Below are 144179 nucleotides of genomic sequence, written 5' to 3' on the forward strand. Positions count from 1 at the left end.
TGGCACAAGTGTATTTATAGGCCATTTCCTAAAGTTTATTCAAAGAGTTCATTGAGGGACTGGGGTGATGGCCCAGTTGGTTAAGTGCCTGCTATAGAAGCCTGCTGAGTTTGGATCCCCTGAATAAAAGCTCTTAAACTTTCTTAAAACTCTGTAAGGTTGTGATCCCTTTTATTTATTAGTGAAACCATTTGGAAGGACACTAAGATACACAAACCTTGTCAGTTCTAACTCCAAATGTGTGTTCTTGGATTTCCCTGCTTTCCTGTGTGTTTGCTGACATGTTCTGCACCAAGAACACACTCACTGGTTACCTATATATCATCTGCCTCTTCCCAGAGCAACCACAGTGATATTTTAATAAGACAATTCATAATAATTTGTTTTCCTGCTAAGAGGCCTTCAAAGGTCTTTGCTATCTCTGCGATGAAAGTCAAATCATTGGGCCTCCTTTTAGGGCCTCCCTCTACTCTGGTTCTTATAATATTGACCCTCATGCCATCTGTTGCTTTAGTAGTAGTAGTAGTAGTAGTAGTAGTAGTAGTAGTAGTAGTAGTAGTATTTTACTCTTAGTGGGTTCTTATATCTCTACCTCCACTCTAATCCTTATCCTACCCTAATCCCTTCCAACCCCTTCCCCAACACTAGGTAGGAGAGAAGGAAGATTAGAAGGGACTGTGCATAGACTTCCCTCAGTCAACAAAGACTACTTCGTGTTGATTAAGGGCACTGGGTTTCTAGGGGCAAGTCCAATCTTTGTCATGAGAGTATCTCCAACATTATTGTTCTCATCAACCAGCAGCAGTGACCAGGAGCAGTAGTGGCAGCAGCATCCACATCAGAGCGTCCTGCCCTCTGCTCTGGCACTCTTACCCTCTGAAGAGTCCCCAGAATTGCAAAGCCAAACTATCTGCAGCTGGCGAAACCATGCCCCTACTAGTGTAGGTCACGATTCCTCTAGGTGAAAGTCCAACCAGCATAGTACTGGCTCTGATGAACTGTCCCTTGGCTGCACAAGCTCATGGCAGATGGAGAGAGTGGGAAGTCAGAAGCACTGGAAAGACCAGGCTTACCGTTTATGAAGAATGCATTCATTCACAAAGGCTAACCAGGCTCCTAAGACAAGTACCTCAGTGTCTTCCGAGGGCATGCCCTGTAGACCAATGAACCTCCCACTAGGTCCCAACCTCCTCAAAGTCCACAGCAGGACCGAATAGTGCCACCCCAAGGATCAAGCCTCCAATAATAGGGGAAGGTAGGTGAAGAACTATGGCAAACCCCCTCTGTATTATGGGCACTCGCATTAGTACTCAGTCAGCAAACTGCAGAAATAACAGAACTTGTATTCCTATACTAATCTGAACCAGGAAGCCCGAGAACCAGGAGAGCTGGTGATGTAACCTGCATCTTCATCCACAAAGGTAAAAGACCAATCTCCCACTTCAGAGGGACAGCAAGGAGCCAATGTCCCATCCTTGGCCTTTGGATTGCATATAGGTCTTCAGGAGATTCCATGACATCCCATATTACAGTCAGAGAGTGAACTGGCCTCACAGGATCACTGTTGTTTCTCAAAAGTTGTGGAACCATTAGGCAGTGGCACCACACTAGCAGAAGTAGGTTAATGGAGGGGCGGACACTGAGGGTTGTAGTCGGGCCCTGGTTCTAGCTGGAATCATTCAGCTTCCGGAATTGTCCACCAGCATACAGTCAGTTGCTGAACATACTTGTCTCTACCTCTTCCCCTTCTTGATTGTCTGGATCTCCTCAAGTGACAAGACAAAATAAGTCACTTTAACGAGAAACTTTTTAAAGTTGCTTCTTGTCTGGTGTTTGGTCTCAGCAAAGAGGAAATAACCAAAGCCTCCCGTCATATTGGGGAAGGTAGTTTGTGTTTGTTTGGTCTACTGATTCATACGTGAATCTCACTTAGAAACACACCCTAAAAATACGCCCAGAACAACGTTTAACCAAATATCTACACGGCCCTGTAGAGCTGATATCTGAAATAACCAGGCCAGGACCATTTCCTGCCTCTTGTAGACCATCCTCTGGTCTTGCAATCTCTCAGATCTCCCCCAGAGTTATCCTAGTCTCTCACATAGTTCAGACTCACTCACTGTCCTATTCACGCTAACTATAACTACCTCAGCTGTTCGTCATTAGCTTCCTTTTAATCCCTTTCTCTTATTAGAAAATAAATCATTTTATGTGGTCGTCTCATACATTTTGTACATTATTAGAAACCACAAAAATATATGCAATAGACTGTTGTAGTTCAACATCAATAAAAGAATTGGATACCTGAATAATAATAGATCATCATCGTCGTCTTCGTTGTCATCATCCTCATTGTTGTTGTTTTGTTTTGTTTTGTTGTTTTGTTTTTTGAGATACAGTCTCTCCATGTAGTCAGATATTCTGGAATTAGCTTATAAACACCTTTCTTAGACAAGTCTTCCTTCCATAAGAGTCCTAAGCAGCTCATGCAGCTAAGTCTTGCTGTGGGACCTGACTTCCACCTGCCCCCTTTGCTGACTTGGCATAGTCATTGGACTCCAAAGGATAAAGGCTGGAGATCAAGGGACAGGGAATGTGCAATGGGAATGAATGCCCAGTGGGCATCCGGTAGGCAGCGTCCTCACCAAACAGTCACGTGAACATCACACACCTCGAGAAGCAGCACTCAGGAAGGCACGACATAGCATTGCTTCTGCAGAATTCTAAACAAGAATTCCCAACTCCAATCAAATCATAAGAAAAGATCACGTAGAGTCAGACAGAGAGAAATTCGCCCAACATTCATTCCAAGGTGAATATTAAAACTAAATGCATTCTGGGTTAAATTCTGGAGCCAAGGCAGGACATTAATGGGAAACTCAATGAAATCTCAAGTTTATAGGGGGAAAATGTGTTTATGTTGGGGTCTTCGTTTTGAGCTGTACATCACAGTAATACAAGCTGTTGACAAAATAAAAAGAGGGTAACTGGGTTTTACGACAATTTTATTATCTTGTAACACTTCTCTAAGCATAATCTAAAACAAAACTTTTGCTAGGTATGGTTGTACACACTTGTAACCCCAACAGTTAGAAGGCCAAGGCAGGGGAATCAGAGGTTTGAGACCAGCCTAAGCTACATAGTGGGTTCCAGGCCAGACTAAACTACAAAGCAAGTCTCTTACCTCAAAAGACCACAACAACCATCACCAAAAGGAGAGTTTGTTTTAAGAGATGGTAATCCCAAGTCAGAAACTAAATAAACCATAAACTTCTACTGTTACAAATTAAAAAAAAATGTTCCTCAGAGGAGGACACCTATGCTGGTAGAAGTACTCAAAAGTGCAAGAAAATGTTCTGCCTTTTTATGTTATTCAACATATGAATAGATTTATGATAACCATTTAAAACTATTTAAGCTTCCTAAGTTTCGACTGCTCTCTCTCTCTCTCTCTCTCTCTCTCTCTCTCTCTCTCTCTCTCTCTCTCTCTGTATGTGTGTACTATATTTACGTACATGTTTTGTGTGAGCATGCAGGTGTGCTCACCCATGCATTTACCTTGGCCTCAGCCCAAGGCTGACACTGGATATCTTCCTCTCTCATTCTGTGCCTCATTTTCTGAAGGCCTCTCACTGAGTCTAAAGCCTGTTGACTCCGCTATCCTGATTGGCCAGGGATTCTCGGGTGTCTGCATCCCCATCGATGCTGTTGTGGTTTTGCACTTTCCACCCCTGGATTCTCTGTGGTTTCTGGGAACCTGAATTCAGATCATAGTGTTTACATAGTGAGCACTTTACCAACAGAGAGAGCCATTTACCAGACCTTACAGGTCATTACCCTGGCCTTCAACTGTACTTTCTTATTTCTGCCAACATGGTTTAAAATCCATAAAAAAGATGTTGCATTCCCATTGTTAGCATTTAGCGTTTTATAGCTAAACACTTGTTGATGTTGAAATCATTGTAAAGGTTTTGACATGAAATCACTCTCACTTGTTTACAGGCTTTAGCTTGCCTTTCTTTCCCATGAAAGTAGAAAGATTCTGGGTTGGGAATTTAGCTCCGTGGTAGAAGCTCTTGCCTAGCAAGCGCAAGGCCCTGGGTTTGGTTCCCAGCTCCAGGAAAAAAAAAATAGAAAGATTCTTGGGAAATGAACAGTAACCAGACCTAATTTAGAAATGTGACAACTGCTATCCCTCTGAAGTGTTAGATAGCACACACTATCAAGAAATTCTGTGGGTGCGTGAAATGGTTCCTTCTAGAAGATACTACCTATTGAAGAATACCGGTAGTTTGATCTTCTGGTGATTACTCAGACAGTCAAAGTTCACCTAGTAACGCCTTCTGCCACATTCACTTGTGCAATGTCAAATTAGTAGATCTGCTGTCATAGAAAATATCCTTGATTTTTTTATTTACACAGAAATATTTGAGAAATCAATATGGGAGGTGAAAAATAGATACTGGGTTGATTTAATTTCTTTACCTTCATGGACTCACAGATCAAAGTCACATCGGGCGAAAGAAGACAGAATCATCACAGGAGAGAGAAGATTTTAAAAATGGGATGACTTAATGAAAGATGTGACCCTGTATCAGATCTTGGGACAGAAAAAAATTGATGTTAGGGATGAGAACAAGATCTGTTGTCTAGTTCACTGTTCTACCTCACAGTTCTCTCCTGGGTTTTGGTTGTTACATGATGGCTAACTTGGGAACACTGGGGAAAACTCAGCAGACAGTAGCAAGCAACTTTATGAACTATTTGGTCATTTTTTGCAACTTCCGCGAGTCTAAAATAGTTTTGAATCAAAGGAGAGTCACATGTGTCTTGGAAAAGTCCTCAGGAAGCTGTAACTTTCAAGTTAGACTCACTGTTTCCCAAGAGCCCCAAGATAGCCAGTTTCCCCCCAACTCTGAAAACACACATTGCTTCTTCAACTGAGCAGTAGAAAAAGTACAACGGCTGACTGGAGCTGCAGACTAGTTATCCAAATATACAAATTTCAAGTGCAAATGTGGCATGTGCCTACGATTCTAGCACTTGGACAGAATCATCAGGATGTTGGGGCCATCCTTGGCTACATAAGGAGTTCAAGGCTAGCCTGGAGGGACATGATAACCTGTCTCAAAAAAATACGCACCTCAAAACACTATAATTATACTCATTTTGTAGAGATATTCTTGCTTAAAAAGCCATTGAAGCACTCACATTTCTCCTTAAAAGTATGCCAGGCATTTGCTCATTGATTGAAAATTACACTGAAGAAGCTAAAGATAATTATCTTTAAGAAACTGAAAAAAATGCATGCATCTTTTTCTTTCTTGTCAAGCGAATATAGCTGGATGTTAATTCTCTAAATTCTGATGTCATGTGAGACTGTTATCTAATAGAGAAAAAAAAACATACAAGATTTTGGGAAATGGCCAGTGGAAGACTCATTTTCCTGGATGACTTTATGACAATCATTGAAAGGAAGTCCTTTTTGTGGTTCAAGGATTCTATGTTGTTTAATTAACTACATGCTTTCCCATTAATCTCCCATTAATATAACACTTAAGCCTTCTGTGGAAGGAAAATAATAGAGTCTGAGGTATCCTCTGATCCATGCCTTCATGTTCTGGTGCATGCAGGTCTGCACTCAAGATTTATTTATTTTTTTTAAATTGTGTGTGTTTGTGTGTGTAGGTATTTGCATTCAAATGCAAGTGTCTGTGAAGGCCAGAGGCTTCAGATAACCTTGGGACTGAGTGACAGGTTGGTATATGTCACCAAAGGTACTCAGGGCCTTTGTCAGAGCAATGTACACTCCTAACCCACTGTGTCATCTCTCCTACCCAGATTGGCCTCTAAGTGTCTGTGTAGATAGGATCTTTGTAGAGGTTGACCTGACTGTGACAAGTTCACCCTTTGTGAATTGTGTCATAGTAATATCTCAGCATATCTCAGCATAAAGTCTTTATAAAAATACTTAATTTTAATATCAAATATGATGTTTTGCTGGAAAATTCATATACGAACATACTTTATTCAAAATATACACAGAAGAAAAATATTAGGTCTTTTATATATTGAGTAAATTGTTAGGTTCTGCTAATAAATAACAACGTATTCAGCTAATTACAAATTTTACCAGTATATTAAACATACCAATGTCCCAGAGATGTCTTTAAGAAGGGAACTGTCACAGAACATAAAGTGTGCTTCTTTTTTTTTTTTTAAATAAAGTGTGCTTCTTAAAAGTCAGGAAAAATCTTGGTGTTTTCTGGAAAATATTTGCTTCCATGAGTTTTTTTATTAAAGATTTTATTTATTTATTTATTTATTCAATGTATATGAGTACACTGTTGCTTTCTTCAGACACACCAGAAGAGGGCATCGGATCCCATTACAGATGGTGGTGAGCCACTATGTGGTTGCTGGGAATTGAATTCAGGACCTCTGGAAGAACAGTCAGTGCTCTTAACCACTGAGCCATCTCCCAACCCTCCATGAGCTTTTATTTACTAATCAGAACTCCAGTGAGGAAGTCATGGGTCTAGTCTCAGGCTGGAGAAAATAATTACATTTACTGCAACTCCATGAAGCATTCCTACTAAAAGGTTTATGGACTTTAGATACAGGAAATATTTTGCCGTTGAGCTTTCAATTTTTCTGTACAGGTGCCATATAATTGGATCGGCAGATAAAGATCATTTACCAGGTAAAAGGGCAGGATGGGGGAGGTGGCTATTGTTGCTTTCGCATTACAATTAAAAGTGCCATAATTAGACACTGCACCTCAGCACCCTGTTATGAGGTACAGGTTTAAACCCATCCCTGGCATCATGAAACCAGCGAGTTTCGTTCCATGTGCCCCCAGCAACTCCGCTTAGTAATGCCCAAGTGCATTAAAGGGGTTCTGAGACGTTCTTTGCCTGAGAGGACAAACCTCTTTGATAAGAACCACAGAACAGGCATTACCCACTTGAGTCTGCAAAACTACGGTAAGACTTAGGCAGTTACTTTTCTTAAATGCTCAACCAATTACCAGATGTTTTTTTTTTAAACTGGGCTTTTTTAACTTATTATTTATTTAGTAATAATTACTGCAATCCTGGGACTCTAGACCAGTGTGCTATATCTATTCTACCCCTGAGCTTCATACCCAGGCTGAGAGTCAGAAACGTAGACAGATGCCACGTAAGCACATTTGACCCACTGTGGTCTCAATTATTTTCCTATGTATGTTTGTGACTAAGTGTATGCCTGCTTGTGTGTGTGTGTGTGGTGTGTGTGTGTGTGTGTGTGTGTGTGTGTGTGTGTGTGTGTGTGCACAAGAATACTATTCTATGTGTCTGGGTCAGAGAACGACTTCCCGATATCTTGTTCGCCACTGACTATGGTACCCAGCGGGCCCGAGGGCTTCTGGGTATTCTCCAGGCTCCCGCTCCCATCTTGTCTTTCTAGCTCTGGGATTAGAGAGATGCTGCGGTATCCTGCTTTGGGTGTGTTCTGGGGGCTTGAACTTAGGACCCCACAAGCGCCTTACCTTCTGAGCCATCTCCCCAGCCTTGTTCTCGAAGTTCAAAAATCAAGTCAAAATAAAGCCCCTGCTACCTCTGGAGGTGTTATTGGCGTATTAGAAAGACTGTGAACTTTGCTGTTAGAAAATCTTCATATTTCTTCCACTGAACAATTATTCAACCTCACCATATTCTGTTTCGAAAGATAGTAATAACCTTCGAATTCATCGTGACAACTACGCATGAAACCTCTTGGCTCTTGCTTCACCACGTGTGACAGGGAGATCAACAGACGGCGTGCTCTGAAAACACGTTAAAAATGCAGAATCTGAGACTGCTTCTCTGACTATGAACTGAACTTTGCTTCTTTCTTTCTCTTTCTTTCTTTCCTTCTTTCTTTCTTTCTTTCTTTCTTTCTTTCTCTCTCTCTCTCTCTCTCTCTCCCTTCCTTCCTTCCTTCCTTCCTTCCTTCCTTCCTTCCTTTCTTTCTCTCTCTCTCTCTCTCTCTCTCTCTCTCTCTCTCTCTCTCTTTCTTTCTTTCTTTCTTTCTTTCTTTCTTTCTTTCTTTTCTTTTTTTCCCCCGAGCAGAGGACCAAACACAGGGCCTAGCGCTTGGTAAGCAAGCGCTCTACCACTGACCTAAATCCTCAACCCTTAGACTTTGTTTCTTCAGACCATCCCCTAGGCAAATCACCCTGAAACTGGAGAAGCACTTACATCTTCACGCAGTATGCAGTATGTATTCAGGAAATGCTAGGTTCTTTCCTTCTCTTCCTGATCCTTGTGCCAGAATTTTTACATCAGCTGCACTCCTCAGCGTCTTTCATTGCCAGTTGTGGATTTAATTCTGGTGGGTACACTGGGAGTGCATCACACCGGGCGCGCTCACACTGGGCGCGCTCACACCAGGCATGCTCACACTGGGGGATGGCATTCACAATGCACAAATGCCTGAGCTGGTGACCACAAAGGTGACAGTGACACTGCTCAGTTCCGTCTCCCACATACCACTGCAGGCATGAAGCTCACAGCAAGCAGGTTTTAAGTTTTTCAGGGTGGTTTGGTACCTTCGATGACAGTTTCCTGAGAAGGTTCTCATTATCATTGAGGAGGGCAGGCCCAAGGCTAATAATTAAACGGGTCACTGCTTGAATAGAAATTTAGGGAAGGCTTCTAAAAATGGCTCTGAGTTTTCTCCTCCTTTTAATCTCCAGAGTTTATCCACGAGCCCTGAGGTGTCAGAAGGGAATTGGGTAAAACCTGTCTTACCACATCAAAGGGATGTTCAGTGCCTGCCCACATTAAGAGGCACAGTGCAGGTCGGCACATGACAAATGAAGATTGCGTTTTAAACTCTGGGGTGTATTTAAGAGAACAATGGAAAGGCTTGTTACTACAATTAATGTCGTCTCTGAGATGCCTTCATTAAATCGGCAAATAAATCTAGTTTTATGTTTTTAAGCAAGTAAATAGGCTAATTCTTAGCTTGATGGATATGTTGGCTTTTGAAGGAGTGACTTTTACCATGCCTAGGTTTCTTTGGGCTCCCAGCAGAATGTCTTGAGAACAGGCATTTGTGTGCCTTCTGCCATAGATGTATCCCTTACAAAGACTATTCTGTAGGGGCTGGGCTAGTAGCTCAGATGGTAAAACACTTGCAGTGTGAACACTCATTGCAGAAACCTGAATGAGATCCCCAGGACCTGTATTTTAAAAAGCTGTGTGAGATGCCACCTGCCTGTCATTCCAGCTCTGGAGACACAAAAACAGGCAGATCTTTGGGTCTTTCTGAGTGACTCAGAGAGCAGGAGACCAGTGAAGGAACTTGTCCCACAAAACAAACAAACAAAACAAAACCAAAGCAGAAAGTTTCTGAAGGGTCCTAGTCAATTAGACCCCTGACTCTCACCTCGCATAAAAACTAACTCCAAATAGATCAAAGATCCACACGTGAAACCTGAAACACAGAAGCTTCCAGAAGAAAACTTAGTTTAGTACTGCTTCCTAACCCCAGGATACAGGGGTAAGAAAGAACTTTCTGAGTAAGAGTGAGTAAGAGTAACAACACACACACACACACACACACACACACACACACACACACACACATACACACACACACTTTTCTATGGCCTATTTATGAATTGAATTTATTCATCATATTTTTTAGTCAGTAATTCCTATTTTATATCACTGTTTTGGGCATGCGTTCTTTTATTGTGCTCTAAGTATCAAGGTGATTGACCTTCCCTAGTCTTATGTATAACTCATGGTAATTTACTTTCTGCGTGCTATTATTTCTCAAATGTTTTTAGTCTATTTAAAAGTCATCTAGTCTATTAAAAGTCATTTTTCCTTTTACTCTTCTCCATGAGGCCTTTTTTTTTTTCCCTCATTGCTTTGTTCTTCCAAGTTTCTTGTACCTTATTGCCACATTTCTGATGAGAGAACCTGTGGTGGTTTGAAGGAGAGTGGTCCCCGTTGGTTCATATGTATCAATGCTTGGTCCCTACGTGGTGGAACTGCTTGGGAAGGATTAGGAGGTGTGGCCTTTTTGCAACACATATGTCAATGAGAGTGAGCTCTGAGATTCAAAAGCCCATGCCATTCACAATTACAAGTCCAGGACAGATGTTTCCCATTAGCACTGCCTTCCCGCACCCCACCCCACCCCCAGCCTTGTGGTTGTTGTCACAACATGTAAGGTCTCAAATACTGTTGCAGTGCCATGCCAGCCTGCCAGCAGCCATACTCCCTGACAAGATAGTCATGGACTCACCCTCTGAAATCATAAGTGCAATAAACTCTTTTTTCTCTAAGTTGCCTTGGACATGGTGTCTCTTCACTGCAAAAAATAAATAAATAAATAAATAAATAAATAAATAAATAAATTATAAATAAAATAAATCACAGAGACAGGGCCCATAACTGAATGACACCCTTTCAGCACAGCATATCTTCAAACTTACCCACAAGGGCTTGGCTCTTATATTCGATCCTGCAAAGTTACTCTCTTCCATTGCACTGGAGTGCCTAGGTCATTTCCTTACTCTTGTTTCTGCTACTCACTTTCAGTTTTGAGTTCCATATGCTTTGAATCACTGAAGGAAATATTTCTCACAGAAGCGATCCCTGAATGTAACTAGCTGTTCCAAACAAGCTTCCTCTCCTGTGTATCACTGTGGGGAACATAGACCACACAGGGATACCTGAGGTTATGTCCCACTTCTGCTAATTACCTAATCTCCCCTCAGGAATCACATCTAAAATGATATACCCCCGTTATCTCTCAGTCTACTGAAGTCCCAGCCTGTCTCCATCAGGGATTCTTGTGAGGCTAAAATTATAAACTATTTGTGAAAGAGCTGTGTAAGAAATGTCAAAATAGTTTGAAACAATAGATAACCAAGTATCCATTCCCAGGAAGGGATCTAGGGGAATTACCCAGTCTAACTGAGTGATTTTACTGACAGGGTAACTAAAAGCCAGGAAAATGAAGTAATTTGTTCATGGTCACTGAACTGTTTGGCTGAAGAAGATTTCCTGGTTCTTAGACCAGAGCTTTCTTCACCTCAGCAAACCGTCTTCCTAGACGGAGTGCATAGCTCAGGTTGCTTAAGCTTTCCTTCCCATATCATGGCTCCATGTTATGAAAACACAACCACAAAAGTCAACTGTGCAGAGCGTAAGTCAACTTTAGAAAGTTTAGGAAGGAAAAAACTTTAGGGAGAGGAGACAATGCACCCCAAGGGTGATAGCTAGCTGAGAGCCACACTTATTATTTGAAAGGCACCAAGAAATCCTACTTGTCTACCGGGATGCTCAGTTTTCAAATGCCTCCTCCTCCAGGATCTGATAGTCTAAAGATAAACTCCCTCTTTTAAAGTCAATCCAGGACCAAGAATTGTACCACTTTTCAGCTGATTGGATTACAAGATTTTAAAAGTGTAATAAGTTCCTCAGAGAATTCTTCAACCTAAAATCCATTTCAAGACTGATCTGAAGACAACTTGCAATCACCAAGGGTGATACTTGGAGATGAAACGCCACAAAGTAACCACCTATGTGTAGTGTAAGGTGTTGGAGTAATGTCCCCTTGAACAGTGGGTTAAACCCACTCACTCAAACACATCTCAGTGACTGACTGTAAGAAGACTGAAGGATTGGCAAGACTTTCAGCGGACAGATCCAAAACAGGGTTTAGAACTGTTCTGACCTGCTGTGCGCCCATTGAATTCATAACTGCTGTCCGAGTGAGTTGTCTAACCCTGAATTAGGGAGTTTTCAGAAGAAAAGACTAAGATCAAAAAGAGCTATCTTTTTGGGACACGAGAACTGACCAGACCTCCAGAACTCCTGTCTGAAGACCTTCCTGACCCCATATCCCAGAGTTCTTCTGATGCCTTCCCTAAGTGTTAAGAGGGGTAGTTCTTAATTATTTCCCATGGGACTTATTTATAGGTAAACTAAAAATCCCCAGGGTCCCAGACAGTCTCCTCTGAAGTTTTGCCTTGGACTAATCATGAATGTTGCACTAGGAAGAGATCGACTGTGTTAGGTCACGATGGACCTTTTGATAGACACCCAATGAAACTGGAGAATAATAAATATGACTGGAGAGCATATGATCATAAATGAGAATGTTTACACATTGTCATGTTGGTTAATGGGCTTTTCTCTACATAGGGGCGTTCATACTATGGAGGTCCTTGGTCGACTGTGCTTGTTCTGTTCTTGGACAGCCCTGTGGTTTGCATAGCTGAGATTATGATCATAGAAAATATCCAGACTTGAGAGGAAAACTCATGCCACTGATCTTGTCTGTATTTTCAAAGATTTCTTCTTGAGTTTTCGAATTTTAAATGAGTGAATGCTATGTATTCAGAGACGCTCTGACGCCTGAAAGAGTCAGATCCCCTTCGAACCACAGTTCCTGGTGGTTGCGAGCCACCTGGTATGGACGCTAGGGAGAGGACTGGGGTTCTCTGCGAGAGCAACGGTTGCCCTTAACCCCTAAGTCATCTCTCTGGCCGATGCCCCATTTTTTTTTAAACTCAATAAATGAAAGTAGAAGGCACCAGTTCTTCAAGCAAAGCAGAGTTGGTTTTAAATCCATACTGCATGTAAGCCATCCATTTCCTGAGTCACTTTCGTGAATTATTCAGAACGCATTTCCAAGGAGCCTCTCATGTGAGTGAGAATCATGTTGTCAGACTATAACTCAGAGCCTTTGAACCAGCCGCCCACTTAAAAAAAAAAAAAAAACAAAAAAAAAAAAAACAAAAACCAAAAAAACCAAAAAACCAAAAAACCAAAAAACAAAAATGCCCTTAAAATGTAGAATTCCATTGAGTTAACTTTCTCCTGCCCAGCCTTTGGGAAGGCACCATAAGACTCAGGAGGGAGAGGGGAGAGGGGAATTCAGTCCTGAAGCTATATCCGGAGAAGGAGGGGCAAAGCCAGAGTTCTTCCTGAACTGCTTTTGCTCTGAGCTGCTGTGAAGGGAGCAGAATCAAGCTATATGGTTTTATGTGAGGCAATCACTTTTATTTTATTTTATTTTCCCTTTCAAAGCTCAAAGTTCAATGCCCCCCCCTTACTACTAATTCAGAAATATATCCAAAGAATTAGAAGAGGTTCTCATTAACAACTTTATAAGCAACCGGTTATTTGGAGGAAAAGGGAATCTTGCCACCCAAGGACTCCTTCCTTCCGTCCCTCACAGCCCTAACCTCTGTGAACTAAGTGTCAGTAGACAGGACACTTGTCCCCAGGAGCAAGCAAGAAACTGATTCTGAGAGAACTCAGGCCTGTTGGGGCCTGTGAGAGACAGATCACTCCTGCCTGTCCGTTCACTGATTAGAACCTGGAAGCCTAGCCGCCCACACTAACCCCTCAGGCAGCTCAGCAAACCTTCTAAAGGCAGTGCCCAGGAGCCATTAACCCCGCTTAGCCTTTGATTGTCAGGCGATCCTCTTCTCGTTACATAAATACCCCTCAACAAGGAGAGACAGAAAAGGGAAATGTCTTGACTTTGGACCCTAGAATCCCTTTTAATTATTAAAACATTAAAGAGCACATCTTAAAAGCGCTTCGTCTCTTCTCTCACAATAGCTCGAAGCAGAAATAACATCTAGTACATCGAATGTGACTCCAATTTTTTTATTTTATCAAACAACACAGATTTTGATAGTCCATTATCCCTATCCCTTAGCTTAGAAATAGCTATTGAAGACATAGACTGAGTGGCTACTCATCATGGAGGCCAAACCATGTCCTGGGGATGGCTGAGCTAAGTGCTAATTGTTTTAAATTACCTCCTACATTTTAAAAATGGACATATCCTAGACGTACCACTACTAGATATACCTTCTCTTGTTCACGCATTTAGAGAGATGGATTTCCCCTTAAATGGACTTCCTAAAAGAATAAACCATAAAAGAAAAATAAGGCACGCAAATATTCCATTGTCCTATTGCAAGAAGGCTTCCGGTAGCCGCTGGGCCAGGCTTAGTGCTTAATGGTATCCACCTCAGATAGCAGATAGAGAAATGGCTAACTCTAAAAGGGGCATCAGATTGCAGCTGACCCTTTTAACAGCGGACACATGTCCTGGGAGAAAAGACACAAAAGCAGAGGTGAAGGTCATCTGTCATTTGGATCTGAAGTCGCCCCCCAAAAGCTCATGTGCTGGATAGCCTGAGGTGCCATCAGGGGATCATGGAATTGTTAGGAGATGGGGCCTCGCAGGAGGAAGTTGGTTCATTAGAATCCTTTAAGGGGACAACGAGGCTTAGGCCATCTTCTTCATTCTGTCTGTTCCCCAGGCAGCCACAACTAGGTGCATATTCTACTCCAGGATCCTGACCTACTGTGTTGTGTTGTCGAGCAAGCCAGGTGATCACAAATTGAAACCACAAATCACCCTAAATATTTCCCCATTTTAAATTGTTTGTCTTAAGCGTTTTGCCCAAGCCACGGAAACGCACTGGCGTAAGAACGCTCGACAAAGGAGGTAATGCGGGTCAAGCAGCCCAGAATGATTCCTGAATGATCACCGTGATTTGGTGGACATCGGAGCGGGTTGGCTCATTCCTTAGCCTCACTTTGAACGGGAGGAAATGGATTTTCGGAAGACTAAGTCTCGACGGGCATTGATTTGAAATGAATTCTTCGACATGGCAGGAAAATGGGTGAACTTTGAACAGATATTTTGGGAAAAAAGATGAGCACATCGCTAATAAGCACATGGAAAAGGTGTTGAACATGAGTCACCAGGGAAATATTTGAAACCACAATGAGATACCACCACATGCGCAGAAAGGCTAAACTTTGAAAAAGAATATGGGGAGCAACTGGACTCTTTACATGTGGGTGGAAATGAAACACAGTCCAATGATGTTGGAACACCATCCACCCACTCTTAAACTGTTCAACACATCTACCTGAAGAGAAGTGAGAGGCTGGGAGGAGGGTATGGCGCGATGGTAGTATGTTTTATAGCACATACAAAGACACACAAAGACATATGCAAGACATACAAACGTATTTCCTGCATTTGGACTTGCACAGAGGGTAGGCGATGAGGCTCAGTGGATAACAGAGCCTGCTGCTAAACCTGGCAGCCTGAGTTTGATCTCTGGGTCACACGTGATAGAAGGAAAGGAGCATGATTCCCACAGTCTGTCCTCCTTCACATGCATGCCATGGAACATACACACCCAAGTCAATCAATCATTCTATCCATGACTTTCATATAGTATCCACTTCAGGTTTTTAAATCATCATCATCATCATCATCATCACCACCACCACCACCACCACCACCACCATCACCACCACCACCACCACCACCATCATCATCATCACCACCACCACCACCACCACCACCACCACCACCATCATCATCATCATCAGTGTGAACAGGCCTTTGGTCTTTATGTCAGTCTGTGCACCCGTTGCTTGCCTGATACCTGTAGAGGTCAGAAGAGAATGTCAGATCCCCTGGAACTACAGTTGCAGATGGTTGTAAGCCATTGTGTGGGTGCTGGGAACTGAATGAGAGGCCTCTAGAAAAGGAACCTGAGCTGTTCACCACTAAGCCATCTCTACAACACCAGACTTCTGAAGTATCCCCAAGAGTCAACGTTATATGACTTTACCCCCAGGGTTTTATAACTGCTGAAGAGAAGAGGCCGTTCTACAGAATGAGATGACTACTGGGAAGGAACTCGGGGAGGCAGCTCTTGTGAGCCATGTCCTGTGGAGTGGGCTTTTCCCAGAGACAGCTGCCTTTGAATCCCCTGTGCCCTGCTAACAGCCTCTTACCTCTATCTCTGTAAGGAACCTCAGTGGACTCGCCATTCCACTAAGCTAGACGTGCGTGGAATTGTTTTCACAGCAAGGGGGGGCACTTTGTTATCGATGCCTTATCGGGGGTGACTACAACCCCAGCAGGGGTTCCTTCGGGGTAGGAGACAGAGAGTGACTACCAAGGGACATAGGAAGCTGGTGGAAATGTTCGTCATCTTCACTGTGGTGTGCACCTATGTGAAGGCTGACAGGCCTGTACTCTTCAAACATGCATGCCTTGATATGTTTTCAATATGTTCCAAATACAATTAAGCTGTACTGGAAACATCAACACCTAAGTGTCTTTTTAATTTGTGTTTGTGTTTATGTTTAATTTTTACATACATTCTTTACATATATTACATCCCAACTCCAGTTTCCCTTACTTCCATTCCTCCTAGTCCTCCTCCCCACAACTCCCCTAGATCCACTCTTCCTCCGTTTTCTTTTAAAAAATACAAGAGCAGCCCTCCCAGGGATATCAACTGAACATGGCATAACATAACAAATTACAAAAGGACTAAGCACAAAACCTTATATCAAGACTGGATGAAGAGATCCAATAGGAGGAAGAGGGTCCCAAGTCCAGGGAAAAGAGTCAGAGATACTCCCCACTCCCACTGTTAGGAGTCACACAAGAACACCAAGCTATACAGCCATAAGGTATATGCAGAGGACCTAGCTCAGACCCGTCCAGGATCCACGATTGCCACCTCAGTCTCTGTGAGTCACTATGAGCTCTGCATAGTTATTCTGTGCGTCCTGTTCTTATGGTGTCCTCAACCTCTCTGGCTCCTAGAATCCTTCCTCTGTGTCTTCTTTGGGGTTTCCCTGGCTTTGCCCAGTACTTAAGTATCTTTAGATTGGATCTTTTGCTGGCCCCATCCCTAGAATACTAAGTAGTCTGCATATGGAAATTTGTATCATGGAAGTGAGAGTCAAAGAAGCTGGCCAGGACCCATTGTGTACACGTTTGAGATCTCATAATGAAACTTATGTATGTAATCATTGACACTAAGTATACTGTTGTGGTGTGAATTTAAACATTGTTTCATGGTTCTTAGTTAACTTAATCTGTAACTGATAGTTGAAACTCTCAGAAAATATACAGAAAGTTAGGTCTGGGAAACACATGACTGAAGCTTGCAGAAGCAGAGTGTTGTGAGTCTTCTGGGGAAAGGTAAACAAGTAGTTCTTCACTGGGACAGGAGACTGATTGTAGGCCAAAGAACCTTCCCTTTAAGTAAGTGCCTCTTGGTCAACCAGTCAGTTTATTAGGGTCACTCACAGGAGCATGGGTGAGAGGTAACTTAAGGAAGCACCGAAGACTCAAACGCGCTGACTCCCTGCCCAGTTTGCAGGCAGAGCCTGATTAAAAGTTTTATGAGTTTCAGCGACTCTTCCCCACCTCCCCTTCCAGGAAGGAATGTTTACACTGAGAGGAAGTAACTGCCTGACACTGGGTTATCTCATAGCATTGGAAGAGGGCATCAGTGTAACCTTCGAGGGTTCAATAAATCTTAGCTCAAAGAGGTGATGTCAATAGGCTTGTTCTCAGATTTAGTAGATATGACTAAATTATAAAAGTGGTTTCAGGGCAAACCTGAGAATGGGGGCCATGTGCCCTGGCGCTCAGGGGCTCTTCAAGTACATCGCCAGTGACATACTTTGTTGCTACGGCTTACAAGGGTCGAGGCTCACCTGGTACACGACCTCCCAATGGTAGAGACTGTGGTGCTCACATGGTAACAGGCAGGAGGCAGATAAAGCACCAGAGAGAAGTCAGGGCAGGCCAAGAGCCTTTCCTTTTATCAAAAGGTCATATTGCAGAAGTACAGCCTGGCTTTGCTCCTGTGTGTTTCTCAGGAGAGAAACACCCAACCATGTGTGGGCTTGAGTTTTAAGCCCACATTGTCCAGTCCCTACATGACCGTGATGTTCACTGGAAATCACAGTAATTCAGAATCTAATAAGGAAGTTGAGGCTTTTCCAAGAGAATTGGAGTTATCTTTGTGGAAACTCAACCAGGATTGTTTCTAGTGTAGAGGACACAGTAAAAAAAAATTTATGGGGGTTGTGGTGGACCAAGGACTTTTTAATATCAGTGAGGTAAATGCCTTTGAAATTGCCTCTCAGACTGCTGCAACTGTAACCAAACACAATGGATTCTCATCTTTACGAGGGCAAAACTGGACCAGGCAAAGCCAAGGAAAGAAAGGCTGGAGAAAGATGCATTGCGGCAGCTGGTAAAAAAGAGCATGGGGGGCATTTCTAGAATTATGAGACACAATGACATCGTCCCTTGACAGTGGGTGTATGTTTATACAGAAAAGCATTTAGCATTAGGCACTCCTCTAAGCATGCTTATATTGGTCGTACGTTCTGAGCATGCTTAGTTTAAGGTCACAGTTCAAGAAGTTAAGACAGAAGAGACATTTTTAGACATGCTCAGCTGGAGATCAAGATCGAAGTGGTCCATTGGGTTAAGTGTTTGCCACACAAGAATGAGAAACTAAGTTCAGATACCCATCACCCATGGTGCATCTGTAACATCAAGTGCTGGGAACAGAGACAAGTGAACTCAGGGATCCACTGGCCCAGTCAGGACATGCTAAATGCTAAATGGCAGGCTCCAGGTTCAATTTCAAAATAAGCAAGTAGGTTGGAGAGCGATAGAGGAAGACAGTGCAGGCTTCTGTCTCCCTCACGCACATGCGTGGGTAAGCATACCTGCAAACCATGGCCACAGCTCCAGTGGTAGACAGGAGCATTGAGGAGAACACACAGTTTGTTTCATAAAGACGACAGACAGGAATATCCCTGGAAATGCTCAGCTGTCTACAAAAAGTTTTAGCAGGCAGAAAGGAAGGGACCCCTTGAAAACAGGTTAATGCAAGAGTTTGCTTCTCAAGGAGCCCATCTCACTGGCTGCTAACACTACTAGCGCCCCACAGACAAGCAGTCAACCAGGACGCGAAGCAGGAAGGCTGCTCTTGAGTCTGATTTTCTGCTGAGCTGCTCCCACAAAGCTGTGTACCACTTCTGTCTCCCTCTCTCCTCACACCTAGCTGAGACATGAGATTATGAGAAACAGCCTTATCCTTCGAATTCTTAGAGGTTTAAATATGTGGTTAATGTCCCCCTAAAATATTTTTTGTATACTGTAATATATATACATATATGTGTATATATATATACTTATCAATCTGCTTTAAAAACAACAGTTTGCTGTTTGTCCACAGTCTCTTTAGATCCCTTCAAAAATTCATATCTGTCTCATTGGTTATGATTATAAACGTGATATGATGAGTAGGAAGAAGAAACAAGAAATCCCTAATCCTTCCTTAAATACAGCAATGTTTTTCTTTTCTGTGTGTCCTTTCTAGGGGTGTTTTCCACATAGGGCAGCCTGTCAACCTTGATGTACACTGACTGTGTATATTTTGTCTTGAGTGAGGACGCGTAATCGTTGGTTTTGCTTGTTGTTCCCCCATTCCCTTTAGCAAGAGCCGCCATGCCTAGCAACCTATAATCTTCAAAATCTGGTTAGGCATCTGGTCTGCTTTGAAGGTGCTATAACATTAATCGACTGGATAGGAAATTCTGTCAAAAAGTCAAGTTGAAAAATTATAAAATAGTTCTTTAAGTCCTAGCAAAGGAATGGTCAGATTTAATTACTAGTCAGTGAAACGCTTGAATTTTCTAGACACAGTGACATACCACAGAGATGGGTTTCTTAACTCTACCATTCTTGTGTGTGTGTGTGTGTGTGTGTGTGTGTGTGTGTGTGTGTGTGTATAATAGCTTTTAAAGCAATAGATCATTTATCCAGGCAAAAATCTCACTTAAAATATTGTTAACCACTGTAACTGTAGGTAGAAGCAGAAACTTTTTAGCAGTTCATAGTTTACTTTTTAGTCCCTGTTAACAAGAAGACATGATGTAACCTAGAGAGCAGTGAATGGGCCTGACCACAGGCCTTGTCAAATAAGAGCTGTCACTGATGGTTGGTGCTATATCTGCTTTCATGGCCTTTCCTGGTTTCATTATTTTTTGTCATTGCTTTTATGACACGGGGTCTCACTATGTAGCTCTGGCCATCTTGAATTCACTCTGTAGACCAGGCTGGCATGAAACTCACAGAGATCTGTCTACCTCTGAGATCTCAGATCAAAGCCATGTGCCACGATGTCTGACTAGTTATTGTTTTAGAGAAGTTTTTAGATAACCCCAATTCACTCAAAGAAAGCTGTTCTAAATGTTTTCTTTATGTGGCTTAAATTCAGGACATCAGACATAGTGGACAAGTTTATACCTTCAGATGTCCAGTACAGTGTGTGTGTGTGTGTGTGTGTGTGTGTGTGTGTGTGTGTGTGTGTGTGTGTGTGTGTATGTGTGTGTGTGTGTGTGTGTTTGGATCTTCTAGAACTAGTTACGGCAGTTGTCAAATGCCCAACACTGGTTCTGGGAACTGAACTCTGGTCCTATGTAAGAGAAGCAAGCACTCTTAAGCACTGAGCTACCTCACTAACCTCCTCAAATGGTCATTTTTTGCTTTTAAATGAATGACCATAGAAAAGTGAGTATACTCTTTCATAAATTGATATATAAATTTGAGAGGATAGAAGCACATATTTGCCTATAGTTGAATCACTAATAATTTCCAAGTGATTTAACTCCACATTGAAATTCCCATGTGTTCAAACACATAACTGTTAAGTGTGCCACTCAATATGGTATGAACTATTTGTGCTTGCATGGGTTTTATTTGAACACACACACACACACACACACACACACACACACACACACACAAAGTAGACATGACATTTCACAATAGGGCATACATCCCGTAACGATATTTCTATTGCCACCATTTTATGTGTTCAGATGTAAAAACATAAACCAGCATTTAGAGAGGAAAAGCTAAGTTGAAAGAATCAATGATCAGCAATACAATATGAGAAATTCTACCCTTACTTATCCATATGGTAAAAAGTCAGAATCTATAAGGGGACCCTACAAAGATCTGTGACCACAGCAGATCTCTGTGTGTTTGAGGACAGCATGGTCCACATGGCAAGTGTCCGGATAGCCAAGGCTATAAAGGGAGACCATGTCTCAAAAATTAATTAGTTGATTAGCTAATTAATTAATTAAATCTATGAATCTTTATACTCATGTCTTTATAGCCTCCTAAGTAGTTAAGTTCACAGACCTGTGATGCCAGGCCCATCTTAAAATATTGTTTTTAAAACCAGGCAATGATGACATACACCTTTAATCTCAGTACTCAGGAGGCAGAAGCAGGCAGATCTCTGAGTTCGAGGCCAGACTGGTCTACAGAGTGAGTTCTAGGACAGCCAGGGCTACACAAAGGAACCCTATCCAGAAAAAAAACCAAACCAAACCAAAAAAAGAAAAAAGAAAAGAGAACACCAAAACACTTGTTTTTTAATTGTTTCTTTAAACCATAACTTTAAAAAAAAATATTATTAGCTACCCAAAAGTATTTTGGAAACACTTCTGCTTATCTGTCTTTAAAAACAGCTCCCAGAAAATGTTAATCTTTCCAACCACCATTATCCTCATGACTTTCCTGAGCTGACATAGCTACTCCCTGACAAGTTATGGAAAGGCTGGGTTCTGAAAGAATGGGAGTCTGAGGGAGCACTTCCCCACTTCAAGGGCAGCAGTTCTACCACTGGCTCTTTTGACATGGAGTCTACAAACGTCGCTTTTCCTGCCTGAACACCAGGCTATCAAACTTGCAAATAAACGCAGGCAAGCAGTCAGTACTAAGAAAACAAACAAAGGGAGAAAACAAACCAACCAGCCAACCGGACCACATTTGCAGTTCAGAATTGTGGCTGAGCCGTATTTTTGAAACTGGAGTCCTTCCTTCAAAACTACCCACTAGGGACTCAAAGGGTATTGTCAGTTTCAAGCTGAAAACGTTGAAATAAGGACCTCACAAGTTCATACCTAAGAGCTCACACCGGGGAAGAAGCCATTAACATGTGCAAAACAGAAAAATGACTTCTAAACAAAGGGAGCCCGTATTTCCCCACCCAGGGTGTGAATCCAAAGGGCTCGGGTTTCAAACCAGGTGGATCTTTGCGGCTTCCCTGCAGCTTGCTTACCGGTTGCTGAGTCTCTGACCAGTGATTAAACATCTGGTCACCTTAGTATCTTTATCTGTAACCCGAGGATGATGACGTCTTCTCTATGGCATGGTGAGAACTAAATACATGAAAAACATCCACTCCAGGGACTGGCAAATAATAAGTGCTTGGGGAAAATGCCAGTTATACTTCATTTCACGAATTTGTGAATAAGAATACCACAAGCCAAGTCATATTTTGACCTTCCCTCCCTCCCTCCCTCCCTCCCTCCCTCCCTCCCTCCCTCCCTCCCTCCCTCCCTCTCTCTCTTCCTTCCTTCCTTCCTTTCTATTTTTAGGGAGAGTCTCATCTAACCTGGGCTAGCCTTTGACTCAATGTTTATCTGAGGCCAACCATGAATCCTTGTCCTTTTGATTCTCTCCTGCCTTCTGCCCCCACATTCTGAGATTATAATACACTCTGTGTCTCCAGACAAACCACCCAGTTGCTGTATTTTTAGTAAAATATTAGATGCACATGTTCTTAACAAGTTAAACGCTTTGCTAAGAGTAAGGAAAGTAGATGGTCCCTGGCCCACTCCTGTGTCCCCCTCTCTAGGGGTGGCAATATCTGCTTCTTGAGCTGGGTACTCGGCTGTAGGTTCACCTTCCTGGTTTTGGTTAAAACCTTCACATATTACTTTGTGTTGTAGAATACTCTAAAATTATGACCCGGATTATAGTGATTTTCTTTCACCCAGAAGTTAATGATGGTCTGTTTTTTTCCTAGAGTTCTTTGTAATTATCGCTGATTTCTAGTCCCCCACCAATCTTTTGATATGATTTCCTGCGACGTCAATGAAATAGACAGTCAACCTTCCTTATTTATCTAAGTCTCCCTAGAAGTAAATGTGTCATTTGTCTTCCTCCCTTTCCCTCCAAATGTGGTCCCCACCTTCAAGCTTAGCTTCCTAGCTAAAAGCTGGTCTGACTTGAAGGATTTAATGGCATATAATTTACAATGGAATGTCTTCTTTTCATGGTGTATGTGTGTGTCTGTGTGTGTGTGTGTATGGTGTGTGTGTGTGGTGTGTCTGTGGTGTGTGTCTGTGTGTGGGGTGTGTGTGTGTCTCTGTGTGTGTGAGGTATGTGTCTGTGTCTGTGTGTGAGTGTGTGTCTGTGTGTGTGTCTATCTGTGTGTGTGTGGTGTGTCTCTGTGTAGTGTATGTGGTGTGTGTGTGTCTGTGTGTGTGTGTGGTGTGTGTGGTGTGTGTGTGGTGTGTGTGTGGTATGTGTGTGGTGTGTGTGTGGTGTGTCTGTGGTGTGTGTCTGTGTGTGGGGTGTGTGTGTGTCTCTGTGTGTGTGAGGTATGTGTCTGTGTCTGTGTGTGAGTGTGTGTCTGTGTGTGTGTCTATCTGTGTGTGTGTGGTGTGTCTCTGTGTAGTGTATGTGGTGTGTGTGTGTCTGTGTGTGTGTGTGGTGTGTGTGGTGTGTGTGTGGTGTGTGTGTGGTATGTGTGTGGTGTGTGTGTGGTGTGTGTCTGTGTGTGGTGTGTGTCTGTGTGTGTGGTGTGTGTCTGTGTGTGTGTGGTGTGTGTCTGTGTGTGTGGTGTGTGTGTGTGTGGTGTGTGTGTGGTGTGTGTGTGTGTGGTGTGTGTGTGTGGTGTGTGTGGTGTGTGTGTGTGGTGTGTGTGGTGTGTGTGTGGTGTGTGTGTGGTGTGTGTGGTGTGTGTGGTGTGTGTGTGTGTGGTGTGTGTGTGGTGTGTGTGTGTGTGGTGTGTGGTGTGTGTGTGTGTGTGTGTGTGTGTGTGTGTGTGTGTATAGATCAGAAGACAACAACTTTGAGGAGCTGGTTCATTCTTTGTACCTTGTGGCACCTGGGGATTGAACTCAGACATCAAACTTGTCGGCAAGCAACTTTATCTGCTGAGCTAACTCACCAGCTATATATACACAATGTCACATTGCCATGATGATCTTAAGAGGTTCATGCTGCAAATTGTGTCCACAGATTTTCTTTTTTACATCAACAATGATTTCATGTCAAAGCAAACTTAGGCAAAAACTAGATTCAACTAAACTTATATTTCTTTTTAAATACATTAATGACTTTCCCCAAATTGGCTTTTTATTACTGAAATATGGCGAGCATGCTGCACACACTTTTAACCCCAGCATTCCAGAAGCAGAGGCAGGTGGATGTCTGAGTTCAAGGGCTAGCGTGTTCTGTGTAATGAGTTCCAGGACAGCCAGGGCTATGTAGAAAGATTCTGCTTTAAAAAAAAAAGAAAAAGTTTCTGAACTTATCATTTTGGCATTTTCTCTTCTTATTTTACAAAACCAAATATTATATTATATCTGGTTATTGCCAGTCTTAATTTGTATGACTATTCCCCGACCTTCTCATCCAAACGTGCTTTAATGCAGAAGTTTGAAATACACCATTCAGAGGGACAGTTTTCTGCTCTTACAAGTGGCACTACGGTTGGTGGAGAAGACTTTCTACTCTTTTTCTGCGTGCTTTCTCGTCTCCATGTTCCTAGTAACTTGCAGCCATGAAGGCAGAGAGGGAAGGATGGAATTGGGAAAGAAGGCGTCTTTGTAGTTCAGTTCTGTCTTCTTTGTCTTCCTTTCCGACATTTTGATATGCTTGCCCAGCCAGTCTCTTCTGTGGTTGTTCTGGACAGCATAGCAAAAGTTAAATGAGAGAAAGAGACAGAGACAGTGTAGTCCTAATCAAGTAAATCATTAATCTTTTGCAATCCAGTGACCACCCAGTGCGACTCTCACACTGGGCTGTATCTAACCTTGTGGCATCTTAAAAAATAAACATATTTTGGGTGTCGTTTTCTTAATTTCCTTAATTTCTAATCATAGTTATGATTCAGGAGGGATAGGCCGGTGCCCTAAGCCCTAGCATGCCTTGGAGACTCCAGCCAGCAGTACTCACGCTGAATGTGAATGGGACACTGCTATTTGGAAATCCCTAGTAGGGATTTGCCAGTGCTGCTCAATCCGTGAGCTTATCAGAAGGCATAAGCAAGTTCCTGCCAGATTTAGTGAGGAGGTGTACTGTACTGTAGTTGCTTTTCTCTTGCTGCACTAAAACACCGTGACCAAAGCAACTTACAAAAGAACGAGTTTCTTTGGGGCTTACGGTTTTAAGGACTAGAGTCCATGATGATGGCGTGGACTTAGAAGGCAACTGGTGGCCAGAGCAGCTAAGAGCTCATATCTTGAACTGTAAGGAGGAGACAGAGAGGGCTCACTGGGAATAGAATTGTCGTTTGAAACCCCAAAGCCCATCCCCAGTGGCCTATGTCCAACAAAGGCATACCTCCCAATCTCTCCCAAGTAGTTCCTCTAACTGGGGACCAAGCATTCAAACATGTGAACCGTGGGGGCCATTTTCAGTCAAACCACCACAAGTCAACATTACCGAGGAAACTGAAGGGAATGTGCAGAGACATCTAGATAATGAGCTAAGCTTGGGGACACATCCAAATCTGACAGACTGTACCAGAAATATAGCTGGAAAACAATGGCAGAGGAAGGGGGGCCAAAATAGGTTTTAGAAACTAAATTTAAAAAAAAAAAAAACCTCTCATACATCAACTGACTTAAAGACAAACATCACGTGATCATCTCAATAGATGATGAAAAAGCTTTTGACATCCTGATAAAAATCCTAGAGAAAGTAGCACAGGAGGGAACACAACATAATAAAGTTACATGTGAGAAACCTACTGTGTGTGTCACCCTAAACGGAAAAAACAAACCTGAGGCAGTTCCACTGATATCAAGAGTGTGACAGGGCTGTTCACTACCCCCACTTCATTACAGCACTGCGTCCAAAGCTCGAGCTGGAGCCACAGGGAAGAGGGAGAGATTAAAGGCACAAGCATTTTAAAAGCAGAAGTCACACTATCCCTGTTTGCAGATGACATATTGTGTCTAAGAGATCCCAAAAAGTGTGACAAAAAATTTCTAGAAACGATAAACAAATTCAGCAGTGGGGCAGGATACAGAATCAATGTGCACAGAGCAGTGGCTTTTTTCCATACACCGAGAGTTTCAGAGAGAGAGAGATCTTAGACACACTCTCACTCAGGACAGCTTCAAGGAAAATAAAATATCTTGAAATAAACCTAACTATAAAGAAACACGAGATCCTGAAAATTCCTGTTAAATTGTTGAATCATATTACACGAAGTAATCCAGGTCCAGAAAGACACTGTGTGTTCTTTCTTATCTACGGGATTCTTAGGTTCAAATCTTCAGATGACATAATTTCAGAGTACATAACCTGGAGTGATGGCAGGGTAACGTAACAGTAAGGATGTCTGAAAACGTCATAAGGAATTATACTACTACGTGCTTAGCTAAAACTATCTATAATACATGTATGTTGGTGTATAAATGTGCATATGTACTTTAAATAAAATTTCCCCATCTGAGCTGACAATGTGACTGTGTCTCCTAGAAATACTAGAAACTACACTCAGGAGGCCTTACTCATGTGCCTCTTAAACGTGGTCTGGATAAAGACAGCACCAATTAATAGAGGAAGTAGCTTGAATGGGAAAATCTTATGGAGCCTCAACCGTACACAAAGAACTATGGGCAATGAGAAATGCCGAGAGTGGGAGAACTAGGCTGCCTCATGGATGAGCACAGCACTGGATATGCGATACCAAATGGTCAGCCCTGAAAATATGTGCATACAGGTACTGTCAGACAGATGGGCAAATTATATTTATGTATTTAGGAATATGTGCACATATATGCCTGTACTTACACACATAAATACGATATATCATATATATATATATATATATATATATATATCTCAACAATTAAAGACTTAAGAGGCCATCAATTTTCATGAGAGCAAGGGTAGAGTTTGGAGGAGGAAAGGAAAAGAGGAAACAATTTAATTATATTACAATCTCAAAAGAGAAGAAAAAGAAAAAATCAAAATCAAAATATAAGGTTCACAAGAGAGAAGTATAATGTCTTAGAGCTCTTTGAATATGACTGGAACTATTGACTATGAAGGTCGTGTGGCTGTCTTTCCCCTCCAACTTGAAAAAGGTGTACATGACCTTTATAAGAAAGAATGATAAATTATTAAAGAGCCATTAATCCTGTTAAACGATTATCCTCATACTGTTTAAGCATGTGACACTATGTATGTTTATGGCTTGTATTAGTTACAAAGGCTGACCACATTCATATATATATGTACATAAAAAATTATCGCACAGATAGTCTTCAAGTTAAGCCAGTTTTCTATTGTGGATGATTTCTTCTTCCCGGAAACCAAAATACTGGTGTCAAACTTTATATGCGGACAACAGTCTATCACTAGTGCAGGTTCCCACCTACAGATGGCGAGGCATTCTGGCTACCTGTGACTGGTGGAATAACAGGGGAGTTTCTGTTCAGCCTACTCTGGAGTTCCTTGATCTACTCACGGCCTAACTTTGTCATTCCCATGTTATGTCAGCGTCTGTTCCGTCATCCTCACTCAAAGCATCACAGCGTACCGGTAACTGGATAAAGCTCGTGCAGTGAAATAAGATGTTAGGCATCTACTGTGACCGAATGTGATGGCTTCAAACAGTGACGTTACCTCTAAAAAGAAAAAAATTCATGCTGAAAACTTTTTTTGATAGAGTTAGAAAAGTAAGTCCATTGGATATCTCGTTTGGAAAGGTAACAATGGGGCGGGGAGTGGTGTCTCTGGTGTTAGGCAGAAAAGAGGACAATTACTGTGACATAATCAAGTTCAAAGGTCATTTTTAGTACCCCAGTCTCTGAAGATTGAGCTTTCAATGCACCGAAGCGAGAAGTTCGGGAACTTTTTTTTGTTCCCATCAGAGGTTGAAGGAAAACTCTTTCCTGTTCTAAAGCCTCGGGGGCTCACGCCAGACAAGTGTCTGACCCATAGCGCAGCTGTCACAGTCAGGGAGGGTAGAAATTACAAGTTATCAAGTCACGTGTTCTGCTGAACACGTTCATGATCTAGGTTCTCAGAACGGCCAGCCCCGGTTCAGTAGCTTTATAATGTCACTGATTCTTCTTCTTTGGTTCTGCTCTTCTTATAGCATCTGGGGGTGGGTGGTGGGGTGGGTGGTAGGTGGTAGGCGGCTCAGTCTTTTATCTTTGTGGTCTTCTTCTCATCATAGTTTCAAAAAGGCTGTCACACGTGAAACACATGTCAGAAATCAAGTCTGTGTTACTACAGCAACACAAGGAAGAGGGCAGTGCCACCACGCTTTATTTTGAACAAAAGAGTAAACATTCTCACCCCCCCCAACCTCCTCCCCCTCCCCCACCCCGCACTCTTCTCCATTTCTTGTCTGAGCTGCAGATCTAAGCTACAGTGAGAAAGTGTTCACGTCTAGTTCTTATAATGAAGGAGGCCGAGGGAGAGAGTTTGGTAGTGACTCTTCGGTGCTGCCGTGCCATGTGTCTGCCTCAGATAGAGACAGACAAAGTTGCTGAGTCACAGTTGTCCCCATCGTCCACCCAGGACAGACTTCCGTGCAGAAGAGGTGACAGTAACCGATGCCTGGAGGCAAGCAACTGTGGTCAACTCTTAGGTTAGGAGTTTGGTCTTCCAATGAGGAAGACAATAACTTCCCTTGGGATCAGACAAAGAGTCTGAAATCGTTATTAGTAATGTTGCTCAAAACCTAAAATACGAGAACATGTACACCGCTGGGTGGATAGACATTTATCGTAATTCTAGGAAAATTGCATTTCTTTCACTTACTGAAATTGTAACCAAATTTTGAGATCTTTGGTTTTCTTCAGTGTCAAAGATCTCGCTGGTTTATTTTAGGGGTAAAAAATAAAAGATGAAGCTAAGGTTACGTATGAAATCTGGCCCTTTCGTTGAATAATAGGGTCTTATCGACCTCTGCTTTGTACCTCCCAGGTGTTCAGGCAAAAACTAAAACACCAGCTGTCGCCCTGAAAGCCTATCTGCTCTTTCAAATATTTCCTCTTTGTTTACCGAGTAAAGAGAGGAGGTTCAGGCAATAGAGAGGGAAAAAAAGGTAATTTTGAAAGAGATATACACTGTTACATTTTATTATGGGACAATAGAATGAACTTGCACGACTTGAGATTTGTGCAATTTGCTGACTGGCGTATGCCCTCACGCTGTACCTCTGTGTGTGACAAAATAACAAAAGAAGACCTAGCATATTAAAAACAACAGTACCCCTTTTGCCAGTGGGCTGTGTTAAGGGAGAGAAAAAGAAAATCGTCACTTTTTTCTCCCTCCCGGAGATCTGAGGGTAAAGGACGGACTCTGTAAGATGTTACATTAGAGTGGGCAGGAAACCGAAAAGACTGCCTCCAGCTCTAATTAGCAGGCCTCGTGACTCACTGAGTTGGCGTAACTACTGTTCACCTAATTTCCAACAAAACAGGCTGCTGTTACAGGCCTAATGACACTTTCAAGTACACATGGTATAAATAAAGTTTGTTTTTTTTTTTAAATAACCCTCTCCTTGGAAGGACTACAGAGGAATCTTGTACTGAGCAGTTCCAACCAGGAAGAGTTAATTATCTGCAAAGCGAGTGAAAACAAGAAATGGTGCCTTCTGGATCACGGAAAGTCATTTAAGAAGTGACTGACATTTCTAAAAGTTTCTGCTGCCTGTAATACGGCCGGCTGGCACTCGAACGTTAGTGGGTCATGTACCAAAGGATAAAGCGCTTGAGGCAACCATGAGACAACACTTGATATACCAAACAGTGGTTTTGAACCATAATCTGGCCTGAAAAACACCAGAATGTTCTGACATTTGATGCACTCGCAATCAGGCGGGTGCAGGGACACCTGTAATCAATCCAAGCCACCTCTAGAGCTCTGAGGGGAGAAAGGCTTCTCTATCTTCGTACTCCTGCCACTCCAAGCTGGATCTGTGCTTCCTCCTCTGCTACCTGTACCTCAGCACCGAAACCCGAAACCCGGGTGTGAGCCGCCCGTCCCTATCTCTCTACAGCCCCTGTTTCATTCGTAGAAACTTCTGTTACCAACCCAGGCCTCCGCTCCTGCACAAACTCCCTAGTTTTTGCACTCGGTGCTCTTGGGAATTCCCTCCCTCCATTTTGTGTGCTCTATTGTGATTATTTAACGTGGTCTTCATCAGCTCACGGATTTCACCTTCCTCACTAGTGCATCCCCAGGGCTTGCTGCCTGGAGTCAGAGAAAATACCTAATGAATGCACGGAACCAATACAACTCACTTTAAACTGTGTGCTCTCAGAAAACAGAAGCTCGCCTACTCCCTGTGATGCGGATTAGGTAGAAAAAATGATAACATTTCAGTGTCCTGAGAAACATGTAACATGCTTTTTTTTAAAAAAATTCATTAAAAGCAGACCTCAAATTCAGTTTACAGACATTTGATTATGTGACAGTTATGATGTTTTCAGAGTCTCTTCTACAACAGCCTTAACTCGAAGTGTCCATCATCCCTTAGAAATGGTATAAGGTGCATGGAATGAAATAGGCTCACGAAACCAGGCTCTGCGTCTAGACAACTGTCCCTGAGTTTAAATACCTGCATCTGTGTTGCTGCTCATTTGACTGAAAGTTATCTGACTCCTCCTCATAGTCTCTAAAATTATATGCATGCACATGTTTATGGTTTATTTTTGAATCGGGTATAGATTTCTTCTTGGACTACTTTGCTTTGTATTTGGGTAACTTGCTGTTTACCCCTAATCTGGGGCATTTTTAAGCATATCTTTTAAAAGCAATATCTTATGATTTGGACTAATGACCCTAATGCAGGAGCTAGCTCTCTGTATCAGGTAGTAAATGATAGTAGTAAACGATTAAATGATAAAAAGGTCCCATGGTGAAAACCACAACTTGCTTGCACTTGGTATAGTGAGAACAGAGACGTGGGTTAGAAAGAAAGATTAAAGATTAACATGGCAAGGTCTGAAACACTGAGGGAGATTCCTAAGAGTTGGATGGGAGTTAGCACAGACTAGACAGATAAAAGTTAGCCCCGACTAGACAGATCAAAGGAACAAGGGGTTCCTGGACCAGTGAAAGTAGACCAGCTGGCCCCTCCCCCTTCGCCTTGTCCTCGCTAGTCTCTTGTTAACTTGACACAAGTTCCAGTCATTTGAGAAGAGGAAGCCACAGTTGAGAAAACGCCTCTATCAGGCTGGCTTGTATGCAAGCCGGTGGGTCATTTTATTGATTAATAATTGATTGGGAGGGCACAGCCAGTTGCATGGGGTAGTGTTGCCTCTAGGCTGATAGTCCTAGGTGTTACAAGAAAGCAGGCTGAGCAAGCCATTAGAGAGCAAGTCAGATAGATAGCAGCTTCCTCCACGGCTTTGTTTTACCTGCCTTAAAGTTCATATCTCAGACTCTTGTCTTGGCTTCCCTTAAATAGGTTGTGACTCAGGATATGTAAACTCAAGTAAACCCTTTCCTTCCCACGTCGATTTTGGTACTGGCCTTTCTATCTCAATAGAAACCAAACTAAGATATCCCCAACCCCCGAAGAGACATCTAAGTCACTACTAGTTTCTCTTATGTTCCTGCTTGTAATGCAGTTAAATTATAAGGATTGCTTCCAACAAAACGTTCCACCCAAGAGACCTCAGACCACCCTAGGGACAAGCAACTAAGCATGAGATTAACCAAGAAAGACCACAGCTACATCTTGGTGGCTCCGATAGAGTTAATTGCCCCGGTAAAACTACAAGCTGGTCACGTAATTGTGAGAACAAAGGAAGCTTAGTTTAATTAATAGCACTGGAGACATCCGCAATATCAGATGGTCACTGGCAAAGTGACTAATAGTTACCAGTCAATAACTAACACAGTTGGAATCAGAAACAGACTGATGGAGCGGGTGTCAACCACCCCTAGCTGGCTAACAGCTTACGAGGCTGAGGCTGGAGATCACTTGGTCCCATAAATTTGAAGCATGTATGTTGGACAATACAGCAAAATCCACCTCTCAAATATGAATAGAACATAACTTTCTAAAATTTTAAGAAATTTCTTTAAGTAATGTTCCATCATCCTTTAAAATTACTCCTGAAGTAAGCTTGCTGACTTAGAAGAATTACACCCAGGTGGACTTTCCAGATACTTATTTACCAGGTCAAAGGCCATTGATGTTTTTAATGTGACACCAGGAGGTTTACATCAAGAAAAGATCTCCTGAAAGGAAGTCAATTCCAGATGAATTCAGGGATTTTAGCCCTTCTACTGAGAATCTCTATAAGCCAAACCCTTATGACTGAATAGTCCTCTTCTTATACCCTTAAAAAGTCCTAAGAGAATCAGCCAGTGGCCCTGACTCCAAGCTCTAGAGGACACTAACAACAATTTCAATGGAGGCACTGTTTTCATTCTTCCAATCTGCAGTCCCTGGGAAACCATGGTGGACAGGAGGCTAACTGCTATTGCATTCAGAGAGCAGCTGAGTTTGGAAATACAAAATGATAATTGAGAATTCTCAATTCCTAACTGAGAAGCAAACATAGGTAACCTCACACAATGGCTACAGTTAACCCTATTTGTAACAATGTAGCCGGCCCTGCTTGACACGGGTCAGTAGGATTCCACAGTCCAGCCTTCAGCGCTCCGCGTGCCCAGTGGGGGTTGGGCCGGAAGGGCGCGGCGGGGGGCGGAGCAGGTGGACAAAGGGGCGTGGCTCAGAGGAGGCGGAGACAACATGGCCGTGCCTCGAGCTTGGAGGACCTAAGAGGCGCGGCCGGGGCCACGCCCCGGGCGGGAGGGCCGCTCTGTGCGCGCCCGCTCTATGATGCTTGCGCGCGTCCCCCGCGCGCCGCTCTGCGGGCGGGGCGGGTCTCCGGGATTCCAAGGGCTCGGTTACGGAAGAAGCGCAGAGCCGGCTGGGGAGGGGGCTGGATGCGCGCGCACCCGGGGGGAGGCCGCTGCTGCCCGGAGCAGGAGGAGGGGGAGAGCGCGGCGGGCGGCAGCGGCGCTGGCGGCGACTCCGCCATAGAGCAGGGGGGCCAGGGCAGCGCGCTCGCTCCGTCCCCGGTGAGCGGCGTGCGCAGGGAAGGCGCTCGGGGCGGCGGCCGTGGCCGGGGGCGGTGGAAGCAGGCGGCCCGGGGCGGCGGCGTCTGTGGCCGTGGCCGTGGCCGTGGCCGGGGTCGGGGCCGTGGCCGGGGCCGGGGCCGGGGCCGCGGCCGTCCCCAGAGTGGCGGCAGCGGCCTTGGCGGCGACGGCGGCGCGGGCGGCTGCGGCGTCGGCAGCAGTGGCGGCGTCGCCCCCCGGCGGGATCCTGTCCCTTTCCCGTCCGGGAGCTCGGGACCGGGGCCCAGGGGACCCCGGGCCACGGAGAGCGGGAAGAGGATGGACTGCCCGGCCCTCCCCCCCGGATGGAAGAAGGAGGAAGTGATCCGAAAATCAGGGCTCAGTGCTGGCAAGAGCGATGTCTACTACTTCAGGTACCTCTCCTGAGGGTGCGAGGGTGGGGTTAAATGTCAGCTCGGGGTCAGAGGTCAAGAGCTAGCCTGGGCAGGGGTTGCAGGATTAGAGCCGAGTCATAAAGATCTGTGGCAAGGACCGGGTTGAGCTGGTATGGAAAGAGGAGGGGTGTGCGGCTGAAGCCCTTGGCAGAGGTTAGACCTCAGTGGAGTGAGGGGCACAAGTGTCTGAAAGGTCAGGACACAATCAGTAGAAGGCTTCCGGGAAAATGGTTTGCGAAGAAAGGGTTAATGGGAGGGATGGTGATTCAGGTCCATGAAAGGGTTAAAAGAAGGTGTAATTCATCGAAACTGTAAAACGCAGTCACTGTTGGCTCCTGTCCCAGCACGTCCCAGATTCATCATCAGAAGTGCGTTTAATCTTGCACATGTGGAAGAATTAGCCATCTACGGGAACAAAGTTTCAGTTAACTTTGTAGGATACAGTGAGGTTTCACATAAAGTAGACATTTGTAATTTCAGAAACTGGAATGCTTTGGCGTGGCAGTACATTCTCCGGTTTAGTTTTTTTTTTTTTTTTGACAACGGAAGTTGTCAGACTCCTAGACTAGCATTTGTTCCCCAGTGAACATGTGGCAATGTCTGGAGACATTTTTACTTCTCACCTGGGGAGAGGGTGCTGTTGGCATCTGGTGTGGAAAAGCCAGAGGTGCTACTGCTGTACTGTATAGTCCGCAAGCAGTCCGTGCAGGAATTCTTTTCCCAAGTATCAACCAGGACTAAAGTTAAGAAATCTGAGATGTTTCAAGGATTTTCACTTGACTGTAATCTCACAGTATTGTGCTTACACTGCTCCTGTCCTTCATGTGCGATAGGTGACAAGCTAAGGGAAGGGTCAGTGACCACTTGATACCATTGGGGGTTATAATCAAACTGACTAAATGTTCCTCCAGACCGCCCTTCATATAGGAAAAAGTGCAAACGTATTCAGCTCAGTAGTTTGGAGGGCCCTGCTTGTGGACAGATTGAACAAATTTCAGCCAGTGTAACATGTGAGTGTTTCGGAACTAGTTGTCAGTCATTCAGAAGTTGGAATAGTGTGAAGGATTTCCTATTGGTCATTTAGACAGGGCAGGAAAAGTATGCATAGTATCTTCAGTCCGTGTAGTTAAGTTTAACAGGTTAAAAAGTTATATACAATGCAAAATGCATGACTGCAGTTGCTGCACTTAGAACATAAGTATGAACATATTGGCTTCCCCTCCTCCTTGGTGCTGCTGGTCAAACCCAGGACCTGGGGCATCTACAGGCAAGTGTTTGCCACCAGTATCCCCAGACCCTGAACACATCCTCACTGGTTGCTTGGGACGATTGATTAGTTTACTATTTTTTCAGCTTTTGAAGTAAAAAAAAAAAAAAAAAACCAAAACAATCGTGTTGTGTTCTGATGAATTCTTTTCACTTTGTTTGAGACAACTTATTTTCAGTGTTGGGGATTAAGTCTTCTTTGCACACACTCCCCTGCCCCCCTTTAAAAGTTAGTGACCAGAGCCTTGCCAGGCGTCCCAGCTGGCCTTGACTTTGCCTCGAGCTCCCATGTTCTTGCACAGCTTCCTCTGTAGCTGGGATCACAGCTGAGTAGCACCAGGCCTGGCTAGAAAATTTACGTTAGAAATGTAAAGGTGATTTTGTGTGTGTGTGTGTGTGTGTGTGTGTGTGTGTGTGTGTGTGTGTGTTAATTTCTTCATTGCTCTTCAGTTCAGTTCTGTGAGGGTGCTAAAAATACAGCACTCCCACTCGCAGGTACCTTCGTTTCATTTCTGTCCCTGTTACAATTCTGCATTACTGTTACACTGTACTTCATTTCACTCTCACCTTTCCTAGTCGGCCGTCTGCACAGGCTCTGTGAACGGTTGCCAGTGTCTGTGTCTCGGAGGCAGCTGTACTCGACAAGAGTTTTTTTGTGTCCGGGATTGAGTCCAGTAGAGAAGGCTTCATTCCAGTTGAAATCTATATATCTCGTTGCTTATGAAACTTGTCTTGGGATATGGCTTGTTCGGTTTTGAGTGATGGATTTATTCAAACTAACTTTGCACTTTAGGAAAGCTTGTGTTTTTTGTTCTCTGGATATGTAGCTAGGAAAGCTATTTCAGCAGCCAAACTGGGTGTGGTTGCCCATGCCTGTAGTGTCAGATACTCAGGAAACTAAGGGATGGGATCACTTGAGCCCAGGAGTTTGGGCCGGCCTGGTTAACGTAATGAGACGCTTGTTTGTAGAAGTGTATTAGAGACTGGTCAAATAGTTTGGTAGGTAAAGATCCTTGCTGTCAAACCTGATGACGTGAGTCTGCTCTCTAGCTTCCACCTAAGGGAAGGGGAGAGAGGACTGGCTCTCACAAGTTGTCCTCTGATCGACTTGCCTTGCCGTGCACACATAGACATCAGATAATGGATGCATAGATGTAAAAAATTAAAATTAACTTTTACTTTTCTTTTAAGTTTTTTTTTTTCCCCCCGAGGGTTTTAGAGACAGGGTTTCTGTGTGACCCTGTCTGTCCTGGAACTCTCTTTGTGGACCATGTTGGCCTCAAACTTACAGAGCTCTGCCTGCCTCTGCCTCCCGAGTGCTGGGATTAAAGGTGTGCACCAGCGTACTCAGTTTAAAAGTTAATAAATAACCAGAGCTTTTGACTGTTGTGGAGCTCTTGTCTAGCATTGATGACGACGATGATGATAGAGTCTTAACTGCCCTGTGATTCATTATGTAGACCAGGCTGGCCTTGCACTCTTAGAGATTTACTTGTCCTATTTAGGCCACCGTACACAACCTCTTTTATGGAATGCATGTAGTGTACCTTGTGATTCACCTCTGAGAGGCTGAGGAAGCCAGAAAATACAGTGTGAAGCTCGCAGTGCATTAGTTCCTTTGACTTGTGATGATGATTTTGTGTGATGGATTATGGTGGTAGACCAGTGTAACCGAGTTCAAATTAGTTTTCTGACTCAGTTTTACATTTTGGTGTCTCCTAGTGTACCTGCCTTTAAACAGAAGCTCACAAAACTGTATCTGTGTATCTGTTAGTGGTATGTTTTAAGGGTGAACTCTTCTGCTGGTAATGTGAACACATGTGTCCAGCTGTTCACACAGATTCTAATAATGCTAACCCTCAAATTAGCCTGCTCCTGGGGAGATTAATTTAAACTAAGCCATGCCTCTTAACAGACAGAGGGTGTGCCTGACACTTATTAATTGGGCTGGAAATAGACGCACAGGAAAAGCCTTAGGTTTTGGTAGAATATGTTTTGGCTGCATCTTGAAACTGCTAGGGTTGTAATAGAAGACCTCTGGTTGCCAGTTAAGCACTGTAATTATACCTCTGTCAGGATTACTGAGATAGGGTTGGGCAGTTCATATATTATCATCCAAAGCATGTTTTAAAAAAGGGTGTGGTTTGTTCAACTACTGGGTACGTTGGTACAATTTCTGAAAAAAATTCATTGCCACATTTGAACCCATAAAACAGTAGTTTTCTTCCTGGCCAGTATTTGGCTTTCTGGGTAACACTGGCTGCTTATACTTCCGTCTCCACAAGGTTCTTTAGGAGCTTGCTCTCTCCCCTTTCTCTCTCTACCTTCTTCTCTTTTCTTTTGCAGCCCTTGTTGGGCTTGACAGTTGCCATATGATCCCAGGCTGGCTTTGAAGTCATGGCAATCCTTCTGTCTCAGCCTCCCAAATGCTGACATTGCAAGCATACACTACCAGCCTTGGGAAGCTTCACTTTCTTGAAAGAATAGGACCCAGATGTTGTTGAGGTCCATACGAATCACAAGTGATCGTGATGGAAAGTCTCCAGAGGAGAGGCGTAAGATTAGGTCTGGAGAGGCTTCTGCAGCTTGTCGGCTCACCAGTGGTGCATCTCGAGTGTGCCAAGGCATCCCATGCTCCCTTTACCCCTTCTCTAGTGGGTCTGCCTGTCATACAGACCTCATAGCATTTGACACAGGGACTAATACTGTCCTTGCTCAGGTAACCAGACAGGCAGCAGACACAGTAAGGAGTGACTGTAGTTTATTTCTGCTCCCAATTCCAAGGCATACAGTGCATTGTAGTCCTATCCCGGGTTATTTATTTGGAGCAAATTAATACTGTATAATTTCATTCATAAGTAACTACTTAAGTGGACTGCTTGTGGAGATAAGACTTCTATAACCACACAAAGCTCAAACATTGCAAATGTAAAAGAGAAGTCAGCAGACAGTCAGGATTATTTTCCTGCCACAGTGGTCCTTTCGCTGTTTGCTAAGAGGACAGAAACACTGAGTGCAGTGTGGGCTTCATGGTGGACATAGGATGCTAATAAAAGTAGGAGCCTCTAGAGGCAGTCCTGGAGATTGGAGCATTGCATTACGGTAAAAGGTAAAAGGATGGCCATTCAGCCCATTAATGATGGAATGAATCAGCCAACATGGGTGGAGCAAAGGTCACTAGGTTAGAGAAGTGGTTGAAAGGTTAAAGGGAGCGAGGTTTAGAAAGAGCCTCAAATGCAGAAAGAGGTATAACTCTCGCTGATGGGGAAAGCCCACCAAAAGCTATTACTTTTATTTTTTTAAGTTTATTTTAAACTTACATAAAACATAAACGTTATCCATTTATTTGTATATTCTAAAGCTAAATTTACATAGAAGTTTTTTAAAGAGGAGCTGAGGTTGCAGTGCTGTTTTAGGAAGAGCATCTGAGTACTTCAGAATGGAGAGACTGGCAGACTACAAATCAGTCTGTCTGTCTGAGACCATTTTGACTGTGGCCATGTGCAGGATAGGTTCAAGTGTGATTATTTAGTAGCTGATCAGACATGGCGTTAGACATGTAAACATGGAGTTAGTACACGAGTAGCACTGGAAGATGTGGTGCAGGGGGCTGGTGAATGCTTGTTTAGAAAAGCTTACATTCAGAGTGGGCGACGGAGTTGTGAGCAGTTGGCCTTACTCAGCTTTCCTGTCAGGGCGCACTGTTTTCTGAAGCAGGGCTGTGTATTTTTAAATAATTTACTTGTTGTTTTCTGTTCATAGGGTTTCAAAGATAATTCTAATTTTCACAATTTAGCCTCAGATAAAACTTGATTACTTGGTCCACTAGTTTTTTTTTTTTGTTTTTTTTGTTTTTTTGGTTCTTTTTTCCGGAGCTGGGGACCGAACCCAGGGCCTTGCGCTTCCTAGGTAAGCGCTCTACCACTGAGCTAAATCCCCAGCCCCGGTCCACTAGTTTTTAATGTTAAGGTAATCTTTTGTTTGTTTGGTTGTTTTGAATATTAACTCAAACTTTTTTGATTTAAAGTAGTAAAGAAACATTAAAAGTTTGTTTAGAGAGGTGGCTCAGTGGTTAGGAGCACTGGCTGCTCCTCCAGAGGATGTGCGTTTTATTACTAGTACCCACATGGCGTCTTAGCTGTCTGCTATTCCAGCTCCACGCGATAGAAGGGCATTGCATGTATGTGGTACTCAGATATACACACAGGCAAAATACCATACAAATAACATACGTTAAAAATACAAATATTTTTTTTAAAAAGTTGAGGTTTTGGTTAGTTTAAGCTTTTCCATTTTAAGTATGTAGAAATTCTTTGTGTGAGGGTTTTCCTTACTTTCTCAGTAAAGTTCTTCCTGATAGTGGTGAGTAGTGCTGTACTTTTGACCGTGTTCACCACCATAGCCCTCTTGCCCTCTTGAGATGCCCCTGTCCCTCACAGGCTGCTGCATCCTGCTCCGCGGTGGTGACTGCCACACTCATAGCTCACCTTGTGGGAAGCTGCTTTGAGGAGATGTAAAGCTGTATCATCGAAGCTCTGTCATCAAAACAGGTCCGGCTGTTAGCGAGGCCTCAGAGGATGGTTTCCGTTGCACCCTGCAGGTCTCCCGAGACAGTGGCTGAGCAAACTGCAGTTGTCTGGCTCATGCCTTGGTGGGTCCAGGTGCGTTGAGTGGGACACAAACGCAAGTCCCTGAGTTCAGTGTCTCTGTGCAGTTCACGGTTTCTTCTACATACACTTTCTTTTGAATAATTATATTTAAGAATCTTTAAGGTGGAGTTAGATTTAGCAACCTCTTTAAACAGTTTTACAGGAATTAAAGAAATCCGGAACTGTCCTCATGTGAACTGAGAATCCAACTCCTGACTTTGATTTTTATTTAAATGGTGGGTAAGAGAAATGAAAGGCATGATTGCAAGTTAGCGTCGGGACAGATAGGGGCAGTTGGCAGGGAACTTTTCTCTGTGGTTGAAACTGAAATAGTATTTCATTACTGGATTAGCTTTGGTCAGAGCAAACTGAAAATGACTAATACCATTCAGCAGTCTACTAACATGAGAAAAGAGCACTGCCGTAAACTTAACTTACGAACTGACACTGTAAACTAAATGTTTACTCGACACTGTAGAATAGAAGCTTAGGCACTTCGCAAGCGCTGGTGGACGGGTAGCAGCCATCTTAGAGGACAGATGGGGATGTAGTCATTGCGTGTGCTCAGCCAGGCTCTCTCGGGAGGTTGCTACTGCGCAGATGACGGGAATCTGCTGGGAACATTTCCTACTTAACTGTGCTCCTGGGCCTTGTCCTCCCAGTGCTTGGCTTCATCTCCTGTAGGGCAAGGCCCCTGGTCTTACATTGCTGAGACAGGCAGCTTACGTTACTGAAGCATGTGACAGAAAGGACAGTGGCTTCTCCGTCTGGTCTCGGCATGGCACACACCTCCCAGATGCCTTGGAGAGTCTGATTTGCTTGGTAGGCGTGGAGCAGGGCTAACGGCAACACTTGATATTGCTAACGCTGAAAACGTGACTTCTGCATTTACCCTTTCTGGATTATATAATCAGTGGAGTTTGTGAGACTTTTGAAAGTTGTAATTAGTACTTTATATTTGATATTTGTCTCTAAAGCTAATTAACAAAAGAGCTATTTTGAGTCATGTTGCCCATACACTGAATCGCTTCTGCTGTGCTGGAGGCTGGCTCTGGGCCCTGTGCTTGCTGGGTAGCACCGTACCCCTGATCTGTGTCTTCAGCCACTGGGAAGTGAGAGTCTGGGGTTGAGCTCTCAGGCGTTTCGTCTCTTTGGGGTCTATAGAGAGAAGTGGCTGGGGTGTAGCCTCAGTGAGTTATCCTCTCGATGCAGTGACACTGTGGTGCTAGCATATTTTTAAGGTGAATTTTAACACATAGGAAATACCTCTTGCACATTCAATTTTGAAATTTATTAGTTTTTCCCAAATGACTTCCACCAAAGGCCTCAAATTACTTTTGTTTCAGCCACATGCTAAGCATAGTGGTGTTTATCTTTTCGGTAAAAGTTACTGCCTGAATATTTCAAGTTCTGAAAATAAGTCAGTTGGAACAAGGTCCATACTGGATCTCCACTTTTTATTGTGGTGAAAAGATTTTTAGGAGGAAGTCTGATTAAGAATTCTCATTTTAGGGGCTGGGGATTTAGCTCAGTGGTAGAGCGCTTACCTAGGAAGCGCAAGGCCCTGGGTTCGGTCCCCAGCTCCGAAAAAAAGAACCAAAAAAAAAAAAAAAAAAAGAATTCTCATTTTACTTTTTAGAAAGATATTTTTCCTGTTTTTCTCTATGTACTGGAGATTTTTTCCCAACATGGGATTTTTATTGCTTCTTTGGAGATTTCACGTCATAGACCCCATCACATCCACTTCCCAGTCCTTCCCTGTCCAGCCCCTGCCCACCCCCTTCTGACCTCCCTGCCAGCAAAAGAGAAAGAAACAAGTTCATTTGTGTTATCTTTATACTCACTGGAGCGCGGTCAGACTCTGAGTGGCCGGCCTACCGTGCTGGGAGCCATCTATTGCCTGAGCTACTCTTTGTTCTGTGGGTCCCCTGCTAACTGGACTGCCTGGTTGGCCTCAGTGGGAGAAGAGGCGCTTAGTCCGACTGACACTGGATATCCCAGGGCAGGATGGTACCCAAGGGGTGTTTCTCTGAGGAGAAGGGGAGGGAGTAGTAGAGAGAGAGATTTGTCAAGGTTGGACAGGGAGGAAAGAGAGGGGGAGGGGGCTTCGATTGGAATGGAGAGTGAATAAATCAATTAATTAATGAAAAAAAAGACCCTACTGTTCCATGGCTTTCTGTTTAGGCTGTTACTACCTTTTTTTTTTTTTTTTTCTGTGTGTGGGAGGGTGGAGGTAGGGCTGTCACTGATGTCTTCCGTGCTCCTCTTTCTCAAGTATGCGTCTGCAGGTGTCAGGAGCGCATCTGCTCTCCCGTGTGGGTGCCAGGTGAGCATTTTTCACTGAGCGTCCTCCCTTCATTCCTTAATTCTTTTTTTTTTCTTTTCTTTTTTTTCGGAGCTGGGGACCGAACCCAGGGCCTTGCGCTTGCTAGGCAAGCGCTCTACCACTGAGCTAAATCCCCAACCCTCATTCCTTAATTCTTAAAAGCCACCCAAGCCACCCGGGCTGGGCTGGAATTCTCTTTCTTGCTTCAGCTTCTAAGTAGCTGAGAGCACAGCATGTCCTAGGCCTGGCATCGTCCTCCTTCCCTCTCTATTCCTTTACTTGTTAGCCATTTTAAAGATGGTTTTTCAGAATTTCTGTATTAGTCATGAGTTTGGATTGCTAGAGCTACCTGAGTATTCTAGCATGATTAAAGCTACAATAATAAATGACTGAACAGTATAGTATTTTTATAACTTCAAATTAGTGAGTGATATAGAAAGACTTAAGTAGTAAAACTGACTAAAAATGATGATTTTAATTTTAAGATTCATCTCAGCATGCTGCAAAAGAAAACTATGTTCTGTCTTACTCAGTTGATAAGGCTTCTTGCTCTCAGAAAGTTACTTTTGTTCGGTGGTTGCCTCTAGATAATGACATTTGAGAGTTTTAGGAAAGGGGGTGTATAATATTTGGTTGTTGGAAGTATGTATAAGAAGGAAACATACAGGAATCGTAGTAGAACAGTCTCAGAGGCTTGCATAATTGTTTTTCCCTTGGAATCATAGTGACACGGGTGCCCAGGGGGCCATGACCATCAGCTGCGCTTGGCAGATTGGAAAGCTCATTGACAGGCCTATCCTGTCTGGGAATATACACGGGAGAAGCTCAGGATATCGGAGTTGGCAGAAAAAGTCTGCAAGCAGTCGGTTTGACGGAGAGCTTTTGATGACTTAAGAATTTGAACTTGGTGCTGCATGGGTAGCTGATGGGGCTTGAAGGATTGCTAGTGTCCGTCTGGCTTTGAGGGTTAGGTGCTCCATGGGCAGTGGTGGATGCTGTTGGCAAAGATGGGGACGACTGGTGATGTGTAGGCAGTGTGTGAGGTGGATGCATGTGGCTGGTGAGGGTGGGCAGTGCTCAGGCAGTGTTGAGAGTAACCTGGTATTGAGAGAGTTTTCAGTGTAAGTTCCACTGGCCATGAGCACTCTGTGGGCGATCCTCTCTTCTTTGCCAGCATGGATTTTGGTCTGGGCTACTTTACTTTATTCTGGTGACTGGGGACTGTACTAGTCATCTGTTGGATGAAGTTCGTGTACTTTGAATTGTGTTTCAAGAATGTTTAAGGCAGGGATTGTGGAAAACAATGTTGATAGGCCTTCCAGCTGTCCAGACTCTGATGGCAGGACATGTGCTGTGCTTAGCCTGGAGCCCAGAGTCACTTCCATCCAGAGGGATGGCTGACTGTTTAGTTTTCCAACAATTTAAAAATTCTCTGGGGCTGGAGAGATGGCTCAGTGGTTAAGAACACCCGACTGTTCTTCCAGAGGTTATGAGTTCAATTCCCAGCAACCACATGGTGGCTCACAACCATCTGTAAAGAGATCCGATGCCCTCTTCTGGTGTATCTGAAGACAGCTACAGTGTACTTATATATAATAAATAAAATAAATCTTTAAAAAAAAATTCTCTGTCTGTTGAATTACGTTGCACTCATTGTGACTTCTCAGTCCGGGAGCACAGCCTCTTTGAGATGCTTTCTGGGATTCTGAGAATTCTGCAGACACAGTCACAGTCGGCTCTGGCATATTTGGCTCATAAAAATTGCAAGATAAGACTTTGAGGACATTATCCTCCACAGCAGTTTCTTTCAGACTAATGACATAGAAAACCTTTTAAGGAAAGTCTATGCAGTTCTGGTACTTTTATAATTTTGCATCTTCAGCAGTTTTTTGTTGTTGTTGTTTGTTTTTGTTTTTTGTTTGTTTAGAAGAAGTAAATTGTTTATTTATCTGGATTCTTTGGGATTAAAGGCCAGGCAGGTACCCTCACATCTGGCTAAGAAGAAATTATTATTGATGGGTTAATTTTATTTATTTATTTTTCTTTCTTTAGATCTCTGTGCTTTTTTATTTTTACTTCCAAAATTATGATAGAATTACATTTCTTCACTTTCCTTCTTCCAAACCTTCCTTTATACCGTTCTCTGTGCTCCTTCAAATATATGACCTCTTTTTTCATTAGATGTTATTGCATGTATATCTATGCATATATGTGTGTGTGTGTGTGTGTGTGTGTGTATACACAGACACATATATATTTCTAAATGTAACCTGCTTGTTAACAGGCTTATTTAAGACAGTTTGTGGGGTTGGGGATTTAGTGCAAGGCCCTGGGTTCGGTTCCCAGCTCCGGAAAAAAAAAAAAAAAGACAGTTTGTGAAAGCGAAAGTCGAGTCAGAATTGAATGAACAGATAGTCTGCAGATAGTAATGCTTGTTTTCCTTTCAGTTGTTATGGTAGTTTTAGTAGGGAATGTCTACATATCAAAATTTGAGAGTTTCATTTTTTCCTGTTGTAGATGTTATAAGCCTATGCCAGGTTATGTGGGTTCCAAATGCATATGTTTTAGATTAGCTACCGACTTTAAAAGTTTCCCGGCTCTTGGCATTGTATATAAACCAGTGTTTTCAAAAGACAGTTGGAAAGAAGTTGGTGAGAATGAAGACTCTGGCAGGGGATTGGGAGCGCGCGTCTGTGTCTGTGCTCAGTTCTGACGGCGACAGAAGGATAATCTGTAGCAGCCCGTGCAGCACCTTCAGTGTTAACTGATACATTATGTCTTTCTTGAGAAAGTAAAGGGGTTTCTTCAAGACTTGTAATAATTCCAAAATTAAACCAAACCCCTACAACTATAATTTGTAACAAATGAAAACAGACTACTGTTAAAAAGGTTATATAGGGATCTATTTAAAAAGATTATATAGAAGCTACTAATGTTTCCCTTTGTACAGTTAAACATATTTTCTTTTAGTCCAAGTGGTAAGAAGTTCAGAAGTAAACCACAGCTGGCGAGATACCTGGGAAATGCTGTTGACCTTAGCAGTTTTGACTTCAGAACCGGCAAGATGATGCCTAGTAAATTACAGAAGAACAAACAGAGGCTGCGGAACGATCCCCTCAATCAGAACAAGGTTGGTAAATGTACTTGTAATGTGGACATGCACTTCCTAGGCTCTCCACCAGTGTTTCATGTTGTGTTTGGGTTGTGATCTTGGTTGGCTGAAAATGTCTCTCCCTACTACAGAGCCTTTTAAAACTTACAAGTGAGACTTATGTTTCTATATTTGGAAGTGCTTGGAAAAATGTGTTAAGTAATTGTGCATAGTAGAAAACAATATTTCAGTATGTCATTAGGCCAACATGGGCACCAACCACACTTTGTGACTTTCTCTTTTTTCTTTCTTTCATTCATTCATTCATTCATTCATTCATTCATTCATTCATTCATTCATTTTTCAAGATACGGTTTCTCTGTGTAGCCCTTGTTATCCTGAAACTCATTCTGTAGACCAGGCTAGCCTGTAACTCAAAGATATCCCTGCTTTTTCCTCCCAAGTGCTTGTATTAAAGGCATTCATCATCACCATTTATCTGGCTTGTTTTTTTCTTAATTTTTTTTTCTATTTCCTAAAAAGAGGCAACATTCCCACATAGTGTATTGTGTCTAATTTTATAGTTAGTTCAGAAGTTGTGCCTTTGACGGTGATGACACCTACCCGTAGACATCACTGTTCTCGTCAGGTTTCACGAGCTCTAAATTTTCTTGAACTTGTTGCTTGACTATTCTGTAGCAATATAAATAAGTTACATTTGAATATGTTAATTTAATTTGAGGCTTTAGAATCTTTTTTTTTTTTTAAAGCTTCTGTTCTTCCAAGGACAACTGGCCATGTATGACCCACAGATGACGCATTGCCTTGCATGGTTCCTCTAAGTATGTTCTCACCTCAGCACTGAGACAGGAGCTGAGGTGAAGTCACTGCAGGTTCCTCAGGGATTTCAGGGACTTTGTTATCAGTTGTGAAAGGGCTTCATTTCTGTACATTTAGGAGTCTGTCTGTGTGTTACCATCAACACACTTTCTCCCTCAGGCTTGTGAAGTTCAGGGTGAAAAGCAGAGGCATTTCTTAGGCTCTGACTGCTGTGGCCGGCCAGAGCCTCAGTGTGCAGTCCTGAGGAAGCAGGCTGTGGGCTCAGGCGGGCGGGCTATGCTGGGTTTCAGCAGCTACACTCACTCACACACAACATTCTTACTCTGAAGGCCCGAGGCCTTTTGTAGAATTGGGCAAGAAAACTCCTATAGCTTTATCATGAGAAAATACAGTGGGAATTTACATAAAAACATTTAACAAAGTATTGACCCATGCTATTTTCCTTTTTTTCAAACTGCCCTTTCCTTCCTTAAGGGGCAGCCACCTTCTGAGCACCGAGCCATCCTGCTTAACATGGCGTCCGGTGTAGGAAGCTTTCTGGTTCAAGCTCTTTATCTCATTTTTTTGTTTTTGTTTGTTTTTGTTTGGAATACACAAACTCACACACACATCATGTGCGTGTGTGTAATATATTGATGGATATAGCGACTACATTTTTCTAGAACTGCTGCTGTAAACTCTAGTTATAGCACTGCCTGCATGCCTTAGAAGGACTTACATATTTATGAAATGAAGAGAATGTGTTTAGATTACCCTGCTGTGCCCAGAATCACAGTTTAGCCTCCTTTAATGTAATTTGAAGCTTTACGTCCTGACAGTTATGGTTCGTTAAACCCCAACACTAATTGGTCTCTAGTTTGTGTGCACCCTTCTGCTCTAGCCGCTCTGGACCGCTCTTCACCCCGCAGCATGGCATGCGCTTTCGGGATCTGCTTGCTTCTGTGCTGTTTCCTCTGCTTGGAATGTGCTCCCCTCCCCCTCACCCGGTGACCTCCTCAGCTGAGGCTCAGCTCCATTGCCTGCATACCGGGGAATCCTGTCCCTCCCTCCGAGATGACCATGTGCTTCAGCTAGACTGTGAGCTCCACGAGAGCAGGACTCTTTGCTTTGTTGTTTTGTGTAGTTGCCCCAAACCTTGCACGTAGTAGCCTATTAAATAAATACTGCTTTACTCTCCATTTGATTCTAGAAGGGTGTAGTGATAATAAATGCTTATTCAATAAATGTGTACAACACGCGTGTGGAGGTGCCGGTTGTTTTCATTGTTTTCCACTGTGTGAAGGTTGTGCTGCCTGGTCTACCTTGACCTGAGTTTTGTTTTAGGGAAGTAGCCACAGTTTTACAAGCAGACTTGCTTTGGGAGTGACACTATCATTCCAAGCAGGAAAATGTGGTAAAATGAAGTTGTTTTTCATGACGCGCTGAGTAAAGAAAACTGGGAATGACAAGTGGCAGACAGAAATCTCAGTATGCAGCAAGCTTGGTCAGGGGTAATTACTCATTGGGTACTTTCCTTTTTTTAAGTTTTTACAAGAGGTTTTCTTCTTAGAACTGGGGATATAGTCAACAAGGAAGGAAGGTTTTAAACAGGATTAACCGACTGTAAGTTGATCTTAACGTCTGTCTTCTGTATTATTGCTAATGAATGGTTATTTTCAAGTATCATTAGAAGGACCCCTCTGAAGATCTTCACCAGCGCCCTTCAGTCATCCTCCGGTGGGCGGGAAGGGAGCTGGGCATTGCCCTTGGATTAACACACTGCAGGTTTTGTACCTGTTTTGCTTTTCTCAAATTTAGTCTTAATCTAGCCCTCAAAGTTGATTGCATTCTTGATTTGATTACACTTTATTGATTTTTCTTGCTACTGCTATAATTATTTGCAGACAACCTATCTCTCAAGCTGATAAAATCCATCTGAGATACCAAGTTACTGAGGCTCTCACTAGGGTTAATGGGAGCGGCTGACTCAGAATAATAGGAAGTGGCCAACTTGAGTGTGGTGAAGTCATAGCAGTTTGACCCCAGTGGAGCATTCTGGGATGGAATTGTGGTAGCTTTAGCCACACATGTGACCAATACGCAGTTACATATGCGTGGACTCCTTGGATTTCTAGAATGAGAAGGCAAAGCTTCAAATACTCACACAGACACACACACACACACACACACACACGCACACACACATTTAGACTTTTAAGAGATATTTCAAATTTCAGAGATAGGATTTGACATTTTAAGGAGGCAGTGGAGACAAGATGGTAATTTCGGGTGACTGAGATGGCTGAGCAGTTGAAGGCCCTTGCTGCCAAATCTGATGACATGAGTTTCATTCCCATGACCCATGTAAAGATGGAGAGAGAGAGAGATCACACACACGCACACACATATACACATGTACGTACACATGCATGCACACACATGCACACACATGTACACAGATGCACACACATACACATGTATACACACATACACATGTACACACACATACACATGTACACACATGCATGCATACAGAGTGGGGGAGGGAGACTGGGAGGAGAGAGAAAATATAAACAATATAAAACTAAGATAATGTCTAAAGCTGACGTGGAGATATTCTAGGATGAGCCGCATTAGGTTGTTTGTACAAAGCAGGCTTAGGGAACTTTGGAAACTTGGTTCTGTTAGAAATTCTACATTAAGCTGAATTCCTTATGTTTCTGTCTTTTAATACTACAGTATTAATGGAATATCATAACGAAGCTGCAGAACTTAAATGCACATGTCCTGACCTTGATGTGGTCTGCGATAGATTTTGCAGGTTGCTTACAATAGACATGTGGACCCAGTCTTCCTGAGTGAACTTGAGAGCACTGCTGTAGCCTTAGAAGGTGCCACTCTGTGCCTGGCCTGTTCCTCTGGGTGAGGTCAGGTCTGTGTCAGATCTGCCACTCTTCATTTCTCATGGGCCATCTCCTGTAGTGTGCATAGTCAGTATGTCATTGTGCATACAGGCACAGACTTAGATTATGTATGACCGACTGTATCCTAGATTTTTAGACACACGGAGAGGATACATGTTTCAATTATCCTCATGAAATAATAAAAATTGCACTTAAGCTCAGTAGTGTAATTTGGAGGCAGTTACTGTGTAGCTAGTGGATAGCTAGCCTTTGGGTTAGGCAGCATGCACTGTGGAGAAGCATGCAGCGTGCAGCATTGCAAGCGGGCGAAGCTGGAAGCAGGCACAGTGCTAGCTGGGCTCTTTGAGTCCAGAAAGCAGCAGCCCTGAATTAGTGCTGTGGCAGGAGGCCTGGGAAGGGGGAATCGAGAAGTGAGTAGATTTAAGTGCCTGCTGGTTACAGCGAAAGGGAATTGATGCTTCCTAAAATTGTGGCTTTGGTCACTGCTGCAGTTTGGGTATACTTTGTCTCCTAAAAGTTCTTGTCTGGAGACGTGGCCCTCAGTACTGTGATTTTGAAGCGGATGGGGTGGCCCAGTGGAAAGTGACCAAGTCATAGGGTTCCATTTTTATAATGGATTAACGCCACCCTTGGAGGGAGCATTGTGGCTTTCACAGGCATTCCTCTAACGGAGAGCTGTAATAAAAAGATCAAGCCCAGCCTTTTCCTTCTCTCGCTTCTCTGTTTGCATACCTGTCCCCTTGCTGGCACCATGCTGTCTAGCCAAATAAAGCCCTAAGTTGCCTGAGCCCTAGGTATTTTGCTTAGCAACAGCCAGTTGAGTCTTTCAAGAAATAGAATGGCTGCTGCTGAAGGGTTGACCAAAGAAGACAAAACTTTATTGAGTTTGACATTTTAATTACCCTTCTTTTGAGACAGGGTGTTTCTACATAACTTTCACTGTCCTGGAACTCATTATGCAGACCCAGGCCAGCCTTGAACACAGATCCATTTGCCTCTGATTACTGGGAACTGAGATTAAAGGTAGCAAATATCAGCATAGGAAGCTTTAATTAGCTCTGAGCACTAGGTTTTGTGGGGACAGAAGCCAGGTTGGATTGTAATGTGAAATTGGACAGCAAGGACAGCTATTCAGTAAATTTTCATAGGTAAGTTTGAGAGTCACTGAATAAGAGAGGAAAGAGACGACACTTCAGTTCAAAGATTGGAATGGTTAAAAACATGGGTCGTGAGAGAAGGAATTGTGGAGATCAGAAAACTGTGTTCTCAGATAGCAAGGCCATGTAACTACACTAGTTAGGGAGGAATGTGAAAGGCACAGGAAACTAAGGAAAAGGGATAGTCAACTGATGGAGATTTGGGGGTCCGAAGGAGGGAATGGCAGCCCTGAGTTGTGAGCTGCAGACCGGAGGCTTCATTGAGATCTGGAAATAAGAGTTGCTGCTTTTGACCCAGTGTAACTAATGGCAGGTAAGTGAGGTTGAACAGGGGAATGGTCCAAGGACAGATGGAGGTCTCCAAAAATGAGGACAGAGTTTGGGTTTAGAAGGACAAAACATAATGAACTAAAGGATGGTGTGTGTGTGGGGGTGTGTGTGTGGAGGAGTCAGAGACTGGGGGCTATAAAGAAGCTGCTGCTTTGGAGGGAGAAACAATGGAGAAAGTCTAGAAAGCAGTAGGGAGAGCAGAAACAACCTTTCGGATCCCTAGATGCATTGTCTCAAGGGGTCAGAGAAAGGGGCCTGAGTCTAATGACTGGGACTGCATATAGAGAACTGAGCTTTCTTCTCGCTCCCAGTTAGCTGCCCTAACACAAGCTCACTCCCCCACTAATAAACATAATTTAAAAATTAAAAGAGCTCTGGATGTAGCTCAGGGATAGTGTGAGCTTAGGGATTGTTTCTTTTATATTAATAAATTGGAGCAGACAATCTTCCTTTTCATGACAATTTTAATGCAGATCATACAGATTAAATTTAATTACATTATTTTTCGTTTAGTACTTTTAAGTTCAAGACAGAAATAAGATTATTCAGGCTAGGGCTGTTCGATGTAGGGCTAAATGTGTAATGGCATTTTGGCTCTAATTAGCTTATTGGAAAGAATTTTCAAAGTTGAGGCAAGCATGATTCTAAATTTGAGACTTCTGTAGAGGAAGCCCCAGGAGATTCTACTTGAGGGGGATATAATTGATCAATTAAAATAGTGCGGTGCAATGTGCTAAGTAATACAAAGGTGACTGGGTGATATTTTAGGTAGAATGTTGATGACAAGTTTCTCCGCTAGTAAGGTTTAGATGAGTTTTGAATGGCAAGTGACCATTCTCCAATAACTTGAGAGAAAAGCTTTCTATGCGAAGGAAAGAACTTGTGCAAAGTCTTTAAGGAAAGGTGCACCAGTATGTGAGTGAGGACAGAAAGAAGGGGAGGTGTTGGAGTGAACTGAGTGGAGAGCGGAACCCAGATGAGGTTGAAGACGACGACGACGACGAGCTGCCCATAGTACAGGGTAATACAGAAAGGCCCAGGCTCGGTGCAGTTACACGTTAAGAATGTATTGTAGGGTAGCAGAAACAGGCCAGGGTTTGAGTTGGGATCTGTTGAGGACTACTGTACTTGTCCAGGCAGGTGACAATGACTTAGGCAGTGCATATTTTATGAATTAAAAAAAAATAGAAAAGAAGACTGGTCAACTGGTCACTATTTTTTTCCCCAAAGAGTTTATAGTTTTATGTGTACAGAAATATCCTTAATAAATGGGTAAAGGCTATTTTCCCTAATGAATAAAGTCATTATTAATTAGACGCCATCATTGCTGCTAATTAGCCATTTATTTAGAAATTTGGGTATAATAATAATAGTAATAGTAACACAAGTTATAAGCTTGCTGGTGAGAGCACTTTGGTCAGTAAAGTGTTAGGTTTGTCCAGCTTTTGGGGATTCACATGTATCCCACTGTGGTAGAAACCTCTGAGAGCACCTGGACTTGGATGTCACATTAATAATGGAGGTCGATTTGAGGATATGGTTGTGTGTGTCATGACATTCATGTGGTTTTATTTGGCTACTCATTTCTGCTAATGATTTCATTAAATTTTATAGCCCAATTTTCCAGACCTAGAATCTGGGGCCATTGTGTCATACAAAAAACCGCTTGTGTGACTTTTCATAGTTCTCCCAAGAATGCATACACATGTCAAACAATTTTCTATTCCCTGGATCTAGAGATACAGGGGCTGTAAACTGACATGGTTCCAGGAAATGAACTTGCATCCTGCAAGAGCAGCAAGTGCTCTTAATTGCTGAGCCATCTCTACATCCGTGTGTGTGTGTGTGTGTGTGTGTGTGTGTGTGTTCGAGAGTGTGTGCGAGCGCCTGTGCCTCCCTGCCTGCCTACAGCATTTATGTGCACCACATATATGCAAGAGCCCACAAAGGTCAGAAGAGAGTGTTGGATCCCCCGGAACTGGAGTTAAAAGTGTGAGTCACCATTTGGATGCTAGGAACTGAACCTGGGTTCTGCAGAAATAACACGCACAGAAGCCATCTTTACAGATGTACTTTTAAAAAGCTATGATGAATTGCCAGGCAGCTTGCATTGTGGGCGTTTGATTTTTGTGAAATTTGAAATTGCTACTTGAAAATAACCTTGCTTCTACTCAAGCACATGCAAGTTATAACTGCCCTGGAAAACCATAAAAGGTTACGTGTCTTAAGTTTCTGTAGCATGCCTAGTAGTGTGTTAAAGGCCGGTATTTATTCAGGATTGATTTGCCAAGACAATCACACACTTTTTTACTGATGATCTTCATCTCTCTGCCTTCTGGAATGTAAGCTCTAAGGCAGGGACTGTTTACAAATGACATTTTCAGCTTCGGGTTAGGACCCAGCACACAGTAGACACAGTCTTTGCACAATGACTGGCTAAGACTGTATCAGTGTCATTATCATGGCCATTTTGTTTGATCTGTAGAAGAGTTGCAGTAATCATCCTGACCAACGGATAAGGGAATTGACCATAGTGGCAGCGAGTCTTTGCTTCCCCATTAGGGTATAAATATCTCTGGAACATGTTGTGTACTCAAAGCTACAGAACGAACATGGTACATGGTGATATTTTACAGTGTCAGTTCTAAAGGAGCACTTAGGGTAAGCAGAGCCACAATTTTCACCCTGCGATAAAATAAAATTTCAAAGTGAAAAGTTATTGTCAGTGTGAAAGTAAACCTTCTATGCTGTGGTTATAGGGTTAAGCTATCTTTCATCCAGCTTTTCTCCAAACCTGACTGACAGGGCTGGAGATGGCTCCAGGGTTAAGAGGACCTCCTGCTCTTACACAGGACCAGGGTTCAGTTCTAGCACCTGCAAGGTGGCTCACAGCTACTTTATAAGTGCAGTTCCTGATACTCTCTATGCCTCTGCAGGCAATATGACCAAGTGATACGCACAGAAACACGCAGGCAAACACATTCATACACATAAAATAAAGATAAATTTTAAAAGTCTGTCTAAAGAAGGTGATACATAGAGTCTAAGTCACTATGCTGTAACAGGTAAATTTCTCATGCATATCTATCTGTAAGACTTCTTGTGGGGTTGGAGTCAAACCCAGGGCTTTGCATGCTATGCAGGCACTTTCCCACTGAGCCATGCCCATGCTTTACACACGTGACCTGGAGGGAACTGAGGTCAGCATATCTTTGAAGCTTCATAAACTGCATGGTTTCCTTCAGTCTCTGAGGACACCTGTATGGATATTTTTTCCTCCACATTTTCCCCCTAGCAACAACCTTTCATATTATAGATGTGCATGCTTCTCACATGTGTGTAGTGTCAGAATGGCAGTCAGTGCTGTGCTGTCGATAGAGGAACAGCTGGAAATACTGGATTGAAATGAATCACTTGGTAACAACTTTTCCCACAAATAAAACTCTGAACAAAATGTAGGGAACTTTATGTATCTGTCTACTGATTATTAAGGGTTTTTTTTTGATGTCTTACAATCAAATTGTCTTAAAATGTGATATTTTAATACAAACTCTTAAAAGCAGTTCAAGGTCTGAGTCACAGGGTGAATGCATTCTTCCCAGTCATGTGACCAGGACTTTTCAGTGCCACCTCATCTAGAATAAACGGAAATAGGAATAGAATTGATGTTAGCAATTAGTAACACTTATCAAAGAACATGAAGGTATTTAAAAATTCTTGCAGTCAGGCATACTTGAGTGTGCCCATAATCCAGGGACTGGGGAGGGCAAGGCAGGAGAAGGATCATTTGAGACCAGGGGTTGGGAGGCCAGCCTAGGCAATGTAGCAAGAACCTATTTCAAAAACAAGAAGTAGAAAAGGCCCCACCAGCTTTCCCTTGGAGCTGTAGCTCATTTCTGAAGTTAGGTATGTTTAGTAGTTACTTTAAAATTGTAATACACCATGTTTGGTAAAACAGTATTTTGTTTTAAACATGAGAGCTTTATATGATCACAGGAAATAGAAAGATACCACTAAATTTCAGTTGGATAAAATACTAATTAATATTAATAGTACTGATAAAATATCACTAAAGATTTTTTTCAAGTCTGAAATTGGAAATAACTTTGGAAATGACATTTTTTATTCAAAAACAAAATGTAGACTGCTGACATGTTCCCTCGTGTGTAGAGGATCGATGGCTTTTTAGTGTGTTATTGTGTAACTAGGCAGAACTAAGACAGTTCCACTTGTAATTACCTACCTTAAGTAAAATGGAAACTGATGGCAGCTTTAGAGGGCGGTGAGCTGCATGTACTTTGAACACTCTGAGGAGGCAGGGTAGAAATGCCGGCGGGTGCTGGTTTATAGAACAGTTCTACAACCTGTGTCTCGGTGACCCGTTCCACAGTACTGAGACCCATCCCTTCCCAGCCACTTTCACTGCGTGGACCTTAAGTCTTAAGTCACAGGTATCTGTGGAAGGCCACTGAAGAAAGTAAAAACAAATCTGCTTCTTTAACAGGACATATTTTTAGAGTTTTAAAGTTCACGAGCTTTTGACTAGAGGGCTGGGCTGGTTTATAACATTGCAGTGAGTTTGCTGGTTAAGTTTGTAATGTAAAGGAACTTCACTTTTTTTATATTTAAAGAGGATTTCAGTTTTATGAGCAGCTGTAATTGTGCTTCACGCCCAGGTGATGGTGTTTAATGCCCAGGCTCATGGCAGAGTGCCAGTGGTCTAGGCAAACTCAGGTAGCAGGTAGCTGTGAATTAAATGACTATTTGGCAGTTAAGGGGAGAGTAACAATACAGTTTACTGGTTCTGTGAACTTCTGGGAAGCCAGTCTTCAGTCTACTTGGCAGATTGTCTACGAGAATATTATGGAGTACAACATTGTCACTTTGTTAACTATTTAAAAGGAAAGGAAAAGGAGTGTTAAAAAATGATTGAGTGAACTCAAGATGAGGATATCAGGTACATTCTTCAGTATCTCTTTCTCTCTTACTCCGGGGTGGGGCTAGAGAGATGGCTCAGAGGTTAAGATCGCTGGCTGCTCTTCCAGAGGTCCTGAGTTCAAATCCCAGCAACCAAATAGTGGCTCACAACCATCTGTAATGGGACCTGATGCTTCATGCAGATAGAACACCATGTATATAAATAAATACACCTTTAAAAAATATAGACTAGGATACTTTAAGATTACATAGAATGAACCACCTCACTAGAGACTGTGGATCCTAACAATGTATCTTGAATATTTTAGCAAACTCTTCTCATTTTTCTCCATTAACCTAAGAGCATAAATATATAAGAAACACCAACCTTAGCTTTTAATACTAATAATTTCCTATGGTCTCATCTTTGTGGACCTAAGACTCACAGTGAAGAATAATACAGGATATACTTAATGACAGCAGCTGTTTTCCTTAAGAATTAGATTAGGATTCTTTGAGATTGAACACTGACCTTCAGTGACTTTGTTTAGGGCTCCAAATGTTCTCAACGATGTAAGCCAGAAATGTTTGATGTCTTGTATGCATCCCAGTGTTACCAAAGGTGTCTTTAAAACTGCACACGTAGCACCCAAGAAAAAGCACCAAGCCTGTCTACCGTTAATCCCAGTGCTAGGGAGGCAGACAGGAAGATTGGTTCTTTCTGGCCAGTTGGTCTAGCCACATTGGTAAACTTCAGGTTTGGTGAGACACCTTGTCTGAAAGTAAGGAGGAGAGACAACTGACACCAACCTATGGCCTCTATGCCCAGGCACACATATGCATGCATAGATACACCAAATGTGCACAGACAAGCACATGCATACACACAAAGCCCATTCCTGAGCCCCATTAAATAATAGTAAAAAAAAAAATCCACACATGTGTGCGTATGTGTGTGGGGGGTGGGCACGCCCATGTGCTCATGTACATGTGTGGGGCCATTCCTATTTTATGGCGCATGTGTAGAAGTCAGAGGACAACTTGTGGGATTCCATCTCCTCCCTTCATGGGCCTTCAAGGGTTAAACTCGGCCCCAGGCTCCTCCATCAGTGAAGCCACCGGGCTGGATCAAGCTGCACACTTTCTGAGCTATCATCCTTAGATGATTGTTTTGCAGCCTGCTCCTTGAATTTGCACAGTTACAGATGGTTAAGACCAAGTGCTAGGAACTACTCTTGTGATAGTTGTTCGAGATAAACCTACCTCTTGACGATAAGCATGTCCTCTGGGGAAATGAGGGTGAAAGAGTGACAGGAATGCACGGTACACAGAAGACGGGTGTGTGCTGTGGGCAGAGACGTTCATAGTGGGTCTCAATGTTACTGAAGCTGTCATAGCTGCCAGTCACAGCTGCCAGGTGATGTTTACCTGCTGGGCTTGCTAATATTCAAATAGTGGCCACGGACTCCATACCTACTCTGCTCGACACCGCTCTTACGGTTCACACAAATGAGAGTTGTCCAGGAATGCGGGAGGTAGCCTTGCACCTCTCGTGGGCAGCTGCAACAAATGACCAACCAGGTCAGTCCAACATTTCTCCATCTTTTAGTGTCTGAGAGAAGCTAGAAGAATGGATTTCATACCAGACTCCACCCTCAATCTACTAAAGACCCTGAAAAACCGTCCGCACACACACATAGTTGGACTTGGACTACCTGCCGTCAGTCAGGAGTCCTTTTTTAGAGTAGTGCTATCCCCAAGGCGAGCATCAGCATCATCACCAGTGCAGACCTCACACTGATGCCAACTGCCTGGGTCCACATCAGCCTAGCAGATCGGAAGCCCTGGGGATAGCACCTGTTATCCTCCTCCAATACGCAGGGTGGTTCCAGTGTAAACTCAGATTCGAGACCCACTCTTCAGTAGTGTGCAATTTCCCATTACCGTTCCGCATGAGGACAGTAAAGACATAAGCTCGTCAACTCTAAGTTCCCGAAAATATCTCTACATAGAAATGTCAGGCATGAATTACTCTCAGTGTACGGCTTTTTGCATCTTTTGTGAGAGTCAAAGTGTTGATTAAGTTTTTGCTACCTTTGCATCGGACATTGCAAATGACATTAACGGGAGCTCTGTTTTACAATTTGACCTCACTAAGACATGTTTGACATGCTATTTACTGGGTGATTCAAATTTGATAAATGCCATGTGACCTTCTAAAGCTTTGATTTCAAATCTTGCCAAAAGCATGACAATAAAGAATGCCTGTTAGGCTGGGTACCTGCCCATCATAGGCAGCCTGACCTATGTAATGGGTTCCAGCATGGATTATGTGGTGAGACTACCTCAGCAAACAAAGCAGATATGCAAGGTGGCTGTCCCTCAGTGTTCTTGTGTGCACAAGGCTTTCAGACTGTGTGTTCTTTCAGATTTTTGGAATATCTCCACATATGTAATTAGGGCTCACTTGGTGGTCAGACCCAAGTTGGCGCCTGCAGTCTTTCCTTATGTGTGTACATTATACATGTACACAGGCAGTTTTATGTACTACATTTTACAAGACTTCACTTGTTTGCACCCCATTCTGTGTGTGGAATTTGCCATTTTTATCATAGGTGTTCAATTTTTGATGTTTTAATTTAGGCATGTCTCCTCATTTTTTTAAAAGATTTATTTATTATATATAAGTACACTGTAGCTGTCTTCAGACACACCAGAAGAGGGCATCAGATCTCATTACAGATGGTTGTGAGCCACCATGTGGTTGCTGGGAATTGAACTCAGGACCTCTGGAAGAGCAGTCAGTGCTCTTAACCGCTGAGCCGTCTCTCCAGCCCATGTCTCCTCATTTTATAAACATTTTCAAAAATGAATTCCGTTGACTGGAATCAGTACTTTAGTGTGATTTTATGTTAAGTGTGGATTCACTGCTAATTGAGTTGGGTTTTTTGCTCCTTTTTTTTATTGGATATTTTATTTACATTTCAAAAGTTATTCCTTTTCTTGGTTTCCTGGACATAAGCCCCCTATCCCATCCCATCCCCTTCTTCTATAAGGCTGTTCCCCTCCCAACCCACCCCGCTTCCCACCCCACCCACGACATTTCCCTACACTGAGGATCCAACTTTGGCAGGACCAAGGGCTTCTCCTTCCATTGGTGCCCAGCAAGGCCATTCTCTGCTACATATGCAGTTGGAGCCCTAGGTCAGTCCATGTATAGTCTTTAGGTAGTGGTTTAGTCCCTGGGAGCTCTGGTTGGTTGGCATTGTTGTACATATGGAGTTGCAAGCCCCTTCAGCTCCTTCAATCCTCTCTCTAATTCCTCCAGTAGGAGGTCTCGTCCTCAGTTCAGTGGTTTGCTGCTAGCATTCGCCTCTGTATTTGACAGGCTCCGGCTTTGCCTCTCAGGGGACATCTATATCTGGTTCCTGTCAGCATGCACTTCTTAGCTCCATCCATCTTATCTAGTCTTGGTGGGCGTATACATATGGGTCACATTTGGGGCAGGCTCTGAATGGCTTTCAGTCTCTGCTCCAAACTTTGCTTGAGTTAAGTTTTAATGCTTACATATTAATGCTAATATGTGTCCCTCTTGTTAGAATGTGGAAATAATTGTGATCTTTATTGCTGTCTTAAAGTTCTTATTCTTCCTCAGATACGGTCACTTAAATGTCCCTCGTACTCTGCTAATCAGATAATATCAGACGAAGAATTAATGCTACACCTACCTTACTTATGAAAAAAATTAATATACGATAGAGTGCTTAAAATGCAATTTTAGAGAGGCTGGAGAGATGGCTCAGCAGTTAAGAATCCATATTGCTCTTTCAGAGGCCCTGAGTTCAGTTCCCAACACCCACACAGCTGCTCACAACCATCTAACTCCAGGTCCAGGAGATCTCAGTGCTTCTTTGACCATTCCATGCACTTAAATGCATGTGGTGCACATACATAGAATCAGGCATACATACATACACACACAGACACAGACACACACACACACACACACACACACACACACAGAGATGTAAAATAAATACATTTAGAAATAATTGTTCCTTTAAATATTTAACTGTTGACACTGTCTGAAGTTGGAATAATCTTATTTAAAGTTCTGGAGTTTGAATTTAAAAAGGTATTGATTTAATAAGTTTTTCATTTAATATTAATGAGAACACATTTCTATTCCAGGGTAAACCAGACCTGAACACAACATTGCCAATTAGACAGACTGCATCCATTTTCAAGCAACCAGTCACCAAAGTCACAAACCACCCGAACAATAAAGTGAAGTCAGACCCTCAGCGGATGAATGAACAACCACGTCAGGTAAGGAGCCCTTTCGTCTCCAGTCATCGTTTCCAGAAAATTCTGGTATTCTTACCAGGCACAGTTCGGGTAAATTCTGGTTAAATTGGAATGCATTTGGAGGAATGTTTTATATCCAGTCCTATTGTAGAGAATAGCCATAATACAGGACTTAATAAAATATTTTAAAGTGAATTAGAGTGAACGGAAGCAATAGCATTGGCAATGGCTTTAGTTTTCCTGTGTTATAAAATGCCTGAGGCTCGGTTGTCCTAATCTTAGTTTTTTTTAAAGACTATTTTTGTAGAGATAGTATTAACTAGAAGGCTTAATCATGGAGCTTGTGTTGTGTTTGGTTTGAAAACATTTTCTATTATTTGGAAATTGCTTCTTTACCCCTCTGATTCTGATTTTTAATTTCGAGGAATCTATATCAAACCTTTTGAAAAACTGAATTAGATACAGTTTGTCAGTATGGGTATATTACTGTGAGATCCGTTTTTGTATAAGTTCAATGCATTTTTCTCTTTCTTTATTTCTTCAACTTATATCTACCGGAAACTTTTCTTAGTATTATCTGAAAGGCTCCCCCGTTGCTAACGAAAGTCCCCCGCCAGGGACGAAGACTGTATAGCCTTCCAGATGGCTCTGCTGGTCCTCCCTCTTGTGGTCAGAAGTTAGGTACTCCATGAACTTCAGTCACGGCTGGGGTGAGAAGGTGGAGGGAGACACTGTATTTCCTCTCTTCTCTCTGTTTCTTCCCACTTTCCAGCTAGAAGCTCCGATTGGCCTACAATGAGTGTCTCTTGCTTGAATGCTGTCCACTCCATCTTGTCATTTGATTTGTTTTACACCAGTCCTTCAAGCGTTTCATCCTCACATTTCACAAAGGACTGGGCCAAACCCCTCAGACATTTGCTCTAGAAGAAACTACAGGAAAAAAAAAAAGTCAGTTCCCACATCCTCTGCAGTGTTTTTTCCTCTTCAGGTGAGCCAGGAAAACAGAAGATGTTTGGAGCCATTGGATCAACATCTTGCTATAGATGTCTCAAGATTTGAAGTTCTAAACTTGCTTTACTGTTGGTCCCCAAGAGATTCAACAGGGGCCATGTAAGTGTATCACATCAAGTATAAACGATGCGTACCTGCATGTGCCATTAGGGTCCTGTCAAAGCAGAGGTTTTCTGTGGGCCATTCAGCTTTCTGCGTGAGGTTTTGCCCTTGTTTGTCTCCCACATTTGGGATAAGTGCACAGCTGTGGGTGTGTTCAGTTCGCTTCAGCACAGAAGGGATCCTACCATCTTGACCTCTGTTTTTATCAAGCCGTTCTCCGCTTGCATTTTCCATAGATGAGCTACGTAGCTGTGAATATCTGGCCTCTGGCTTTTGGATGAGTTAAAATTGGTTTCCTTACAAAGGCTTTTATCATTCAAAGATTTTTGAAAGTTTGTAACTGAGGAAAACTTTCCCAATCCCCCCCAAAACAGAGGTAGAATATAATAACCCCTGCTACTATCTACGTGGGAAATTTGAGTTGTGTTGAGAACAGGTTTTATTTAATAGATTCTGTCCTCATCTTTTCTTTGCTAGATCATTCTCAATGTTGTGTTTAAACTTGTGTGCTCTATTTAAAGATCAATTGATTGACCTATTTGGTCATTTTAACAGTGATTTCATTATTTAGTAGACCTGAATCCAGTCACAAATTGTAAAAGCTGTGGTAACTGCTTTGTGCTGGATGTGTCCTTGCCTGTAGAGATCAGTAACCTAGAGATTTAAACCAGACACGAGCAGAATGGTACCTACTCATTCTTTGGTTTGTTGAATAGTTTTGAGTTTTCTCTCTATTACTCTGATATGGTTTATGGAATTATTCTAAAATGAAAAGCATATGTTCCTTCTCTCACTCTTGTCAAAGAATTTTAGCATCAATCCAACACAATCTTTTGAAGGTCTACGCTTTTAGCTGGTGTAGACAGGGTTATAATTATTTAGCAGGTTACCTCTGCAAACACAGCTGGTTTCCAGTTATTCTCATGTACCCTAGTAATCGTCTTAGGATTTTCTGATCGCACCAAGACAGTTGTCTTTTACTCTTCATCATCTTCAACCTAACAGCCGAAGTAACATTCGAATGCTGTTCATCGGTATGAAGGTAATAAGGAGGTTTCTATAATGGTGTTATTTAAGTAGTCTAGTTTAGATACAAATCTGTTAGTGAATGACCCTGATTTTAATCATATTTTGGCATAGACGGCAGAACAACCATTGCTGAGTAGATGGTTGATGGAAATACATGAAGACAAAAATCATTTTAATTTGCTCTGTGTTATTTAGATCTAGGAAAGTAGACAACCGTATAAATTAATCATTTCTCAACTTGACAAAGTTATTTTTATTAGGCAGTGAGTGAATTAGACAATGAGATTTATATTTCTGAGGTTCCCATAGGTAACATGTTTTTATTCTTTAAATATATCCTTCTCTTTTATTAAGGTATTAAAGTTAGCGGTATAAGCATTGACCTTAGGCTTAGAATTGGAATGAATTTTAATTCAGGCTCCACACTCAGCAGGTTTGAAGTTATAGATGAGAAGGAAAAAGATGAGCAGTTTCGTTTTTTATAGAACAAGCACTTCATGCCCGGGTCATTATATAGACTCATTCAATATGAATTCTGTAAACTATAAATTACAAATGTATATGGATTGACTCTTTTAAACGCTTTATCTTTAACTGTGTAAACGATTATATTTAAAGAGGGCATTAACGCAGAGTTTAATACAACACACAGCTATTTCTGCATAAATTAACACTATAAAGCAGAAGTGGAAGGTATTGTCCCTGGACTGTGTGGCCCTGCAGTAGGGTAAGCCGCTGTAGGGGAAGCAGCTGTAGGGGAAGCAGCTGTAGGGTAAGCAGCTGTAGGGTAAGCAGCTGTAGGTAAGCAGCTGTAGGGGAAGCAGCTGTAGGGTAAGCAGCTGTAGGTAAGCAGCTGTAGGGTAAGCAGCTGTAGGGTAAGCAGCTGTAGGTAAGCAGCTGTAGGGTAAGCAGCTGAAGGTAAGCAGCTGTAGGTAAGCAGCTGTAGGGTAAGCAGCTGTAGGTAAGCAGCTGTAGGTAAGCAGCTGTAGGGGAAGCAGCTGTAGGGTAAGCAGCTGTAGGTAAGCAGCTGTAGGGTAAGCAGCTGTAGGGTAAGCAGCTGTAGGTAAGCAGCTGTAGGTAAGCAGCTGAAGGTAAGCAGCTGTAGGTAAGCAGCTGTAGGGTAAGCAGCTGTAGGTAAGCAGCTGTAGGTAAGCAGCTGTAGGGGAAGCAGCTGTAGGTAAGCAGCTGTAGGGGAAGCAGCTGTAGTTTGCTTTGTCCTTCCGTTAGGCTGAGAAGCTGGAGCGACTCTCCTATCAGATCATGAGTCCCAGTGGGAAGGTCATCCCAGCGCTTATTTAACTAGCTATACCAAACACATTCAAGGGGGCTGGAGAGATGGCTCAGCGGTCAAGAGCACTGACTGCTTTTCCAGAGGTCCCGATTTCAGTTCCCAGCAACCACGTGATGACTCACAACCATTTGTAGTGGGATCTGATGCCCTCTTCTGGTGTGTCTGAAGACAGCTACAGTACACTCCCATACATAAAAGTAAATACATAATTCTTTTTTTTTTAAAAAAAAGACATATTCAAGTTTTTAAAATTGAGTCCCGATTGTGATGAGAATTTCTGTCCTGGTTAGTTAGTTCCCTGACTAAGAAAGTTATGTGGATAACTCACTGTTTGAGTCTAATTTCTTTAATACATGTGTTTTTGATCCTGTCTGGTCTCTTTTGTGTTTTATTTTTGAAGTTTTTTATTTCCTTTAAATTGTGGAATTAACAGAGCTGATGTACCTTCAGTGTTTTTAGTAGTCTCTGAACACTGTTTTTCTGAAAGAATAATCATGGTTTTCTGTAGAGCTTAGTATGGGAAGCCACTGGAGATGATACCTGAGCCCCACCTCATCTATTTTGTCTTTGATTTTCTAGTCCTCCTTCGTCAGGATGTAGAACTTTCCCCTTCTCCCTCCTGGAGGCCTACCAGCCTTTTTTTATTAGAATGATTTGCTTAAATCATATTAGAAGAAATTAGAAGAAAAGAAATATAACATTTTCAACCCCGGTGCATTTAGCACTGTGTGCGAAGGTTTTTATGAGCATGTCGGTGTCTGGTTGTCGCTATCTAGAATGTGACTGCGCGTTGTAGGTGTTGTAGCGCCACGAGTCCTCCGTGGGCTCCACAGGTACTTTTGGTATAGTCTCGTCGTAATGGCTTCATGACTAAGACATGGGTCATCAAGCATGGAGTCCCCAGATGTATATTCTATTCCTTTCTCTTCTCTACACAGAAAAACTGACTGTCTGGGTAGAGAACAAAAACAGTGTGTCCTGTGCGGGTTAAAGCTCTTACTCTAGGGAGTTTGGGGAAGATGCCTCTTACAAAGTACCACATAAGTAGTGTAGACGGATGCTGTGCGTGATCAAGGCAAGGCTACTCTGGCTAGGAAGCTTTGGGAAAGCCAGAGAATGTTGAAGGTTAAGGGACACCCAGCAGCAGTAAGTGGGTGCATTGGCAACAGACAAGTAGAAAAGTTACTTAGAAACGAAGTGTGTGGGGCCTTGCTTTTTGTTGTTGGTTTGTGGGGATTTCAGTGCATGTGTCATTTATGTATGCGTGTATGTATGTATGCATGTATGTATTTATTTATTTATTTTTACAGTACTAGGGTACACATTTGGGGCCATCCCTGTGCTAGGCAAGCACTCACCATTGGCTGTATCACTATCCCCAAAATCAGGGTTTTAGTCGGAAATAACAGACCAGGTTGTCGAGGACTCCTTAAATGCTGGCCTTTAGAAGTTGGAAGTAGGTTTATCATTTGTGTTCTTTCTAAGAGAAACACATTTGGGGTAGATAAAAGAGACATGCTTTCTTTTAGCTAAAGCAATCCCGATTATTATTTTTTTTACCATTTAAAATACTTTCTTTTAGCATTTTAAAGAGCACACTAGTGATTATACATTTGTGTATTTTTAAAATGTTTCATGTAACATTGCACAGTTTGGGGTTTTATGTTCCTGTAATTTGTAAATTTATACTAAATGTTGTGCTAGTAATTGTAAGTTATTATTGCTTATGATTTTCCCAACTACATCCCAGTTTAAGACAGTGTCCATGGAGTTTTTGTGCATATTAAGTCTCTTCTCTTTGTTACAATGATTCTCAGAAATATCATTAGCATGAACTTATGATTTTGATATATTCCATCAAATTGATTTCCACAGAGTTGTACCAAAGTAGAAGACTACCCAGTGGCCAGTTAAGCACCTCGGTTTCATTTGTCTTCTGTGGCACTGCATGTTACTTCTAAAGTGTTTCCTTTTTATGTTTATTTACTTCAACTTATGTTTATTTGAATACGTGTGAAGCTGAGTGGACAGAGGCATCTGTGTGTCCTTTTGTAAGGAGAACGCAGCGTAGAAGACTTTGACTGTTTTGTTGCTGTTGTTACCCTGAGCGGAGTTTGAGGACACCTCCTGTGGCGTAAGCTAGTGTTTGTGACTTTCTCACAGGCCTCTGCGGTTTCCCCTCCCCTGCGAGCCGAGCCGGTCCTTGGATGGCTCCTTTCCTCCGCTGGCTCCCAGCGCTTATGTTAACAGTTCCCAAATCTGCATTTTTTTCCTGCACCTGCTTGTTTGGTTCAGTCCCCATGGAAGTGTCCCAAGCACCACCGGATCAGCTTGTTAGGCTCTGTACGTCAAACCGGCTGGTTCCTGTTTGTGCTCTATTTCATTAAAATGGCCCCGCTCGCTCACCTTGCCGGGGCTCTGGGGGAGCCAGAGCGCGAGCATTCTGCTGCTCCTGCATCTGAACCCCAAACCTTCCAGTTCTGCATCTGCTGGCCTCACCCTAACACTCCCTTTAACACAGTCCTTGTCAATTTTATGTTATCATTCTTATCGCCGCACACCAGGAAGCTTCTAGCAGTTCATTGCTTCGTGAGTCACTTTACAACAAAACGGACCAGGCGTTCTTGACAATGGTGTTCACCGTGTTTTCAGGGAAAGTAGGCCGTGGAGGCCTGTGCTACTGTCCTAGTGGACATCGGCCCTCTGCTACTCAGCTAGAAAACGCAAGCTCGAAAGGTGGAGATGGAAATCCGGAATCTAGGGTCTTGGCTAAGTGTGGTGGTGCACACCTTTGATCAGCAGCGCTCCAGAGGCAGAGGATGGCTATCTGTGAGTTCGAAGCCAGCCTAGTCTACATAGTGAGTCCAGGATAGCTAGGGCTATGTAGAATGGCCCTGTCTGAGAAAAACAAAAGCAAGATGCACAAACAAAAAAGAACTTAGTACTAAACACATCTGTCTACAGCATAGTCCCACGTAGTTAAAACAAACAAGCAAACCTAAACAAGACGTCACACAGAAGAGAGACCATAGGTACTGGAGCACAGGTAGAGGTGTTACAGCTGATTTCTCCCACTGCCCTGCGGTTCTGAGGTGAAGGTAAATCGGCAGCAAACACACTCCCCTTCCTTCACCCACTACAGAGCTACCGTTTTCTCTCTCTGCTTTCCTCCTTGCTCCCATTGGTTTATTCTTCTTATGCATCTTAATTAAGGTTTCTGTTGCTGTGATAAAAACCAAACCAAACCAAACCAAACCAACCATGACCAAAGGTAACTTGGGGAGGGAAGGGTGTATTTCACCGTATACTTCCTTATCATTATTCTTCACTGGAGAAGGAAGTCAGAGCGGGGACACAAACGGCAGGAACCTGGAGGCAGGAGCTGATGCAGAGGCCACATTCCCATGGCTGGCTCAGCCTGCTCTCTGGTGTAAGTCTGGACCTCCTGCCTAGGGATGACAGCATTCACCGTGAGCTGGCCCCTCCCACATCCATCATCAATCAAGAGATGCTTGCCAGACGTGCCCATAGCGCAGTCTTCCCATTGAGAGTCCCTCTTCCCAGATGACTCTAGCTTGGCCGGGTTGACCCAACACCAACCAGGACTCGTTCTTCTGTCATGTGGATGTAAGGAGTCTCTGCTCAAGCCCTGAGGCTGCATTTTAGTGTTCAGGATAAAGTTAAAGCGCCTTAACACGACTTAATGCTATGCCCTCTCCATCTTTTGAGACAGAGTTGCCAGGGACTGATGGTAACAGATGGCTTTCAGCTTCTGATGCCCCTGCGTCCACCTCATGGTTACTGCTGTGATCACTTGCTTGGACTGAGCCCAGGTTTTCCTGAGTGCTACTGAAGCATTCTACCAATTGGTTTAGCTCCCCCCCCCCCAAGCAGTTTCCCCAGGTCACATTTTATTTATTGATTAGAGAAATCGATAGCTGATCACTATAAATAAGTTAGTTCTTAATTGTAAAAATTAATTTATTGCCATGAACAAGTTACTAACGAGTTAAATTGGGGCGCGTGTTCCATCGTGTTTGTATGGGGATCAGAGGATAACTTGCAGGCAGGAGTAGGCTCTCTCCTACCACCATGCAGTTTCCATGGGTTGAACTCCAGACCCTGGATTTGATAGCAAATGCCTGTAACTGCTGGGCTCACTCCCCAGGGCGCTTCTTGATTTTCTTGAGGTTTACCGCTCTGGCTTTTTTCTTTTGCCCTACACTCAGATAACACTGAAACTTGGTTTTCAGCTTTCTGTGTGGGTGTACTGCTCATTCCTCTCACCCTTCTATACCTTGCTCATGTTCTGCACATTTTCTTTTTAACCTTTAACTGCCTAGTTTAGACTGGTCCCAGAACTCTACACTTTATCTGTTCTAAAAGCCTGTGTTTTATTAAGTCTGGATTTAGAGATCTGCCTGAGTGGTTTTTCTTCCTTCTTTTTGATTGGCACCATAGTTTCCATGTCAGTTATCCATGTGTATTTTGAATTAATTGAATGGGATTCCTTTATTTATTCACTTATTTCATTTATTGAGATTACCAGGGACCTGCTACTTCCCTAAATACTGGGGCTATTTCAGTGGACAGGACAGTGTCCCTGTGGTCCTGGAGCTGACCACCTAGTATGACAGAGTGAGGTAGGAAAATACTTACGTACTAGACAATGTTGTAAGTGCAATGGACAGCAGGAGTGGGAGAGTACAGCGTCTTTAAAAGGAGGCCTGGAGAGCTGGTTCAGCACTTCAGAGCAATTGCTTCTCTTCCAGGGGACCAGCATTCAATTCCCAGTAGCCAGTCGGCAGCTCATGACCATGAGTAACTCTAGTTTAAGGGGATCCAATTCCTTCTTCTGACCTCAGAGGGAAGCAGACATAGAAGTGATCAGACACGAATGCAGGCAACACAGCGTACACATTAAAGAAAAAGTAGAGGAATAGACAGAGCTCTTTTTCTAGCTATTGTGCACAGTATAAGAATTAGCTTTATGGTTGGAAGATTATTGGAGAAATTGTGCTAGGCTGTTAGGACATTATCGGTAAGGCCATGAGATAATTGATGAGGTTTATTGACAGATCAGCTGCCTTTGTGGGAAGAATGTTTAAAGACTATTGCCCCAGCAGGATTACAGAAACACCAAAGAGCCACTCAGTTTTAATAAATAATAAAATAAGAAGTTGGGTATTAGAATATTAATAATCTTTAAAATCATTGGAGATCTGGTTAGTAAAAGAGGGTGGTTGCAACCCAGAGGGACACCAGTTTTGAGATATTAATTTACTGTTCTTTATGGAGGCAAGGGTTATTGTTGGAACATTTTATGTAAATTTAAAATGAAAGTGTTTATGACTGTCTCACTCACACCCTACAGTTTATGCTCCCAGTTCCCTTTAAGACATGACAACTCAAGTGAGGTGACCGAGGGCTTTTTCTCCAGTGTTGGGGAGGGAGCTTCAGGGCTTTGCGTTTGCTGGGTCAGTGACCCACAGTGGAGCCAAGCTCCTAACCGTCCACTGTTTTTGCATTAGCAGAGTTTCTCTAAAATTCTGAAATGTAGATAAACAATATTAGAAGTGTCACAAAGTGTTTCACATCAAAACTGCTTGAGCCCATTGTCTCTTGTTTCTGTGCCCAGACACCATGTTTTTGTCCCTGCCTTTCTCTTTATGGTTACCATTGTGTCTAACAGTCAAGCACAACAGAGGGCGCCTTCATTGTTAATTCTGACTGCTGTTGCTTGTTTGCCCTCTTCCATGGTAGATGGATGCTGTTTTCTCCCGCTGCTGCTCCGCTGGCTGCATCACAGGGTTAGGGACATGGTTGACTTAATAATAGTCATGGTTTATCTTTAGGATCAAAATTCATGAGCAAGACTCATCGTGCAGTGCTAGGCTAGACTTTCTACATAATTATAATCTTGAGAACGTCTGCTGCGTCCCTACAAGTAATGTCTCTGTTTCTTGTTGGGTCTTTTGGGGATTGCCCTTGCCTCTGCTGAGGCTGTGCTTAGTTCCTGATATTTGCTGTCCAGCTGAAGCCCTGGACTTGCTTCTCTGAGTTCCTTTCTGCGTTTCCATCTTATCTGAGGGTGTCCTTCTTCACTTAGTAATTAAGCCTCCAGGAGCTTGTCACAAAAGATGGTGGGAGATGGAGTTTTTGAAGACTTGAATATTAGAAATGATTTTTTATTTGGACATACTAATTTTTCTGCTGGTGGGAGTCTAGATTGAAAAAAAAACCACTTTCCTTGGCATTCTAAGGGCTTTGCTTCATAGTCGTCCGCCTTCGGGGTTTCTGGCGAAGAGGCCAGTATATGCTCACACAGTCTGCTTGCTTTTCTGGCTGTTTTGTATATGATGTTAAGGAATCCATTCAAAAACTATGTATATGTATACCATATATGCTTATGCCTGTATTATACCTGTGAGAGATGGAGAGATGGCTGCAGCCTGGCATGGCGGTACAAGCCTGTGATCCTAGCATGGGGAAGACTGATGCAGGAGGATAGAGAATCTAAGGCCAGTCGGGCTGTATGCTAAGGCTCTCCCTTCAAAACAAAACAAAAGAGGAATGCCCTGTGTGTTTCTCGGATCTTTTTATTCAGCCTGGGCATCGGTAGGAGACACAGATGATTTCTTCCCTTTGTTGGGCAACATTTCTTCAATCTTTCAGAATTTCCAGCTCTCTTGAATCTCCTAAGTTTTTAATTTTCCTCTGTGTAAGTTGGCTTCTCAGACTTTTTCTCTAATTTGGCTATGTTTGTGCCTTTACTGCCTTCATTTCATTGGTCCTTCCCTTTTCTTTTACTGGTGATTCTTTTATTGCCTCAAGGGAATGCTCTAGCATGTATTTCTAAGTCTGGGCCTAAACCAGAGTGGAGCTATTGGGCCATAGAACGTATGTGTGTTGAGCTGTCTAAGATGCTGCTAAGCCATTTTCTTGGTGGCTGTGTACATCTACACATCCATCAAGGGGTGCAGTTCCTATCAGGTCTTTGTTGGGACTTAGTGTGGTTAGTCCTCAGAAGTGCAAGTACGTCAGTGTGTACTCAGTGGTTTCTTTATGGTTCTAATGTGCATTTTCTTGGTAAGTGGGGGCCCTAATAACCAGTTTTGTGATTTGGCCATGTGTATAATCCTCCTGCTGCAGTACCTCTTCAACACTTCCGATCTGTTCATTACTCATTATTGTGTACATGTAGGGGTCGAATCAGGTCACTATCAGCTTGGTAAGCAAGCAAAAGTTTTTATTCAGTGTTATAATGGATTGGTTTTTCTCATTGAGTCAAGGAGTTCTTTGTGTACATTTGAATATAAATCCTAGTATTTGCTTCAAGTTTGTAGATTACCTCTCTATTCTCTTAAGAGTGGCTTTGGGAAATATGCACTCACAATTTTAAGAAAGTCTTTTGGTGAGCTGGTCTGGGAGGGTGAGACTTTCTGCGTGCCGATGATGCACTGGTCATTGTTACAGTGTCTATTCCTTAAGCTTCAGTCACCGATTTTTCTTAAGACCTGTTGGTTTACTTGACAGTTCTCAATGTAATCTTTTAGGTTATCTTCTGAAAGCTTATGTTACATTTAGATCTACTGTCCACCAAGAATTGATCTTATGTTTGATATAAGGTGGATTTATGTCTCAATGTAAGGACATCCAACTGACATAGCATGATTTTTTTTTTTTTTTTTTTTTTGGTTCTTTTTTTCGGAGCTGGGGACCGAACCCAGGGCCTTGCGCTTCCTAGGTAAGCGCTCTACCACTGAGCTAAATCCCCAGCCCCCGCATGATTTTTTTTTAAAAAACCAAGTATTTGTCCATTGCTGTGCTCTGCCTTCCTTGCTGTTGAGCATACACAGGTGAACGAGGGCTTGTGGAGCTCATGTTTATCCATTAGGCCTTGCATTTTTTCATGGGAAGCAGCTTCACACACACAGACACACACACAGAAACACACAGACACACACACAGACACAGACACAGACACAGACACACACACACACACACAGACACAGACACACACACAGACACAGACACACACACAGACACAGACACACACACAGACACACACACACAGACACACACACACATGAGACATATATAACAAGACACCGACACACACACAGACACACACACACACACACACAGACACACACACAGACACACACAGACACACACACAAACACACAGACACAGACACACACACAGACACACACACACAGATACAGAAACACACAGACACACACACAGACACAGACACACACATGAGACATATATAACAAGACGCAGACACACACACAGACACAGACACACACAGGAGACATATATAACAAGACGCAGACACACACACAGACACACACACACAGACACACACAGACACACACAGACACACACACACAGGAGACATAAATAACAAGACGCAGACACACACACAGACACACACACGAGACATATATAACAAAACACAGACACACAGACACACACACAGACACAGACACACACAGACACACACACAGACACACACACACACACAAGACATATATAACAAGACGCAGACACACACAGACACACACATAGACATATATAACAAGACACAGACACACACAGACACAGACACACACACACACACACACGAGACATATATAACAAGACGCAGACATATATACATATATTTGCAGCTACGTAACTAAAGCTCTGCTTGGTTTGTACCGTGAGTCTCTCATCATCATCTACTGCTTGGTTTGTACCTCGAGTCTCTCATCATCATCGTCCTTTTTTCCTGGGACGCCATAAGAAGATATGGCTGGCCTTTGGTTGTCATCCATTCTCTGCAGGTCCTGGGTTTAAGTCGCCTTAGCTGGCTATAACCAGGTAGCTCAGGTGCTAAATGGAACTGATTTTACTTTATTTATTTATTTTTAAAAGAATTATTTAATTATTTTATATATATGAGTACACTGTAGCTGTCTTCAGACACACCAGAAGAGAACACTGGATCCCATTACAGATGGTTGTGAGCCACCATGTGGTTGCTGGGAATTGAACTCAGGACCTCTGGAAGAGCAGTTGATGCTCTTAACCGCTGAGCCATTTCTCCAGCCCCTGGAACTGATTTTAAATAGAGCAATTTGTCCACTGGACAGTGAATTCCTTCTAGATAGAAGCATCATTTGTCCATATAACCCTAATTTAACGTCTTATGTGTTTAACTTCTCAAAAATTGGTGAATGCAAAGTGCACATTTTCTGGGTTTTGCTTTAGTCTCTAAGTTTGTGACAAGGTCTTTTTTTTTTTTTTTGGTTCTTTTTTTCGGAGCTGGGGACCGAACCCAGGGCCTTGCGCTTCCTAGGTAAGCGCTCTACCACTGAGCTAAATCCCCAGCCCCGTGACAAGATCTTTTTATTTCTTTTTTTCCCCTCCTTTATTTTGTTGGATGGAATTTGGGGTCAAACTCAGAGCTTTGTACATCAAGGCAAGCGTCTATCACTGAGCTACAGATGCAGTCCTGGAGTATTCTACCTCAGTTCCATACACAGTCCTGGATGGTACCCTACTAGGGAACCACATACTCGTCCTGGGGGACAGTCTACAACTAAGCTCTTCTCCCAGTGTCAGGTTTCTTTCTCTTCTGATCATATTCAGTAAATGCCTTATGAAAATGAACTGTACAAATGAATTTTATAAGTCTAACATTATTTAAAAATTCTCAGCAAATTGCTAAAAATTTGTAATATGAAAAAACTTCCTTATAGTTTTTCAATGTTTTGATGATCTATGATAGAAGCGACAGTCGTTAGTGTTTGTAGTATGCTATTGAAACTATGTCTAAGAGAGAATTTTCCTAAAAGAATACATGTGTTTGTGCTGCCCCAGGATTAGAACCTTTAGCTGCCAGACTAGCTCCTTTCCAGGGATGTTTGCATGCAGCTGTGTAATAACATTCATGCTGTGTCGCATGTTGCTGTGTGAGCAACCCTGCGGTAACGTCATGTGCTTGACCAAATTAAAGGTTACGGCTACAGCTATTACAAAGTGACTTTTTTTTCTTTTCTTTTTTTTTTCTTTTTTCTTTTTTTTGGAGCTGGGGACTGAACCCAGGGCCTTGCGCTTGCTAGGCAAGCACTCTACCACTGAGCTAAATCCCCAACCCCCAAAGTGACTTTTTTAAAAAAGATAACCTGTTTCTCTGTCTGATGAAGTATTAGCAGTTTTCTCCTTAGGTACTGGGCAACTTACATTTCCTGTGGATTTTAGTATTTTATTGGAATGCTACTTACAGTCTTTTTTCCCCTTTGAAAAAGGTGTTCTAATATGCTGACTAACAGAGTAGAGAACACTGGAGCATACAGAGCTTCATCCCTGAAGGCAGACCTTTCTAAATCCCCTGACAGCAGGTGAAGATGATAGTCGAGTTGGGCAGAGGGGACGTGAGACAAGAATGGCATCTAGAATTACAAGGTTCTGTGATCTCAAGCAATGTCAGTGCTAATACAGTAGCAGGGAGGGTAAAGCCTGGGTTAGAAAGAAAAGAAAGATGGCAGCTCAGGATGTAAGAAGACCTTCTCTTTGGGAGTAAAGAGGCAGTTTAAGAGAGCAGAGGCATGAATGAGATTGTGTTTCGGGTACTGAGAGTTCAACTGAGCTTGTACCTTTAGGGAAGGAGCCCACAGAGCTGCAAGTGCGATGGTAGTGAACTGGGCGATGGATGAGGCAGCAGGAGGAGGTGGGGCAGACCAGGGCCAGGGTGTGGGGCAGGCTCAGCACAGGAGCAGGGCAGCTGAGGCGGAGGAGGACACTGCAGACCTCAGTGCCAGGCACCTCTAGTGAGCCCGGGACCGAGGCTTGTGGGCTCTCTAACTTAGCTAATATCTAGCTCATGATGTTGAAAATAAACAGAAAGAAATAGTTTCGAGATAGTTTTGAAAGACCTTTCCTTAGTTTTACTTCCGAACTTTAGCATGTTACTAAGTGTTGAGTTAATTCCAATGGAGAATGTAATTTCAAATGAAAAATGCACTTTAAGGCGATCTGTGAGGGTCAAAATCAGCTTTACTCTTTTGCCTGGCTACATTCGAAAGGATGCTCCTCTGTATGTTTTTAGTTAGAGGAATCCAGAGCACTGGTGGCTATACACTAAGGTTTTATGCAAATTTGTGTGTTCAAGGCCAGTTTGTGTGTTGTGCTTTGTTACTAGGTCTATGCTTGAACATGAGAAGTCACTCTGATAGGAGTCTGGCTTTTCACAGTAGTCTGTGTGACGTCTTTGCAGTAGCATGCTGTGTAGTGCTGCGTGTATAAGAGCTCCTAAAATCTATGTGTCTCTACTCTTTACATTCTGATGTATGTGCCACATCTTTAAATGTTTCAGACATTTGGACTCCCCGTCTTCCAAAATAAGTAATCTTAGAATGGGTCTAGCTTCTCAAAACATCATTTAATCCAGTGCGTTTGAATTATTAATAATTAATAATTGCTTTTTACAGCCTGATTTTAGTCAGAAAATGGATGAATTTCAACTTTTAAAAATGTTCTTTTTTTACTTGCACATTTTTTAAATTTACATTTCAAATGTTATCCCCTTTCTTGGTTTCCCATCCATAAACTCACTATCCCATCCCTTTCTCCTCCTTTTTCTATGAGGGTGCTTTTCCGCCAACCCCACAGTGACATTCCCCTACACTGGGGGTCCAGCCTTGGCAGGACCAAGGGCTTCTTCTCCTTTTGGTGCCCAACAAAGCCGTCCTCTGCTACATATGCAGCTGGAGCCATGGGTCCCTCCATGTATAGTCTTTGGGTGGTTTAGTGGTTTAGTCCCTGGGAGCTCTGGCTGGTTGGTATTGTTCTTCTTATGGGGTTGCAAGCGCTTTCAGCTCCTTCAGTCCTTTCTCTAACTCCTCCAGTGGGGACCCTGTTCTCAGTTCAGTGGTTGGCTGGGAGCATTCACCTCTGTATTTGTCATGCTCTGGCAGAGCCTCTCAGGAGACAGCTCTATCAGACTCTTGTAGGGACTTCTTGGCATCAGCAATGTTGTCTGGGTTTGGTGGTTGTGTGTATATGGTCTGGATCCCCAGGTGGGGCAGGCTCTGGATGGCCTTTCCTTCAGTCTCTGCTCCAAACTTTGTCTCCATATCCTCTCCTATGAATGTTGTTGTTCCCCCTTTTAAGGACTGAAGCATCCGCACTTCGGTTGTCCTTCGAGAGCTTCATGTGCTCTGTGGACTGTATCTTGGGTAACTCGAGCTTTTGGCTAATATCCAATTATCAGTGAGTGCATCCCATGTGTGTTTTTCTGTGATTGGGTTACCTCACTCAGGATGATATTTTCCAGTTCCAACCATTTGCCTACGAATTTCATAAAGTCATTGTTTTTGATAGCTGAGTAATATTCCATTGTGTAGATGTACCACATTTTCTGTATCCATTCCTCTGTTGAAGGGCATCTGGGTTCTTTCCAGCTTCTGGCTATTATAAATAAGGCTGCGATGAACATAGTGGAGCATGTGTCTTTTTTATATGTTGGGGCATCTTTTGGGTATATGCCCAGGAGTGGTATAGCTGGGTCCTCAGGCAGTTCAATGTCCAATTTTCTGAGGAACCTCCAGACTGATTTCCAGAATGGTTGTACCAGTCTGCAATCCCACCAACAATGGAGGAGTGTTCCTCTTTCTCCACATCCTCACCAGCATCTGCTGTCACCTGAGTTTTTGATCTTACCCATTCTGATTGGTGTGAGGTGGAATCTCAGGGTTGTTTTGATTTGTATTTCCCTGATGACTAAGGATGTTGAACATTTCTTTAGGTGCTTCTCAGCCATTCGATATTCTCCAGCTGAGAATTCTTTGTTTAGCTCTGTACCCCATTTGTAATGGGGTTATTTTGCTCTTTGGAGTCTAACTTCTTGAGTTCTTTGTAAATATTGGATATAAGTCCTCTATCATATGTAGGATCAGTAAAGATCTTTCCCAATTTGTTGGTTGCTGTTTTGTCCTAACGACAATGTCCTTTGCCTTACAGAAGCTTGGAATTTTAGGAAGTCTATTTGTCGATTCTTGAGTTTAGAGCATAAGCCATTGGTGGTCTGTTCAGGAAATTTTCCCCAGTGTCCGTGTGTTCAAGACTCTTCCCCACTTTTTTTCTATTAGTTTGAGTGTATCTGGTTTAATGTGGAGGACCTTGGTCCACTTGGACTTGAGTTTTGTACCCGGTGATAAGCATGGATTGATTTGCATTCTTCTACATGCTGACCTCCAGTTGAACCAGCACCATTTGTTGAAAATGCTTTCTTTCTTCCATTGGATGGTTTTAGCTCCTTTGTCAAAGATCAAGTGACCATAGGTGTGTGGGTTCATTTCTGGGTCTTCAATTCTATTCTATTGATCTACCTGCCTGTCTCTGTACCAATATCATACAGTTTTTATGACTATTGCTCTGTAATATAGCTTGAGGTCAGGGATACTGATTTTGTCCAGAAGTTCTTTTATTGTTGAGGATAGATTTCGCTATCCTGGTTTTTTTGTTATTCCAAATGAATTTGCAAATTGCCCTTTCTAACTCTATGAAGAATTGAGTTGGAAGTTTGATGGGGACTGCATTGAATCTGTAGATTGCTTTTGGCAAAATGGCCATTTTTACTATATTAATCCTGCCAATCCATGAGCATAGGAGGTCTTTCCATCTTCTGAGATCTTCAATTTCTTCCTTCAGAGACTTGAAGTTCTTGTCATACAGATCTTTCACTTGCTTGGTTAGAGTCACACCAAGGTATTTTATGTTATCTGTGACTGTTGTGAAGGTTGTCATTTCCCTAATTTCCTTCTCAGCCTGTTTATCCTTTGAGTAGAGGAACGCTACTGATTTGTTTGAGTTAATTTTATAACAAGCCACTTTGCTGAAGTTGTTTATCAGGCTTATTAGTTCTCTGGTGGAACTTTTGGGGTCACTTAAGTGTACTATCATATCATCTGCAAATAGTTAGTGATATTTTGACTTCTTTCTTCTCAATTTGTATCCCTTTGACCTCTTTTTGTTGTCTGATTGCTCTGGCTAGGACTTTGAGTACTATATATATTGAATAAGTAGGGAGAGAGTGGGCAGCCTTGTCTAGTCCCTGATTTTAGTGGGATTGCTTCAAGTTTCTCTCCATTTAGTTTGATGTTGGCTACTGGTTTGCTGTATATTGCTTTTACTATGTTTAGGTATGGGCCTTGAATTCCTGATCTTTCTAGGACTTTTGTCATGAAGGGATGTTGAATTTTGTCAAATGCTTTCTCAGCATCTAATGAGATGATCATGTGTATTGGCTAGTTTTGTGTGTCAACTTGTCACAAGCTGGAGTTATCACAGAAAAGGAGCCTCAGTTGTGGAAATGCCATCATGAGACCCAGCTGTAAGGCATTTTCTCAACTAGTGGTCAAGTGGGGGAGGACCCAGTCTATTGTGGGTGGTTCCATCCCTGGGCTAATGGTCTTGGGTTCTATAAGAAAGCAAACTGACCAAACCAGGGAAAGCAAGCCAGTAAGAAACATCCCTCCATGGCCTCTGCATCAGTTCCTGCCTCCTGACCTGCTTGAGTTTCAGTCCTGACTTCCTTTGGTGATGAAACAGTAATGTGGAAGCAAACTGAACAAACCCTTTCCTCCCCAACTTGCTTCTTGGTCATGATGTTTGTGCAGGAATAAAAACCCTGACTAAAGCATCATGTGTTTTTATTCTTTGAATTTGTTTACATAGTGGATTACATTGATGGATTTCCTTATATTGAACCATCCCTGCATCCCTGGGATGAAGCCTACTTGCTCACGGTGAATGATTGTTTTAATGTGTTCTTGAATTCTATTTGTGAGAATTTTATTGAGTGTTTTTGCATCGATCTTCATAAGGGAAATCAGTCTGAAGTTCTCTTTCTTTGATGGGTCTTTGTGTGTATTATGTATAAGAGTAATTGTGGCTTCATAGAAGGATTTGTGTAGTGTTCTTTATGGTTTTATTTGTGGAATAGTTTGGACAGTATTGGCATTAGGTCTTCTAAGAAGGTCTGATAGAGTTCTCCACTAAATCCATCTGATCCTGGGCTTTTTTTTGGTTGGGAGACTTTTAATGACTGTGTCTATTTCTTCAGTAGTTATGGGGTTGTTTAGATGATTTATCTGATCTGATTTAACTTTGGTACCTGGTATCTGTCTAGAAAAGTGTCCATTTCATCCAGATATTCAGTTTTGTTGAATATAGGCTTTTGTAGTAGGATCTGATGATTTTTAAAATTTCCTTAGATTCTGGTGTTATGTCTCCCTTTTCATTTCTGATTTTGTTAATTTGGATACACTCTCTGTGCCCTCTGGTTGGTCTGGCTAAGGGTTTATCTATCTCATTGATTTTCTCAAAGAACTAGCTCCTGGTTCTGTTGACTTTTAACTTTTTGTATAGTCCTTTTCATTTGTACTTGGTTGATTTCAGCGCTGAGTTTGATTATTTCCTGCCTTCTACTCCTCACGTGTATTTGCTTCTTTTTGTTCTAGAGCTTTCTGGTGTGCTGTCAAGCTGCTGACATATGTTCTCTCCAGTTTCTTTGGAGGCACTCAGAGCTATAAGTTTTCCTCTTAGCACAGCTTTCATTGTGTTCCATAAGTTTGGGTATGCTGTGCCTTCATTTCTATTAAATTCTAAAAAGTCTTTAATTTCTTTATTTCTTCCTTGACCAAGTTATTATTGAGTACAACGTTGTTCAACTTCCATGTATATGTGGGCTTTCTGTTTTTGTTGTTGTTGAAGACCAGCCTTAGTCCATGGTGATCTGATAGGATGCATTGGATTTTTCAATCTTCTTGTATTTGTTGAGGCCTGTTTTGTGACTGAGTATATGGTCAGTTTTGGAGAAGGTACCATCAGGTGCTGAGAAGAAGGTATGTTCTTTTGTTTTAGGGTGAAATGTTCTATAGATATATGTGAATCCATTTGAGTTCATAACTTCTGTTAGTTTCACTGTGTCTCTGTTTAGTTTCTGTTTCCATGATCTGTCCATTGATGAGAGTGAGGTGTTGAAGTCTCCCATTATTATTCTTCAAGGTGAATCTTGTGCTTTAAGCTTTATTAAGGTTTCTTTTATGAATGTAGGTGCCCTTGCATTTGGAGCATAGATATTCAGGATTGAGAGTTCATCTTGGTGGATTTTTCCTTTGATGAATATGAACTGTCCTTCCTTATCTTTTTTGATTACTTTTGGTTGAAAGTCGATTTTCTTCGATATTAGAGTTATTACTCCAGCTTGTTTCTTGGGACCATTTGCTTGGAAAATATTTTCCAGCCTTTTACTCTGAGGTAGTGTCTGTGTTTGTCACTGAGGTGTGTTTCCTGTATATAGGAAAATGCTGGGTCCTCTTTACGTATCCAGTTTGTTAGTCTATGTCTTTTTATTGGTGAATTGAGTCCATTGATGTTTAGAGATACTAAGGAATAGTGATCGTTGTTCCTTGTTATTTTTGTTGCTAGAGGTTGAATTATGTTTGTGTGGCTCTCTTCTTTTGGGTTTGTTGCAAGATCACTTTCTTGCTAATTCTAGGATATAGTTTCCCTCCTTGTGTTGGGAGTTTTCCATCTATTACCCTTTGTAGGGCTGGATTTGTAGAAAGATATTGTGTAAATTTGGTTTTGTCATGGAATATCTTGGTTTCTCCATCCATGTTAATTGAGAGTTTTGCTGGATACAGTAACCTGGGCTGGCATTTGTGTTCTCTTAGGGTCTATATGACATCTGCCCAGGATCTTCTGGCTTTCATAGTCTCTGTTGAGAAGTCTGGTGAAATTTTGATAGGTCTGCCTTTAAATGTTATTTGACCTTTTTCCTTTACGGCTTTTAATATTCTTTCTTTGTTTTTTGTGTTTGGTGTTTTGATTATTATGTGATGGGAGGAATTTCTCTTCTGGTCCAATCTATTTGGAGTTCTGTAGGCTCCTTGTATGTTTATGGGCATCTCTTTCTTTAGGTTAGGGAAGTTTTCTTCTATAATTTTGTTGAAGATATTTACTGGCCCTTAAGTTGGGAATCTTCTCTTCTATATTTATTGTTTTTAGGTTTGATCTTCTCATTGTGTCCTGGAACTCCTGGATGTTTTGGTTAAGAGCTTTTTGATTTTTGCATTTTCTTTGACTATTCTGTCAATGTTTTCTATGGTATCTTCTGCTCCTGAGATTCTCTCTTCTATCTCTTGTATTCTCTTAGTGATGCTTGCCTCTATGACTCCTGATCTCTTTCCTATCTATCTCCAAGGTTGTCTCCATTTTTTATTTCTTTATTGTTTCTATTTCCATTTTTAGATTCTGGATGGTTCTGCTCAATTCCCTCACCTGTTTGGTTGTGTTTTCTGTAATTCTTTAAGGGATTTTTGTGTTTCCTCTTTAAGGGCTTCTACTTGTTTACCTGTGTTGTCCTGTATTTCTTTAAGTGAGTTATTTATGTCCTTCTTAAAGTCCTCTATCATCTTCATGAGATGTTATTTTATATCCAAATCTTGCTTTTCCGGTGTGTTGGGTATGCAGTGTTTGCTGTGGTGGGAGAGCCGGGCTCTGATGATGCGGAGTAGACTTGGTTTATGCTGCTTAGGTTCCTGTGCTTTCCTCTCGCCATCTTGTTGTCTCTGGTCTTAGCTGGTTTTGATGTCTCTGACAGTGGCTTGACCCTCCTGTAAGCCTGTTTGTCAGCACTCCTGGAGACTGACTTTTTCCCAGTGGGATCTGGGTAGAGAGCTGTGAAACTGTTATAGCTCTAGGCACAGGCAGAGACTGGAAGGGTCCTGTCCCAGTCTGCTCCTGGGTTCTTGTGTCCTGCAGAGCAGAATTGGTGGTCTTACCTCTGCTCTCAGGTGTGTCAGAGCTCCTGGAGACCGGCTTTCAGCTCTTGGCACAGGCAGAGACTGGAAAGATCCTGCCCCTGACTGCTCCTAGGTTCTTGTGTACAGAGGGCTCTAGGTGGGTTCCTCTTTAGCCAGGAATGTGAGCAGAAGTGGTGGTCTTCCATGAGCTCTCAGGATTGTCTGCATTTCTGAGAGTCAAGCTCTCTCCCCCATGGATTTCTTTTTATTTATTTATTTATTTTTTTTTGGTTCTTTTTTTTGGAGCTGGGGACCGAACCCAGGGCCTTGCGCTTCCTAGGCAAGCACTCTACCCCTGAGCTAAATCCCCAACCCCCCCCCCCATGGATTTCTTAAAAATATTTTTATTAGATATTTTATACAATATATTTTGATCATGCCTTTCCTCCTCAAACTCCTCTCAGGACCTCACCCCATCTCTACCCACACAACCTCATGTTCTCTCTCTCTCTCTCTCTCTCTCTCTCTCACACACACACACACACACACTCTCTCTCTCTCTCAGAAAAATCAAAAACAAAAAACACAACAAAATAAACAAAAACCTTCAAAACAACAGGAAACAAAAACAAACACCAAAAATCCACAAGAAACACAAAAAAAATAAAATCTAAACAAATGAGCAAAAGCCCAGTAAGATAAAACCTGCCAAAATCAAGCAAAGTGAAACAAGAAGTCCACAAACATCCCTTCAGTTCTGTCATGTTCCTCCTGCTGATGGGCTCCTTGGTCAATGCCTAGTTTTCAGGCAGTGTAGGAAGAGGACCAGCTGGGGCAGGCACTCCCTGCAGTTTTGCATTCCTGGCTGCTCTGGCTGTCTGTTCTGAGATCTGGGTCCTCTTGTGATAAATACCTTTCTGTTTTGTCGTCTCTCTGGACTAGAAATGTTTATCCTAAACCAATTTGTTTCTCCCTCTTCCTCTGATGCCCAGGGATGTTTGACCAGTTGTTAGAAATGGCCTAGTGCCCCAAACAGAAAAGGTTGCCAAAGATCCATGGTAATTGTCAGAACACCAGTTCAGAAAACCCTGCTGTAGACGATTGTATCTGGGGAGGTCCTCTCTGTTCAAACCTGTTGGTGACTTCAGCATAGATCCTGTCTGTTCCCTGCTTGCTCCTGCCTGCCATTCCAGACACAAGCCCAGCTCTCCTGAGGTTTCTCTGAGGACTTTGCCATCACCACAGTGTAGAAACAGACAGACTAAAAATAACAAGAAATTATAGTTTGGGAGCTCTTAATTAAAAGCTGTCTATGCCATCCACTGAACTTGAAAGAGAAAAGGATTCAGATCTTTTATAGGCCTCCGTTCATTCTGACAATTGATAGGCTGCCAGGTGGGCCACAGTGCAGTCTGCGCTGTGGTAATCAAGAAGTTTGCAAAGCAGAGCTCTCACCATCCACAAGTGTCTGAAGCAGGGCCTCCCAAGTCTGGGTGTTCCAACAGCTACCGTGGTGTTTAGCAGCCTGGTTGGTCCACACCCCTTGGTGCCTATGGTACTATCCCATTTCTAACAACCACAACATGTCTCTGCCTAATATATGTGCTCTAGACTTCCCCCTTTCTACTCATATGTCTCAACTGTGCATAGCCTTGGGAGTGTCCCTTGTCACTGTTCCTCCCAATGTGGAATGACAGGGAGTTTACAGGGAGTAAACCTCTTGCATTATTTTAGCAAGGAACTGATGTCTGTGTGTGTAGGGTGAGGGTTACTGCAAGTCCAGACAGATTGATTTTTCCGTTGTCTTTTTGAAAAATTTGCAGGATGAGACTGTTACGGACACCCCAGAGTGCTTCCCAGCACAGACTCATTCTCTCCCTGCTCTATCCACCCTGCCCTATCCCACCTTTCAGCAGCTTTGTGCACAGTTGCAGGGCCCTGTGTGCAGGGGGCCCTGTGCTTGGAGTAGCTCCTATAGAAGGAAGAGCCCTGTGCTCTGAGGTTGTGCTCTTAGTGCCTAGGAATTCTTAGTTGTTTTTTAAAGGGGGCTTCCTGCTTTCATTTTTTTCTAGACTCTGGTTCTACTCCTGAAAGGATTCACTATCAGCACTGGGTCCAGGTGGGAGGATGTCTGCTTGGATATGTGTGTGTGTGTGTGTGTGTGTGTGTGTGTGTGTGTGAGTTTGTGTGTATGTGAGTGAGTGTGTGTGTATGTGTGAGTGTGTGTGTAAGTGTGTGTGTGAGTGTGTGTGAGTGAGTGTGTGTATGTGTGTGTATGTGTGTGAGTGTGTGAGTGTGTATGTGTGAATGTGTATGAGTGTGTTTGTGTGAGTGTGTGAGTGTGTGTGTGTGACTTTGTGTGTATGTGTGTGAGTGTGTATGAGTGTGTATGTGAGTCTGTGTGAGTGTGTGTGAGTGTGTGTGACTTTGTGTGTATGTGTGTGAGTGTGTGTGAGTGTGTATGTGAGTCTGTGTGAGTGTGTGTGTGAGTGTGTGTGTGACTTTGTGTGTATGTGTGTGAGTGTGTGTGAGTGTGTATGTGAGTCTGTGTGAGTGTGTGTGTGAGTGTATGTGTGTATGAATGTGTGTGAGTTTTTGTGTATGTGAGTGAGTGTGTGAGTGTGTGTGTGAGTGTGTATGTGTGAATGTGTGTGTGTGACTTTGTGTGTATGTGTGTGAGTGTGTGAGTGTGTGTGTGTGTGTGTGTGTGTGTGTGTGTGTGTGTGAAAAAGAGGGAAGTGGATTTAAAGATACTTGAAAGTAGCAAGAAATCCTCCACAGAAAATTTGGGGAGGAAGGACAGATGCTTAAGCATGTTGTAAAGCTCAGCTGTTAATGTCCTTCAAAATTAATTTTTGCCTTGTTCCTTTCTACCTTGAGATTTTTATTAAAATGATATCAGGTGATTAGAAAACCTCATGAAGTGTCTATAACCGTTTGTAATGGTTTTTATTGTTATATTTCATAGGGAAGGAAAGTGATACTTATAGAGGGCTAGCCACCAAATTCATAAAGTTACTGGAAAAACAAGGCTTAGAATATAGGTTGGTCTGAGTCTAAAGGCTCACCCTGCCATTCAAAGTTAGATATTTTTATCTTCCCAGTTGACTGTCAAGATGAGGTCCTGAGTAAATATGGAAGATGCTTTTATGCTATGTGAGTTTTTAACACTGTCCAGGTACACTAGGTTTCAGATGGGGTATGATTGTAGATATAAAATAGCACAGTAAGCTGGAAGCTCTCAGATACAGGTGCTTGGGAAGCACCCCCCCTCTCCATTTGTTGCATGAAACACTCGTTTTTATACCTATCCAGTCTTGATACCTGGAAATATTTTCTTAAAGGAAGAGTCTCATTTTAAAATTTCCATCCTCTGGAAATTCTGCCGGTTTAGATGACTGGCATTTGCAGCTGGACCCCAGAAAGCTTGTTTTTGGAGTCAATAAATCAGACTTCGAAAGTCACACGAACTGTCCAAGAGCAGTTGACACTCTGAGCTCGACACCAGCTTAGCTAAAGCATTGCTCACTGGTGCCTCCTCATTCTGCAGAAGGAAAGGGCGGGGCACCGGACAGGACCTGCAGAGTATTTGTCTGTGCGTCCCTTAAATGGCTCCTATACCTTAAGTGGTTTCAGACTAACTCAGTGGCTTTCCTGTCAGGTAAAGATAGATAAATCTATCATGCATCCAAGGCTTGTCCTCTCTGGTCGGATGGGGAGCACTAAGCACTAAGCACTAAGCACTAAGCGCTAAGCACCCGTCGTGCTGTGCTGTTTGGAGCAGGGTAACAGCCATCCTAACCTGATTTCAGTTCCAGTCTCATTGCTCACTCCTTGTCAGCCTCACCGAGCCTCGCTTCCTTCATCTAGAAATGTGAACTTATAGATATTTTTAAAAATGGTACAGAAAGCAGTGACTGAATTTCTGTAACAAAGCATTTAGCAGAGGGCTGGGCCTGTGGTTGGCTAAGTGGTGGTTGTCGCTTGTTACTGTTCGTCCTATGCCATTGAGAGCCCATGACTGAGTGTATTTGTCCTGCCCCAGCTGAACTTTGGACGAGCCCTTTCTCTCCGCCTAAACAGTCACTAACAAATCATTCTACAGCGAAATAAAATGGGAGGGGACACTACTGCCCTTTAGTTTCTGAGGTATAGAGAATAATTTGTGCTTTTTCTAGCCATAGTTCAGGCTAAAATGTGGTGCCAACAGCAGAGCGCCTCTCCTTGGATACTGCCACTCTCTTACCTCAACTCAAATACGGTTTCTTACGCCCACAGCAGAATCACCGGAAACAATAATTAGTTAATGAAACCCAGCGCTATGGAAATGGAGTCTCTGAGGGCCAGGCTTTAAGATATATTTGAAATAACCCCCTTTGGCCGCTCTGTGTAAAACTGTTGATAAATGCTGGTTACTGGTTAAGCGTCGCTCTCAGTTTCTGTTCGCCTACACATTATTCCTCTACAATTCCTAGAGCTGCTTCCTAAAATCTGTCTCCAATGTTGAGGTTAATTTTTGTTGGCATGATTATAGTCTCTGTGGTCACCCTTGCTCTGTTTATTTTTACCAAATAGAGCTTCCTTGCCAGTACACAAACACCCCAGCACCTACCAAAATACAGTGCCCAGGATGGGTGCTCAAAGAATACTCACTGAGCTGGGCCTGAGTCTCTGATTATCTTTTCCTTATAAACCTTCCCTTCTATGCTGCAACCTGCAGCTCTGGGACTGACCTGTCTGGGGCAACCAGGACTGGAGAAACAGGATATTTACGGAAAAGCTGGCATGGTGTGTGTGTGTGTGTGTGTGTGTGTGTGTGTGTGTGTGTGTGTGTGTGTGTGTCTGTACGTGCACACGCGTCTGTGTAGCAGTGTTAGGCCTCAGACTTCTGAGAGGTGAAGCTGTGGTTGGTACTTTCTGCAAACACTGTCAGCGTTGGTGCTTGGCCAGTGGAAGGCTTTGTCATTCCCCTGAGCCTGCCCCAGGGAAAACCTTGAGGTTCCCATGGATCTGAGCTGCTGGAGTTCTTGGTGTGGTCATGCTCATGGCAATTCTCATTCACTCAGGACTCATCTGATCCCTACGTGTCTGACTTTCTCAGAGCACAAATCCGTTCAGAGTATGAGTTATGCTCCCAGGGCCGATGGAAGGGTATGATGGATAAACGTTGTAGCGATTCAGTTTCTGGTGCTCCGGTATTGTGTGGTTGTGACTTTTCTCGTGGTCCCTGTTTCTTCCTCATCTTCTGGATGCTCTTCAGGAGACAAACCAATGCAGCCCGAGCCAAACCGGACCTCAGCAGTTAAAAAGCAAAACCTCCACGGTTGGATTTTGAGTTAGTTTTACTTTCAGTAAACTTATTTGGTTGCACATCTCACAAAAGCAGCAGCTCTGTACACATCATCACGTTTGCCCCCTTGGTAGGCCAGGGTAGGTAAAGTGCAGGCAGCTATGCCCCTCAATGCTCTAATGTGTATACTAAACCAAGATCTGAGAGAAGAGGGCACAGTGAGACCCAGGCCTGGTGGTGACTAAAATGCTTTTCCCAAAGCCAGCATTGCCATTGGGGACAGTTTAGGTCCATTGGGGTTTTTCATCCCAGCTGGTGTTTCTCCAACAGTTAGGTGGTTTGACAGGCCATTGCTGAGATTGGCAATAGAGGATGGTGTTCCTGTGGGAGCTATTGGATTTTTTTCTAGTATTCTGAGTGATGATAAGATAGAGGCATACGAGTATTTTGTTGGTAAGGACTAGAAACATACTTATCAACCCAAGGTGATAGTGCATTGATTTGGGGACTTGATCCATTTACTAAATCAATGTTTCTCTTACGTATTATATCTATGTCATTTGGTAGCAAGACTGAATTGAGGATACAGTTGAATTAGGGAGGCAAAATCTCATTTTCATGTTAGAATGAGGACAATGATGGTGTTTACAAAATGTGCTGGGAGAGATGAGGTAGCTGTGGTAAAATGGGAACTCTCATGATAGTGTTGTTGACTTGAAACATTCTAGAATGACTCGGGAAGAGAGTCTTCAGGAACAGTAATCCATACCTGGTCTTGTAGATCCTTTTGTGTACATATCTGTGGTTGTTGTCTTGATTATGATAACTGATGTGGGAAGAGGCAGCTCATTGTGGGCAGCGCCATTCCCTTGGCTTGCCGGTTCTGAACTATATTTAGAGTGGAGAAAGCAAACTAAATCACACAAGTATGCATGCATTCATTCCCTCACTGTTCTTCAGTGTGTGTGTGGCTGTTTATGTCTCTGCCTTGACTTTGCCTGAAATGAAGGACTATGACCTGGAATTGTAAATAAACCCTGTCTCCCTTCAAGCTGCTTTTGTCTGTGAATTTATTACAGCACAGAGAGGAAGCTAGGCTACTTCACATGCAGAAAGACTTGCAGCACTTGTCCTATTATTGTCCTTGGACATGAGCTGGCTGGGGAAGACTTGCAGATGAATTAATCTAATCCTGGTAAACATCTGGGCTCAAGAGGAACATGAGAAACATTTAGACAAAAGACTTTCCCTCCTTTGTCCTTCCCCTAGGACTGAGATGTAAACTGAGGCCAGTGCAGCAGATCACAAAGTCTGGGGAGCTGCCTGCAGGGTGATGTGACTAGATAAAATCTACAACCATGTACCCACGTTTAATCCAGCATTTTCCATGATTCTCTTCTAATTTTTTTGTATAATTTTCCTTCTGATTAACAACTTTTAAAATTAAACATTAGAGTTGATAGGTTCTAAGTCATCTTTTAATTCTGGAAATACAGTTTTAGTGTAGAATATTGGCACTCATATCTACCCATAATCCCCATACTTTTACTTTTTGGTACTTTTGTTTTATTTTTACAAATTAAGTCATAGTGTAGAGTCGTTTCTTCCTCATGAGTTTGGTTCGAGGACCACTTACCAATATCCGACCCATACAGTGCTGAAGTCTCTTGTGTAACATGTAACATGGCACCGACATATTATTCCCCATCTTCCTCTATCCTTTAGGTTGTGTCTAAGTTACTTACAGCATCTACTCTGATGTCAACGCCGTGTACATTGTTATTACCTTGTTTGTTTAGAGAATAATTGCAAGATGTTTGCACATGTCTAGTACATGGGCAGTTTTCTGTAGTAAGTTGAACAACAAATATGATGTCTAAATATGTACATGTATGTAACATAAACATACATGAGTTTGGATTCTACATCTATATTGTGTGTTCATGTCTGTGCGTGTGCGTGCCTGCGTGTGTGTGTGTGTGTGTGTGTGTGTGTGTGTGACAACAACCTCAGCTGTTACCCTCATGAATGCCATCTACCTCCTTTGAGGCAGATTTCTTAATGGTTTATCTCACCGGTTAGGCTAAGCTGGTTGGCTTGGCAGCAAGCCCCCTGCCTCTCTCTTCAGCCACAGTGCTGGGATTACAGTCCAGTGGCAGCTGCCGGGAACTTTACTCTGATTTTTGGGATTGAACTCAGGTCTTGATTAGTGCCAGGCAAGCACTTTACTTACAGATGATATTTCCTACCAAGGAGTAAACAGAATGCAAAAAGGATTTCTCAGGACACTTAGGATCCTCATCAGACTTACGCTGAACTCTTAATTAGCTTACCTCCATCCTCCTAGTATTGATTGCCTTGCTTATGTTGGCTACATATTGATATTACTTTGCAGGAAGAGGTAATACATGTAACTGTATTAACTATATATACAAAAGTCTTTGGAGTACTGTGTTGGAAATTATTCTTGTTCCAGGTTTGAGGCTATAAATATAATATGTTATTGTGCTGCAGGAGAAGTCATACTACCGTATCTTCTCACGCGTCTGATAGGTGGTCATCTAATACTTTACACATTAAGCTTCTGAAGGCCCTAGAAGTAGCTAAAAGTAAGTGTTATGACTGCTGTACGGTAGTCGCTTGGCTTGCATCGCCGCACTAATTCCCTACAGCCGTCCTGTGTGATAGCCATTGCTCGCTCACCTGTGAAGGAGAATTAAAGCCTTTGAAGAGGTAACACATGACCAAGGCCGTACCTCTCACAGGCGCTGGAGCTGGAGCTCCCCCAGGCATTCACGTGTCTTCCACAAGCCCAGTTCTGTTGCTTCGCTGGCTATTCATGACACAGATTGTCTCAATAGCACCCATGCACAGGTCCTCTTATCTAGGGTCAAAGGAAGGGAGAGAGTCCGAGAGAAGCCTTGGTTTTTCCTTGTCTACAGTAAACACGATGTAGATTAAAAAGAAACAGGATCAGAACCATTGTCGATTGCGCTAGATCAGGATAGTGTGTTACAGGGACTCAGAAGATGCTATGTGGCTGCACCCATTCGGTGAGCCAGGAGAAAGACTAGCATCTGAAAAGCACATACAGTCAAAGTGTGCACTGCCCTCCACAGCTCCCTGAGGCAGGGACCGCTGAGCGAGCAAGCGATCCAGGGACCGGTGCATCAGAGAGACAGTGACTCACAACTGCTGTTGAGATGCTTTGGAAAACTTTCTATCAACAGTAACTATAGCATTTACCCCCTAAAGGATACTGAACGGCTAAACTTCTGAGTGTCTTAGAAAAACCGTGTTTTCGTAAAGATATTGATTATTTTTTCTTTGATAAAATTTAACATTGGCATTTTATGCTAAATGAATTTTTAAAAATTCAAATTATGTGTTATGAGCAATTATGTATAATTTGTAAAACACAACGGTCTGTAATATTGAAGCAATTGAGTCTGGAAAATTAAAACACTTTTTCAGTAGTGTCATCTGAAGGAGTTATCGTGTGTTGAGTGAATTCTTGTTTGGCATTTCATCTAGCCTGTTCTAAGGAAAGAATCAGAACATGGTAGGAGACCATTGAACTGACTTCATTATCCAGCAGCATCGCCAGATATGCTACCCCCTTGTCTCAGACATCCGTGTTAACAGTGGTGTTTTTGCCTTACAGCTTTTCTGGGAGAAGAGGCTACAAGGACTTAGCGCATCAGATGTAACAGAACAAATTATAAAAACCATGGAGCTACCTAAAGGTCTTCAAGGTATCGAAATTGAGTTGAAGAGATATTTGCTCAGTACCTACTGTGTGCCAGGCACTGTACTTAGATATTGGGCATTCACAGGTGACCAATACCAGCAGGCCTTTGCTTTGGGGGACCACGTGCTTTGCTGGATGACATGCCTCTTATGCTATAAACCAAGGGAAAGCATACATGACAGACGTCATAAAATACTTCTGCATAGTATGTCAACCTTAACCTTTTGTTTTCTTCTGTGTGAATGTTGGGTTCTTGGCTAGCCTTGTGGTCTTTAACCCATGCGCTGCTGTAACACCTGAACCAAGCGGTTCCATGTTTCTGACTTAGAGCAGCATCTCACCCCAGCATTTGCTTTCTTGTTCTACACTGAAACACCAACTTCAAGCTCTCCTGCTTCTCTATAGATGCTGCTCTCATATACTTGTGCCCCATTCAAGGTAACATTATTTCTCAAGTATTAGAATTTCAGTCCTCAACATTGACTGAGTGTGGATTTCTCAGAAATCTTCCAAGTGGACAGTTGGGCTGATATCTCATACTTGTATGTTCCTACACATTATTGCTTTAAATAAATTCAGAACTTTGATGGGATCACTTAAAGTTTGCTCTGGCTAGAGGCCCTCACAAGCCCGAGGTTGTGCTCTTATCACTTTGAGGAATCTGGCTCTGGTCATTTGAAAGTGATGACTAAGTTAGTGCATGTCATGCTGGCACTGACCTTCCCTGAAGTCAGAACATAGATGATAAGCCTAGAGATTGGAAATTGTTATTAAAAGCTAAGTAGGAAGAAACCAATCCAAGTTATGTTAACAGGGATACTTGAGTATAGCACAGTGATCTCACAGGGTCTTAAATTATGTAAATAGTTGACCTTTCTTGAGAAAACGAACATAAGTTTTCAAAAGTTAGGGCCTTAAGAAATGTATTTTGGGGTTGGGGATTTAGCTCAGCGGTAGAGCGCTTGTTTAGCGAGCGCAAGGCCCTGGGTTTGGTCCCCAGTTCCGAAAAAAAGAAAAAAAAAAAAAGAAATGTATTTTCAAGTTGACGTTTGAATTCTTAACTGTTCTTAACTGTCCTTTGGTGTGCAGTAGCCATAACATGGATGTGGCTTTTCCTCTGTGGCTTTGGCGGGTTCACTTGTATGGTCCTCAGTAAGCATAAACATCCTGGCCTTTGAGACAGCGGCAGGCCCATCCGCTCAGGGGCGGTTCCCTCTCAACAGTGTTGCTTTCTCCCTGTAGGAGTCGGCCCAGGTAGTAATGATGAGACCCTTCTGTCTGCCGTGGCCAGTGCTTTGCATACAAGCTCTGCACCCATCACCGGACAGGTCTCTGCGGCCGTGGAAAAGAACCCTGCTGTTTGGCTTAACACATCTCAACCCCTCTGCAAAGCTTTCATTGTTACAGATGATGACATTAGGTAAGCCATTTTAACATAATCTTGAATACCTCAGTTTTGCTTGTAGACTTTTTTTTTTAATGAACGCCATTAGGTTCAGTGCCACAGCTAATACAGTTGATCATCCTGTATTCAAAACTTAAAACCGAGTTCAACACCCAAAGCCTTTTGAGGTCTGATTTGACACTGTATGTGAGCAGCCTGATGCCATTTAACTTCGCTTCATGTGCTAAGCTATTAAAAATGCCATGGAAATCACCTTCACGCCGAGTGCATCAAGAGTATGTGAAGGGGGAGTGAACTTTGTGTTCAGCTGTACGTCCCACAGACCAGACATCTTTGTCTATATGCATACAAATTCCCCCAAAGGCGGGGTGGCTATCTCTAAGGGATGCCTCTGTCAGAGATGGTCTTTTGGGTACTACAGAAGTCAGGGTTAGCTTTATGCCAACTTTATGTCATCTAGGAGGAGGGACTCTCAATTGAAAAGTTGCCAGCATAAGATCGGGCTGTGGATAGGCCTGCAGGGCAGTGACTGACTGCTCACCTCCCTGTGGGCAGCGCCATCTCTGGGCTGGAGGTCCTGATGCTGTAAGAAAGCAGAATGAACAAGTCGTGAGGACAAGCCAGTGAGCAACCCGGTCCATGCCTCTGTCTCAGCTCTGCCCCAGGCGCTTGCCCTGCTTGATGAGTTCTGGCCCAGACTCCTCTGATAATGAACTGTGATATGAAAGTGTAGGCAAAATAAACCTCGTTGTTCCCAAGCTGCTTTGGTCATGATGTTCACACAGCAATAGAACTAATATACAGAGCTTTTGTGAGACGCAGGGAAGGTGATAAAGATCTTGGTAAGGAAAATGCTCCCGAAATAAGCTTTGTTTCAGAGTGAGCATCACAGGCATGGCATCACAGCATTAGTCACATTCTCAAAGCAGCAGTCACAGTCGGTGCCTCTGGAGCTCCGCTCTAATGAGCCCCTTTCCTGCATCCCATCGGGCCTTTTCTGCAGTTTCTTTTTAGTTTTAGTTTGCCTTTGTAGTGCTTGAAATCGAAACCCAGGCCTCTGGAATTCAATCCCCAAACCACACCCTTAACCCTTTCACGTGACTGTGATTCTTCCCGCAAGCCTTTGTCTGCAAGCCAACCTTTCTTCAAAGAAGGTGACAGACAGCTTTGCCGCCTTAAGGCCCAGTTGCATTTTAAAGTCCAGTTTATTTAACATGAGTTTATTTATTTCATTCAAACTCAGTTTAGGGGTTTACTTATATCAACTTTGTTACATGTAAAGATTTAAAAGAGTTTGAGAGACACAACTCATCCATGCACACACGCATACGTTCATGTGCACGCCCACAAGATACACACAGGAACACATTCGCGCACATGTATATATGCACACTCATACAGTAGAGCAAGATGGGAAGCAACCGAGGAAAACAGAACAAAGAGGTAATCAGTGGGGAATAAGAGAGGAGATAGTTACATCTGTGAAGATCTTTCTAAGGCTGGGCCACAGAACAGCCGCTTAGTGCTACAGTAAAAGGGAAACCCAGCTCAGCCTGACAGCACCCAGAAGTAGAAGCAAACTATTATTTGGAGAAGCCACACACTAAGTGGTGAGATCACAGGAAGTTCCACTCTGGAACCTTTGAACTGGGGCTCCATTACTTTGTTGTGATGATAGTGATGTCGCAGTACACTGCTTTGTCTTTGAAACATGGTGGTGTGTAAATGAACGTCACTATTTCTGTTTGAGCCCAAGCCTGAGTTTTCCTGGAGTACCATTCCTAGATGAGACCAGCAGATGGCAGTTTGGAAACATCCAATTTGAAATAGTTTTCTGTTTGTTTTTGTTTTCATCTAAATCTATAAAGAGTTGATATGGAAATGTTCCTAAATGTGTGAATCTAGCTAGATTTATAACTGGAAAACCCTTCTCGGGCTCTAAAGTAATCTGCTTTGAAAAGATAGAAACCGTTTGAGGTTGTATTTGGATGCTTTTGTTTCCTGGAATTTGCAATCAACTTTATTTTTGAAGAACTTATAAAAAAATCAAATATAAAAATCAAAGCAAGAGATGAGGTTGCCCTGTGGATCATTGTGACCTTGAGGAAGATAATCACCTGGGGAACAAGGCTGTTTCCTTCTCGGTGTGAACACAGAGATAGCGAACAGGACTTTCCCAAGTCGTGTGGTTAGACTGGGGTATGGGCATGTCAGTGGCATCGTTCAACACTAGGATTGTTGATAGTCAAGGCGTGATCTCAAACCCAGACCTGGACCTGTGTTGATTGTCTAACATCCTTTCATGTGAGGGAACTGGCACGGCAGGACTTAGCCGGCCGCGTTGCTTGTTGAGTTGGCACAGGCTCAGGAGTGACTGAGTGCAACCGCTGCTCTTCCTCCAACTGGAGCCAGCCTTTGCGGTCCGCAAAGCTTCTAATTAGAGACCTTATTCTGGGGTTGGGGATTTAGCTCAGCGGTAGAGCACTTGCCTAGAAAGCCCAAGGCCCTGGGTTCGGTCCCCAGCTCCGAAAAAAAGAAAAAAAAAAAGACCTTATTCTTACACAGGAGCCTGCTGATCCTCTCCATTATTCCAGTGACGGTGTGTGTGCTTCCCCAGTGAGCCTTGGCTAAAAATCTCAGCATTAAGTTTATCTCTTCAGCATACTTGATAATATTTTCATTCATGGGTGTAATTGTTTTCTGATACTTAGTGACATCCCATAAATTGTAGCCTAAGTCGTTTATAAGTTCACAGTTCTGTGGTTCGACTGTGCTTAGCCTCACTAGGCTGAAATCAGTGATTTCTGGATCATCTTACCTTCAGGAACGTGGGAGTCTTTTTCTAGGTTCAGATGCTTGATAAGAAACTCATTATGTGCTGCAGAGAAGAGACCTCTGTTCTCCTCTTGGCTGCTGAACAGGGCGCTCAGTACTCTTGAAGGTGACCTTGCGGTCCCCACTACTGATCTACAGTTCCCACTACTTACCTTATGGTCCCCACTACTGACTTGTGGTCGCCACTACTGACTTGTGGTCCCCACTACTGACCTGTGGTCCCCACTACTGACCTGTGGTCTCCACTACTGACCTGTGGTCCCCACTACTGACCTTGTGGTCCCCAGTACTGACCTTGTGGTCCCCACTACTGACCTTGTGGTCCCCAGTACTGACCTTGTGGTCCCCACTACTGACCTTGTGGTCCCCAGTACTGACCTGTGGTCGCCACTACTGACCTTGTGGTCCCCAGTACTGACTTGTGGTCCCCACTACTGACCTTGTGGTCCCCAGTACTGACTTGTGGTCCCCACTACTGACCTTGCAGTCCCCACTACTGACCCACAATTCCCACTTGGCTTCTCTTACACCTTCACATTGTTCTCTCAGCTTCTTACTGGTTAGGTTCATCAGCTTCCTTGTGATTAACTAATGATTCGATGATTAGTAACCAATTATAGAGCAATATCCCACAGTGTCTACCAATGTCATCCACTCCTCCTGGGGTAAATTGTACAAGGAGTACGTATTGGATTTGGAGGAGACTTGGAGAACGTCATAGAATTCTGTCTATTCCTACAGCAAGCACATTTGTTGCATAAAGGCAAGAAGTTGTATTCAAAGTAAAAGAAACTCTTCAGTAGACATCAGAGCTCAAGCTAGACCTCCTCACAAGGTGCAGTGTGTCCCGCCCTGCCTTCCTCATGGGTCATTCCCAGCCTCTGCCTCGTGACCTGACAGTAGTGGTGAGCTTGCCAATGTGACGGATGTGTGTATTCTTACCCTGCTCCATTACACGGACAGGCGTTGAACCCCAGCCTCATTTGATACAAAGAAACTGTAGAGGTCAGAGGTCAGACTGACATTGTACTGCTTCCCTCCTGTGGATTTGAATCTCCCTTTAGGAACTGGAGGTCTGTTAGCAATTCTTTGTGCTCTTTCTTTTAATAAAGAAAAGATAAAGTTTTTGTGGCTACATGATACCTATTACCCTCCTTATCTTGGACATGGTATCATTTACTTCAGGGTAACAAAATGAACTCCCCAGCTGGCTAATCTTCTGGAGTTTTCCGGGACTTGCTTCCTTTACCTGTTTGGAATCCCAGGTTTGGGCAGTGCTGCAGTCTGTCTGCCCTAGTGGGAGGAAACCGCACTATTTTTTCTGTACAGCCCTGAATGTTCCTCGTTACTGTGCCTTCTTCACCTACTCTGCATGGAGCCTGACATCACCTGTCTCTTCACACCAGGATATGGCTGTTCTCCGTGTGGGACTAGCCTGTGCTCCTCCTCCTCTGTCTGTTTCTTGCTCTGGCCTCCTGGATTGCTTCTGGATGTCCATTTGCTCTTGTGGTCTCAGGAGCTGGCCTCATCTTCTCCCTTGTGCTTCACAGAGCTGTAGAACATTCTAGTAGCCCCTTAGCCTTGGTTTTGTTTTTCATCTAATGGTTCAGGACCTTCTTTATGATGTAGAATCACTATCACTTTTGATGTCACCTTGCTTTCAGCAAACTAGAGAAGCTCATGGTATGGTCTCACCTACTAGGATCATCTCAGTTGGACAGGTGGTTTTGGTCTTTGTCCTCAGTGCATGGGCTTTAGGGGTCCTGGCCCTGCTCTGCTGATCTGGTCTCGAAGTACTCATCCAGCCACAGATGCCAGGACAAGCCCAGCACATGTCTCTATTGAGGCTTCAGCTCCTAAGTGGTTTCCTTTCCTTTTCAAGGCCAGCTCTCTCACATATCCTTACTTCCAAGTCATTTCTACTTATTTCTTAAATTATAATCCCAAATCTTCACATACTTGAAATTCTGGAAGTTGAGGGAAAGATCATGCAAGTTCATGTATTCGTTCCAGAATCTCTTGCGATAAGAGGTGACCACCATTGTACAGGCTGCAATGTGTTCTGGTGAGAGCTAGCACCGTCTGCTTCCCGTCTGCTTCCCATGTAGCGTGGCGTTTGGGACGCCCAAGGAGAAAGAAGTGCACCTGTCTGTGTGGTCCTCGAGGGCTTGGGGCTGCCAGAATAGTTTCATTTTTATCACGGAGTTTTCAGTTTCATTTCTTTCTGTTTTTGAAAAGGAAACAGGAAGAGCGAGTCCAACAAGTCCGAAAGAAACTAGAGGAAGCACTCATGGCGGACATCCTGTCCCGGGCCGTGGACACGGAGGAAGTAGACATTGACATGGACAGTGGAGATGAGGAGTAAGAATATGACCAGGTGAGCCTCGCCAGGCACAGAGAGAGGCTGGGGAAGGAAGGGAGGAGGGGGCGCAGGGGGACATGGGGGGAGGCTGGGGGGGGCGAGCACAGAGGGAGGCATACAGAGAGGCAGGTAGAGAGAGGCACATGGAGGGAAGGCATTTGCTCTCATGGTGTTTTCCCCTTGTAGCCTGCTCAACACTTACAGGTCCTGCGCATGCCCCACTCTGCCCTAAGGACCCATAAGCTATCATGTTTGCCCTAATTTTGGGAGGACATTGTTGTTGCCGTAGCCACCTACCCAGAAAGAGTCCTTTGATCTACTTTGTATGCTTTTAATTGGTGCTGAAAAAATGGCTAGGGTGTCCTGAAAGAAAGCAGAGGAAGGAGAAAAGGACTCTTAGTTTGGGAGGAATGGCTAGCCTGTTTGCCTTCTGGGGGGTGCCACACCCTCCTTGGAACTATGGCATTAAGATAAGCAGAGTCTTGCCATTAGTAGATTCTTAATACTGTGCATCAGATATAGAGAGATCAGGAAGAGAATTGACAAGTCTAACACCTGCACCTTAAAGATGCTCTTGTAAGTGTGCGTTCTGTTTGATGAATGCTCACCTTCTGTGGCTTTGATGCTGTATCACTTCCTAACCTCTGTCTTGTGTCTTGGCAAGATCTGTTTTACTTTCGGCCACACATATACCAGTGGCTTGTTCCCTCAGAAACCAAATCTGAGAAGAGAGACAGCAGAGCAGAACATGATGCAAAGGGTCAGCAAAGCTGCCGTGAGGAAGGGATGTTTACCTTGGTCCTGAAAGATGAGTAGAATTGAGTCAAGCAAGCAGAGCACAGGTGGAAAGTGGCTTGGTTAGAAGGGTCAGCAGAGAGAAGGTTTCTTCAGAGAAGGGATTTGAGGTGGGAATGTAGTGTTGCTGTTGCCTAGGGAGCAGTGGGGAGTGTGTGGGCAGCAGGCCTAGCAGGAAGGTCTGTGAATCATGGTGCAGACTTCGAGCTTACTCAGTCTTACGGAAGGTTAGTAGTATGATCGGATTTGCTTGTTTGGTGTGGAGTAGAGAAGGCATGGAGGCAGGGACCAGTTGGAATGTTGCAGTGTTAGTCTAGTAAGGGACAGTGGTGACTTTCTCAAGGTGACACTCCTGTCACCTTAGCAGGAAAGGGTAGGTCTTAGATGCGGTAGAATCAGCTTCTGGGTGGCTGGCTGGAGGTGAGCTGGAGAGAGCAGAAGGGAGAATGAGGTTCCACTGGAGCTGCTGTGGGAGTCCTGTTTGGTGGAAGAGCAGAGCACAGGTCGGGAATGGAGAGAAGATGGGCGAGCTGTTGGCATCACCTTCCCTTCCATCGGGTGCCTCTTTTTATTTTAATAGTGTCCCATACCCTGATGACACTGCGACCAAGGAGTAAACTTAATACATCCTTCCCTGTGCAGGCAGGGCAGTACCATCCAGCAAGCAATTTCCCAGCCACACAGAATGTTTAGATCATTTTAGTCCTATTTTAAGTTTATTTCCTTACTGGAAGAGTCTGGCTCAGTCTTATTTTAAGCCTTTTATCTCCTCACTGAGGACAGAAAGGGACTGTGTTGACAATTTAGACTTTGTTTTACAAGCTGAAAGGATGCACTGTAGGACTCTGATGAGTTCCTTCAGTGTGTGTTACATTTGTCAGAGAAGTGTAGAGCACGTTCCTCTGGTCTGAGGCCCTAACCACAGTGTCTCTGGGGCAGTAAGGGAGCCTGCATGAGTGTTGTTCCCACTGGCAGTCTATGCCGTTGAATCAAGATGCCATCTGGAGTGGAACTCGTCTTCTGTCAGGCTTTTTCCTTCTCTTTCAGAATTCACTCCAGGACGGTCAGGAGTGGCATAGTTAAGGCCTTAGCTTCCTTGGTGATGACTTTCTAGAGTGCTCTCGGGCAGCAGACAGACAGCTCCTGTTGATAACAGGTGTTTAGGCACTCCTCCCCAATGCACAGCAGCCGGCACCTGCTCAGGATATTGAGGAATGGTTAGAATTTTAATTCTTTAAAAATGACTATTATTCTGACATGTTCAATAGGAACAGACTTATGCATATTATATACTGACCTTAAGAAGACATTGTTAGACTAAGCCAGTAGGCTTGTAACGTATGGAATAATTAGGATAGTTCTTAATTATTAAAATTATGCTTTTATAACCTACTCATTTAGTCTATGTGCATCCAAAATCCTTAATAACCTGGAGCAGGGCTGCACAACCAGAATGGATGTTCATCCTTATGTATGGAATAGATGGGGCTCTAGCTTACAGCTAGATAAGAGGTGGGGCTGGCCAGTCACATGACTCATAACAGATTGTCTCTGACTCTTCTAAGCTTCATTTTCCTCAGCTCCGCCAGCCTCCTCATGCTGTGCTCTGTCCAGTGTTCTGTAGACACAGGAATGGCATGCACTTTTTTATTCGTAGTTAAGTAACATACCGAGGTCTTCAGTATTACTTAAATTGCATAGAATAGATAAGTACCCAGGTTATCAGCATTTTAAAAATGATTTCGAAAAGGAGATAATGACCGAAACAAATGTGTTGAAATGAGCAGCTGTGAGTGAACTGGATTAAAGATACAAATGGTGGGCCGGAGAGATGGCTCAGCGGTTAAGAGCACTGGCTGTTCGTCCACAGGTCCAGCGTTCAATTCCCACCAACCACATGGTGGCTCACAGCCATCTGTCATGGGATCCGACGCCCTCTTCTGGTGTGTGTGAAGACAGCGACAGTGTACTCACATACTCACATAAAAATAAATCTCTTTAAAAAAAAAAGATACAAATGGTTCAGTGCGCAGTTGCACGGAATCATCCTACTTAGGTAAGCAGGAAGACGCAGGCACACTCACAGATGTTCTGAGGTAAAGTCCATCATTGTGGAGCACAGGAGATTATTAAGCCGAATTTTCTCAAAAACACGTCTGGGTTTGTCTTCTGTCTTTTGGAATGTTTTATTTATCCTGTGAGTTTCCTTTTTATTCTTTTTAAGATAATTGTAGACCAGAAATACTGTATAAGCACGTGACCTGGGTACTAAAAGTACTCAGGATGAAATACTGGAGTACCAGGATCTGGTGATTAGAGTTTTTAGCCATCACTGTCTGGACTGCAGCTCAGGGCTCTACCAGGGCTGTCAGAATGGGGTTCTTAGTGAGTTTCTCTGACCTTTCACCTAGGAAGTCATCGTTCTTTCTTTTGTCTTCCCAGGTAACTTTCGACTGACCTTCCCCAAGAGCAAATTGCTAGAAACGGAATTCAAACATTTCCACCGGGTTTCGCCTGTAAGGAGAAGAGTACCTGAGCACACAGCTTTTTAATAGCACTAACCAATGCCTTTCTAGATGTATTTTTGATGTATATATCTATTATTCCAAATGATGTTTATTTTGAATCCTAGGACTTCAAATTAGTCTTTTATAATACCAAGCAGGACCTAAGATGCAATGACGCTTTCCGTGCCAGGTGCGATCGACTGGAAATGTAGCGCTTACCGAGATATTCGTTTCCCCCACAGTTTTAATATAAACAGATCAGGAGTACCAAATACGTTTCCCAATTAAAGATTATTATACTTCACTGTATATAAACAGATTTTTATACTTTATTGAAAGAAGATACCTGTACATTCTTCCATCGTCACTGTAAAGACAAATAAATGACTATATTCACAGACTGATTGGAACTTCTTCTGTTAAAGATCACACACAGAGCCCTGGATAGCGTTCCCGCATTCAGCTTTGCCCCGCCCTCAGCCTGCTATTGGAGGTGATAGGAAGTAGCTGGCATACTGTAGTGCGCCTGCGCCTGCGGGTCTCTCTCTCTCTCTCTCTCTCTCTCTCTCTCTCTCTCTCTCTCTCTCTCTCTCTCTCTCTCTCTCTCTCTCTCTCTCTCTCTCTCTCTCTCTCTCTCTCTCTCTCTCTCTCTCTCTCTCTCTCTCTCTCTCTCTCTCTCTCTCTCTCTCTCTCTCTCTCTCTCTCTCTCTCTCTCTCTCTCTCTGTGTGAAGATTGTGGTTCCCCGGAAGCTTCGCACTGACTTCCGAAAGACAGCTTTCCTGTCTTACCCGTGAGTGGTACTTTGGGTAGTGTTACACGGTAAGGCTCTTCCTTCCTTGTGACAGGAGTTAGGGTTGCAAGGCCCATGGAAGGAGCTGACCAAAGCTCCACTGGTTTGACTGGAATGTTTGCCCTTTCTAGTGTCCGCAAGCTAAGTCAGTAGAGCGCTCCAGGTCCTTCGCCCCAGTGAGGGGCAGGTCTAAGACAGCCTTGTGCACCAGAGTGTGAGACTTTGCTAGCCAGCGACCTTGTCTTCTGTTAGAAGCTCTGGGCCTAACTTTCTGACCACTTAAATTATTTAGTAAATACTTACCAAAACTACCATTGAATTATTCGATGAGTTTTTAAATGAAAACATAATACTTAAAAATTGATCAGAGCCAAAGACAAGTAGGAGTGGCTATAAGCAAATTAGAGGAAATTATGAAAAACAGAGCAAAATTAATGCAGCTTTACAGGTACAGTTTATGTGCTTGTGTGCTGGACCTGTGCTGTGTGTTCACTTTAAATGATCACACATGCTAATCATGCTTGAGTCCCTACATTCAGGTCTCAGCACCAAAAACAAAACAAAACAAAACAACAACAACAAAAAGAACAGAAACAAACAAAAAACAAACAAACAAAAAAAATTGGCCCAAAGTACTGTGCTCAAGGTTGTAACCACTTGTGTATCCTTGTCACTCGTGTCCTTTATCCCCAGGACCTCCACCACCCCTTCATTCCCAGGGACGGAGGGAGTACAGGATCCTCAAAGCCATGCAAGTGGCTGTCTTTGGGCTGCCGTGGTTTTGGAACTGTATTGCTGAACTGTAAAAGTTTGGAATTTCTGATCTGATTACATTCTTGGGTCTGAGCCTTAGGCCCCCAGTTTTATGGAAACATCCCTGCTGGTGGATGGGTGGGCAGCTCTGCCTGCTGTGGGAGGATCGTTGTCAGAGGACCCCTGGTAGGGGCCCGTCAGAGCGACTCGGGATGAGTGTGTTTCTAGGCCGCTATTAGAATGGCTTCCCAGATGTTGCCCTCCTTCTACCCAAAGCCCAGCTTTGGATAGCGTCTGTAGTAACTGTGGCTTCCGATCACTTGTCTTGTTTTTTATACAGCACAATCCAAACCGCCGTATAAACTTCTGTACACACATCCTTTGAGAGCAAACTGACCGTGTGCATACGCAAACGCTTTAGCAGGATTTCTTTGCTCACGTAGAAAACAAGGTGTGAAAGCCATTAGAACGAGGCCTCTCAGTGACCACCGCTCGAGGCTGCCATGCTCCACAGGACATGCGCCAAATCAAATTCATCATTTTATCACCACATGCCCACCATCATCTTGGATTCTTCTACTTGGGTCAAAGTTGATTTCAGCTGGACAAGGCAGAAATCCGGAAAGGATGCCGGATGCGGCTCATTCCCTCGCTAGTGGCGTCTGTGAATCAGTCCTGATAAGAGTGCTGCATTAACCACCCCCTCAGACCCTTCTTTCCACAGCCACTAAGCTCACGGGACCCTTCTTTTCACCCTCTGGATTCCGGAATAGCCTTCTTTTTCTCAGCTGTTCCCTGCCCCTTCTCCTTCCTCTGTCTCCAGTTTTTTTCTCCAAAGAAGCAGCAGCGGTTGCACCCTTCCCTGCTCGGAATTCCCCAGATGCCTTTAAGCGCAGCTTCAAATGTCAGAACGTGAGTTCTGCAGCCAGAGAGCCCATGTCTCGTCCTAGTCTTGGCACTCGTAGCTTGTCAGGGCCCTCAGTCTCCTTGAGTTTATTCCTCCTTGGTGAAACAGGGATAACAATACCTACCTCATAGAGTTGTGAGGATCCCGCGAGATGGCGTTTGCAAGGTGTTCAGTACCCAGTTCCTGGCACTTTGCGGGTCAAGGCCGTCGCCACCATTCTTGTTGCTTTCGAGAGGTGCTCGCGCCTCGTCTGTGTGGCTTCACTTTTCAGTACCTCGTTCCTTTGTAGAGATCTGTATTTGTTGTCTCTTGAGTAGAATGTAAGCTCGATGAGAGCCAGGCTGTTTCCGGGCGCAGCCCCCGGACAGCACCTAGCCTGTGGCACATCTTCAGACGTGTAGTAAATAAGCACTCATTCCTGTTTCAAAAAAAAGGAAAAAAAAAAAAAAAGAAATGGAAGGATGGTCAAAAGACTCTTCATGATCTCATAAACAGTAGTCTCATCCGGCTCTGACCCTGTTCCCTTTCATTTCGAGAAAAGCCACACCACTCGCTCCTTTGAAGTTCCCTGGGGGCCTTGGTGCCCTGTGCACCTGCTGTCCCCTTTGCCTGCCTGTCTGCGCGGCGAGTTCCTGGTCACCGGTAAGTGGCAGCTCGGTGGCTACCTCATCCGCGGTGTTGCCCTGATTTCTCCAGGCAGATGATCTTTCCATTGGCCAAGTTCTCGGTGTCTTTTGTAAATACCTCCGCGGAGGCAACTCACTGTATTGTACGAAATGTTTTGCATGTCCGTCTCTCGTACTACACTGTAATCCATGTAAAAGCTGAGCTGGTGTCCTTTCATCTTCAAGCCCTCCGGGGCCTTGAACAAAGCCTGGAATGTGCTTGTTAATAAGTATTTGTTGAATGAAATTGTGAGTGCATAAAGACTCGTGCTGTTAGAAGACATATTTTATCAAGACAGAGTGCCCGATGGCTTCCAGGATTTTTTTTTTTTGTCTTTTAGAAAGCATTCTATAATCTCTTTGAATGTAATATTGTTTAAATTTAAAAAAATAATACAAGTTTAATATAGAGCTTCGTAAATGATTGCAAAAGATAGAAGCTTTGTGATCTTTCAAATGCCGTAGAGTTCAAAATAAATATTTGCACTATTTCCATAGTGAATGCTATGAGGAAATGTACAGCAATAAATTTTGATGCTTTAAAAAAATGTTTGTGTAAATCATCTTCCATGCCTTAATCCATGAAAGATGGCTCTGGCTTCCGGGACACGAAGGACTTCGGGCTGGGTTGCGGGGTACCGGAGCTCTCAGAGCACCGTTCTTTTTTTTTTTTTAACTTTTAAATTATATATTGCTAAATTATATCTCTAAAGTATTCTTTTTTTCTTTCGTATTTTTCTTTATTTTTAATTTTTTTCTTTCCTTTTTTTCTTTATTAACTTGCATATTTCTTATTTACATTTCAAATGTTATTCCCTTTCCCGGTTTCCGGGCCAACATCCCCCTAACCCCTCCCCCCTTCCCCCTCCCCTCCCCCTCCCCTTCTTTATGGGTGTTCCCCTCCCCATCCTCCCCCCATTGCCGCCCTCCCCCCAACAATCACGTTCACTGGGGGTTCAGTCTTAGCAGGACCCAGGGCTTCCCTATCCACTGGTTCAGAGCATCGTTCTTTTTTTTTTTTTTCTTTTTTTTCCGGGGGGGGGGGGGGGGCGGAGCTGGGTACTGAACCCAGGGCCTTGCGCTCACTAGGCTAGGCGAGCGCTCTACCACTGAGCTAAATCCCCAACCCCCAGAGCATCGTTCTTAACACCCTTGTTGCTTTGCTTGGGAACTTCAGACTCAGGAGACCCCTGCCTCCCAGCTGCCTGCAGGGCTGGCCTGCCTGCTGTCACCTCTGGGATGGGTCTGTATGTGACCCCCGTACTCGGCACGTTTCAGTTGTCTACAGAGGAGGGACCATCTGTCAGCTACCTCACATCGGGCTGTGCCCAGAGGAGCTGCAGAACTAGGCCTTGCCATGCAGGGGAATAAGCTGCCCATAGCAGAGCGCTGAGACAGTTGGAAAAATTGTCATTGGTAGAGAGTATGTCCTCTTTCGTTATAATAACTACCTTTTTAGAAGGCTATGAGTAGGGAAAATTTTTTTTTATTTCATCTTAGAGTTTACAACCTAGCATTTTACAACCTGACACTTGTACCACTGCCGATGTCATCCTTGAGTTTTTAACTGTATAAATAAAACAGGTGTGTATTTTTATTCTCATTTAAGAGTTAAGGAATTCAAGACCCAGACGCATACATGTTTAATGGAAGTTAACCTGGTGCAGGGAGTAGATTGGAATACAGTGGTCTGTTTCTAGAACCATTCACCCTGTGTTGCCCCCAGCTCTCTGTGACGGAGAGTAGCACAGTGGCAGGGGCCACATAATACAGTATGCTTGTACCTGATCGCTAATGCCGGGCAGAGGGGCCCTCTGAAGCTTTAACAGAGGACGCTGTCTGAGAAATCTTTTACAAGGATGATTTCTTACTTATGTAGTTCTTCGTCACAGAACATAGGGACCATTTTTATGTAGACTTAGGCTATGTTTCTCATGAATTTACCTTCAGGTTTTGTGACTGTGCACCCCGATGAAAGAATATTTAAAGTAGGGTGAGCCTGCAGGGCATTGAGAGTAGGAATATTTGACCCAACATTTATTTTCATCTCAACTTTTTGGGATTTTCCTATATTTAAGTGTCTTACTGTGAACATATTAGCACATGTTTACAAATCCAAGTTGTAAATGAACCTAAGTTTGGGACCCAGGCTTTTATTTTTGAAAGGACACAAAGAGCTTCCTCTTGTTTCTGGAGTTAAGGAGGCTGCCCACACGGTGCAGTAACACGTACACTTTTGTGATCGTGTGTGTGTCTGGGGCCATTTCTGTGACTTCTGTGGAATTCTCAACGGGGAATAAGACACAATGAGCCATCAAGGGTTGGCCTGGAAACCGCCCTGGCTTGGCTACTGGTCTCCCTCCGTCCTCACAGTCCGTCATCTGTAGCTTAATTTCTGCCTGAATTGAATGGATGGAGGCTATAAGTGTACATCACGTCCCCCGCATGGCAAAGATATTTCGTGAATGCTTGCAATTTCTTCTTCTAAACAAAGCAAAATGAAACCCAACTAAATTAAAAACCATACACCAACACCCCCAGATGATTTTTTTTTACTTTTTTACCCTTTATTATCAATATGAAATTCCATATATGTAATAATCAAGATATAGTGTAATAGCCCTTTTCCCATCTTCCCCCTCCCTAGCAAAATACATTCTTTTTATTTCTCAGACATAGCAACTATCCTAGGTATTCTAGGACATTAAAAACGTGAGTCCTGTGGGAGGACGACCTTAAAGCCCCAGGTGATTTTATGCTTTTTGGGAGATCTGCCTTGCTTCTTGTTGACGGGGTGTGTACTCCTTTTACTGGGAGAGACTAGAAGTCAAGGCTGCACATGTGCATTTAGAGAGCTGTCAAAATGAGAGTAAGGCACAGTGTGACATATAAAAAGACCTCAGTCCCAACAATTAGATGTGTGAAAATGGAGACTCTAGAAACTTGAGAGAAAACCCACAATGAATACATGGTAGAATATGCAGGTGATGATGAGAGTTACTTCATTTTAAAGACTAGAATTATTACTCTGTGTGTGTGTGTGTGTGTGTATGTGTATATGTGTGTGTGTTTGTGTGTATGTTTGTGTGTATGTGTATGTGTGTGTGCATGTATGTGTATGTGTGTGTATATGTATGTGTGTGTATGTGTATATGTGTGTGTGTTTGTGTGTGTGTGTGTGTTCCCACTCCTAACCAAGAAGCTATGTATAATTGATACTACTTGCAAAGAAAAAATTAAATTTTCTTCAACTGAGTCTCACTGGCTTTATTAGCCACACTGCAGGGTAGGTCTGGTGTCCAGCAGGAAAACCACAAAGTGAACTCGATGTTATTTTTGTCTACTTTTTGTCTCAAAATGCTTTGGGCATATTTTGGTCTTTTGCTTGTATATTTTGGTTTCAGCTTTTTTTGGGGGGTATGTATGCCTGCCCCTCCCCCCAGGGTATTTTTATTTGTGTTTTTTTTTTTTTTTTTCTGGAGCTGAGGATCGAACCCAGGGCCTTGCGCTTGCTAGGCAAGCGCTCTACCACTGAGCTAAATCCCCAACCCCTTATTTGTGTTTTTAAAGAGAGAAAAGGGGCTTGGAGCTGGGTGGGCAAGGAGATACGGAAGATCTGGAAAGAGGTGGGGGAGGGGAAATTGTGATCAGAATGTATTACAAGAAAAACGTCCTTTCAATAAAAAGGTCAAATTTGTGCATGTGTTTGTGCGTTTGTGTACATGTGTGTGTTCAGGCGCCTGTATGTCATGGTGTGTATGTGGAGGTCAGAGGACAGCTTTTTATGATTTGGCTCTGCCTCCGTAATAGGATCTGGGAGTTGAATTAAGGTCATAAAGTCTTGTTGGGCTAAAACTTTAACCCGATAGCTCCATTCCATCTTCTAAAACCCCCTCCTCCCCCTCTTCCGTCTTCACTAATCTTAGGGTCACTTACTACAGTGTTGAACAATGGGAAACTACAGTATTGCTGCTATGACTTTAAGACGAAACAAAACCACTAATGTCACTAGAATTTTGTCACTGCTGTGAGAAGGGGACAGATTAGTCACCTAACACTGAGACACAAACACCAGAAAGAAACAGTATTACTCAGTGAGTTAAAATGCTCAGCTTCCTGGCACTCCAAATTCCCTCAGTGAACGGTCACTGTGTCAGCTTCCCACCTCTGACAAAATGTCTGAGATGATCAGCTCACAAGCCGGAGGGGCTCGCTTTGGCTTGTCGCCCTGGTCCTGGTCCTGCTCCTGGAGGTCTCAATCTTTGGGCCTGTGTTGCTGGGACACACACACACACACACACACACACACACACACGGTGGTGGAGGACAAGTAGTGAGGAGATTGTCTATGTCATAAGGGCTGGGAAAGAGAAGGAGATTAGGATTCAGAGGTTCCCTTCAAGGGTAACATCCCCAGTGACTTGAATTCTACCTGTGGGCTTCGAAGGGTACCACCTCCCTCCATAGCACTCTGAGCTGGTGAGCAGTGTTTACCATCCAGATTTAGGGAGGACACTTAATCAAACTGTCACGCTAACAATCTTCGTTCTTCGGATGCTTTAGAAAATTAAACTCCTAGTAATTTGTTGCCATAGTCTTAAAATCAATAGGCAAGAGGAAACCAGCCAGCACTGAAGAAGGAGGATAGTTCTGGCTACTTGGAGACTTCCCCTGATTCAGAATCTCCGAGATTTAGAGAAGAAAACTATACACTTAACAACTCAGGGGTTTTAAGACACGTGGCTACTCAGTCCTCTTTAATTCAAGCGCACCAAGCTAAGCATAGCTCCTGTGCCCAAATCAATACACAACTTCTCATCTTTGCTCTGCGAGCTGCAAGGCCAGCCGGGGCCGTGTTCGCTGATCTTAAGTGCCTGCACCAATCCTGACAATATCTTGCATATTGTTTGCTAAATAACTGTTTCATGAAGAGCAAGAACTAGCTGTCACGTGAAGTTAAGGTTCCGGGCTGAACTCTAATCATCACAGGACAGCTTCTGTCAGGGCTACACACTGTTCACAGAGGCTGCTCGCATGCAGGACCTTGGGAAGCCCTTGCTGGACTGGACTACCTTGAGGATGGGATTTGAGCTTCTTCTGCCTCTGGTTTTTCTTTCTTTCATCTTCTTTCCTTCCTTCTATCATCCTTTTTTCTTTTCCTTCTCTTCCTCTCCCTCCCCTCCCCTCCCCTTCCTCCCCTCCCCTCCCCTCCCCTTCCTCCCCTCCTCTCCCCTCCCCTCCCCTCCCCTCCCCTCCCCTCCCCTCCCTCTCCTCTCCTCTCCCCTCCTCTCTCCTCTCCTCTCCTCTCCTCTCCTCTCCTCTCCTCTCCTCTCCTCTCCTCTCCTCTCTTCTCTTTTTTGAAACAGAACTTCTCTGCATAGCCCTTGCTGTCCTGGAACTCGCTCTGTAAACCAAGCTGGCCACAAACTCACAGAGCTCCACCTGCCTCTGCCTCCCACATGCTAGGAATAAAGTCATGCACCACCATCACCCAGCTAGCCTGCTTCTCTAGCCTTTGCCGTCCTACGTTTCGGCACCTGATCTTTCTCCTCTGCTCTATACATTGTCTACTGTCCTGGCTCAGGCTTACAGCGTTTATCCTTTCTACCATCACTGAGTTCCTCAAAATGCTTTGTCTGCACCCACACTTCCTTATAGCTCCTTAGCGAGCATTGGATAACACACCCACTGCTAAGCTAGTCGCTGAGAAAGGGCTTTGGAATTACCCTGATGGCTGAGATTAATCACGGGTGTGATACGGCGGTTGGAGAGTCAACCACAACACCTGTTTGCGTCTCCTTTCTTGAGCTGCTTAACTGTTCTTTTGTGCCACATTTTCCTCGCCGTTGTACCGCCATATTTCAGCCTTTATTTGTAGAAGTACCTCCCTTTCTTCAGTGTGTCCAAGACCTACATTCTCTTTCCTTTTTTTTTTGAACCAAAATTTCCTTTATACAAAGTATTAAAATGCGATTGCATTTCTAAAATGAAGCTATAGGTATACAGCTGTAGTTTAGGTAAGCTAAGTTAAAGGCTATACAATAAAGAGAAACATTAATGGGGAAGATGAATGAGGACACTCTGGAATTCCCCCTTTTCATCAAAACCCACTGACCTTTTAGTCCTCTTCGTCTACATTATTCTGCATTGGATTGGATCCCTGGATTTTATTTCAGTTTCAGTGTGACACTCTTCACAAATATATAACAGTGGCTGCTGCATTGGGGGTCAGAAGTCTTTCTGAGTGTCTGCCGTTAGTGCCTCTGCAGCTCCAAGAAGTGTCCCTTCTCCACCCTTCCTTCTCTTTAAGCCCAGGGGCATTGCGTTTCTTTTTAAATGGTTCCTCAAATTCATCTCTCTCTCTCTTCCGTCTCTTAGTGGCTGAGTCTGCCCGACGACACGTTGTATATGACTACATTTTGCCAGATCTCCAAATGTTTCTCATGGGAAACACATTGTAAATGCCTATAGGGTTTGGAAGTCTGACATCTCGAAGGCACAGGTCTACCCCTCAGAGCATCTTCACTTTGCCACCGATCACAAGTTCCAGGGAATTTCCCAAGGTCAGCCAAAGCTGACAGTTTGCCATTTGGACTAAAAATACCCCACTGAGAATAACATTTTCATAGTCGCAATGTATTTCCGAGAGTGAGTACAGACTGCCACCCACTGAGGAGGTGCACACAGGGGAGCATCTGTGAGGGCTTGGGGTCCCCCACTATGCTCCGTGAGAATCGCCGCTTACCCGGTTCAGGAGCAATCCACACTGGGACAGTGTGAAACTGCAGAGGTCACTTGAGCTACCGGATGCAGTGTTTTCTCACGGGGGATTCACTGTGTAGGCTTTGATAATCCGTGGGCGGATTGGTCACGTGTTTGGACTACTTTTCCAGGTTGCCCTGTTACCTTGTGACTCAGTGCCCCGCCCCCCGCCTTAGCCAGGTAGTTTGTCTCTCTCGAGTGACCAAGGACTACACTGTTACTCTGAGGTATGGCTGGCTCATTCTAAAATTCATTGTTATTAGGCTCTACTCCCGCAATAGCGTCACTGGACAGGGACTATTTCCCCCCTCCACCAGCCCGGTCAAGAAGTCAATAACAAAAGTCACAGTTTTCTCTTTGGGCAAGGTACATTCTTAGACTGCATCTCTCATGATAAGGATTTTGGTAGCAGATACTGACTTGGCTACTCCTAGGACTTGAGCCAGATTCTGTTGATGATCAAATTAATATTTACATATTATGGCAAAGCCGTACGTGAAGAAGAGCTGGCGTCTGATGCTGTCCCACCAAAGCTCGGCTTCACTGTCGGCTCCGCTCCTCCTGTGCACAGCGATCCCATAACAGCCACATCTCAAATTATATTAGATCCATGCACGATCATTTCCTCTTTTCTTTTTTTCCTTTTGTGTTTTATACAAACTGCTAAGTTTTTATTTTGGTAGGTCTTTCTGAGTTACAAATGTTCACATGTATAGTCTACTCAATCTATAAAATGGAGTATTTTATATGGCATTTTGAAACTTTTTTTTTCCTCTCACAATGATAGAGACTTAAGTATGTAATCTCTTATGTTACAGGAATTTTTTTTCCAATGGACAAAGGCTCGTTTAAGTTTAATGACTGAATCATTGAGGCCACAGCCAGGCCACTATGTACAGACATGAGGAAAGCTTTATTTCTTGGTCTCTTCCTTCTTGAACACAGTCTTGATGATCTCTTCCTTCTTGGCCTGGAGGCGCTCCTCCCAGCGCTTCTGTGCTTCCTTGGTCTTGGTGAGCCTCAGCCTGGTCATCCAGTAGCTTCTTGCCAGCCTTGCATGCCTTCCATTGGTGGATCTGCTCCACGAGAATCCTCTTGTTTTGAATACATTCCCTTTGACCTTCAGGGACAGGCTGTGATACATATGGCGGTCGGTCTTCTTAGACTCCCCGTATCTCCCGAGAAGCCGGTAAAGGATCCTCATCCTTCTCATCCAGGTCACCTTCTCGGGCATCCGAGCGTTGGCAATACCCCTCCTCTTCCCTATGCCCATTTGCCTGCCCTTCCGTCGGGCCAAGATGTTCTTCTGGCATTGAGCCCGGGAACGGACGGACAGTCACAGGCTTCCCGATGCTCAGCCCATCTTTGCTCAGCTTCCTGATCTGCTGACGGGAGTTGGCATTGGCAATTTCATTGGTCTCACTGGGGTCCAACCAGACCTTCTTTTTACCACCGTGGAGGACACTAGAGGCGAGCCTCGTCTGTAGCCTGAGCGTACTCACGGCTGCGGACGCAGCAGCGAAAGGAAAGAGCTTACAGGGATTTTTAAAAAAATCGTTCTCTTAGCTTTATTTCACTAGTCGCAAGACCAATTTGTGGAAAAAAAAAAAAAAGCATGCTCCTTTGAATGGCTGACTTTTATTTTGCATTTAGATTTTTTTATCTTTTTATTTTATTTTACATTTTCTTTTGTCTTAGTCTGGAGCAAGCGAACAGCTTGATAATAAACATCAAGGGCAGAGAATCTCGTGTACACTTTACCCCCTGGGTGAGAGCAGCGACTGTCCCCATTTAATTTCAGCAACGATATTCAATTATCACGGCAATTACAAAGGCAGGGATCTCCTAGTTCTCAGCTTCGAAATCCGAATATTTTCCATACTGTATTAGTGTTTTCTTGATATAATCCTAGGACTACTTAAAGAGATAAGGACGTCAGGACAGGAGGACAAATGCTCACGATCACTTCCACACTGTGTGGCAAAGCCTGGAGTTTGAAGTCGGCATAAAAGTCAGACCCAATCTTCCCCTCCCCCTGCCTCCTCCTCCTCTCTACCCATCGACCTAGAAAACTCTCTAACTTCCTTTAAAACACACACTATGACTTGGCCCCTATAATTGTAAAATTTTTCTGGCTTTATCGTAAACCAGTGGGGCACATGCTCCCTCCCTCTGAGGGGAGGTTGGGCAACACCCGGATATTTTTTTATTATTACAGTCGGGGAAGAAAGGTGAGGCAGTTTATCACCCCGCCGAGTGGAGAGGCCAGACATACTGCTGAGAGATCTGTAATGCGTGGGGAAGGCCCCACAAATGTCAGTTAAGGTGAACCCCTGTTTCGGAGGGTGTGCCATTTAAAGGCTATGTGGAAATGTCTAAGCACTTCAGTTTGTCTTTGTAGACGTTAATCTCTTGAGGTGTATAAGGTGATGCGAGTGCAGAGTTCGACAGCCCTTCCACATACCCGAGGAGCACAGCACCACTCTGACTTGTAAAAGGTGTGTTTACTTTTTAAATTGTAGACTAACATTTGGGGGCTCTGGTGCTCGGCATTGATGAGTCTAATTTGCTCTCCACTGTGACTGGGTAGAGCCATTCACCCCTCCCCAGACACTCCTTGTACTATCTTATCTACCTACTTTCTTCCTCATGGGCGTGTCCCACTTCCTGTTTTACCTCCCCTGGACTGTTGTTTCAGTGGAATCAGGACACACACACACACACACACACACACACACACACACACACACACACCACTCACACCTTAAGCTTCTTTTACTCAACATGATGTATGTCAGAATAGCTAGTGTGTTATAAGTCCACTTTTAAACCACTAACAGTCGTTACTATATCGTGTTTTACCATAGCCATCATCAATGCATTTCTAGAAGATTTGCTTAATGTTAAGAGGACCAAGCAGAGGAAAAGTGTGATGGCCTGTGGACAGCAGGGCTCCAGATTCGCTACAAGTCAAGCATACATGGAGGCCACTTAACCATTCTACATTTTGCTTCACTGCTGCATTTGTTCACTTTAATTCATGCTGAGGATCGTGCTAGAGACAATCATGAAAACAGGAAATAACTATAAACCAAATTTACACCCTGGCCTCATTGTCGGGGACCATTAGGAAACTGTCACTCAGTTACCGAGTGAAAGGACTTAGTGATGGGACCATTTGCTGAGACTTCGTGTCTGAATTAAATTCAGGTTGAACATCCAGAGAGCAGCTACCTCAGAAAACTGGGCAAGGATAATGGATGCATCCCACAGAGGCCGGAGCATAGAGTGTGGCTGAGGAGGGCAAAGGGGACAGGCGTGTTGGGTGACCCAAACCCAGCTCCTCTTTCCTCTTCCAAGCTACTCCGTCTGCCCCAACTTTCCTCCTGTCCTCATCTCAGATCCTTGCTAGTTCTGTTCGCTGGAAATACAATAATCTGACCCATGCTTTACAACCCTTTCTGCAGTAGAGTCCAATCCCTTGTCACCTTTGCCTTTCACGTCACTTAATGGTCTGGGCATTGCTTGTAATTATTTTGGGGTAGGCATTTGCTCCAGTTTGCTTTCTGTTGCTCGGATGAACACTGTGACCAGATGCCTGTTGGGGGAGGAAGTGGTTTATGGTTTGTTTCAGCCTACAGGTTATAGTCCATTGTCAAAGGAAGCCAAGCCAGGAACTCACATCAGGGACTAGGAGCTAAAACCACACGCAGAATGCTGCTTACCCCTTTGTTGCTCAGTTAGCCTTTTGTACATCCCAGGACAATTTGCTCAGGGATGGGACTGCCCACAGTGGGATGGCACCTATGACATCTGTCATAAATCAAGACAATTTCTTGCAGCTATGGTCCTAGGTCAATTCAACCTGGACACTCTCTAACTGAGACCCCGTCCTTTGACATGGCTTTGAGTTGTGTCAAGTTCATGATTATAAGCAAGCTAAACAATGTCCTCTGTAATCTTATTCCTTCCAAATCCCTCCCTGTCTTGTTTCCCCATGACTATAATGACAAAGCGACATACTTTTATTCTATAGAGTTCTTTCTACGAATGAGGGGCTTGTTCTGTGTCCAGAATGTCCTTGATCTCACAATCAATTCTTCTTTCTGCTTCATCTCCTCAAAGCCAAGATTATAGTTATATACTACCATGCTGGAATCACCTTACGATCTCAGCCCCCAGGAGACAGAAATGTATGGTGTGCGGGTATTTGAATTTTCAAGTGAGTGACAGGCAGGCATTATTTAAAGAGCCTTGATTCAGACTTTAAGTTGTGTTGGATAAAATAAGCAAATCATAAAAGTACAGATATTTCATGAATATCTCGACTTGTTAAATAATAGAGATAGAATGTTCGATGGTGATTGTTAGGGGGCTGAGGGAAAGGGGTAATAGGGAGTTGGTGTTTAATTAATACAAAATATTTGCTTGGGAAGATAAAAGATTCGGTGGGTAGGGGGTGGTGATGGTGGCTACTAGAGTTGGAACAGAGTGTGCACTTCTCAGGATAAGTATCTGTTTGTGGGGCCTAGTGGAAGGTTGTTTGACATTGGGAGGGGGTTCTTAAAGGTGACAGTGTAGTGTACTGGCTGGTTTTGTGTATCAATTTGATACAAACGAGAGTCATCTGTAACTGGGCTTTTTGACCCCCCATCAAAGTTTCCCAAAATAATGACTCTGAGCTTTCTTATATAGAATAAATGCCCAGGCCAACAGCTTTGGCTCATTTCCACTAGCTTGTAACTCAATTATGCTGTTTAAACTAGTCATGCCTCATGGTTAGTTTCTTTCATTTTCATGTAACCATCTTCCTCAGAGTTCGGAGCCAACCCCCACACTGAGAGCCTGACTTATCCTGGAACTTCCACCTCCCTATTTACTGCCTGAACTAATCGGTCAACACCATTTTATCTACGAATGATGCTTCCATACGTTGTACAAGATTCTCTTTCCAGTCATCAGAAAGGAAGGAGCCTCGGTTGAGGAAATGCCTCTATGAGATCCAGCTGTGAGGCATTTTCTCATTTAGTGATCAATGGGAAGGGCCCAACCAATGGGTGGTGCCATCTCTGGGCTGGTGTCCTGGGTTCTATAAGAAAGCAGGCTGAGCAAACCACAAGAAGGACGGTCAGCAGCACCCCTCCATGGTCTCTGCATTAACTCCAGTTTCCTCCCTTGATTTACTTCCTGTCCTGACTTCCGTCTGCAATGCAAGTGTAAGCCAAAAAACCCCTTTCCTCCCCAACTTGCTTTTTTGATCATGGAATTCTGTCACATCAATAATAACCCTAAGTAACTAACGCAGGGGTCGTGCTCCTCTCTGTTTCTCGGCCACCATAAGGTGCCAGCTTGCTCCTCCAGGGAATCCCTACCTTGCTGTGTTGCCCTTGCCCTAAGTACAGAAGCAATGGAGCCAAATGCCTGTGGACTGAGTCCTCTGAAACCATGAGCCAAAAGAAAATCTGTCGCTGTAAGTTGACTTAACTCAGGCCCAACACAGTCGTACAACATTCTCAATGGTCCTCTGCCTCATGAAGTGTGTGCACCTCAGTGCTTAAAACAATGATTTTTATTTATTTATATACACATTCCCATAGTCTTAAAAACTAAAATCAAATAAAAAAAAACAAGCAAACAGAAAAAAACCATGTCAGAGACTTCCATTACTGTCCCTAGCCTAATTAAATGTGCCACAAAAATGCTCTTTCCTTAGTAGTCAGAATCACTGTGGGACTGGAGAGAGGAGGGGAATCAAATGAGATATATCTTGATCTTGTTAGTCTGGCATTTGATTTCACGGTTTCCTTACTGAGGCTTTTCAAGTGACTCCTCCCCTCCCCCATCCCGAGAGCTGAGGTCCCAACCCAGGGCCTTTCACTCTACCACTGAACTATATCCCTGACCCCAAGTGACTTTTTTTGTATCTTGGACCTACAGCAATTATGTTTAGGACTTCTTGGTGATCAAATATTAAGTAAATGGGGGTAGGCAGGCCCTGTGCTGAGCCATCCGCTGTGGCTAGACACAGCTGACCTGGCATTTTCGGAATGAGTTGAGAAAGGGTGTTAGGCCTGTCTCATTTTGGGTGCACTCTCCAGATGAATGTTGCTTACAGTTGTCAAACGTGGAACTTACCAGTCCTCGGGGAGTATTCCTTATTACGTAAGTTTCAGTTATAATTTCTTATCCTTTCGTAATGACGAACCAGCTTCTTTATCTTCCTGGATGGTTTGGAATGGAGCCAAGGTTAACTCAGAAGAAAAAAAACAATATTGAAATTTGATTTTTTCCACCCCCTCTACGATGATTTTAAATACTGGGAAATTGTCAGGCTGGACTCGATAATAAAATACAACTGAGTTTGACACAGGAATAGTTTTTTCAAAAAAATGGAAATAAATACAACTAATTGGAGAGCTTTCTGTGAAGCTACCAATGAGCGGAAGGGACATAAATAGTGCAGGGAGGGTCACCATTGTGATATCATCATAATGTGTATTGAAAAGGGACAGTGACCTCTGCAGTGACAGAGCCTTCCGGTCCAGGAAGTGACACACGTCAAGTGCATCCAGGCTGGACATTGCCCTCTTTCCTGTCTCTGTTCCCACGGGCAAGGCGCCTCGGCTGAGACTGAACTAGAGAACTTCCAGCGGCTACTTCATAAGACGGCCAAACCAGCCGCATCATCTCACTCAAAACCCCCCAGTGACTTCCCACAATAAATACTACTCTGCTGGGTTTTGCAGACAAGGATACCGAGTCGCAGTGTACTGGACCCACCAAGTTGGCAGGCAGAGGGCAAGGGCTTGAACCTGGAGAGCATGGTGCCAGGGTCTGTCTCCATGTTTCTGTCCTCTCTGCCCGGGTCCCAAAGACTCACTTGGGGAAGTTGCAGTAGTCTTAGAGAAAGATGGGTTGTGTTCCAGAGAGACAAAGTATGAAAGCAGCCTTCTTGGCAACATTCTTGTTGAAATCACCGAGAGGAAGGATAGGACCTTTCCTCACTGGGGAAGGAGACTAAGAAGAGGAGGAAAAGGCCACTAGTAGTGTTAGCTTGGTTCAGGGATGGGCACTAGTAGGAGGTGTGGCCTTGTTGGAATAGGCGTGGCCTTGTAGGAGGAAGTGTAGGAGGAAGTCACTTTGGTGGTGGGCCTTGAGACCCCCCTCCTAGCTGCCTGAGGATCCCCGTGTTCCGTTTGCCTTCTGATCAAGGTGCGGAGCTCTCAGCTCCTCCTCTAGCATCATATCTGCCCGCACACCTCCATGTTTCCCACCACGATAATAACGGACCGAACCTCTGAAACTGCAAGCCAGCCCCAACTAAATGGTGTCTTTTATGAGTTATCTTGGTTATGGTGTCTTTCCACAGCAATGGAAACCTGAACTAAGACAGCATGAAACTGTTCTTTTTTATTTAATCATTGAGAGTTTCATACACAGTGCATTATGATTCATTCGCCCTGGACTCCTCCATTCCAACTTCTTTAGGGAAACCCAGTACATGTTGTTCTAACTTATTCCCTCTCTTTTTAAAATACACACACACACACACACACACACACACACACACACACACACACACACACACACACACACCTTTTACTGTGTCTGATTAGTGCTGCATGTATGCACTTGAGTTGGGAGCCACCTACTGGACAACCTGGGAGAGACAACCAGAATAATACTGCTCTTTTTCCTAGCTACCATCAATTACAAATATCATTTCATTTCAAATATCATTTCATTTCATTATTTTTTAAATAATTAAACAAAAGCTGAAGGGAGATTGGCAAATATTTAGTAACTATTTAAAAAATAACAGAATAATATTTGTAAACAAAAACGCGTCAAAGCTTGCAAGAAAATAGGGACAGCAGTCCCATGATGCAAGGTGTCCTATTTAAGTAACTTAGAAGATTTGTGGTTTTGTATCATGCATCTTTACTACATACAGTGGCTTGCTTTATTTCTTTGGTGCTTCACTTTTTCTTGTCTTTGGTCAGAGAAGAAGCATCATTACTTCCTCTTCTTTCTGCTCCTCCTCCTCCTTTTTCTTTTAACCAGCTGTCAGATAAGTCTGGTTTACATGTGCCAAGCTGAGGTACCGACCCAGACAGGACAAATGGGAAACTTCCCAGACTCCCGAGAATAAGTTATCAATTTCATATCTTCCCTGGATGTTGTATTCTTTCTAAGAATAATATTAAAGAGTAAGAACGAGCTAGTTTCTGAATTGGTTTTCTATAGGGGAGCATTTAAGGTGAGCACTGCAAGCTTATTCATCAATGTCTACTAAATATTTAAAATGAGATATTTTTCATGCATCAAAAAAGTCACTTCTCAGTTTGGAACATATTTGTGCAGATTTGTTGAAATTTAGCACTGTAACAGTCTGTCCTGAGTTCTCTACAGTGTTCAAAGCAGCTCATGTGTGTAATGGTGTATCATGGGGCTTCTCCTCTCCCCCCTCTCATCCCTTCTGCTCCTTCCTCTTTCCCTCCCCTCCCTTCCCCTCCCCTCTCCTCTCTTCTCCTCTCCTCTCTCCCTTCCTCTGTTTTTTCCTGTCATCTCTGCAACATGAGTAGCTTCATTTCAAGATGTGTTCTCTGAAAGAAAGAGTAGCAAGGTTTGCTCAGAGAACTGGTTTCATGAACAGATATGGCGTTAGCATTCACGGTCCATCTTTCCTGGATTATGTATGCCGATGGCACTAACATTGTACAGGGAAACACAACTTCTGCTTCTTGCCAAACTTGTCCAGTATTTTGACCAAAGCACGCTGTAGTTTCCCCCAAACATAAGCACTTACATCTGTATCACTCATCTCTGTAGGTTCTTGCCTATGACAACTTTTCCTCAGACACACCACACCTGTATAAAGTCTGGCTACAAAAGTGTCTGTATTTATTACTAACTCACTGGGATCCTTGTAAGTATCACAGCTATAATATTTTAGGTGCTCCAAAGGATATAGCATTTTAACAAAAGAAAGTTCTAAGGTAGAAATTGATGATCGCAATTCAGCTTGACATCTAGTACAAAGACAAGATTTCTGACTTCTTCTTCTTCTTCTTCTTCTTCTTCTTCTTCTTCTTCTTCTTCTTCTTCTTCTTCTTCTTCTTCTTCTTCTTCTTCTTCTTCTTCTTCTTCTTCTTCTTCCTCATCTCCTCCTCCTCCCCCTCCTCTCCCTTCTCCCCTCCTCCACCTTCTTCTTCTTCTCTTCCTTCTCCTCCTCCTCCTCCCCCTCCTTGTTGCCATTCCAAAAATATAATGGCCACTCCCAGAGTTGCTGCTACTCTATGCACTGATTACTTAGAACTGCTGAAAAAGAGGCTTGCACTACAGGCTTTTGTCTCCTCGTGGTTCTGAGTGATAGGAGTCCGAGACCACTGGATTAGCAGAGTGGCTCTGAGGCCTCTCCTTGTCTTGCTGGCGGCCTTCTGCTCCCGTGTTTTCTCACATGGCCTTTGCTCTAATACTATCTGTGCCTTCAGTGTTCTTTTGTTAAGGACCAAGGTCAGGAGAACTCTTCCCAATGACTTTTTTGAGGATTATTTCTTAGAAGATAGGCACATTCCTCATATAATGGCGGCTAACCTCAGAGAATTCATTTTTGGCAAGCCAACCCTGCTTTTTTTTTTTTTTAAAGGAGATTTTATTTATTTATTTATTTATTTATTTTTTATTAGCTTGAGTATTTCTTATATACATTTCGAATGTTATTCCCTTTCCCCGTTTCCAGGCAAACATCCCCCTCCCCCCTCCCCTTTCTTATCGGTGTTCCCCTTCCCATCCTCCCCCCATTGCCGCCCTCCCCCCAACAATCTAGTTCACTGGGGGTTCAGTCTTAGCAGGACCCAGGGCTTCCCCTTCCACTGGTGCTCTTACTAGGATATTCACTGCTACCTATGAGGTCAGAGTGCAGGGTCAGTCCATGTATAGTCTTTAGGTAGTGGCTTAGTCCCTGGAAGCTCTGGTTGCTTGGCATTGTTGTACATATGGGGTCTCAAGCCCCTTCAAGCTCTTCCAGTTCTTTTTCTGATTCCTTCAACGGGGGTCCTATTCTCAGTTCAGTGGTTTGCTGCTGGCATTCACCTCTGTGTTTGCTGTATTCTGGCTGTGTCTCTCAGGAGAGATCTACATCCAGCTCCTGTCGGCCTGCACTTCTTTGCTTCATCCATCTTGTCTAATTGGGTGGCTGTATATGTATGGGCCACATGTGGGGCAGGTTCTGAATGGGTGTTCCTTCTGTGTCTGTTTTAATCTTTGCCTCTCTATTCCCTGCCAAGGGTATTCTTGTTCCCCTTTTAAAGAAGGAGTGAAGCATTCACATTTTGATCATCCGTCTTGAGTTCCATTTGTTCTAGGCATCTAGGGTAATTCAAGCATTTGGGCTAATAGCCACTTATCAATGAGTGCATACCATGTGTGTTTTTCTGTGATTGGGTTACCTCACTCAGGATGATATTTTCCAGTTCCAACCATTTGCCTACGAATTTCATAAAGTCATTGTTTTTGATAGCTGAGTAATATTCCATTGTGTAGATGTACCACATTTTCTGTATCCATTCTTCTGTTGAAGGGCATCTGGGTTCTTTCCAGCTTCTGGCTATTATAAATAAGGCTGCAATGAACATAGTGGAGCACGTGTCTCTTTTATATGTTGGGGCATCTTTTGGGTATATGCCCAAGAGAGGTATAGCTGGATCCTCAAGCAGTTCAATGTCCAATTTTCTGAGGAACCTCCAGACTGATTTCCAGAATGGTTGTACCAGTCTGCAATCCCACCAACAATGGAGGAGTGTTCCTCTTTCTCCGCATCCTCGCCAGCATCTGCTGGCCCCTGAGTTTTTGATCTTAGCCATTCTCCTGGTGTGAGGTGAAATCTCAGGGTTGTTTTGATTTGCATTTCCCTTATGACTAAAGATGTTGAACATTTCTTTAGGTGTTTCTCAGCCATTCGGCATTCCTCAGCTGTGAATTCTTTGTTTAGCTCTGAACCCCATTTTTTAAAAGGGTCATTTGTCTCCCTGCGGTCTAACTTCTTGAGTTCTTTGTATATTTTGGATATAAGGCCTCTATTTGTTGTAGGATTGGTAAAGATCTTTTCCCAATCTGTTGGTTGCTGTTTTGTCCTAACCACAGTGTCCTTTGCCTTACAGAAGCTTTGCAGTTTTATGAGATCCCATTTGTCGATTCTTGATCTTAGAGCATGAGCCATTGGTGTTTTGTTCAGGAAATTTTTTCCAGTGCCCATGTGTTCCAGATGCTTCCCTAGTTTTTCTTCTATTAGTTTGAATGTGTCTGGTTTGATGTGGAGGTCCTTGATCCACTTGGACTTAAGCTTTGTACAGGGTGATAAGCATGGATCGATCTGCATTCTTCTACATGTTGACCTCCAGTTGAACCAGCACCATTTGCTGAAAATGCTATCTTTTTTCCATTGGATGGTTTTGGCTCCTTTGTCAAAAATCAAGTGACCATAGGTGTGTGGGTTCATTTCTGGGTCTTCAATTCTATTCCATTGGTCTATCTGTCTGTCTCTGTACCAATACCATGCAGTTTTTATCACTATTGCTCTGATACTGCTTGAGTTCAGGGATAGTGATTCCCCCTGAAGTCCTTTTATTGTTGAGGATAGTTTTAGCTATCCTGGGTTTTTTGTTATTCCAGATGAATTTGCAAATTGTTCTGTGTAACTCTTTGAAGAATTGGATTGGTATTTTGATGGGGATTGCATTGAATCTGTAGATCGCTTTTGGTAAAATGGCCATTTTTACTATATTAATCCTGCCAATCCATGAGCATGGGAGATCTTTCCATCTTCTGAGGTCTTCTTCAATTTCTTTCTTCAGAGTCTTGAAGTTCTTACTGTACAAATCTTTTACTTGCTTGGTTAAAGTCACAACGAGGTACTTTATATTATTTGGGTCTATTATGAAGGGTGTCGTTTCCCTAATTTCTTTCTCGGCTTGTTTCTCTTTTGTGTAGAGGAAGGCTACTGATTTATTTGAGTTAATTTTATACCCAGCCACTTTGCTGAAGTTGTTTATCAGCTTTAGTAGTTCTCTGGTGGAACTTTTGGGATCACTTAAATATACTATCATATCATCTGCAAATAGTGATATTTTGACTTCTTCTTTTCCGATCTGTATCTCCTTGACCTCCTTTTGTTGTCTGATTGCTCTGGCTAGAACTTCAAGAAATATATTGAATAGGTAGGGAGAGAGGGGGCAGCCTTTTCTAGTCCCTGATTTTAGTGGGATTGCTTCAAGTTTCTCTCCATTTAGTTTAATGTTAGCAACTGATTTGCTGTATATGGCTTTTACTATGTTTAGGTATGGGCCTTGAATTCCAATTCTTTCCAGGACTTTTATCATGAAGGGGTGTTGAATTTTGTCAAATGCTTTCTCAGCATCTAATGAAATGATCATGTGGTTTTGTTCTTTCAGTTTGTTTATATAATGGATCACGTTGATGGTTTTCCGTATATTAAACCATCCCTGCATGCCTGGGATGAAGCCTACTTGATCATGGTGGATGATTGTTTTGATGTGCTCTTGGATTCGGTTTGCCAGAATTTTATTGAGTATTTTTGCGTCGATATTCATAAGGGAAATTGGTCTGAAGTTCTCTTTCTTTGTTGTGTCTTTGTGTGATTTAGGTATAAGAGTAATTGTGGCTTCGTAGAAGGAATTCGGTAGTGCTCCATCTGTTTCAATTTTGTGGAATAGTTTGGATAATATTGGTATGAGGTCTTCTATGAAGGTCTGATAGAATTCTGCACTAAACCCGTCTGGACCTGGGCTCTTTTTAGTTGGGAGACCTTTAATAACTGCTTCTATTTCCTTAGGAGTTATGGGGTTGTTTAACTGGTTTATCTGTTCCTGATTTAACTTCGATACCTGGTATCTGTCTAGGAAATTGTCCATTTCCTGAAGATTTTCAAATTTTGTTGAATATAGGTTTTTATAGTAAGATCTGATGATTTTTTGAATTTCCTCCGAATCTGTAGTTATGTCTCCCTTTTCATTTCTGATTTTGTTAATTTGGACGCACTCTCTGTGTCCTCTCGTTAGTCTGGCTAAGGGTTTATCTATCTTGTTGATTTTCTCAAAGAACCAACTTTTGGTTCTGTTGATTCTTTCTATGGTCCTTTTTGTTTCTACTTGGTTGATTTCAGCTCTGAGTTTGATTATTTCCTGCCTTCTACTCCTCCTGGGTGTATTTGCTTCTTTCTGTTCTAGAGATTTTAGGTGTGCTGTCAAGCTGCTGACATATGCTCTATCCCGTTTCTTTCTGCAGGCACTCAGCGCTATGAGTTTTCCTCTTAGCACAGCTTTCATTGTGTCCCATAAGTTTGGGTATGTTGTACCTTCATTTTCATTAAATTCTAAAAAGTCTTTAATTTTTTCTTTATTTCTTCCTTGACCAGGTTATCATTGAGTAGAGCATTGTTCATTTCCATGTATATGTGGGCATTCTTCCCTTATTGTTATTGAAGACCAGTTTTAGGCCGTGGTGGTCTGATAGCATGCATGGGATTATTTCTATCTTTCTGTACCTGTTGAGGCCTGTTTTTTGACCAATTATATGGTCAATTTTGGAGAAAGTACCATGAGGAGCTGAGAAGAAGGTATATCCTTTTGCTTTAGGATAGAATGTTCTATAAATATCCGTTAAGTCCATTTGGCTCATGACTTCTCTTAGTCTGTCTACGTCTCTGTTTAATTTCTGTTTCCATGATCTGTCCATTGTAGAGAGTGGGGTGTCAAAATCTCCTACTATTATTGTGTGAGGTGCAATGTGTGTTTTGAGCTTTAGTAAGGTTTCTTTTACGTATGTAGTTGCCCTTTTATTTGGGGCATAGATATTTAGGATTGAGAGTTCATCTTGGTGGATTTTTCCTTTGATGAATATGAAGTGTCCTTCCTTATCTTTTTTGATGACTTTTATTTGAAAATTGATTTTATTTGATATTAGAATGGCTACTCCAGCTTGCTTCTTCTGACCATTTGCTTGGAAAGTTGTTTTCCAGCCTTTCACTCTGAGGTAGTGTCTGTCTTTGTCTCTGAGGTGTGTTTCCTGTAGGCAGCAGAATGCAGGGTCCTCGTTGCGTATCCAGTTTGTTAATCTATGTCTTTTTATTGGGGAGTTGAGGCCATTGATGTTGAGAGATATTAAGGAATAGTGATTATTGCTTCCTGTTATATTCATATTTGGATGTGAGGTTATGTTTGTGTGCTTTTCTTCTCTCTGTTTTGTTGCCAAGATGATTAGTTTCTTGCTTCTTCTAGGGTATAGCTTGCCTCCTTATGTTGGGCTTTACCATTTATTATCCTTGGTAGTGCTGGATTTGTAGAAAGATATTGTGTAAATTTGGTTTTGTCATGGAATATCTTGGTTTCTCCATCTATGTTAATTGAGAGTTTTGCAGGATACAGTAACCTGGGCTGGCATTTGTGTTCTCTTAGGGTCTGTATGACATCTGTCCAGGATCTTCTGGCTTTCATAGTTTCTGGAGAAAAGTCTGGTGTAATTCTGATAGGTCTGCCTTTATATGTTACTTGACCTTTTACCCTTACTGCTTTTAATATTCTTTCTTTATTTTGTGCGTTTGGTGTTTTGACTATTATGTGACGGGAGGTGTTTCTTTTCTGGTCCAATCTATTTGGAGTTCTGTAGGCTTCTTGTATGTCTATGGGTATCTCTTTTTTTAGGTTAGGGAAGTTTTCTTCTATGATTTTGTTGAAGATATTTACTGGTCCTTTGAGCTGGGAGTCTTCACTCTCTTCTATACCTATTATCCTTAGGTTTGATCTTCTCATTGAGTCCTGGATTTCCTGTATGTTTTGGACCAGTAGCTTTTTCCGCTTTACATTATCTTTGACAGTTGAGTCAATGATTTCTATGGAATCTTCTGCTCCTGAGATTCTCTCTTCCATCTCTTGTATTCTGTTGGTGAAGCTCGTATCTACAGCTCCTTGTCTCTTCTTTTGGTTTTCTATATCCAGGGTTGTTTCCATGTGTTCTTTCTTGATTGCTTCTATTTCCATTTTTAATTCCTTCAACTGTTTGATTGTGTTTTCCTGGAATTCTTTCAGGGATTTTTGTGTCTCCTCTCTATGGGCTTCTACTTGTTTATTTATGTTTTCCTGGAATTCTTTCAGGGATTTTTGTGTCTCCTCTCTATGGGCTTCTACTTGTTTATTTATGTTTTCCTGGAATTCTTTCAGGCATTTTTGCGATTCCTCTCTGTAGGCTTCTACTTGTTCTCTAAGGGAGTTCTTCACGTCTTTCTTGGAGTCCTCCAGCATCATGATCAAATATGATTTTGAAACTAGATCTTGCTTTTCTGGTGTGTTTGGATATTCCATGTTTTTTTTGGTGGGAGAATTGGGCTCCGATGATACCATGTAGTCTTGGTTTCTGTTGCTTGGGTTCCTGCCCTTGCCTCTCGCCATCAGATTATCTCTAGTGTTACTTTGTTCTGCTATTTCTGACAGTGGCTAGACTGTCCTATAAGCCTGTGTGTCAGGAGTGCTGTAGACCTGTTTTCCTGTTTTCTTTCAGCCAGTTATGGGGACAGAGTGTTCTGCTTTCGGGCGTGTAGTTTTTCCTATCTACAGGTCTTCAGCTGTTCCTGTGGGCCTGTGTCTGGAGTTCACCAGGCAGGTCACTTGCAGGAGAAAAGTTGGTCTTACCTCTGGTCCCGAGGCTCAAGTTCGCTCGTGGGGTGTTGCTTATGAGCTCTCTGCGGTGGCAGCAACCAGGAAGATCTGCGCTGCCCTTTCCGGGAGCTTCCATGCACCAGGGTTCCAGATGGCGTTTGGTGTTTTCCTCTGGCGTCTGAGATGTGTGCAGAGTGCAGTCTCTTCTGGTTTCCCAGGCGTGTCTGCCTCTCTGAAGGTTTAGCTCTCCCTTCCATGGGATTTGGGTGCAGAGAACTGTTTATCTGGTAGGTCTCTTCAGGTTCTGGTTGTCTCAGGTGCAGGGGTCCTCCTGCTCCTGGGCCCTTCTCTGTGGGAACCCAGAGGCCGTATACAGTTTCCTCTTGGGCCAGGGATGTGGGTAGGGGTGGGCAGTGTTGGTGGTCTCTTCCGCTCTGCAGCCTCAGGAGTGCTCACCTGACCAGGCGGTGAGGTCTCTCTCCCACGGGGTTTGGGAGCAGAGAGCTGCTGTGGGCTGGGATCTGCGGGTTTGGGACTCCCAGTAAACACCGTAAGTGCCCGGTCCTAGAGGAATTTTGCCTCTGTGTGTCCCGAGTTCACCAGGCAGGTCTCTTGCAGCAGAAAAGTTGGTCTTACCTGTGGTCCCGAGGCTCAAGTTTGCTCGTGGGGTGCTGCCTACGAGCTCTCCACGGCGGCAGCAACCAGGAAGATCCGCCAACCCTGTTTTTAATATCCTACATACTTGATACCATATCTTAGCTGTAACGCTGTTGAAGTTTGTGTTCAAGTTCATCATGTTAGCATATTTTTGCTGTACATATAATTTCAATTTAATGGATGGATATTTTTATCTAGAGTCAATGGACTCTTGGGGTCCCCTAAACATACTGAACATGCACGCCAAGATTTATTGCATTTTAGTTTGTGCCCACATTTCCAAACACTCCTCCAGGATACAGGCTTTAGTGGTCAGTTGCTACAGTTTGAGTGTGGTTTGTCTCCACAGAAATTCACAGTGGAGCTTAATCTTCACTAACAGGGTGGGGAGATAAACTGGTTATGGTGTTCAGAGATGAGATCCTAGGTAGTTGGTTCAGATAGGACAAGGTTTTCCGGATGGAGCCCCCTTTATGATAAGACAGAAATAAGGTGAGACACACATGCACGCTGCCGTCTCCCCTTGCACAGAGATCTCTACCATGATGTAAGGAACCCAACTTTTTTTTAAAAATAAGAGTCAGTGTCATGCTGTTTTAGATTTTACACTGTCATCTAAATAACACAATTTTCTTTGGGAGTTATCTGCCTAAGGTATTTGGTTATAGTAACAGAAAATGGACCAGTGCACTTGTACAGATTTTTTGTTCATGTCACCATGTCTTTCCTATAGAAGAATGTGCTTGCTGTGCAAGTGTGAAAAAAATCCAACCCTCAGAAGCATGAAACAACCAAGGCATAGCGGTTCATGCTTATAATCCCAGCCTCAGGCTTTTAGAGAGAGGAATGTATCCACGGTGCTGGGGTTGGTTAGCAGTCACCTGTATGAGCTCCAGGCCAGTGAGGAGCCCTATCTTCAGAAACAAGGTAGCTGTCTCCTGAGGAACAATACCCAGAGTTATACTTTGGCCTCAACATGCAGGCATGTACACATATGTGTACGTGCACATACAAGGACATGTTCGCAGATGTACATACATACAAATTAGAACTTCAGTGTCTCTATATTTAACCTACTGTTTTTTTTTTTTTTTTTTCTTTCTTTCTTTTTTTTTTTTTATTAACTTGAGTATTTCTTATATACATTTCGAGTGTTATTCCCTTTCCCGGTTTCCGGGCAAACATCCCCCTCCCCCCTCCCCTTCCTTATGGGTGTTCCCCTCCCAACCCTCCCCCCATTGCCGCCCTCCCCCCATAGACTAGTTCACTGTGGGTTCAGTCTTAGCAGGACCCAGGGCTTCCCCTTCCACTGGTGCTCTTACTAGGATATTCATTGCTACCTATGGGGTCAGAGTCCAGGGTCAGTCCATGTATAGTCTTTAGGTAGTGGCTTAGTCCCTGGAAGCTCTGGTTGCTTGGCATTGTTGTACTTTTGGGGTCTCAAGCCCCTTCAAGCTCTTCCAGTTCTTTCTCTGATTCCTTCAATAGGGGACCTATTCTCAGTTCAGTGGTTTGCTGCTGGCATTCGCCTCTATATTTGCTGTATTCTGGCTGTGTCTCTCAGGAGCGATCTACATCCGGCTCCTGTCGGTCTGCACTTCTTTGCTTCATCCATCTTGTCTAATTGGGTGGCTGTATATGTATGGGCCACATGTGGGGCAGGCTCTGAATGGGTGTTCCTTCAGTCTCTGTTTTAATCTTTGCCTCTCCCTTCCGTGCTAAGGGTATTCTTTTTCCTCATTTAAAGAAGGAGTGAAGCATTCACATTTTGATCATCCGTCTTGAGTTTCGTTTGTTCTAGGGATCTAGGGTAATTCAAGCATTTGGGCTAATAGCCACTTATCAATGAGTGCATACCATGTATGTCTTTCTGTGATTGGGTTAGCTCACTCAGGATGATATTTTCCAGTTCCAACCATTTGCCTACGAATTTCATAAACTCGTTGTTTTTGATAGCTGAGTAATATTCCATTGTGTAGATGTACCACATTTTCTGTATCCATTCCTCTGTTGAAGGGCATCTGGGTTCTTTCCAGCTTCTGGCTATTATAAATAAGGCTGCGATGAACATAGTGGAGCACGTGTCTCTTTTATATGTTGAGGCATCTTTTGGGTATATGCCCAAGAGAGGTATAGCTGGATCCTCAGGCAGTTCAATGTCCAATTTTCTGAGGAACCTCCAGACTGATTTCCAGAATGGTTGTACCAGTCTGCAATCCCACCAACAATGGAGGAGTGTTCCTCTTTCTCCACATTCTCGCCAGCATCTGCTGTCACCTGAGTTTTTGATCTTAGCCAATCGCACTGGTGTGAGGTGAAATCTCAGGGTTGTTTTGATTTGCATTTCCCTTATGACTAAAGATGTTGAACATTTCTTTAGGTGTTTCTCAGCCATTCGGCATTCCTCAGCTGTGAATTCTTTGTTTAGCTCTGAACCCCATTTTTTAATAGGGTTATTTGTTTCCCTGCGGTCTAACTTCTTGAGTTCTTTGTATATTTTGGAAATAAGGCCTCTATCTGTTGTAGGATTGGTAAAGATCTTTTCCCAATCTGTTGGTTGCCGTTTTGTCCTAACCACAGTGTCCTTTGCCTTACAGAAGCTTTGCAGTTTTATGAGATCCCATTTGTCGATTCTTGATCTTAGAGCATAAGCCATTGGTGTTTTGTTCAGGAAATTTTTTCCAGTGCCCATGTGTTCCAGATGCTTCCCTAGTTTTTCTTCTATTAGTTTGAGTGTGTCTGGTTTGATGTGGAGGTCCTTGATCCACTTGGACTTAAGCTTTGTACAGGGTGATAAGGATGGATCGATCTGCATTCTTCTACATGTTGCCCTCCAGTTGAACCAGCACCATTTGCTGAAAATACTATCTTTTTTCCATTGGATGGTTTTGGCTCCTTTGTCAAAAATCAAGTGACCATAGGTGTGTGGGTTCATTTCTGGGTCTTCAATTCTATTCCATTGGTCTATCTGTCTGTCTCTGTACCAATACCATGCAGTTTTTATCACTATTGCTCTGTAATACTGCTTGAGTTCAGGGATAGTGATTCCCCCTGAAGTCCTTTTATTGTTGAGGATAGCTTTAGCTATCCTAGGTTTTTTGTTATTCCAGATGAATTTGCAAATTGTTCTGTCTAACTCTTTGAAGAATTGGATTGGTATTTTGATGGGGATTGCATTGAATCTGTAGATTGCTTTTGGTAAAATGGCCATTTTTACCATATTAATCCTGCCAATCCATGAGCATGGGAGATCTTTCCATCTTCTGAGGTCTTCTTCAATTTCTTTCCTCAGTGTCTTGAAGTTCTTATTGTACAGATCTTTTACTTGCTTGGTTAAAGTCACACCAAGGTACTTTATATTATTTGGGTCTATTATGAAGGGTGTCGTTTCCCTAATTTCTTTCTCGGCTTGTTTCTCTTTTGTATAGAGGAAGGCAACTGATTTATTTGAGTTAATTTTATACCCAGCCACTTTGCTGAAGTTGTTTATCAGCTTTAGTAGTTCTCTGGTGGAACTTTTGGGATCACTTAAATATACTATCATGTCATCTGCAAATAGTGATATTTTGACCTCTTCTTTTCCGATCTGTATCCCTTTGATCTCCTTTTGTTGTCTGATTGCTCTGGCTAGAACTTCAAGAACTATATTGAATAAGTAGGGAGAGAGTGGGCAGCCTTGTCTAGTCCCTGATTTTAGTGGGATTGCTTCAAGTTTCTCTCCATTTAGTTTAATGTTAGCAACTGGTTTGCTGTATATGGCTTTTACTATGTTTAGGTATGGGCCTTGAATTCCTATTCTTTCCAGGACTTTTATCATGAAGGGGTGTTGAATTTTGTCAAATGCTTTCTCAGCATCTAATGAAATGATCATGTGGTTCTGTTCTTTCAGTTTGTTTATATAATGGATCACGTTGATGGTTTTCCGTATATTAAACCATCCCTGCATGCCTGGGATGAAGCCTACTTGATCATGGTGGATGATTGTTTTGATGTGCTCTTGAATTCGGTTTGCCAGAATTTTATTGAGTATTTTTGCGTCGATATTCATAAGGGAAATTGGTCTGAAGTTCTCTTTCTTTGTTGTGTCTTTGTGTGGTTTAGGTATAAGAGTAATTGTGGCTTCATAGAAGGAATTCGGTAGGGCTCCATCTGTTTCAATTTTGTGGAATAGTTTGGATAATATTGGTATGAGGTCTTCTATGAAGGTTTGATAGAATTCTGCACTAAACCCGTCTGGACCTGGGCTCTTTTTGGTTGGGAGACCTTTAATGACTGCTTCTATTTCCTTAGGAGTTATGGGGTTGTTTAACTGGTTTATCTGTTCCTGATTTAACTTCGATACCTGGTATCTGTCTAGGAAATTGTCCATTTCCTGAAGATTTTCAAATTTTGTTGAATATAGGTTTTTATAGTAAGATCTGATGATTTTTTGAATTTCCTCCGAATCTGTAGTTATGTCTCCCTTTTCATTTCTGATTTTGTTAATTTGGACACACTCTCTGTGTCCTCTCGTTAGTCTGGCTAAGGGTTTATCTATCTTGTTGATTTTCTCAAAGAACCAACTTTTGGTTCTGTTGATTCTTTCTATGGTCCTTTTTGTTTCTACTTGGTTGATTTCAGCTCTGAGTTTGATTATTTCCTGCCTTCTACTCCTCCTGGGTGTATTTGCTTCTTTTTGTTCTTGAGCTTTTAGGTGTGCTGTCAAGCTGCTGACATATGCTCTTTCCTGTTTCTTTCTGCAGGCACTCAGCGCTATGAGTTTTCCTCTTAGCACAGCTTTCATTGTGTCCCATAAGTTTGAGTATGTTGTATCTTCATTTTCATTAAATTCTAAAAAGTTTTTAATTTCTTTCTTTATTTCTTCCTTGACCAGGTTATCATTGAGTAGAGCATTGTTCAATTTCCACGTATATGTGGGCATTCTTCCCTTATTGTTATTGAAGACCAGTTTTAGGCCGTGGTGGTCTGATAGCACGCATGGGATTATTTCTATCTTTCTGTACCTGTTGAGGCCCGTTTTTTGACCAATTATATGGTCAATTTTGGAGAAAGTACCATGAGGAGCTGAGAAGAAGGTATATCCTTTTGCTTTAGGATAGAATGTTCTATAAATATCCGTTAAGTCCATTTGGCTCATGACTTCTCTTAGTCTGTCTACATCACTGTTTAATTTCTGTTTCCATGATCTGTCCATTGATGAGAGTGGGGTGTTGAAATCTCCCACTATTATTGTGTGAGGTGCAATGTGTGTTTTGAGCTTTAGTAAGGTTTCTTTTACATATGTAGGTGCCCTTGTATTTGGGGCATAGATATTTAGGATTGAGAGTTCATCTTGGTTGATTTTTCCTTTGATGAATATGAAGTGTCCTTCCTTATCTTTTTTGATGACTTTTAGTTGGAAATTGATTTTATTTGATATTAGAATGGCTACTCCAGCTTGCTTCTTCTGACCATTTGCTTGGAAAGTTGTTTTCCAGCCTTTCACTCTGAGGTAGTGTCTGTCTTTGTCTCTGAGGTGTGTTTCCTGTAGGCAGCAGAATGCAGGGTCCTCGTTGCGTATCCAGTTTGTTAATCTATGTCTTTTTATTGGGGAGTTGAGGCCATTGATATTGAGAGATATTAAGGAATAATGATTATTGCTTCCCGTTATATTCATATTTGATGTGAGGTTATGTTTGTGTGCTTTCATTCTCTCTGTTTTGTTGCCAAGACGATTAGTTTCTTGCTTCTTCTAGGGTATAGCTTGCCTCCTTATGTTGGGCTTTACCATTTATTATCCTTTGTAGTGCTGGATTTGTAGAAAGATATTGTGTAAATTTGGTTTTGTCATGGAATATCTTGGTTTCTCCATCAATGTTAATTGAGAGTTTTGCTGGATACAGTAATCTGGGCTGGCATTTGTGTTCTCTTAGGGTCTGTATAACATCAGTCCAGGATCTTCTGGCCTTCATAGTTTCTGGCGAGAAGTCTGGTGTGATTCTGATAGGTCTCCCTTTATATGTTACTTGACCTTTTTCCCTTACTGCTTTTAATATTCTTTCTTTATTTTGTGCGTTTGGTGTTTTGATAATTATGTGACGGGAGGTGTTTCTTTTCTGGTCCAATCTATTTGGAGTTCTGTAGGCTTCCTGTATGTCTATGGGTATCTCTTTTTTTAGGTTAGGGAAGTTTTCTTCTATGATTTTGTTGAAGATATTTACTGGTCCTTTGAGCTGGGAGTCTTCACTCTCTTCTATACCTATTATCCTTAGGTTTGATCTTCTCATTGAGTCCTGGATTTCCTGTATGTTTTGGACCAGTAGCTTTTTCCGCTTTACATTATCTTTGACAGTTGAGTCAATGATTTCTATGGAATCTTCTGCTCCTGAGATTCTCTCTTCCATCTCTTGTATTCTGTTGGTGAAGCTTGTATCTACAGCTCCTTGTCTCTTCTTTTGGTTTTCTATATCCAGGGTTGTTTCCATGTGTTCTTTCTTGATTGCTTCTATTTCCATTTTTAATTCCTTCAACTGTTTGATTGTGTTTTCCTGGAATTCTTTCAGGGATTTTTGCGATTCCTCTCTGTAGGCTTTTACTTGTTTATTAATGTTTTCCTGTGCTTCCCTAAGTGTGTTCAGGTCTTTCCTGAAGTCCTCCAGCATCATGATCAAATATGATTTTGAAACTAGATCTTGCTTTTCTGGTGTGTTTGGATATTCCATGTTTGTTTTGGTGGGAGAATTGGGCTCCGATGATGGCATGTAGTCTTGGTTTCTGTTGCTTGGGTTCCTGCGCTTGCCTCTCGCCATCAGATTATCTCTAGTGTTACTTTGTTCTGCTATTTCTGACAGTGGCTAGACTGTCCTATAAGCCTGTGTGTCAGGAGTGCTGTAGACCTGTTTTCCTCTCTTTCAGTCAGTTATGGGGACAGAGTGTTCTGCTTTCGGGCGTGTAGTTTTTCCTCTCTACAGGTCTTCAGCTGTTCCTGTGGGCCTGTGTCTTGAGTTCACCAGGCAGCTTTCTTGCAGCAGAAAATTTGGCCTTACCTGTGGTCCCGAGGCTCAGGTTTGCTCGTGGGGTGCTGTCCAGGGGCTCTCTGCAGCGGCAGCAACCAGGAAGACCTGTGCCGCCGTTTCCGGGAGCTTCAGTGCACCAGGGTTCCAGATGGTCTTTGGCTTTTTCCTCTGGCGTCCGAGATGTGTATGTAGAGAGCAGTCTCTTCTGGTTTCCCAGGCTTGTCTGCCTCTCTGAAGGTTCAGCTCTCCCTCCCACGGGATTTGGGTGCAGAGAACTGTTTATCCGGTCTGTTTCCTTCAGGGTCCGGCGGTGTCTTAGGCACAGGGGTCCTGCCGCTCCTGGGCCCTCCCCCACGGGAGCCCAGAGGCCTTATACAGTTTCCTCTTGGGCCAGGGATGTGGGCAGGGGTGAGCAGTGTTGGTGGTCTCTTCCGCTCTGCAGCCTCAGGAGTGCCCACCTGACCAGGCGGTTGGGTCTCTCTCTCACCGGGTCTGGGAGCAGAGAGCTGCTGCGGGCCGGGATCCGCGGGTGTGGGTTAACCTACTGTTAAATTGTGCAGATTTTTCAACATACCAGGTACTATTTTAAGTATCTTTCAAAAACTACCTTGCTGCTCATAGGACCACCGTGATAAAGGTGATATTTACAGATGGGAATGGGTACCAAGAAAGGTTAAATAACTTTGACAACAAAGTTGGTAAATGGCAGAACCAGACCATGGCCAACTCTATTCTCCACCGACTCACTCTCCTTTCTCATCCCATGTATGAGGACTCAGTCATGTTATTGGCATCCATGACATTAATGATCTTCATAGTTTTGTTTTTGTTTTTTTGTTTTTTTTGTAGAGCTCAGACTTTTACCCACAGCTCCCATGCAAAAGCAGAAGGAACTCTCTGACGGCACAGATATACTTGATTGTTAGTTTGTACAGTCCACCTCCGCTCTTGTCAATAACTTTGTTTTGTATAATCACACTCCTTCAATGAAACCCTTCTGTTTGACTAGGGACCGTGGAACATGGTAATTGCTCCTGAACGGAATACAAATCAATACTTCAGCAATACAAGTAACAATCTATTAACACTTTTCTCAGACTTTCTGCTATGCCAGAACCATTTTATATTGACCAGATATTTCGAAAGGGAAAAAGTTCTTGGACAACTCATTTTCCCTTAGGCCTTGGAAGATGATTGTCAGTCTGTGCCTGTCGTTTTGTATATGTTTGTGTGTGTATGGGAGGGGATACAAAACTGTGTCCATGCTACTGTGCCCAGATATTTTTCCTGCTTCAATTCTTAAATAATAGAGCAAGACCTCTATTTATGACGCATTTGCATGGCATTGGTATTGTCTAGACGTGGTAACAGCGCACTGGAGATCTATGCAGATATATGAAAATAATTTAGCCTTGGGTGAAGGGTAGAACAATCTCAGAGTTTGGTACATTTGAGGGTCCAGGAGACAGACTCTCTTGGATGCCGATATATCGTAGTACTGTCATAAAGAATCTTTAAATATAGCCTTCTGTCATTCTCTAGGTCAAAGCTGATGTTAAAGGACTAATTCCCCATGCAGAGGGCTGGGCTGGGGACACGTGGCCCATGGGCTGCTTTCTCTGGACTTACATTCACCTGCTGATACCAGACAGAGCAAGGAGTGCCCAATTCCCCGGAATTAAGGGGCACCCGACCAATGATTCACAAAGAAAGAGCACGTCTAAATACTTTATTTTTCAAATTTGATGAAATTTGCATTCTACCAGTTTTTTTTCAAAAGCGATACATGTAAGTATGAAATCTTACAATTTGGTAATTAGTGCTTATTTGGATACCCCTTTGAAACTATATGTGTGGGTGAACAGATGTCCTTTAAGCACAGTATCACATTTCTGTTTACCTAGAGACTGGAACAGGGCTCCTTAAGTCAATGGGATGGAAGTTCCTTAAAGGGAAGGCTGCCAACAGCGAGGTGGGTCATCTGATAGGGCTTACATATTTATGGATTTCTTCTGCTTAGGTTCTTGGCTTGCTTTCTGAATGACAACTGCAGGTGGAAATTGGACTATTTTTGTGAGTAATTATGATGCTCTTTGAAACTGACATCCTAATGGGCACAAGATGGCGTGTAAGTGAACTTCACATCTATGGAAATTGTCAATCCAATTATTTCAGCTAACTCATCCATTAAGTCAGATGGCCTCCCTAATCAATGGCTGGATCATTAGTGGTAAGAATGACCTGAAGTTTCCTGATAAGTTGTGCTTGGGTCAACATCAAAGGCATAATTATGATTCCCATGAAGTAGGCAACTGGCTAAGCATAGGAGTTATTTGATTAATTACATTGTCCATGTTTATTTATTTATTTGGTATCAAATAAAATGGCTACATTACATATAACACTTTCTCCTTGTGGACGCTCATTTGAAAACGAAGAACATTCAGCCATGTATATACAGGTTTAAAAGTGCTTCATGCAGAGTTCACAGGGATAAAGAGGTTTACCTGGGATTTATTTCTCAGGCTCAATAATTTTCAATAAATCCAGTGTCTTCCTCTGCAGGGTGTAGCTGTGTTTGAGATGCTAACGATTACGACTGTGGAGGAGAATGCTTTAGAGTGGCTGTCTTCCCGGGGAGGCTATTGCTAACAACCCAGAAGGGAATTGATTAGGAATCTCATTGGCACTCTTGTATGTTCAGACAAAGACAGTCTGGGAAGGAAGAGTCCTGGTACCATCTGGCTTCTTCCACTGACCTCAGGAACTCTTCACGGCACTTGGCCTCTCTTTGAGGAGTATCATCCACTCAATTTCAATCAGATATCCTTGAGCCATGGGCTAGAGGCACAAGCAAAGCTGTTTTGAAGCCAAATATGTCTCGGAAGAGCAGGGCTTCTTTAGGAAGATTGGAGCTCTTAAGAATAAAAGATCCTGGGCACAATGCTTAGAAAATGTGTCTCTGAGATATTTGCTACAGGTTAAGATTGTTGGAATTTTAGACCCTATCCCCCAAGTCCTCTTGGATCTTTCATTGCTCTGCCATAAAATCTTAAACCCTCATAGTGACCTTGAAAATGTACCCCCAGGATAGTGTGGTTCTGATGACTCTCTAGTATAGTAAGAATTCTAATTCATCCAGTGTCCCCCATGGGTGGTTTCCTCCTTGTTCTCTTTGGGAGGGGGCACAGATGCCTAGGTGGCTTGTGAGTTCAAATTCAAAAGTGCTTGTTTTATCAAGATTCTCGGGAAGTAAGGATGTGACCCCCTCACCGTCATCTCAGAAGCAACAGTTCAGCTTTCTTGCCTTCAGAGTGTTATAGTTAAGCTGCATGATACCTGGGCATTTTGGTGACTTCTTGTCTGAAAAAAAAAAAATCAAGCAAGATTGCAGATAATAAGACAACTCGGGTTACCTGTGCTCCATTTAGGGTCATGACTTCCCTCTGCCTTCCCAGTGTTGGGAGGGGTCTGAGGGCTTGTCAGCCTGGCCAGGGGCCTCAGCTGTCACAGAGTACTGGAAATCAAAGAAACACGTTGAAAAAAATAAAAATCAAGTACTTGTTTCAGTCTGTCTGACAAATACTATGGCAGGCTTCACGTCTGGTGGTCAGGGGATGAGAAATTCACAAAGTTTTCTTCAATTAATTTCACCTTAACTGCTAGCACTCAGGGAGATTGGGTTTTGCTCCTGTTTTCTACTCTTCACGCCCGCTCTGGTTGTAGGAAAAGCAAAGTAACTGTTTTCTTCTTGCCCAAGCCGTAGCACACTGTGAGTGAACGGAGGGCCTCTAGGGGTCAGTGCAGCGTAAAAAATGGCAACACCGGGCCGTCAGTGCTGGATCCGTAAGGGTTCCCTGGTAGCCTCGTCCCTATTTCATTCTAATGAGGGAACTGTCCTATTACCTCACGCTGCGCCTGGCTTCAGAAGCAATCCCCTTGATGCCCATTTCCCTTTAATATAAGTTTAAACATTGGCAATCAAAGGCGGCTCTAATTTGAAATTTAGGGCCGGCAGTGATGTTTTCAAATATGACGCTTTTCACCTTTTCCGTTTGAACCTAGAAGGTTGCCCCCTCCCACCATTCCCTCAAAGCCCCGCGGTTGGCTGAGGGGGAAAGGCCTGCTGTCAACTCACCTCCCTTTATCTGCCTCCTTCTTCTTCCATCCCCTTTAGAGAAGAAAAGCCCCTTGGTTTGAGGCCGTCCCTTTGATTGCATTATATCCTTCGGCCCTTTGTCTTTCAATTTTGAAATTTTCCTAACGTCTTTCATGATGCTATCAAAGATCAATTAAGATGGAGGCCTGGTGGCGCCAGTGTGGGGATATGTGAAAGAAGGAGAAAAAAGGTTCAGGAGACACTAAGATGGCAGGATAGTGAGATTCTTGGGCCACCTTGGCAACGTGTTGGCTAACTCACTGGGAAATTCCTCGAGAGCATTGTTTCCCCTCACTGTGTTCATTTTAACCGCTGCCCTGTTTCCCACTAACCCTCAGTAGCGCTCAACCTTACACCAAGACAGCTCTCAGGAACACCACAGACTCTCCAATGCCAGCACCCGCTTTAGCCTGCGATCTCCCTGTAGATCTGGCACCTGAGGGATATTTTCTTATAGTTTGCTTCTCTGTTGCTGTCTCTCCTCGCGTGGTTTCCTGTTCAACCTTGCTACTCGGGAGGTCCTATCTTCCACCCTCCTGGTTAATAACGTTGAGTCTTATTTTGACATATTAGGAGTGGTCCTGGAGTCTCGCTTTGGGGTTTTTTTGAGTAGACAAAACGAATTGCTAAAAGTTGGCACGATGGTTCGTCCCTTCCCAGCCTCTGTGCTGGTTGCCTTTTTGTTCTCTTGACACACACTGGAGTCGCCTGGGAAGAGAGGACCATATAGGAGTCTGCCGTAGAACTTTTTTTTCAGGTAGTTTGACTTAATATGTATAATTTTTATATGTAAGATGATATATAAAATCACTAGGGTCATTTCCTGCCTAACACCTTTGCCATCTTCAACAACCAAGTACTCTCAGGGCTCCACGTCAGCCAGAAAAGGCGTTGTCATTTTATTTTCTGTTCAGGACATATCCTGCCACATTCCGTCAGACCCTGGGACGGTACCTCGCTGCTGCTGGTCTCTGCAGTTGGTACCAATCTTTGTTCCTGACATCTGAAGCTTGCCATCCTAGCTCTTTAGTGCCTCACAGTTACTGCCCTGCTCTAAAACAATCAGACTGCCAGAAAAACTTCGTGTCCGGGGCTTCTTGATTGGACAATGCCATGCTGTATTGGGAAATGACTTGAGGGCCATTGTTGCTCCAGCTTTATGTCAAGTCTCCTTGATTACAGGGCACTTCCTTTTGCTCCTAAAGCAACACTGAGAACAAATCTTCTACTTTTTATAGGCAGACCTTGGCTTTGTGTGACCTATAGCCCATTGGGATAGAGAACAGTCTGAATGAAATAAACTATCATTCCTTAAAATTATGCTCTTTAGGCCAATGGCTCTCAACCTGTGGGTCATAACCTGATTTGGGTCAAATGACCCTTTCACAAGGGTCACGTATCAGGGGTCTTGTATGTCAGATATTTACATTATGATGTATAAACAGTAACAAAATTATAGCACAAATAATTTTATGGTCGGTGGTCACCACAACATGAGGAACTGTATTGAAATGTTACATCATCACAATGGTTGAGAACCCCAGCCCTAGACTATTCTAAGACACCATCACAGGACCAATTAGTCGAGCCTAATGCCTTTCTGTTGGATGAACTCTGACCCAAGGGTTTTGCCTTTCTTCTAACTTTCATATCTTATATGTCTGTGGAGCTGTACCCCTACCCTGGAAGACTTGCATACATATTTCCAGCATGAACATGACAGGGCGTCAGACGGAATCACAATCATCCCCTAGTTCCACAAAGATGGCGCACAAGCTGGGGGCAAATTTCTGTTGTAGGAAATAGAATAGCAAATCTGAAATGCCAATCCCTTCCTTCTACCAAAGAGTGGACTCTCCCATTGCTCAAAATATTTGTAGACTACGTATTACTCAAAGGGAATCATGTTAATAAAATGAAAATAGAAACTATATTCGTGTGTCCTTTCTTTGATATTCAGAGCAACTAGAGGATATTAATATATAGGACCAGTTTCTAACCTAAACACATGAACATATTAGTATGGTAACATCACTTGTACTTTCCTTTAAAGAGGTTCTATAGATTGAGCAAGAGCGTTTAGCACTAAGAATGGTTTCAGGTACCTTGTTTGTCCTTTGATGGATAAAATGACTATCATAATAAAAAAGTTTAAGAGGTATATACAGGATTGATCTGCAAGAATTTTTGTCTTTGTGTCCTGCTTTGGTATGAGGTGTATCAGGAACAAGAATTCTGATCCAACAACTTTCTCCGCTTCTGGAATTCCCCCCCTTCCCCCCAGGTTTCAGAAGAGCTAACTAATTTCTAAGTAGCAATGTTTTGTTTCTGGCTACCCTTTTGGCTGACTGATTTCTATTGATTGGAAGCTAAATTCTGCTGAACATGTGGGTGACCTGTGGTTTTTAGAAGTTCTCTAAATCACTGTAGAAGGAAAGTTGGAAATAGCAATGTGAGGTACAAGCCACTGCAGACCACTGCTTACCCACCGAGATGCTCAAAATGTAGAGATTATTATCCTGAGGCCCAGATAAAGCAACGTTCTTTTTATGTTTTTATTTGTGCTATGCCTTTAAAAAAGTCCGTGCACCGGAATGCCTAAAGTTCTCTAGTAAGCATGTACTTCTAAAAATATAGAACTAGGTTTCACAGTTTCAAAGTCAACATAGTGCTTATGGCTCGGCTCCGGTCTCCTGGGGCTTGTGTACTCCCCTAGCCTCAGTTCAAAGGGAAATTTCACATATTCAGCACCTCACTATTGTTCCAGAGGCATCCCAGGAGAAGGGGGAGCCAGAGAATTGCATCAGTGTTGTGGAAAGTGGGAGCATGGTGTGGCTCAGTGGACCCATCTTGCATGAGATCAAAGCTAAAACCTTTGTCCACATACCAAGTACCCTGCCTTTTTTCTTTTCCGTCTTGTTTTGAAATATAAAGACTAAGCCAGCAATGGTATTGTCTGGTAGGTGATTCCTTCCTCTGAATAGAGCCTCCGCAGCAAAATGCAGAGCCAAGAACCTGGCGGAGCTCACCTTTATCTGTCTTTCCTTTGCATTAATAAGGTTTAGATATTTACCATTATTCCCCTGGCCACTCAAGTTGCTGATACACTACACAGTGCGCATGCTTGAATCTATTTAAGACTTGCTTCCCTTACGTACGTGATGTTCACAATATGATTCGTGGGCCAGATTCTTTTGCATCAATTCCTAGGAACCTTTAGATACATGGAAAGCCATGCTTCACATTATCCATTCAAATCAGGGGGCACATTTTCATGAAATTCACATGTTGCCTGACATAATTACCATATTTTTTAAACTAGGATCTCTCTCTCTCTCTCTCTCTCTCTCTCTCTCTCTCTCTCTCTCTCTCTCTCCTTCCTTCCTTCCTTTCTTTCTTTCTTTCTTTCTTTCTTTCTTTCTTTCTTTCTTTCTTTCTTTCTTTCTTAGCAGCCTTGGCTTCTTTGCTGATCTGGCTACTTCTGGAGTACTCGTTTATCCAGTGTAAGTTTACCCAGCACTAGAACCATGGATCTCTTGAGCCTGAGGACTAAACTGTGTAGAAAACATGCCAGGATACTGTGATGTCTCAACTGCAACTTCGTTTTCTAAAACATAAAATATGACGTGCAGTTTGCCTTTTATTACCCAAACATGACAAAACTCTAACTTACAAACTATAAAATGAGGATGTGATTATTCACATTATAAAAGAGTGTCTGCTTTTCAGGAAGCCTTCCTAAATTATTTCTTTAAACTGCCTTGGGGTGCATTTGAAATGGAATTTGATTCAAATGTTGATTCACATCCATTTTTTTTTGAGGCGGCATGTAATACATACATTGAGACATGATCACACAGATTTGTACCCATTATTAATACATTTCTGAAAGAGCTCTTTGACCACCCTAAATTTATTTCTCCTATTGAATTCTAATTTCTCTATGTCTACAATACAGAATCACTTTTTAAAATTCATCCACCGACATGTATAACTGTACTGCTCCCCATCACCGTGAATCTGGATACCTCGTTGGGGATTGGATTAACAGTGGAGATGCCTCGGGATAAAATTAAGAAAAATGACCCTTCGGCCCATAGTAATGGTGCCATTATGCTTGATTTCAGCTGCTACCCTCCTTGCGGACAGCGGACTATGCTAAAGAAAGTGGATATAGTCCTGCAGTACACTAAGCAATAGATACAGATGGGTAGGGAGTGCCCAGGTACCAGCTAGGGTGCTGAGCCACAATGGAAGAGCCATTTGCCTCACTGGTTCACTGAACCCCTCGGCCTCTCTTTATAGGTTTCTTTGGGCACTAATATTTTTAGTGCACACTGCTTTTTTTTTAAATGGGTCTCCTAAGGGCGTGGAAGGCAAAGACTTCTGTTTTTGTCTCTTCATACACCTCATACCTATCTAATAGCTCATAGGATTCTACATAAGCTGTTGGAAGGTTGGGGGATGGATGTAATTACCCAGCCTCTTAGAAAGGTCCAGGAGTTTTACATTTACACAAACCAGCCACAAAAAAGGCGTCAAGACACGATTCTGTTACCTCTTCTCACACATGCAGCAGTAACATGGTTTATCTGAAATATCAGATAGTCAAAAGTAGTATTCCTGTTGGCCTGTGAGAGTGTGGTTACCTTTGAACAGAAATAACGGAAGCACCAGAAGAACCAAGAAGGGAGGAAGAAGAGGGAGATGAACGGAAGGAGAACACAATTACTGCTGACCCCTGGGGGCGGGGGAAGGTTTTTCCTTCCCAGCTACCGAGAGCTTGCTCCTGATCACAGAGGCTGGCCCTGTTTGTGAAGTGAATCGCGTCTTCACTGGTATAAAGAAACTCTTGTAGCCGATAAGATCTGAAAAGTTGGTCTTTCCCCCTATAGATTTTGTTCTAAAACAAGAATCAGAATCAAACCTTTGCCATCAAAGGACTAAAGTACATGTTGAGTTCTTTCAGACAGTTAGAAACGAGCAAACGCAGCACCGGAAGATGGGCGATCTTCTAGAGTCCTGTGCTATGTAGGTGGTCCTCCCTGTCGAGACTCTGGAGTCCCACTGAAGGTGTACTTCTGTTGAGCATATGTGTATGCCTCCTCCATGCCATCTGCAGAAAGCCTTTAATTAAGAAATTCACGAAGGTGAATTACGCACAATGACCAAACTCATATACTCTAGAGTGAAAACCACGTGTGTGATACAGTAGGGGTCTGCCTGAAACATGTAGTTCTTCTTAACAAAAAGAGGAGAAAGGGTCCTATTCCTGTCTGGACTGGAATAAAGTGTGCTCCTCCTCTAGAGAACTTCTTAAACTACTAACCCTATACAAATGTGTGTAGAGCGATAGTTCTCAAACTATGCACTGCGGCTCCTTTGGCAAACCTCTACCTCCAAAAATCTTTACATAACAGTAAAATCTATTCATAACAGCAGTAAAATTGTAGTTATGATGCAGCAAGGAAAATCATTTTATGGTTGGGGGTCACTACAACATGAGGAGTTATATTAAGGGTCACAGCATTAGGAAGGTCGAGAACAACTGGATTAGGGATTTATTTGCTTCTAGTATATGCTCAGTAGACAGAAATACTAGATTTTACTTTCATAAAGAAGAAAATGTATTCCCAGAGAGGCAAAGATTAAAACAGACACAGAAGGAACACCCATTCAGAGCCTGCCCCACATGTGGCCCATACATATACAGCCACCCAACTAGACAAGATGGATGAAGCAAAGAAGTGCAGGCCGACAGGACCTGGATGTAGATCGCTCCTGAGAGACACAGCCAGAATACAGCAAACACAGAGGCGAATGCCAGCAGCAAACCACTGAACTGAGAAGAGGACCCCCGTTGAAGGAGTCTTAGAAAGGACTGGAAGAGCTTGAAGGGGCTCGAGACCCCATATGAACAACAATGCCAAGCAACCAGAGCTTCCAGGGACTAAGCCACTACCTAAAGACTATACATGGACTGACCCTGGACTCTGACCTCATAGGTAGCAATGAATATCCTAGTAAGAGCACCAGTGGAAGGGGAAGCCCTGGGTCCTGCTAAGACTGAATCCCCAGTGAACTAGATTGTTGGGGGGAGGGCGGCAATGGGGGGAGGATGGGAAGGGGAACACCGATAAGAAAGGGGAGGGGGGAGGGGGATGTTTGCCTGGAAACTGGGAAAGGGAATAACACTCGAAATGTAAATAAGAAATACTCAAGTTAATTAAAAAAGAAAAGAAAAGAAAAGAAAAGAAAAGAAAACGTATTCCCTAACTTACAGTGTTTAACCACTGAATTCCTCATTAGGCCAGTTACCTCCATGGACTCTGAAAAAAATGTCTGCTTCCCATCATTAGCCAAAGAGTGGGACAGCAGATGTTTGTTCTTCGCTTTCTCACCCTTTACTCCAATTGTTCCCAAAGCTTTGTTCTACTGTTTCTCTTTTCCTCCATGGTGTACATCCTCTCTCTCCACTGATGACGTAAATGTGGCTCCTGGATTAGCATTAGGGCCGCGACGAACCCCTGTTAGAAAGAGCCTGGGTACCCGAGTGCTTCTATACCATCAAGGATCTCCACATGCGACAGCTAACTTACAACTTCCCTTTTCAAAAGTCCACGCCTCACATCCCTAGGGTTTTCAAGCTAGAGTTGGGGACAAAAAGAATTTGGAAACACATGCTATAGGAGAAAATAAAATATCACACATTGAACTAGTGTGAGAGATAGCCCAGGAGTGCCAGAATGGGACAGAAGGGAAAAGTTAAGATACATGGAATGTTGCGGTAAAAAATAAAACAGCGAGACTGGTTCCACATGAACGCTGGTGGTTGCTCTCTTGCTAGTTCTGGCTCCGGCGGGCCGTAGGAACTGGTGCTAATTTATCTCATCGTCTCCACGCTCACCCTCATGGTACTCTCTAACCTGGGCGGTCTGCGAGCCATTCCAGTGGGGCACCTTACCACACTGCTTTGCTTTCCCTCACAGTTCCCTTGGCGGGTTGTCACCACAGCAGGCACACACATCCCAACTCCGTGGCGGGTTTGGTGCGTCCCACCACCGCACCTTCTCTTGAACTCAATTAAGTTGCCACATGAAAGAACACACCACACAATAACCTCTGTTCCAATTGATAAGATATAATTTGCCCGAGTTGGGGATTTAGCTCAGTGGTAGAGCGCTTGCCTGCCTAGCAAGCGCAAGGCCCTGGGTTCGGTCCCCAGCTCCGAAAAGAAGAAAAAAAAAAGATATAATTTGCCCATCTAGACAACACAAAATCCTGTACACACCCATCCCTTAAGATTATTCACTACAACCTGTATCTGTGCGCAGGGAAGAATCTTAACATCTGCCGCCATGTTCTCCCAGCTCCCCCTTCACTCTGGCTCCTTCT

At 43.1% G+C, this 144179-nt stretch overlaps 1 protein-coding gene and 1 pseudogene across 2 annotated transcripts; one reads left to right on the forward strand and one right to left on the reverse strand.

The window, feature by feature from the left end:
* Positions 1 to 32779: 32779 nt before the first annotated feature.
* Positions 32780 to 99822, forward strand: Mbd2 (methyl-CpG binding domain protein 2). Of its 2 annotated transcripts, XR_015642456.1 has the most exons (8): positions 32780 to 33434; positions 44667 to 44826; positions 59126 to 59263; positions 60231 to 60352; positions 89434 to 89524; positions 90763 to 90940; positions 95999 to 96137; positions 99360 to 99822. XR_015642456.1 is itself a non-coding variant. In NM_001115025.1 (7 exon segments), coding segments are annotated over 6 exon segments (1239 nt in total). In that variant the 5' UTR covers positions 32884 to 32889; the 3' UTR covers positions 96126 to 96137; positions 99360 to 99733.
* Positions 99823 to 108520: 8698 nt separating this feature from the next.
* Positions 108521 to 108861, reverse strand: Polr2k-ps3 (RNA polymerase II, I and III subunit K, pseudogene 3; annotated as a pseudogene).
* Between the last annotated feature and the right edge of the window lie 35318 nt (positions 108862 to 144179).

The sequence above is a fragment of the Rattus norvegicus genome, chromosome 18, assembly GCF_021556685.1.
Source record: "Rattus norvegicus strain SHRSP/BbbUtx chromosome 18, alternate assembly SHRSP_T2T, whole genome shotgun sequence".
NCBI lineage: Eukaryota > Metazoa > Chordata > Mammalia > Rodentia > Muridae > Rattus > Rattus norvegicus.